At 45.5% G+C, this 144,179-nt stretch overlaps 1 protein-coding gene across 1 annotated transcript; it reads left to right on the top strand.

Annotated features, from left to right (window-relative positions):
- The first annotated feature begins 19,025 nt into the window (after positions 1-19,025).
- Positions 19,026-119,537, top strand: LOC147886035 (malonate--CoA ligase-like). Its single transcript, XM_087396482.1, has 18 exons — positions 19,026-19,268; positions 19,399-19,605; positions 19,721-19,937; positions 20,015-20,103; positions 25,150-25,219; positions 25,372-25,424; positions 25,612-25,719; positions 34,947-35,045; positions 61,447-61,539; positions 61,683-61,760; positions 65,604-65,699; positions 66,211-66,301; positions 83,652-83,725; positions 98,920-99,102; positions 118,528-118,581; positions 118,703-118,792; positions 118,926-119,039; positions 119,167-119,537. Exons 1-16 carry the CDS (start codon positions 19,089-19,091, stop codon positions 118,757-118,759), a joined length of 1,749 nt encoding a protein of 582 aa, XP_087252608.1. The 5' UTR covers positions 19,026-19,088; the 3' UTR covers positions 118,760-118,792; positions 118,926-119,039; positions 119,167-119,537.
- Positions 119,538-144,179: the final 24,642 nt, after the last annotated feature.

Genomic DNA, 144,179 nt, shown 5'->3' on the forward strand with positions numbered 1-144,179 from the left:
AAGCATTACTGATACATAAATATAATGTACCTACCTTGGGTCCTTTTGCTATTACCATTGAAGCTTTAGTGACCTTCCATAAATTTAATATACTCCTATACCCTTGTGTATGCTCAATAATGAAACTATGGTACTAGTGTTACCAAAAAAGTAAGTGTGGTTCAAAGTATATAAATGAACTCTACATAAGTATTTGAGCCATCTCTAGAGAGAAATATTTATAGTGGACATCTAAAGTGACAAAAACCCACATTCATACACATACGTGGATGCAATTGCCTTCTAGTTTATTCCAAAGCTAGGCTTGCTTGAACACAATCTTAGACTTGTTGGTCAAGTGGGATTAAATCCCACAAAATGCCCAAGTTTTGCTTTATCATTAAGCTCCTATACTACAATCTCGACCTACTTCTTGTCCTCTAATGTAAGCATGATGTGAAAAGGATGGGGCTCGAGGATGCTACCATTTGAGCTCCTTTGTCTAGACCCTAAGGGATCACCCTAACTACCATGGTAACACTATGGTGCAAACTTCTCCACAAAGATCGCAAAGAAGAAAGGAAATGAAGGGTGGATTAAGTATGGAAATGTTAATCACTTTAGCCCCATCAACCCACATCTTGGTCTCCTTGGCAAATGATAAGGGTGGACCATAGTTCTTACAGACTTTGATAGGTTAAAAATGTTAAAAATTCTTCCTATTATGATAATAGATGGGATTTGTCACACACACCTCCGAAAGGCATCAACTAACTTCTCATTTCTTTAAGCACTTACAATTCATATACCTTTTTGATCCAACAACATTCAAACATGTGTCTTATTGTGATCTAGAAGCATTGAGGCAATTGAAACTAAGGGTGTTAGGCATAATCAAAGAATGTGATGAGAACAATAAATCACAAGGTTATGGAACTAAAGTTGATTCCTTATTTATAACTATTTATAACTTCTAATTTTTTATAGCATTTCCTATTCAAAGTATGTACAAGTCACATACCTTTTTGATCCAACAACCTTCAAACATGTGTCATATTATGTCTAAAAGCATTGAGTCAATTGGAAGCAAGGGTGTTGGGCATAAATCAAAGAATGTGATGAGAACAATGAATGAAAAAGCCAAGTTACTCAAGTTAATAGGTTATTTATAACTATTTTCCAATGTGTAGAGTGACAACGTCACCATTATACATCATTTTTAAAAGGATAGTTTTAATTCTTGTGAAGAATCAAGTGATATATAGTTACAAAAGTGACATAAAATGCTATAACCAAATTTACCTTGTATCTATGGTGTGCTACATTTCAACTCCATTCACAATATCTTATTAATAGATAGCAAATCTATGGTGTGCTGCATTTCAACTCCATTCACAATATCTTATTAATAGATAGCACATAATATACTATGTACTTTCAATAACATTGTAGGATTGTGTAATAGATATGATCACCAATTCCTTTTAATAATTTGACCCTTTTGTGAGATAGATATAGCCATGGTTTAATACGAATTTTCTATCCCAACCACCACACCTATCTTTGTACTTCAAATGGTGTTGTGGAGTGAAATACAAGCCATGCAGTGATGTCTATATATGATCAGTATGGCATGGATGAATTGTTGATGTTTTATTGATGATGGGATCTGAAATCTAGCAAAGGTATTCTCTAACCTTGGAAAACATTTGAATTAGGATTGTATCCAACCTAGTCATACCCTATGGTAAAGGGGATGAGATGAGACATATCTCGGTAGCTCGTGTGCCAAGTTAGAACAAATATGAGTGGATGCTTTGTGGCAAGAAAAGAGGAATGATATATATCTCTATAGCTCATGAAGCTCATGTGTGAAGTTAGAGCAGGGAAAACATTGATGGTTGCATTGTGGCAAACAAGGGGATTCCCGATGCCCCAAAGAAGAAGACATTGATCACTCTTTCCACATTTGCCAATACATGTATCTTTTCATGTGTCTTCACAATCCCCCCATTAAAAAGAAAGAATTTTTTAGTAGGGGTTTTAAAACTCTCAACGGAAGTAAGAACGGAAGAAGGAGAGAGAGAGACAGAGAACCACACAAGTTTTGGTGGGTGCAGAACCACCCTAATCTTCTTTTTCATTCATTTATATATGTGTTTGAGTATTGTACATAACTGAGGTTAAGGCACAGTGACCTTTAACCCCACAACCTCCCACTTAAAGGACAATGTGCCTTTAAGGGAGAACAACCAGTGAGCATACTATCCAATGCCCATCAATACACGACAATACTCAAACCGCTGACTAGGTAGACTCTTCGTCAGCATATCTGCAGGGTTATCATCTGTATGAACCTTGACAAGCTCTATGCGCTTGTCCTAAAGTACCTTTATGATGAAATGGTACCTGACCTCAATGTGTTTGGTCTTTGCATGAAAGACCGGATTTCGTGCTAGCTGAATAGCACTCATGGAATCACTATGCAATGTCGGTACACCTGTATGAATCCCCAAATCTCCCACTAGCCGATCAAGCCATATAGCCTCCTTGCAACCCTCTGTGGCTGCAACATACTCAGCCTCTATGGTAGACAAAGCAATGCACTTCTGTGCGCGAGACATCCACAACACTGCACCACCTGCAAAGGTGAACACATAACCAGAAGTGGATCTCCTACTATCCACATGCCCTGCATAGTCTGAATCTGTGTACCCAAGTACACGCATGTCTCCTTTACCAAAGCAAATGCACATCTCCTTGGTACCCTTCATGTACCTCATGATGCACTTAACTGCCTCCCAATGCCTCTTTCCTGGATTAGCCATATACCGGCTAACAACTCCCACTGCAAATGCAATGTCTAGTCTAGTAGCTATCATAGCATACATAAGACTCCCAACTGCTGATGCATAAGGAACCTTGGCCATCATGGCCCTCTCCTCATCTAATTTGGGACTATCTGTATGACTCAGTTTCACATATGGAGGCAATGGAGTATTCACTGCCTTCCCCCCCTCCATATTGAAACGCTGTAATACTTTTGTAACATACTCTTTTTGTGAAAGCCAAAGGAGTTTCCTACTCCGATCACGCGTGATGCGCATACTAAGAATATGACCTGCAAGTCCCAAATCCTTCATATCAAAGGCCTCATGCAACTTGGCCTTTAATGCATTTAGCTCATAAGTGTTCTTGCTAGCCAATAGCATATCATCCACATATAGTGCCAAGATTATCAGGCTATTATCCTTAGCCCTTTTAGTGTAGAGGCAGTGATCAATTTCACTCCTTCTAAAACCCTGGGACCGAATGAAAGCATCAAACTTCTGATACCATTCTCTAGGTGCTTGCTTAAGACCATAGAGACTCTTCTTCAGCTTGCAAACTAAATGCTCTTTGCCCTTTTCTTCAAAGCCTTCCGACTGCACCATGTAAATTTCCTCATGCAAATCCCCATGCAAGAAAGCTGTCTTGACATCCATTTGCATAAGCTCCATATCCTCTGATGCCACTAGTCCAAGCATGCATCTAAGTGTGGTCATCTTCACAACCGGAGAGAATATCTCATCAAAGTCCACACCCTTCTCTTGCTTGAACCCTTTAGCAACCAAGCGGGCCTTGTACCTAGGCACATCATCACCTGTGACCTTCATTTTGTAGACCCATTTACATGGCAATGCTTTCTTTCCATGTGGCAAAGAAACCAAGTCCCAAGTCTTATTCTTCATAAGTGAACTCATCTCTGATTGCATAGCATACTCCCACTTGCGTTGATCCTCACGCATCATAGCCTCTTTGTAGCAAGAAGGCTCCCCGCAATCAGTAAGCATCACATAGTCTACCCCTGGAACAAACCTATCAGGTGGTCTAGACACTCTAGATGATCTTCTCAAGGGCATTTCAGCTTGCTGTCCCATTTGCATATCAGCCATATTTGGCTCATCATTTCCACCAATAGATGATCCATCATCTACCCTTGATTGTATACCTATGGGAGTACTTGGTTGTACCATTTCTTGCACATTTGGTGCATGGACAGCTTGCTGTCTATCAACATATGTAGGTGGATTCACATCCTGGAAAGTGATTCTCCTCATTTCCACATCCCTCATGGGTGCCTTATGCATCTTCTTCTCATTGAAGACCACATCATGGCTGCGTATGATCTTCTTTGCTTCTGGATCCCAGAGACGATAGCCCATCTCTCCACTTTCACCATAACCCAGAAAGATGCATTTCCTAGACTTAGGATCTAGCTTCTTTCGAAGCTCTTTTGGCACATGTGCATATGCCTCACACCCAAATATACGCAAATGAGAGTAAGAGGGCTTCTTGCCACTCCATGCCTCTTCAGGAATACCACCATCCAAACTCTTACTAGGTGATCTATTGATCACATGCACTGCAGTCTTCATTGCCTCAGCCCAAAAACCACCAGAAAGACTTGCATTGGAAAGCATGCATTGCAACCTTTCTTGAATGGTACGGTTCATCTTTTCTGCAACTGGATTTTGCTCTGGAGTACGAGGGGATGTGAGCTTCCTCTTAATCCCATGTGTATCACAGAAATGCTAAAAGTCATGAGAGAGATACTCTCCACCATTGTCAGTTCGTAGGCATTTAAGCGTTCTACCTGACTGATTCTCAACCAAGGCCAGCCATTTCTGAAATACCTGGAACACATCACTCTTCCGAGCTATAGCATAAGCCCACACTTTCCTAGTTGCATCATCAATGAATGTCACATAGTATTCAACCCCGCCTAATGACCGTGTAGGCATGGGACCACATACGTCTGACCACCAGAGTGCGAATGATGAGCAACATAGAAGTTTTAGGACCTCCTGAGTCCACCAGAACTAACAAGGTAGATTTTACATCCATCTGAAACACGGGCCAACTTCCTTGTGCTGCTAAAGCCAAAACACTGCGAGTCGAGCTATGGGAGCAAAGGTATCCTGATAATCAAAACCATGTACCTATGGGAATCCTTTTGCCATGAGCCAAGCCTTGTACTTATCTAACGTGCCGTCGGACTTGTGTGGATTTGTATGTGTGAGGGCATATTTTTATACTATGGTCTACACCCACTATTGGGCGCTAATGACGTCAGTGGGAATGTCATAGTAGCTAGTCCCTGCTATGCATGATGGAGTTTATGGTTTTCAACCTTGTGAGTGACTATCATGAGATTGAAACTGCACTATGTTGTGTTTTTAGAGGATGAGTTTGGGAATGTTCGTGGATTCTCGTCAATGGCCATAAATAGATCCAACTCTACTTACACTGTGTTAGCTGTCTCTTTCCCCTTATCTTTCTTCTTCAGGGTACCATTCTTTTCATCTGCTTTCTTGACCCGGCAATCTGCAATCATATGGCCCTTCTTCTTGTAGTAGAAGAATTCTCCCTTAAACTTCTTCTTGCCGCCCTTCTTCTTTTTGTCACCACTAGTAGAGGACTCACCTTTGGTGGAGAAACCACCTTTGCCTTTTGCAATGGCAGAGAATGCAGCATCCCCATTGCCACCTCCATCTCGAGCTTTAAGCCTCAATTCCTCCTCCATAAGTAAAGCACAGAACTCCTCAAATGACAATGGTTGGGGTCTCACCTGAGTATTAAGCCGCTGTTACCAGTCCATGAAACCTTGGTGGACATATCCAGAGACACCTCCGACCTAACTCTTCGCTAGTCTTTTGTATCCCAGCACTAGCCATCTGGTCACACAAATTTTTGATTTGGGTTATGAACACCTCCGCTGTCTCTTCTTCATTAAACTTCTCAGCTGCGAGTTAAATTCTCCAAGTTCTAGATCCTTGTCTGATTCCACATCTCATACTGACTCTTCAATATGTTCCTGGCCAGATTGTTGGTGTAGCAGCAACTACTGAACTCGAGCTGCTTCCTGTTGAGCCACTTCCTATTGCCATCACTCCATACGTTGTTGAAGCCCTTGCCTCTCTTCTATTCTTCGATCCTTAGAGCTGTGATACCACGTCAAATTACATAGCACACTGGAACAAAAACTGAACAAAGAATAGAGAGTACACAACAAACTAGAGAGGAACAAAATTTTCCTTCAATACTGATGTAGTACAGATCATGGCTCCGTGCACCCATGCGCTCCCACAGTGGAGCTTAGATGATGATCTAGATAGATACTAGGTGAAGAGCTACTAGCTGGAAGATCTGGTCTAGTACAATGGACTGGGGAGGTCACCTCTTTATAGCTATGAGGGTGTAGTCAGATCAACGTAGTTGGTGGAACCGACCAATCAACCTAGTCAGTGAAGCCAACCAATCAACCTAGTCGGTGGAACTGACTAGTTGTCCATGGAATATTCAAGGAATATTCCCTATACCGTCACCTCAGGGGCTCTCACCCCAGAACCCCCAATCGGCCCCCAAGCCCCAGCAAGAATAAGGGGCTCCCACACAATCACCTTCCTACCTCAACGGTCTCATCGATAGACCTCATGTGACATGCAAGTCAGGATCCCCATCCAGTGTCTCAAGCTCACACATGGCTTCTCCTCATATGGGGGCCTTACAACTTGAGCACCTTAAACCACTACTAGTTACCAGGAGCGAGGGGCATTGAGCATATCTAACATCAACTATTGCTTCATTGTTGCCTATCCATAATACTTGCTCATACCTATTATGACCCATCATTGAAATAATGATTTTGAAACCCCCTTTCTCTATTCCTCTCTCCGTCATTGTTTCTCGTCACAAAAGTTTTTGCCAATTGCCTCTCAAAAAACCTAAGAAGGTGTTAGTAGGGATTGATGTAAGATCCTAGTGGTGTTAGTGTTAGTAGAGCATGTAAGTGCATTCTCATGCTGCTCTTAAGTCCCATATTTGATTAGAGTGGGACTTCTAATGGATTTCATCAGACTATGTGTTTAACATGCCATGGTTGAACATCCGGAGTTGTGCATGACATTTTATCTTGCTTCTTTGCATTGAAGTTCCTTTAAAATCCATTCTATTGAGGGCTTTGCTTGGAAGTATTTGAGCCCAATAAGGTTGTGGCACCATCTGGAGCTTTATTTGTCCGAGTCATCAAATCAAGAGGAGTCTAATAATACACCATACAAACCCCTAAAATGATGACTATGGCTGAAGATTTTTATAGAAGGGTGATTCTAGGAAAGGCTTCTAAGCTAAAACTAAAAGAAAAGAAAAATAGAGAAAAGAGGATGAGTAGAAGTTAGATAGTTAATGGTGATGTTAGTACAAGAATGTGAAAAAAGCTTTGAGGGTCACAAGAAACTCATCCAAACCCATATTGGTGTAATCACCTTCACCCTAGAGTTAAATGCATCCTGAAGAGCTGCTTGTGTAGAACCACTTGTCATTCCATGTGTGAACTCAAATTCAAGCCCCTGATGATTTAGGCATAAGTCGGTGCCTTGTTCTATTTTGGCTCTGCTGAAGGGGTGTGTTGTTAATGCTGATTGGTATATCAACTTTCCGTAGTGTTTGTAGCTTATCTTCTCGACCAAGGAGCCATTGGGCTGATGTACTTGTGATTTGTTGAGTGTGCCATGCTGAGAACCTGAAGAGGATTGACCACCTACTTTCACCTAGTCTTATTTTCACCTAGGACTTCCACATGTGACATATTGACCAATTGTTTCCCCGATCATTCTATAGACCAACAGAGGAATATGAATTGTATAGCTATTTGGGACTTGATGTAAGTCTGATAATCACTTGGAAGGAGAGTCACTAAGACATCACTGGAGATCTTTCTTGGCGAGCAGTTGTCATCCCCATTCTTGAAGTCCTTTGAGATCCTTGATTGTAGCAATAGGTTCTTGTGGAGCTACTCCATTTTTAGGAGCAGGTTCTTGTGGATCTACTATTGGCATGTTTCTTATTGTTGGTGTTGCATCATTGAGCATTGGGATCTCCCACATGTACCACTTCTATGATACTCATTGTAATAAAGTGATATATGTTCTATGTATCAAATGTGAGTAGGATTGCAATGTCTTAGAGATATTTTTATTTTGTTAAGCCCAAGTTTCAATTGAGAAAGTTGTCAGGGATGAAGATAATTCATTGTTCACATTGGAAGGTTCTTGTGGGACTTCTGTTGTGATGGGCATTACTTGTGTGGCCAATTCTTACGTAGCTACCCTGATCATAGATGCCAAATTTCTCAATAAGGAAGGTTCTTATGTGGCTCCCAACATGGATTCAGCTTTTTTCTTGGCAGGTTCTTGTGTTACTATCTCTTTTTTTGAGATAGGTTCTTGTGTAACTACTTGATCAGAGGTAAATGAATTCCTTTGCATATGATCCTCCTACATTGATGCTTTTCCCTTATCCTTGCAAGCAAGTTCTCACTGTTCTTGGCATCTTTCAAGAGTAGGTTCTTGTGTGACTACTATTGGTGCATCTGCACTTGTTGATGCTTTTGTCTTGATAGATTTGGGGCTCCGCTCCTACTTTTGTTATGGTGCTAGTGTACATTTAGGCTTAGGGCAAGCATGAATGGGCTGTTAATTGCTCTGGTGAGGCTTGGGTACTTATGTATAAGAGTTGCCAAGGTAATATCCTTGGGCCTCCAAAAGTCTTGTGGGGACCCATTGGTAATGTACCTTCCTTGTTGTCGTCTTCTTCTTTAATGTGAGGTTTGTTGTTTACATGAGGGGGTGGCTGTGTTGGTGATGGTGAGGCTTGATGTTTAGAGGAGGGGGTGGCTTTATATGTTAAGGTTTCTTTGGAATCCAAAATATGATTCACCCTCAAAGTATCCTTGAGCCTTCAATAGATCCTTTCGGACCCATATTTTCTTGGTTGCCTTTTGTCTTCGTCTTCTTCCTTGGTGGCATCCTTGTCGAGGCGGGGAGGTGGAAGTAGTTGCTGATGTTGATCCTTGGCTAGCAATTGATGCATCTTGATGGGATGATTCATCACCACATATCCCTTTGTAAGTGTCTTGGATCCAGCTTTTAGTAAGAATGGCGGCTTCCGTTAAGGTACCTGTAGGAGCTACAAAAAACTTGCAAGGCACAATGTAATTGTCCAAGGAAACATTCAACTTTAAAGAACCAATAACCTTAATAGAGGTACCCTCTATGGATTGAATTTTAGAATCACATACTTGAAGGCATACCTAGCAAAGATGCTTTAATGTCTCCCAGGAGATGAGGTTGTGGCTAGCTCACCCATCTACCATGGTTTGTATTTGGCATGTTGCACCTGCTGATGTCAGCTCTACCTAAAGTTGAGATGGAGTCATATCTCTCTTGTTAGGATCAAGGCAATTGTCAAATCCTAATTAGATGGAACCACTCTTATGGTGTAAAAAGGTGTAATGGAGTTGAGTTGTTCATCATCAAGGTACATCGTCTCAGTGTCCTCAGTAGTTGGTGGATCTATTGTCACCAATGTATGCATCCAATCAAGTGATTCTTCTAGTTTTGGTAAAGGAGCACACCAAGGTTCATCAAGACTCTTCTCATTGTCCTCTTTCTCATATTTTTTAACCAACTTTACCAGCACAAACCTATCATTGGTATCTGATTCAGCTGCTGCAAATAGATTTTTGGACATAATGTGAGCCTTCCATGTTTGGAGATCAACCCTCATGACTTGCTAATCTTTCCTTAGATAAATGTTGTTAGAGTGCCAATCATGGATCAATCTTGCCATACACAAGAAAGGTCTCCCTAGAATAGCCTCATACCCAGGGTTGTTTTGGAAATCCATTACGATAAGGCACACCCGATATATGAGATCACAGGTTTTGATTTTAATGTCCTTGAGTACTCCTATGGGATGACCCATGCCTCCATCATCTAATTTAACCTACCAAGGAAGTAATCTCTTGGTCAGGGCTTCCCCACTTTTCCCAGCATTGTTTCATAATGATGCTAATACCTGCTCCTCCATCTAAGATTGCCATAGCTTTCTTATCATGGAAGGAGATGGGTATAGCTGCATTCGTGCCATCACTCTCAAAATATTGGCCCAATTTGTTGACTGGCACCCTTGGAAGGTCTTGAGAATGATTGAGAGATTTAACATTATCAGGATTTATGGATTGGGGTGTCACTATTTGCCCATTGATCCAATCTAAGAGGTCTCTCCATAGAATAGGATTACCCCGTAATAGTGTCGCGATGGGCATCTTGATCTCAATGGATAGGAATGAGGCTAATCCTGCAATGTCTGGAGGACCAATGATAGATTCTGTGCCTATTGATTTCGACTCTTCTAAGCCATATAAGGACATGTTGTCATCCTCCTTTAGTTGTTGCAAGGTGGGGTCTTCTTCAAATATCTATTGCATTAGGGTGGATCCCTCTATTGAAGGGCATGACACACCTTCTTCCTCTACCCTTTCAGGTATTTGCAAGGCTTTTGAGGCTCAAGCATTTATCTCATGTCTAGGATGAATTGTATCAGTACTCTTGCTTGCCTTGAGACTCTACTAACATTCTTCTTGGCACTTATGTACCAATTTATGTGCCTCGGTGAGACCTTGTTTCCCCACCCATGGGTTGGGATATTCACCGTGACCCTTAGGTGATGTGGCTTGGCCATGGGTTGAAGCCGTTATCAGTGCCTCATTTGGCTCATGCAAGTGTTTGTTGCTGCTACTATTTGAGAAAGTATCACCAGAGGAAGATGATGTTACTAGGGAGGCTATATCTTCATCTGATGATCTTATTTTTTCCCTTCCCAATCTTCATTGCACCCTTGGTGCTTAGTCGTGGTGATTCAGTTGCCTCTCTAGGCTGTGATGTGCTAGCTTTGTCCCTTTTGGCTTGTTTTGCAAAGCTCTTTATTAAGGGCTTTAGCTTGCAACCTTGTGATTACGTTCAAGGATACTGATGACACTTGGCCTCTCTCAAAACATAACAAGTTAAGGCTTGTGGACTTAGATGGCCTTCTCATCGGGCAATCCTTAAAAAGATGGTCCACACCACACTTAGTGCATAATGGAAGTGGTGTATTAGACGCTAGTGCACATGTGATTGGCTACTTAGATTGCCTCTTATATGGACACTCATTGGTTGGGTGTGGCCCTTGACACATATGACGTTGAATGGATTGTGTCTTGGTCAAGTTCATATATCCCATTTTTTGAGGAATCGATGTCGTCTGGTAGACCGAAATGTATTGGTCACCTTGTCTAATGCAGTGACTTATAATGTTGGACCGATTTGCATTGTCACCATTTTGGGGATATTTGTTTCCACTGAAGGTAGGTCTGAGGTCTCCCCAATCACTAAGTAGCTCTTCCCCAATACTTGATTCAGGGGAGTAATTTGTGGTGGTGGTTGAGGTCCCAATACTGGTGAGGGTAATGGAATATTTTGAGCCCTAAATTACCCTTGATTGGCTAATGTGGCTCCTTGTATTGCTAATTGTGCCTGATTGGATGGATTGGGCAGTGTAGGCAATGGTAGATGACGCCTTGGGTCGAGGAATCACCCTAGGATAATGACATTAGGATGTGTCATGATTTCCCCAACGAACATAATGGGCATAGTAGAGTGTTGGCCTAGCTATAAGATGAGGGCAGTCCTTAATGGGATGATTTCCAATGCATACCCCACACCATATGTTATCTCTTTGTGGAAATAGATGGACTAGGAGCATCTTTTGGTGCTTCTATCTTCCATTGTTGGCCCAACTTGTTTAATAGATCTATGGCCAACTCTTCCATGTTTAGCACCTTGGGCATAATGCTTGCATCCCTAGTTGTGTCTGAGGTTGAAGCCAATGCTATTTGGGACATATCAAAGGAACCTAAGGATTTATCCTCTTGGGGCTTCTCCCTCATGTTATCCCCTAGGCATATCGTCATCTTGCTGCATAACTCAAACAATGTGGGATTCATAGCAAACAAATGATCATGCAACTTAGCATCTCGTAGCCCTATGAGGAAGCGTGGCAGAAGTTGCACATCACTCATTTTCTCGTGGGGTTCACATCGCAAGTTCAGATGCTTAATCCTAGTGATATAATCTCTTAAGGACTCAGTGTCCTTCTGCTTCACCTCATAAAGTTGGTTAAGTGGGCTCCCCTTGCGACCACTAGGGGCAAACCCCACAATGAAATATCTACGCAATGTGTCCCAATTTATTCTCTCCTCTGGGTTTAAGCCTCTAAACTATTGTCTAGCCTTGCCATCAAGACTCAAGCTAAAAGCATTGACCTTGTCTGGATCCCCGATATCACCAAAGGTCTCACAAATTTGTTTAAATCTCTCAACATGGGAGGCTGGGTCTCCTTCTCCTAGAAACTTGGTGATTAGCTTAGAGATTGTGATAGGCTTGCTCCCTGAGTGGTTGTTATCCCTTCCTGGAAACATTGGTGGTGGAGCGAAGGCTCCCCTTCCTAGTGCTTGCACTAGGATTCTCATAGCTTCATCTGTAAGGACCGTTTGTAATACAATGGAAGGTTGTGGAATGGTAGGAGATGTCTCATACATTGGTGGTCCTGATGAAGGGTTCCATAGATTTGATGTCACAAGGTTGGGATGGAAGGATATCGGAAGGATCCAAGCCCACTAGTAGGCATTTGCATTATGACTTGGGTTGGGTTGGGCCTAAAGGTTGGATTGGAGGTCCTCTAGGGAGTGGCATGTTCCCTACAGGCATAGGCCTATATGGGGCACTTGTTGGGTAGGGAATATCTCGCATATTTTGCTGCCAAGGAGGCATCATAGGGCTTTTGAGGTGGAGGGTCTTAATTGTGGACCTTCAAGGTTACTCCTCTACCCCCTTTGCTCTTCTAGATTTTGGGACCCTTGTGAGAATGTGGTCCAACTCCATCCTCGTAGGAGTGTCTATCATTAAAGAATTGGTACGACGGGGGGTGCTTGTCATTAGGTATCGTGGGACTTGACTCCTTGGGTATTGCTTCTGACATCGATGGTTGGGCTGGCATTTGAGCCTTTGACATTGCCCTAGTCTGTCTAGCAAATGGGTTTAGCCACTCTACTAGGTCTGTCAATCCAAACCTTCCCATGATATTGGAAAAGGTTTCCCTTTATGTGGCTGCTGGTATAGATGGCGTAGGAGAGTGAAGATCAATGGGGACGGAGTCCAGAGCTATTGAGGCTCTAACATTGGAGGGTTCAACCATGTCTCCATCCTGACTCAAGGACTCCTCCAAGTTGGATAATTCAACTACTGGTGGATCTTGCAATGAGTGAGAACCGACTTTTGAGCTTATTGACCCTGAGGATGCCAAGCTAGCTATGGAGGTCGACCAGATGGTATTTGAGGCACTATCTTTAGGGTCAAGGTTGTCTTGTAGGACTCTTCCTAATCTCAAGATCGTGGGTTCATTCACATGGTTGAGCCCTCAATTATAGGTTGAGTCTGCCTCGACGCGGGGCCAAGGGGCGGCAGTCCCTTGTGGCTTCCCTGGGGATAAGGCTATGGAGACCACCCGTGGGGATAGAGCTATGGCAGTGACCCACGGGGATAGGGCTATGGCAACGATATGTGGGGATAGGGCTATGGCGACGACCATGGGGATAGTAGGTCGACGGATCAGAGTTAAGGCTATGGCGACAACCATGGGGATAGTAGGTTGGCAGAATAGAGTTAAGGCAATGGCTGGCAAGATAGAGCTATGGCAACGACCCGTGGGGATAGAGCTAAGGCATCGACCGGTGGGAAATCCTTATGGCACCAAGTCAATGCAAGTTTGACCGGTGGGATAGCTGACTGTCAGTAATTAATTAGGGCAATGGGTTAGGTACTGACATGTGTCAAGTCGATGGGTCAATGCAAGTTTGATCGGCGGGATAGAGCTATGGCAACGGGTCAACACAAGTTTGATCGATGGGATACGGCTATGGCAATGATCGATGGGATAGCGCTATCACATCGATCTGTGGGGATAGAGACACACAGTGTTATTGACTCATTTTTTATGATTCTTGATTATTTGGAAGTTTTTGTTCATGTTTTTTTGTGATGGGGGGATGCTAAACTACCTAATCTACCTACCCAGTGAAAAAAACTTGAAAGAAAAATAATTTTTGCAAGCCAAAGTGTAAGATTTCTTGAGGGGTGAGTTCTACCACACAAAACCACTTCGAAATTCAGCAAGAATCATCATTTTTGCTTGTTTTTTGTGCGTTTGGACATCATACATTCCTTAGCAATGTTACAAACTAAGTTCCCATCAACTCAAAACACTAAACAGCATAAAAAACAAGCTTCAAATGTTCCAAAATGACTTTCCAACAGAAAATGACAGCTTTCCTAACTTTTCCGTTTGAAAGTTTCACTTCTTCACTCTTTCTTCTCCTACAACTCCACTAACAAAGCTCCAAGTTAAGCTTGAAGCCTTATGCAATGGGTAGATAATTAAGGAAGACAAGTGCAATGCAAAAGCATACCTCCGTTTCCTGGTAGCGGCGCCAAAAATGTGTAGGCCTCGACGGTGACTCACGTGTTGTGGGGATGTTGAAGGTATGCCGATAGAGCCTCCACTCCAAGCTACTCTTTGTGAGAGCAATGCAAGGCACGAGCCATCCACAAGTGTCACTCAAGTGGGCTCCGGATTGTTGCAATGTGTTTCCATGAGAGAAAGAGGGAAGGGGGAGAGGGGAGAAGAGAGGGGATAAGGGAGGGAGAAGGAGAAGGGAAGAGGAGAGTGAAGGAGGATGGAGTGGCAAACATAAGGGCACTACAATGGAAACAAGGGAAGACCCAAAACACTCTTGGAAGAGAAAAGCGAGCTTGTATTCAAACTTGTGCAAACTTGAAACAACAATAAAGACCAAAGTCAACCATTTGGCCTTTTATACAAGTCACTTTTTGAAGGGAGGGCCAAACCTAAGTTCTTTATACCACTCTCCCTTCTCATTATTTTACCATCCTCGTGGGACCATCTAGCTTCAAGACAATCTTGGCTCTATGGACTTGCCACTGTCCATCAAATCACATCACTTAACCAGAGTCAATGGCCAAAAACTTACTTGGATCCTTCCTTACTATAGCTTCTCGATGACTTTGAACCATTTCACATCAAATATAAATACTTTGAAATTTCTAAAATTCACTTGCAAAATGCATTGTATGGTTTCAATGTAATCCGTTTCACCTACAATGAAACTTGTATCCTTGCACTAGCTCTACTGTCTTGCAAAAAGCTGTTATCCTCCCCTTGATTAGATGTGTTGCACTTTACATCAACTTTCTCTACTTGAGTGACTACCATATGCCCCACATTGCATTTAATGAATGATACTACAAAGGTAATGGATTTTTCTTTAGCAGCCCTCTAAGTACATCACAACCTTGTGCAAATGATTATATACCTGTACATCACAACCCCATGGAAGTTCCTCCTCCCTATCCATCACAGTCTCCCCTCTTTGAGTGGCATCTTTGAGAGCGTCTTCTAACCAATAAATTTTGCATTTAGCGTGCACTATTGATAACTTTGGGGCATAAGGCCTACCTTTATTGGTCCTTTTTCATCCTCTTGTCTTTGAGATCTTTTTTAGATTTTTTGATCCATTTCTCCGTTTATTCACAATTGTAAAGACAAAAGATATTCACTTTGAGTTGCAAGGAGAAACTCAATTTTCCTGTTTTCCCCCCCTTCCACCATCTGGCATACCTTACAAATGTACTGAGCTTGTTGATGGCATTTGATGGATGTTTAGCACTACATCCCTGCAAAGTAATTGGAGATACATACTTTAGTAACAATAATGTGTCATTAAATTTGAAATAAAAGTTCAAAAATGTTTTGAATTCAAGTGGAAATAATGTTACTATATCATATGCGCCAATCATGTGACTCAAGACCACTTAGTTTTCCATTTGAAGTAAAACCACCCATTAAGTTATGCATATACTTGGTTGAGATTTTCATACCCATGCGATAATGATTTTCACATAGCTCTATTCTATTTTTGTCAACACCCCATGGTGCATATTCACCTTGCCATTCTTGTGTTTTGGCCAAAAGGCCCTCCACATCACTTTTCTCACCCAAAGATTAAGATTTCCTCACACTCTCTCCCCTTCATACTTTGCAACCACCTCCCTTGCACTTCTTATGTTAGAGGCACTATGGGCAGTAAAGGAGAAAGGCAGGAGACTCTTCAAAGAACCTGCATTCCTAGTTCCAAGTATGATTTACTTGTTTTCGTGATTCAATTTGCACCTAGAAGCTGACATATATTTCAAAATGTGGAAGTATAGCATGCGATGGAAAATCAACATATGAATGTGTTGGAAGCCAGCACTTCCAATACAACATCTACAAGAGTTTTGGAATGTGGAGATTGTTTGAGTTCCTTTGAGGGTTTTTCAAACACCGAGTTAGGAGATCTTGATTTACATGCTAAAGATGTGTGAGACCTGGCCATGAATGATTGAGAGGATGAGCATCACCCTCACAAGGAAGATTCCAACGAGGCTGTGATTGATTAAAGAATGAGGACAACATTGATAGAAATATATTTGGTTGTGAAAAAATTTGTATTTGATTTCATTATTGCAAGGTGCAGGGTGAAACCTCTAGACTATCCAAAATTGTCAATGATTAAGGTGGTTGCATAACATTGACGATTTTGTTGACATTATATTTTTTTCAAAAAGCATTATTGAAGTTCATATCGATGCTAGTATCAAGGTTTATTGGAGGTTTATCGATGATAATTTGATGGTAAATATAGATAGTAATGTCAACACTAATTTTGGCGAACGTAACAATTGCACTAATGTCAAGGGTACAACCTTGAAAAAACTAAGGCAAAAGCCTCAATAGTCACTATTGATATTGGTGTGAAGGGTTGTATTTAGTGTGTGTGTGTGTGTGTGTGTGTGTGAGAGAGAGAGAGAGAGAGAGAGAGGAGATGTTTGTGCATAAAGGAGAAACGGGGAGAGAAATTGATTCTACTAATTGGAGGGAGGGCTACCACCTAGAGGGAGGAATCTAGTCTTGATGCCTTCAAGAAAGCGAGTTTTGAAAAGTCTTAATATTGTCATCTTCTTCAACCAAAATTCCACCTTATGTATGTCCATCTGTATTGAAAACACCCACAAAATACAAATCCCATTTGAAAAATTGTCAATCAAATTAAAAATAATGCAAGTGCCCATGCCCAAACTCTTCCTTTGGTCCACCCTTTGATGACCACCATATTGCAACCCTTGAAAAACTACTTACATTGGCGTTTGGGGATGGATGGGCATGTCCCATTGCCACATTTTCCTTTCAAGGATTTGAAACCTCGTGGGGCAAGACACATGGCTAGAGGATGTGTTCCTTGCTCACCTCGTAGAGTGGGCTTACAATGAGCTTATAAGGTGTGATTCTCCTCTTGTTTTTGAAGGGGTTCAGACCCTTAGATAGTTCACTAGCCAAGATGACAATCGCATTATTCCTCCTAAAGTAATAAACAAACAAGCATCCAAGGCATAAAAGGTGGTCTACCACTTGATGTAAATTTGCTACCAAATTATAGTCTAAAACTTGAATTCATGGAGCATCAAAATCCATCTTGTAAGTCTCATAATAGATAGATGGGACTTATTCAATTTATACTTATCAGATTGGTGCTCAGTGAGTGATAATAACCTCGTTACCCTCAAATAATGTCAAGGCTTAGTGATTAAATTTAGAAACCCCTTGTTGAATCAATTGTAAATCTAATGCTTGTAGGATCAAGCTAATTAATAAATAATAACAATAATAATGTACATTATTATTCAATGATCGAATGGAGTCGCCTACTAGGTGGATGGATGATTTTCTTAACAACAAAGATGAAACTCTACTTCTTTAGTTTTATGCCTTAACTTCTTTTAATTAAAGCTTATGCACCCCAAGGAGTCCTCATTAGGGATAATCTACCTCCTTTGGACTCTCATTACGAATGCTTTGAGCTACTTGAGGAAATCCATTGATTTTGTATAGTTAGAGCCCTTCCCACCTTCCATCATGTTATCTCAATGAACATAACATAGCTAGTTCCCTTATGTCAAAATTAAATTTAACAATACCATTCCATTTGTATTTGTACCCAATATATTACACATCCATTAAACTTAATTGAAATTTGCTAATATTTTTTTAAAACTAAATAGTTTGTTTTGGCATTAAAAGTTCATTCTACAAGTTTAAAATAACAATTGTGCTTGTTTCAAGAGCTTTCAAAAGAATACCCAAGTTTTATAGTTTTGAGTTGATCTTGACCCTTATCCCATTGCTTAGCTTTAAGTTAAGCATTGATTGTCTATATCACCAACATGTTTTTCTTCATAGAAGTCCAAAGGTACATATTTAAGGGGTTTAATATTTTAAATAAGACAAGATTCATAATAAACCCAAACGGGAATGCACACTTGTGTTAATGCCTTTATGTCATGCAAAAATGCATATTCATATTAATTAGGAGGGTACAAGAGTGGGGGTTGAAAAGAATGAGCAGAGGGAGTAAATCCCAATGGGAAAGTGCACTTGTGTTAATATCCTCTATGTCATGGAAAAATATGAAATTCGGATTAACTTTTTGAGGAGGGCACAAGAGGGGGTTGAGAAGGATGAAGGGATGGAGTGAGTAATCTAAGGTGGGGGAGGGGACCATTGAGGGAAGGGGAAGAAGAGAGGGGAGGATGGGGGCTAGAGGAGGTGACCCCAAAGGTGAGAGGGGCTTTAATGAAGAATCTATAGGGGAGGAGGTAAAGGGGGGGACTCTAGAGTGGGAAGAAAGGTATAATCAAGATAACCCCATTTAGGAGAAGCATCATGTAGTGGTAAGGCTCACGAGACGAGAGGACCCTCAAGAGAAAAAATTAAAGGCTCTAAGCCATAGGTTAATCCTCTCCCACACTAGAACAAATTAATGAGAATTTTCAAATGAAAAATAAATGGTCCCCATGGCTTAAGATTAAAACAAATTAATGAGAATTTTCAAATGAAAAATAAATGGTCCTTAACCATGGCTTAAAGATTGTTCGAGGAGGTTAACCTATGTAAAACAGCCCTAAGTCTTCCACTTTCATGAAGGTTCTGCTAAGTGAAGGCAGATCCTATGTGCTCCTGTAGACTTGATCTTCATAATGGTTTAACTTTATCACAGGATTATTTTACACAAGATGGAGATTGTGAAGGCTGCAGTTCGGCATGTTTTTAAAGCACCAGGCTCCATTGCATTATCGGCAGCCCAACGAAATTACAGCTATAGGGACTTGCTTAGGTCAGCGTGGCATCTGTCTGCAACGTTAAGGGACAACCCGCTGCCTTCAAACAGCATGCCTCCTACAGCAACAGATGGTGTAAGCCAGCCACATTATTTGATCAGTTTCCTCCTTACGTGTTGTGCATGCTTGCATAACTGTATGCTGCCTGCTAGATGGTAGGCACGTGAGTCATTCGAAGCAGACAACTGATTTCTGACCTTTCCAGGCTTTCCAGAGCAGGGGCTTTAATCAAAGAGGGAGCTCATCTCTGTTGGGAGAGAGTGCATTGCAAGGGTTGCACGTGGGTATCATGGCAAAGCCATGTGCTGAGTTTGTAGCAGGGATATGGGCAATCTGGCTCAGTGGTGCTGTGGCGGTCCCACTGGCTGTGAATTATCCATCAGCTGAACTCTTACATGTTGTTAAAGATGCGGTATTTTGACAATATGCAAAATTTCAGTCTCATAAACATGCCTTCAAAAGTTAGAAACAAGTGATAGGGACTTGTTTTTGAAAGCACTTTACATTTGCTGATGGGTAAGCTGCAGGATGTGTCACTGATTTTAGGTACACAAGATCATCATGAACGTATAAAAGACCTTGCACAAAAGTGCTCTGTTCCTTCGTGCTGGCTTCCTTCTGTGCCTGCTAGTGATGAGTCAGGGATGGAGTTATCAACAAGGAAAGATGTAGACCTGCAAGGATGCCTGGAGGAGGGCTCATCCGAGCAAATACTGAGTGAGATAGCACAGTTATCTTCAGAAGGTGAAGCCTAATGCCCACATCATTTATTCAATATGCAAATTGTCTTCAGGACTGGCTCATTGCTCAAATTTCAGCAGGAGGGAAACCCAGCTTGATCTTATACACCTCGGGCACCACTGGCAAACCAAAGGGAGTCGTCCATACACATGCTGGAATGGCTGCTCAGGTTTCCTCCAACTTTTCACTCCCTGGTGCCATTTAAGCTTTTTGGGTAGGAATGCTGAAGCAAGGCTGCATGCACTAAGGCTTCAAGAATTCAATTATACAACAGTGCTAAGATTTATGGTTCACTGGAGTGCTATGATTTTATGGTTTGTTGGGAAAATCTTGGTTACAGTTGAAAGTTTTCATGCACCAAATATCATCGTTTTTCTAAATCGCCTTCCTTTTTTATCGGGGCTCACTTGGTGAAGAGCTTGATGGCATTAATATAGTTGTCGCGGATATCCCTGCCATCTGCCACATCAAAGGTGTCCAGAGCAGACCAGCCAGCAGATCTGGGCTGGAACAGCAACAAAACAGTGCCGCCCTGTCAAGTGTGGAGTCCACAGCAGTGGAGGGCCTTCAGATGACCAATGGGGGCCAGCAGCAGCCTTGTATAGGCTGTTGGAAAGCTCCAAAAACCTCCACAAACTGGTTGGTGATTCTGTAGCAGGTTGGCCAGTGGTCAGGCCCGCCAGTCAGCCAGCCAGGAAGGGTCTCCAAGCCCAATAAAAGGAGCCTTTCCTCCCCTCATTTCTCCATCGGCTCCAGCAGCCTCATGAGCTCTCAGCTTCTCCTCGATAGCCCCTACAGCTCCCCCAGCCTGTTTTTATCCCATCCTTTCATGGCTTAGTTCCCAGAGCCCCCTCCGTATATACAGATCTAGCCCCACACAGATGAAGCAGATCAGTCCTCTTTAACAGTTGTATGGTATCTGGCGGTTGCCACACCCAATGTGATAAAGACAATAGTCATCACATCTCTTAGTGCAAAATTGATCTGATATATTCTATTCATGTTCTCTCTCTCTCTCTTTCTCTCTCTCTCTCTTGATTTGGCCATTGAACTGGAGCATAGAGTGGTCTAGAAAGAAAGATCAAGTATGCGCATTATGCTAAGGTCATGACAGTGAAGATGCGGAACATGCCACATTCACATGCCCAGCCTAAGCCGACATTAGAGTTCACTTTCCGCATTGATAACCCAGCGTACCAATCTATCCAAGCTTCTTGAGAGCAGCCATAGAAATCCCCATCTTCTAGGTACCTTTTTATGTCTCTTATTTGAGCATAGATGAGAAATCATGAGAAAATGCATAAGAATTGAACCCTCTGATCACTCAATTGAGACTATGTAATGTCATTTGAGTCAGCTCTAGGACACATTGGAGTAGAGGAGGAGCTAGATGATATGAGAGCAGCTTGGGTCAGCAGAGAGAGCCAACATGATGCCGCCGAGAGAGGGACGTAGAGACCACGTGCGAGCCAGATAGCGACCAGAGCACACTCTATTGAGGTACGGCCTATCACAGATTTCCTCAAGGGAGACCGACAGAGACGAGGATCAATTTGGACATAGCTCAGCGGGCTCAGAGAGTGAGGAGACCGCGTTTCTTGTCACAACGTGAGACAACTCGACAAACGCAAAACCGAGATATCTTCATAGCTCACTGGAGAGCCACCATGGTGCTGGGCGTCGTCTTCTGACCCAACTCTCAATTTGCTTCAAACTGTATTTGTTTTTTATTTTGCTTGAGCTCTTGAGCCCATTAGATCAGTGTAGATTAGTACTCAGCACGTAGCATGCCCTCTACTCCAGCCCATTGAGGCTTGTATGAGTTCTCTTTCTGTGCACTTTGTCCCATAGGCTCGTGAGGCCTCCGGCGGACGTTAATATATGTTTCTTTCTTTCTTTCTCTCTCTCTATCTCTCTCATCATGATCATCATCATCAAATTCAAAGATGCCCAAATGAGACAGGATGTCTTGAAACAAATAGTCAACCTGAAAGGCACCAAGTTTACGTCAATGAGGACTGGACCTCACCCTTTTGCAAATCGAGCAAAGGAAAGAAGGCATAAAGAGAGTCATGGAAGCCAAGGAGAAGGGAAAGTTGGTGGTGTAGAGAGATAGGAAGGTAATTTTCCGAGATAGGAAAACCAGCCCCCCTCCCAAATAGGGGTATCGAGTCTGTGGAACCACCAGTGCTTTGTCACTTGCCCTTTGGAATGAGAATGGGAATGGAACAGTGTGGTCCTCACCAGGCAAAAGATCTCGTTGTATACATTGAGACACGCTTGTGCTAGACAGAGTGCACGATTCCTCATCATTGTCATCTTTCTCTCTCTCTCTCCCTCTCTCTCATCATCATCAAATCGAGCAAAGTAAAGAAGGCATAAAGAGAGTCATGGAAGCCAAGGAGAAGGGAAAGTTGGTGGTGTACAGAGATAGGAAGGTAATTTTCCGAGATAGGAAAACCAGCCCCCCTCCCAAATAGGGGTATCGAGTCTGTGGAACCCCACTAGTGCTTTGTCACTTGCCCTTTGGAATGAGAATGGGAATGGAATAGTGTGGTCCTCACTAGGCAAAAGATCTCGTTGTATACATTGAGACACGCTTGTGCTAGTCAGATTGCACTATTTCTCATCATTGTCATCTCTCTCTCTCTCTCTCTCCTCTCTCTCATCATCATCAAATTCAATGATGCTCATGTAAGAAAGGGAAAAGGGGTAGATTTGGTGAAAGGACAAAGATGGTAGAAAAGGGGGAGAGGGTAGGGGAGAGGAAGGAGGGGAGAGAGAGAGAGAGAGAGAGAGAGAGAGAGAGGGGTAGACGGAGAGGAAGAGAGAGAAAAGGGTGAAAGTGACCCATAAATTTTGCATCTGTGTCAATGACAATTTTCTGAGGGAAGCCATGATGCTTAAAAACATGCTCAATAAATTGCCAAGCAACCTATGATGTTGAATACCGGGTCTTAGTGGGTATGAAGCGAGCCTGTTTTGTCATTCTATCCACCACCATATAAATGTTATCCCATCTCCTCTTTGTAGAAGGCAACCCTGTGATGAAATCCATAGCTATGTGAGTCCATTTGCCTTCTGGAATAGGTAATGGTTGTAAAAAACGTGTGGGTAGCTAGCTATCCACCTTATTCTGTTGGCAAGGCAAGCATTCAGCATCCCAACACATGCCATCCTAGATGAAGCTTTGTTTGATCTTTTCATGTGCCTTAGTGATATCCACATGTCTTGCCATAGGAGATGAGTGCATTTTGTGCAAAACCAACAGTCTATACTTGGAGTCTGGCACAAGATAAATTCAGTCCTTGCAGTACAACAGCCCATTATGCAACTTAAATTCAGCTTGCCCTTGGCCTGAAGGCTCCTGTTGTTGAGAGTTGTGGTGCCATGAAGAGCAAAGGTATGAGTAAAGGGCAAGCTGCCACATGGCATGAAGGAGATATCCCACATGTGAGCATGCATATGGATGTAAGTACCCACTTCTATAAAAGGGAGGTTCATTTGAAGTAATATCAATCAAGCACTTTGCACTATCTCAAGATTCTCTTTATGAGTCCAAGCTAATTTATCTTGGAACCTAATTGACTTGAGTTATAGATCATGATCACTCTTAGGATTCACCCACCTTAGATCAGTGTTGTCATTAGAGTAGATTAGGGTCCACAGGAGAGCTCGGTCCATGCGCTTTAACATGGTATTAGAGCTTAGGTCCTAGCTCTCCTAGATTAGATGTAGATTTCTTTCTCGAGAGCTTCTCGAGTGTTCTTGTGAGAGTTCACTTCCGTAGAGAATTTCCGTTCATTGTAAGAGATTTCCGTCCATTTCCGTTCATTGAGAGAGAATTCTAGCATTGAGAGAGAGAGTTTCTATTCTTTGATCGACAGCTTATAGTTCATTGAGAGGTTGAGAGAGAGCACTTTCATTCATGTTGTTTGAGAGAGAAAGAGTTTATTCTTTCATTGAGAGAGGATAGGTATGTGTGAGAGAGAAGAACTGATCTACTCCTATTGTTGAAGAAAGCCTCAAGCACGAACTACATCAAAGGCTGGCTCTCATCAGCATGACTCTATCTCAGAAGCCCCTACAGCTTTGACAAAGTGAAAGCAAGCTAAGCTAAGGCAAACAAGGTGGCATACCAAGCAGCCTTCTAAAAGCAGTAACTCACGACTCCAAGCCAGGGGTAGACAAAGCTACAAGGCAACACATAGCTCTCCAGCCAGCCACTCCAACTCCAACGGCCTCTATCTATGGCCGAGAGCTAGGCTCAAACGTCCACCGCCAAGCCTCAGCAAGCTCCAGCCTTTCGACTCTCCTGCTGTACCGGCCAACCTGATGCCTCACAGCTACAATGACAGCAACTTGTAAAGGCCAATCACCATTTGTAGCATGTCCTAATTCATGAACCTATCATACAAATGTAAAGCCATAGACCATGTAAGCATTTATGTCAGACCTGACCTCAATGCCACACATAGGAGCCAGGTCTCAGTTGATTCTTGAATGTGGACCTTGTAGGAGTAGGTACAGTCTCCGCCACTTTTCACCTTGACACTTTATCCAGTCGAGAGGAACCAGCTAAACTTTGCAGTACAGCTGAGCACTCTTATATAGTTTATACCTTTAATTGAAGAGGTTAATGCCACCATAGAACACCCGCATCTTGTTTTTTCCCATGGATCTCTTCCACTATTACCTCATCAAAATCACGGAGAGGATGATAACAGTGTTTGTCTGATACAGGAGGGACCCATGGATCTCTTCCACTGTTACCTCATCAAAATCACATAGAGGATGATAACAGTGTTTGTGCTGATGCAGGAGGGAACCTTAATAAAAAAAAGAAAGAAGTGGAGTTGCAAAGACAAGAATGACTTTGCCAACTGCAAGAAGAAAAAGAATAAAGGTCCCACAAGGAGAGCTAAGATGAGAGGAAGAGTCTACTACTTCCATAGCAAGCACAATTAAACTTGGTATACAAATGGAAAGGGGAATGGATGTGTGTCATGCAGAAAGAAACACAGCCTTTGTAACACTTGATCACTGTGGATCTGAAGCGCTTGTAATTTTTTTTGCTGTAAACTTCTTAAGGATGAATGTATGTGTAGCAAAATTTTAGGAAAATTTCTATAAGATTTTATTGTGAGGGGTATTTTGTAAATTTCTTATCTGAAAAGCCCTGATCAGGTATAATAGCTGTGTGACTGTCATGCAGGTCAGAACATTGACTCAGGCTTGGGATTATACAAGGCATGATAGATTTCTACATTGCCTTCCCCTCCATCGTATCCTTGAATCCTTAAGGAAACTTTTTGTCCTTCTCTTTTTATTTTTGGCTAGCATGTATTAGTTGTATTCAATGCTTTCTATATTCTTGAAATAGAAGGCTTGGTTTCTCTTATATAAAATGAAGTCCCTTGACGCTCTTTTTTTTCAGATGCCCATGGATTGTTCAACGTTTTTCTTGCGCCTCTTTATGCGGGTTCCAAGGTGATGATTCTAAGTTGCACTCCTTTGCACGATGTGTTGTAGGCTCATATGGTATCTATTGCTAAATGATATTACTGGAAATTTTTGAAGTGTCCCTTCTTTCCACTTTCTTCTTTTATATGAGAGCAAACTAAGTGTACACAAACGTTCTGAAATTTTCTACTTTTGCATTTGGCTATTGTTGAAGATCGATCTGATGTTAAAGTTTGATGTAAATGAGATTTGGCATCGATGGTGCAATCCTTATCTAAGGACTGGGGTTCAAAATGTGGATGCTGTCACTGTCTTCAGTGGGGTAAGTTGGATGTTAATGATGAATCTCTTGGCTATTTTTAAAAGGATGCCCTTATGTATTGTCACTGTATATGTTTTCATGATTTAGCTCAGTTAGATTTTTGTAATTTTGTGTTTCCAGAGCAAATTATGCATAAAATTGTTAGGGCGGTGAATAATTGGTAAACACACACACAGTTCACACATGCACGGACGCACGCTCTTCAATGCTACTTTAGAGCTGTAATTTCTTGACCATCAGGATCTTTTCTGTTCTTTTATTAGATCTGAAGCATTTCCATTCCTTTTAGATCTCTTTGGACTGTGTAGGCTTGTTTCTTTGCTGTCGTTAAAAGTGACAGGCCTTGCAGGCTAGAAAACAAAAAGTGCAAGTTTTGGTGTCACTTCATGGCCTGGTAAATAAGGTTTCATGAGGTGTGCATTGTGCTGGAAGATGCTTTTGGTTTCTGAAGCAAACTATGAGCCTGAGAAAATGAGGATTTCTTGATTAAATGAGATGGGTTGCATGGAAGAATGATGCAGTTTTAAGGAGTGTCAACTAAATTGAGATTTCAAAGCTGGTGATGGGATAGATTTCAGATATAAAGCATAAGGTGGCTTGGAATATATGGACAAGAGGCATGTTAGAAGAAACTTAACCCCACTTGAAGCCCTCTAATGAAATATTAGACACCACAACCTTCATCTTTCATTGGTGCACCGCCAGTTTGCAGGTATCAAACAATTTTGCAAGATATCCAGGTGGGGCTAAATCCCTTTAGGGCAGAATGGAATGAGGGTTCCACTCTCTGCACCTAACAAGGAGCCTAGAGAAAGTGTAGGGAATAGCAGACAATCCTGCCTATATCCCTTTCCACCACCTCTGTGTTTCACTTTCTGTTCTTGCAGTCCCATCCATGGCTGCATAATAGCAAAGCAAGTGGAGGCTGTCCTAACAATTCGTCAACATGTGCAGCAGGATGATCTTCATCCGGCTTAAATTTAAATACACAATCCAAAGATGATGATGCGTCCAATAGTGTTATTTCCTAATCTAATATCCTTACTCTGAGTACTGTATCCAACGAAAATGCATTTCATTCTTTTGTCAAAAACTTTAAACTCTGCCTTTTTTATTTTAAAGCATATGCAACCGATCCTAACACTTTGAATTGATCAGTCTGGCTTTATACCGAAAAAGTTTCCAAAACAGAGTAATATACACAGATGCCTTACTGAGGCCTCTTTTCTTTATATACCCAGATTCTAGTTTTCTATTAGTCTCTCCCCAAAAAGTTTGTATCAACAGCTTGTGCTTAAGATGCATTTGGTCACTTCATAAGTTTTTCATTCCAGCACACCATTTTGCTTGGAGCATGCTCATTCCCATGGCCTTTGGAGTCCCTATCTAGAATGTTTTGAGTTTGCAGCTTGTTTGGTTTTCAGTTAGTGGTTTAAACAAGAACACTTCTGAGGACAGTTGGATGAACCTGATGTCGGTACATGGATTGCTCAAGGATAAAGCGTGTTCATGATCAAGGACGGTGGTACCATGGACTGTTGGTACTACTTCATTTGTACCTATGTCCTGGGATGGCTTACCTTGGTGGAGTGGGACCTGAGGAACATAAGCTGTGGATGTGAGAATGAGATATCAAGCACATCTTCGACTTTTCCCTGAGAACTTCTCCATGGAAGCTAATGAAGCATCTGCATCAATGAGTGGGTGTACGCCCACAATGGGCCTGAGAGGGGCTGTTGGGATATAGGGGCCGCCTCTCCACTTGTGAGCCCCTTATGAGGACATGGCGGAGATGACCTGCAAAAGGGGATTTCATAGAGAGAAGCCAACATGGGCAAAGGAGATGGCTGCCACAGATGCAGATTAGAGAGAGAAAAATAAAAAAAGAAAGAAAGATATATTAATGTCTGCAAGAGGCCTCGCGGGCCTATGAGACAAAGTGTGAATCCAAGAAGTACCTCATACAAGCCACTGAGGGCTGAAGCAAAGGGTTCACTAAGACCCTTGCTGAGAACTGAAAGCTGAAAATTTGAAAGCAAAAGCTAAAACGCTAACACGCTCAGCTCGTGGACAAAATACTAGAGAAAAAGAGGCAGGGGGTTGCACTAGAAAGGGCCAGGAGTCTGAAAATCAGAATGAGCATCATCACTAGTCCTGTCCAAAGGTGGATCTAAGGTGTCTCTGGCGAGGAGTGAGGCGCTGGATGGCCCCTGTTGAACTGCATCTGGTGGAATGGGGGTAGGGACATCTATAGCCACGACTAAAAGGGGTTATCACCCGCTCGAATCTGTGGAGGGTCGGGGGCACGGGAGGTGTCCTCCTGTAAAGAAGGTGAAGGATCAATAACCCTGACTGGTACCCAACAGGCGGCAATAGACCGTGCTAAGGGTCCTGGACGCGTTGTTGGTGTTGGGTGTGTCACTGTATTGGCCTTGTAGTGCGTGTCGAAGGTGTAAGGCGAGAAGTAGGTGCTGAGGGAGTGATACAAGACCAGAAGACCGCTTGGGTCTTTTCTTCTTCCTTGGAAAATCTCTAGCAGTACCCAAGGGTTCCGCATATTATGCACTGATCCTATTTGCCAATAATCTCGACTTTGTGGCAAAAGAAAGAGCCATCCAGAGCATAATATGGTCATCCATGATGTTAGAGTCAGAAACTAGGACTCTCGGAACTTGATTGCTCCGTTGCTGAAGAACGCATGCCAAGGAGGAGGGGGGGGGATCTTTGCGACCAAACTAAAAGTGGCTCTGAAGGTAGGAAGGAGTCAATGGTACACCTGAGGGAGGCCAGGAAATCTAATGAAGAGAGAAGTAATTTGATTGTTCTCCATAATAGGGTTGAAACCCAAGGTGAAGGGAAAGAGAGAGATCCTCCTAGAGCCTAGCACCAAGGGGTTAGTCTCAAGCATTGTAGCCACAGATTCAAGAGTATCAAAAACCACCTAGAAGAAGCCTTGTCCTTGTAAGCGAATGTCGGTGAGATGAGGTGTGAGGTTGTAGGAACAAAGTGGAGACAGGTTGTGAACACAAGTGAGTAAGAGTGCACACACAAGAAAGCTCCAATAGAAATGTTCAAATGAAACAATACAAATACTTGGTATATATAGTACCCAAGTACTATTGATTAACCATAGGGTTGACTTTATGCCTACAACACCATATCTTTCTTACAAATCCCCCCTCAAAGATATGGCTGAAAGTACCCCGGAAACGTCTCAGGTGTACCTTGCAGTACCTAAAGTACCATGGTTGCACAAATTCATCCAGATGGATATGCAACCTATGAGAGTACATGAAAACAATGTCATTGTGAATCACTTCACAACCTCCCTTGACATTGTAAGAATGTCTCTGATCCCCAAGCCATGTCGATGTCATAAGAAAAGATTTGTTGATAGGGCTTTTGTGAAGATATCCGCCACATTGTCCTCAAATGGACAATAGATGAGATCAAAGAACTTACATGCTTTATTATGCAGGTGTGAGATAGTATAAGACACAAAAAATGTCCCCTACATTGTTGTTGATTGTTGGAAGACACATGAAAAAATGGAAAAGCATCACTTTGCACCACTAATGAAGGTTGTCATGCATCCTTTGGGCTCCACTATACAGTGAAGCCATCAGAAATACAATCCCGTACATAATGATAATGATTTTCAATGTGTTTCATGCGAGCATGAAAGACAGGATTGTTGGCTATGGCAATGCAACTCTGGCTGTTACAGAAGACAAAGTTTGCTTCGCCATCCTATGCATGATGCAAGTCATGCAAAACCTTCCTTAACCACATTAACTCCGTAGTGGCTGAATTTGCAGCTTTGTACTTTGCTTCACTGGAGGAAAGAGAGACTCGTCATAAATCAGCCTGGGAAGTGTGCTACAGCCAATACCTTCTGATCATAAGGTTGAACATTAAGCTTGTATAAGTCTCTGTCATATGTGCCTGTTGTTACAATCTCATACCCTTTCTTTGGATCCTTAATCCTGCATTGGTTATTCTGAAATTCAACCAACATATGTTGATCATGGGCAATGTTTGAAACTGAAATTAGATTTTTGCCTCAAATCTAGAACATACCAAACATCTCGGATATACTTAACTTTCCCATTATCAAGCTGAATGGGAATGTTCCCAACTCCCATGATGTCTTGAGAAGCATCATCGGCACACGTAACCTGTCTGCCATGAACATGTGTCATGCTCTCAAACCACTCCGGGCGAGGAGTCATGTGCTTAGTAGCACCATTGTCGATATACCATGTATCACTTGCAACAAGAGAAGCATCCCTTGATTGATATCCCCCTTGGCATCCATCTTCTCATTAAATGCAGCAAACACAAAATCTCTATTACCTTGGGCAAGATGAGCTTCACCATGTGCATCTGAAGCACGAGTTTCAGTGGGGACAACAAAATTACTACTAGAGCTGTCCCTTTGCCTTTTCTTTTCATTGGCAATCCTTTTTTGACACTCTGCGATGTAATGTCCTGGCTTCTTGCAATAGTTGCATTTGTCCTTTTTCTGATTTTTGCTTGAACTGCTTGCATTCCCCTCCTTGGGCTGAGTTGTATGGCTGTGTTTTGTTGGCTCAAACTTTTTTTAAAATTTGCCCTTTTCACCCATGGCAAGCACTTGCTCACCCTGACGAGAGGCTTGGGCAAAATTTGAGCATCTCTCCTCTTCCTGCAACAAAAGCCCAACTAACTCATCGAACGAGAGCGGGACTGCCCTGAGAACAATGGTCAATGAAGTGACGAATGTGCCATATGAGGGGGCCAAGCTATTGAGAGTAATAGAGACGAGCTTCTTGTCTTCTATTTTCTCATCAATACTTGTGAGTTGATCACGTAGATCAGTGATCGTGGCAATATGATCAGTGATGGCCTGGCCTTCCTGCATGTTGAGATCCTTGAGCTGATTTGTCAAGGCAATGGCCCTTGCCTCATTCTTAACATGATACATGTTTGCCAATCTTCCCCATGCTGCATTTGCATCCTTGCACGACTTGATAGTCGTCATAATGTGCCTCTTCACATTTGTGGCAATCAAAAACATCGCTTGGGCACTGCGGCGGTCAAACTTCTTCTGCTCCTCCATCGATGCTATGGGAATAGCAAGAGGGACTGTAGCAGACAACTGTTTGCCTGTAGTCTGACCCGAAGAAGCTGTGCTGGATGTAGATGAGCCTGTTGGCCTCACCGCATCCCCACTAACAATATCCCACAAGCCCTTACCAACCAAGATGTTCTTAAGCATGAATGACCACAAGGCATAGTTCGGTCCATCCAGCTTGTCACCCTCGGACAAATTGCCAAAACTGTCCTGAAAGAGTCGACATGATGTAAAATGGGATACCCACAAGCTGCAAATGTATCTGCAAAAAGACCTGCAAGTCCCAAAAGTGCAACTGGCTGCAAATGTGCCTACAAATCCCAAACTAATACTGGCTGCAAATGCAAAGTATGATTGGCTGCTTTGAAATGCCACTGACTGCGCAATGCTATCACTGCAAAAATGGCATCAACCAATCGCTGCACTCTATTGCAATCTGAAGTGCAATCTCAAACTGAAAATGCACAACCCAAATCTGAAATAGCACACCCACGAGTGCTCAAATGCATCCAATGGAGCTCAAAGGCATCCACAACTGTAAAGTAACTGCAAATGCACCCAACAATGCAGAGTATTTGCAAATGCACCTGAGAGTGCAAGAGTATGGGCTGCAAAAACAGTCCCGAAGCGAAATACACAGCTCAAAACACTTACTAAAAGTGCACCTTGGCCGAACCACCTGCAAAACAGTCCACTGACTGTGTGGGCAAGCTGGAGATGACAAAGGAGTTGAAGTGAGCTGCTTGGAGCTGAATGAAGCTGTCGGGAGTACTTCTGAACACAATACACGTGTAGGGAAGAGCCTGGAGAAGTATGGAGATGCCTGGAGCTGCTGGAACACACCTGGGAGAGGCTAAAGCTAAAAAGAGTCCAGATCTGAGCAAAAACGCCGAAAAAAAGCCGAAAACTACTCGAAATCACCTTCCGACAAGTCGTACGGACTCCCAACACTGTCGCACAACTGTACGAACAAATCCATACGGACTTACAGACGTCCGTACAACTGTTTTCGCTTGAAATGGTGCGGGACAGGTTTGTTTGTATGCGGGCAGCTCAAAAATTTTGAAAAACGTATAAATTGGATCTCAAAAGGTCAAAAAACAGCCGCTGGATTGTTTTGTTTTTTTTTTCTGCTCTTAAACAAGTTTTTGGCGATGAAACAAGGCACCGGACTGAATGCTGGAGCTACCTCAAATGAAAGTTGGAGATCTGAATGTGAGAACCAAGAACGCACACTAGAGCACCAAGCTTGTGGGAGTCTGGAAGGAAGCACGGGAATGGAAGCGCGGGAGTGGGCTCTAGAGACGGAAGCGCTCTAATACCAAATGTAGAAATAAAGTGGAGACAAGTTGTGAACACAAGTGAGCAAAGGTGCACACACAAGAAAGCTCCAGTAGAAATGTTCAAATGAAACAATACAAGTACTTGGTATATATAGTACCCAAGTACTAAGTAGGTCAACCATAAGGTTGACTTTATGCCTACTACACCATATCTTTGTAATGTCTTACAGAGGTCTCCCGGTAAAGCTGTGAGCATCCAGTCCCTGGCGTGAAACGTGGAAGGGTGGGACCCAAAGATGTGGGTGAAGAGAGAGAAGTAGAGCTTTTAAGCTCTACGTCCTTTTTGAGCTGTTGCAACTCGTCTTTAGAGAAAACGACTTGTCTCGCAGCTGGTGAAAGCAGTTGAGGATTGGTTGAATGGGAATCCATTCATCAAATGAGGCAAAAAGGCCAATTGGAACACTATGAATCTCTATGTGACCCAAATTTGTTGCTGCAGGAGAGGTAGAAGAGGAGAGACAAGAAGGGGGTGGGCTGAGCAGGAGAGGGGGGAGGGGGAGAAGGGGCTGAGGGGAGGCGGGGGAGGGGGAGGGGGCGGGGGCAAAAAGGGGTTGAGGGGAGGCGGGGGAGGGGGAGAGAGGGGGCGGGGGAGGGAGAGGAGAGAGGAGGCGGAGGAGGGGGAGGGAGAGGGGAGGCGGGAAGGGGGAGAGGGGGCGAGGGAGGGGAGGCAGTGGGGGGAGGAGAGGCAGGGAAGGGAGGGAGAGGGGCGGGGGAGGGAGGCAGGAGGGAGGGTCTGAGAGGGTGGGGGAGGGGGCGGGAGGGAGGGGCTGAGAGAGGGAGGAGGAGAGGGCAGGTTGAGGGGGCGGGAGGGAGGGGTTGAGAGAGGGGGGGCTGAGGGCAGCAAGGACGTCGGGGAGGAGCAGCAGCCCGAGTCACATGATTTGAAGTTCTCTTTCTTGTAAATAGACAATGACCACCTAGGGTGAGGATGCAAGTGGGAGGTAGAGGAAAGCTCTGACTTCTTAATTGAAAGACAAAGGAGGACAAGAGGGAGTGGAGAAACAAGACACATGAATGCATTTCACAATAATTCATCAAAGGCTAAAAATACACAACGGATTTGGTCAGATAGGAATGGTAATCCCAGCCCTAGCCGTAGCCCTAGCGCTAGTGCTAGTGCTAGTGCTGGTGCTAGCCCTATCCACAGTCCTAACTAAACTTAATCCTATAAAATTAATATAGATAAGCTAAGAAAAAAGAAGTGATGCTCCTAATTTTTTATCATATGCACGAGTCTGCACTTCTCATGTGCATGTGGGAGTGGATCTTTGTTGATGTTGCAACAGACTCCTAATTCTTGGTTTATAATTTTCAAAATTGTAGTAATGTAGACACTTGTTGATGATTTGCTCATTTTTTTAATAAGTCCTAATGAATATGCATTTGTGCACAATTGCATGCATGTGCATGCACCATGCTTGTGCTAGTGCCAATGTGTGTAGGCACATTTCTTGATTCATGTGTTTTTCTCTTCTATATCCTTACTTTGTGTTTGTAAGTAATATAGATAGAGATTACAGATAATTACATAGATTCAGATGTGCAGATGTACAGAGACATATGTGTACATACATGCACGTGTAAATAGACATACACATGTTCAAGAAAATTACTTCATTAAGTATGAATGAAAACCGCGAGAGCAAGCTCAAGTGCAGGAGTACATCATGCAATGCATTAGGAAAAAAAACAGCTCAAAATGAGCTAATAAAAAACCAAGGCGGAGGCTGAAAATGCCACCTCAACCCTGAGGGAGACTCAGAGAAGAAAGGAGATCCTCTCCAAACTCTGGAAAAAATAACTCTCCTGGGAGTAGCTGCTCTAGAGGATCTTTGCATGCTCGCCCATATGGCCATCAGAGTGTGTACTGTGTCAGTCCAAATACTGGCCATAACCTGGGAAGGGTGAACCTGAATACCCTCCATCGCCTCTATACACCTGGCTCTCCAAATATGCCAAGCTGCAATGCTAGCCAGAATCTCCCACGACGTGCTACTAAGGCATGAGCAACTTTGAAGGGAGTGAAGGGAACATCCTGGAGGGAACAAGACTCCAATGAGTGTCGCCGTACAATGAGAGCTGGATCTGGATCATGTCCCTCGAAAAACACCCGAGGGCCAGTAAGAGATAGCCAAGCCATTGAACCCCAGGTCATATAGAAAGGTGCTGTATGAAAGATACCGAAAATCCTAGCAACACCTTTCCAGATCGTCCTCGCCTGTCTGCACTCCCAAAGGCAATGCTGTACTGACTCAACTGCAATGTGACAATGAGGACAAGTAGGGTCAGCCCCGAACCTGGATCTCCACAGGTTCACTGCAATCCCTCCATGAATAGAAAGCCAAAAGAAAAGAGTGATCTTTCTATTCCTAAGGGATTTTCAGAGCCTATGCCAAAAGTTTTTTCGCACAACTGCGAAAATCTGAAAACTATCCCAATGAGGCGCTCTGGAGGGTCTCCAACCTCTACTGCTGAGCTGAAACCTCCGGGCATTTCTAACTGTATAGTGAAAGAATAGACATACACATGCATTCACAAATATCTGTAAATTTGTTTTGAAAAGCTGTAAATGCTAGCTCAATAGACTGCTTTTGTGTGACTTAACATGGGAATCTCTTTTGGAGAAAGTAAATAAGCTGATTTTTGAGTTTGTGTAATGTGAATGGCTTTTGATGGAAAATTTAGGTCATGCTTAGTGTACATTGGTTCTTTGCATATTTCAGTTTCTTTAAAAACTTATGAATTGCTCTTTTCCATGTGAGCATTAGGTTCCAACAATGTATGCAAAGTTGCTACAAGCCTATCATTGTATGGACCAGCAAATGCAAAAACAGGCAACATTTTCAGCTCAGCAGTTGCGGCTTATGGTTTGAAGCTTAAGACCTCTCTCCTCTTCCTTTGTTTTTCAATTTTTTCATCAAGGTATACAAAGAACGCAGGCTTAATTTTGGGAATTCTAAAGAATAATAGCATATATGTATATGTCCCAAATAAAGAGGTGAAGTTAGATTTTAGATTTGAGGCTGAACTTAAGCGCTTTGTCAAAAGGAGGGGAGGTTACAAACGAGCAATGTGGAACAATAGTCATGGAAGAGATGTTATTGGGGCCAAAGATGAGTCCTTTCTACTTCATGGATCCACACTTAAATCATAGTTAGCAATGAAATTAGGTATTGTTCAAGCATTTAGTAGCAAATATATCAGTTTTTAAAAGTTTTGTTGGGAACACCTGACAATCTAAACAAAATCAGTTCAAATAGATAGATAAACAAAAAGGGCTATCAAAGACAAACCACTATCATAAGGCAAGAAAGCCAATGAAGGGGAAGATGTATCAATTTTATGCTGTACTTTATGATAATGAAGGTAAAATGCATTGTTTTCAAGGAATAAAATACCACAATTCCACACTTCGAGAGACCATGCTCTTCCACACCTTGAGATGTTCTAGCACGGTCTCTCATTGCTTTTGAGTCATTAGAATACTGGTCCCATGGCTTGTCAAGAGTGCCGCTATTTTTTCCATGATGTGTGCATAGGCTCGACACTGTAGGAGCACTTGTTGCTCATGTGGTCCCTTGCATGCTTGTCCAAATAGGCATCAACATATGAATAGTATTCGTCCAAATAATGGCCAAATTGTGAGAAGGGTGGACTTGGGATCCATCCAAGGCCTCTGTGCATCTGGCTCTTTAGATGTGCGTTGTGGGTGTCTTGAGTTTGATCCTGAGGATCAACATTTGATGACCCCGTGAGGATCCTGCCTTGTGGGCTGACATTAAAAAAAGTTATTCTCTTCTTTTCTAGAGATGCCATGCAAAAATAGTCACCAACATCTTCCAAGAAGAATCCACAGAAGCATGCATGGGCCTGAAGTGTGAAAAGGGAACATCATCCAAAGAGCACGACTCAACTAAATGTAGTCGTATAGAGAGACCAATAAGAGTTGTGTCTCTCATAGAAGACCTGAGGCCCCGAAAGAGAGAGCCAGTCTACCAAGCCCAAGTCGTAAAGAAGGGGAAAGGAGCAAATGCGCTGAAAATCCTAGCAATTCCCTTCCATACGATCCTCGCCTATCTGCAATCCCATAGGCAATGCTGAATACTCTCCACAATACAACGGCAACTAGGACAAGTGGAGTCTGTCCCGGACCTGGACCTCCATAAGTTCATTGCAATCCCTCCATGAAAAGACAGCCAAAAGAAAAGGGTGATTTTTCTATTCCTGAGGGATTTCCGGAGTCTCCTCCAAAAAACTTTCTACGAATCAGTAGAAATCTGATAATTCTCCCAATGAGGAGCTTTGGAGGCCCTCCAGCCTCTACAATTAAGCTGAAATCTCCTGGGGTTACTAACAGTGTAACAAAAGAAGGGAATGCTCTTCTCTCACTGCCTTGCATCAATCCACTCCCACTCTCCGAGGGTCCTACTATAAAAGCTTCATGGGGACTCCTCCATAGAGCCAAATCCTCCAGGAGCCCAAAGAGAGAAGAAGCGAGTCTTGGTCCTAGTGCCATTGTGAATTCGAGCCATGCTCCACATAACCTAAGATTGTGACAGGCTGAAATGGAACTCCCAAGAGAATATCTTGTGTAGATCTAGACAGCGTGCCTCCTATTTGAACATCGAAAACCAAGGCATCCTCATCAGCCTGTCATAGTGCATGACCTGAATTGGAATACTTGTTCCCATGAAAGCCCCCATCCAAGTAGAGCAACAGACAAGACTCATCTCTACGTCAACCCAATGCATGGGTATGGTTGCATGAATTTGCTAAATTCCACTTGTACTTCCTCCGAGGTGACTTACAAATTGCAATTTATGATCCTCTAGAAGTTTTATGAAAGCTTACCAAGATCCCATAGAGGAGGCAGGGTCTCTATCCCATTTAGACCACTGCATATAATGAGAAGTGCCGAGTGGTCTGCCATACTCATCAAGTATGCTATCATTCACATGATGGGATGTCTGTCAATCTCTTCTACAGAGGATAGACGAATTCTCTGAAGAGTATTCCTGAAACTGGCACAAACTTTCAGGATAACAACCATAAGAGGAGAGGAGGGAGATGTAAATCTCTCCCTGATGGCTCTTGCCCAAGCATAAGTCCCCTTACCACAGTTTTGCAAAGCAAGGCCCTGCACTGCAAATTTTGATCCATGATATTGAGACCACCTTTCCACGTGGGAAGTATCAAGGTCTCCCAAGCCACCCTAGCTAAAGCATCTCCTGTGCCGTTTAGTCCACTCCAAAGAAGATTCCTTGTAGGCCTCTTAAGCAAAGTGATGCAATCACTAGACTGGCACCAACAAGAGAATTGAACCTAGCTAACAACCACCACTCTGAAAGCAAGGTCAAGTTTGGCTGAGCTTAAAAAAAGGAGCTTTCTCCTGATACTCTCCAAAACGGGAGTAAACTGCTGTGATGGAGAGATACCCATACCGACCTAGCATCCCAAGTATTTGACAGTGACAACCCTTTGAAGTCAAGTGAAACCAATGCGAACACCTCAATCTGGGGTGTCCTCATCACTAATCCAAAGCCATTGGATTTATTCCAATTAATTTGTGCACCTGCTGCAATACAAAACAAATCCAAGGCTGCCCTGAAAGATGTGAGTCTAAGGAGTGGCATCCAAGAAAACTGCAGTGTCATCCGCCAACTCACTGTCTAAGCTCTTCCTTGTCTTGGAAATCTGAAATTTCTCTCCCCTTACTCCTTTGATAAGCATGTGGTTGTGGGCTGATTTGTATAGAGAGGAAACCCCTCTAATCCATGCATTTGAAAATCCAAAACGAAGAAGGGTGCCTTCCAAAAAGTCCCAATCTAATCTATCATATGCTTTCTCAAAATCCAAGAGTAGAATGGCGAACCTCTAGCTACTCTTTATGGCCCCACTTGAAGCTTCCAAAAACGAGAATATATTATCAAAGATGGTTCTGCCATGCACAAAGCCCGTCTATGTATCATGGATAAGCTATGGAAGATTGGGCTGCAAACGCAAGGTGATTGCTTTAGCCATAATTTTTATAGTAGGTGCCCAAGAGAGGGATTGGCATCCATTGTGACACCAGGTTTCTACAATCGCCCTTTGAAATAAGATGTCTCTATAAGTGAATCAGGCATAACTTTAGAGTCTCATATGCCCTACAGGGCTGAGGTAACATGGTCCCCAATCTTATCCCAAAAAGCAATTAAAAAGGAGGGTGTAAGCCCATGTGAACCCGGGCACTTGACCTTATGAAGAGCAAAGAGTGCAGTCCTAAATTTCGTATTGGTGAAGGGTGCATCAAGTAAGACTCGCATATTTGGTTTCATTGGCACAGGAATACATTGCGATATAGCATATCTGGCATCATCTCTAGCCATTGTATCAGGATCTGCTGAGAGTAGGGAAGCTATACGTAAGACAGCATTAGGATGTGACTGCGAAATCCCATTTGAGTCAATCAACTACGAAATACTCTCTCTACTATGTCTTGGGCCCAAAGTAGAGAAAAAGTATTTATTGACTCTACCACCCATGTGAGTCCAAAATGACTCTCATGTGTGAAAGGCATACTCTGCTCTTTGGTCTGACAGTATCTATTGGATAGCCCTTGTTGATGTAGCAAGGCGCTCCTAAATCCAAGCATCAGTAGGACGTTTCTACTCCTCCCTCTATAGGGCTGCCAACTGTTGGCGAATACCAGCCTCCTTTCTGAGAATCTCACGTTTGTTGGTATTGCGATCGAACGATAAAAATCACTAGTATCAGAAAGAGAGCCACTACCACAAATAAAAATCACTAGTATCAGAAAGAGAACCACTGCCTCTGTAAGATCCTCCTATGCATAAAAGGCATCTAGAATCCTGAGACTGGCAGAGCATCCTCTCAAGTGGGGCTCAAAAACCGTCAAAGTCACTGAAAAATGATTTGAGAAGAAAACCGTTGGAGCAAGTCATACGGAGACACCTCTATCCACCAGTGCCCAATCATCAACTAAAATCTATGAATGCGTGCATGAATAGGCATCTGCATTCTTCTGTTAGACCACAAATACAAAAGTGACTGTGGCTGAGTGTGAAAGGAATCATCAAACCAAACATCTCTGCCCAACTGAACTAAAAAAAGGAAGGCATCCCGGGCTGCACTCTCTAGAGAGGGAATGCCACCCTCTCTACCTCCCTTCTTATCAGAAGGCAACTTCACCTTGTTGAAGTCACTTCAAATGACCCATGAATCACCCCGCTGCCCCCTACCTCTCCCTCCCTGCTGCCCCTACCTCTCCCTCCCCGCCCTACCTCTCCCCCACCCGTCAGCCCCCCCACCCCCCTTCTCCTCCCCCGCCCCCGCCCCCTCCCCCATCATCCCTCTCCCCCCCCTGCTGCCCCCCTCCCCGCTGCCCCCTTCTCCTCCGCCCTCCCTCTCCCCCGCCAGCCCCCCCGTCCCCTTCTCCTCCCCCGCCCCCCTCCCTCGCCCTCCCTCTCCCCCTCCCTCTCCCCCTCCCCCATCCTTTCCTCTCCCCCACCCTCCCTTTCCCTCCCTCCTAACCCGCCCTCCTTTCCTCTCCCCCTCCCCCTCCTTCCTCTCCCCCGCCCTCCCTTTCCCTCCCTCCTATCCCCCCCCCAAGGAGACCCAAAAAAAAAAAAAAAAAGAGTTAAAAAAAAAAAACCCCCTCCTCCCTCTCCCTTCCCTCCCCCTTCCTTCCTAACTCAGCTCCCCATGCCTCCCCCTCAGCCTACCTCCGTCTCCCCCTTCAGTCTATCCTCTCCTTCCCTTCCCCTCTCTCCTACCCTCTCTTTCTTCTTCTTCCTGCACCCGCGTTCAGGGCGTCCTGGGCAGTAGTTTCACGGACGGAGCTTTTTCAGTGTTGGAATCAGCCTTTTCACATTGATTGGCGAATGGATCCCCATTCAGCCAATCTCCGTCCACTTCCACCGGCCGCGAGAACCGTCATTTTTTCAGAAGACGAGTTGCAGCAGCTCAAGAAAGATGTGGAATTAGAGGGCTCCACATCACTTTTCGCCCGCATCTTTGGGTCACACCCTTCCAGATCACAGGCTAGAGACTGGATGCTGGCGGCGTTACTAGGAGACCTCGCCCCACACCTCAGGGATATTCGACTTTTGGGACGTGGATTCTTCCAAGTGGTTTTCGACTCCCATGAGTCCACAGCCCTTGTTCTCAAAGCTAATCCCCTGGCTTTGGGTTCGAGGAGGATCTTTCTTTTACCCTACACCTTGGGCTTCGATCCGGTCGAGGAGGACAGGCAGGTCACATCACTGTTCATTAGATTTCCTTGTCTTCCTCAGGTCTACCATCGACTGCTTGCCACTATCGGAGCCACATTCGGAGTGGTCACTAAGATCCCCTCCCTTCCTGGCATGCCTTCTTCCTCGGCAGAGGCAGTTAGTGCAGAAGGGGTGCCTCGTGTTAGGGTCATTGTCTCTGACCCTAACATCTCAGATGACCACATTATGCTTCAGCGTCCAGACGGCTCTCTCTGTCGACAGAGAGTCAAGATTTCAGGTAGACAGGACCAGTACAGGATTTGCAGGACCCTTGGGCACTTTGCTAGAGACTGCCCAAGGAAGAGAAAAAGACCCAAGAGGTCTTCTGGTGCGGCTCCTTCACGTACTACCACGACTGCACCTCCCCAGCACCCTGTACCACGCACTCCAGGACCACCAAGAGTAACAGGGCACCCTGCTTCGCGCACCCCAGGACCACCAGGGGCAGCAGGGCGCCCAATGCCCGCAGCACACCCAGTACCACGATGGAGAGCTACAGAGCGGCTCCCTTACCTCAGGAGGAGACTTTTGATCCTGTTCAGACAGACGCCTTCCAGACTCTAGAGGTGGATGTTGCTGCAGCCACAGACACTACGGTTCCACATCAGGAGGGGCCTTTAGATCCACCAGCCCCAGTCACTTTGGTTTCTGACCCCTTGGTTTCTGACCACGAGGGGGCTACAGGTACTTCTTCCCCGCAGACTCTGTTCCTGCCACAGTCAGGACAACCGAGAAAGTGTAGGCGCAGATGAGGGCTCCTGATTCCTCTTCACTCCAGCCACATGCCTCCTCAATCCCCAGCTCCAGTTCTGCTGATAGAGGCCTGGCAGGTCCTTCTCCTCCATCTTCCACGAGTGCAGGTCGTGGGGGAAATTTTGCAGATTCTTGCATCTCTTGGGATCCTAAGTCTTGCCCACTTGCCCCTTTCCACCTCTAGGTCATGGACAATTGGTCCGTATTTTGTAGATTAAATGCCATTTGAACATTGATATATCCTCTTTGAGGTATTTTTGCATTTTATATCTATCCATTGGATAATTTCCCCGGGTCTTGCTATATTTTCTATAGCATTTTCTAAGTGGCCAAGTTTTTGATTTCCCTCATATCTCCTAGGATATCAGCAGCAATCTATGCCCCATAACTCCATCCATTTCCCCCCTTCTCTCTCTACCGTCCAATGAACTTTGTAGCCTCCATTGCTTTGCATGGGATCTTGCTTGCATCCATCTTCTTAAGCTTGTTAAGGTATACCACGTATCGTTACAATGCTTCTCCTTCAAGAAGTATCATTCCAGTCTCAGCAAGTAGGATCAGATAGGGTGTCTGTACCATGATCCTAGTTCTCCTATGAGACAACGTTTACTTAATGTTTCTATTCTTCTCCAATAAGCTCTGCCCGGGTGCCCGAGTTGGGGCATCCATAGAGGATCATTGTTTGCACAAGCATGTTGTACTGGTACTTTCTCATTTCTTTGCTCCATAGCTGTGCCTTTGTGCACTTATTTTAGAAGCCATATAGAGCTTTGAAACCTCCCATTGCTAGCACAACCACTAGTACATGGGTCATGATCCAAAATAAAAGGTTACCAGAAGTACTGGCATAGGGGTCAAGCAAGGTTGTCCCCTCTCACCAACTCTCTTCGGTCTTTTCATTGATGAACTGGAAGATTGGATGAGAGTATATAGCAGAGATGGAGTCCAGGTTGCATGATATGCCCAGAGATGGAGTCCAGGTTGCATGATATGCCCTGCTACTTCTCATTTAAGCAGATGATGTTCTCTCCTTTGCAAAGGAAAAGAGGGACATGCAAGCACATTAGGATGCGCTAGGCAAGTTTTCAGACACTCTGGCATGCAAGTCAACAACCACACCCTGTCGTATAGTCAGAATGTGGCTTCCTTGACTACTTGGGGAACTTGAGCTTTTCTAGTCTCTCCCATAGATGTTTCATGGAACTATGTCAAAAGCTTTCTTGAAGTCTACAAAGCAGCAGTAGACAACCCCTTTCCTTATTCTTGGCTCCCTCAATTGCCCCTCTTATAGCAACTAAATGATCTACTGTTGAGTGCTTGGGGCGAAACTTACTTGGGATGGTGCCCTAATTCCTCATGTCTCCACCCATCCATTGATGTTTTGCTCAATGATGGTGCTGTATAGTTTGGCCATTAGGCTTCTTACCATGGTTGTTCTGCAGTTCTTTGCCATCTTGCTGTCCCCTCCTTTGTGGATTGGTACAATTGTGTTGAGCTGTTATTTTGAGGGAAATCCCTCCTTTAAAGCTGTATTCATGAGCATGGTGAGCATTCCCTTTCTCTTGCCTCCTCCCCATGTCAACATCTCAGCGACTAGTTCCTGTTTGCTAAACCTTTGAGATACCTACACTTGGAAGCATCATGTCCATGAACCTTGCAAAATGTGGAAAATGAAACCGAGTTTGATATCTTATGTTTTGAGGGGCATTCCTAGCAGCCATGTTTGGAAGATCCGCACCTCACTGCATTAAGGACCACTCTTGATCTCAATCTGTAAGGACAACGTTTTCTTAGGCCACATCCTCCCCTTCAATCCTTCTTTAATTTGGTCCAACTCCCTCTTGAGTCATTGCCATTGTGAAGAAATGGCTAATGCAATGTGTGAAGGATTGCGAAAGATTGAACATAGAATGCGGAAGGAAGGAAGAGCTGAGCAAGAGGTAATGCGTATGCAAGATTGAAAGATAGTAAAGCAAGCTAGAAAACCTTGTATGTATTACGAAAGCCTCAATCGGCCTATAAGGGATTGCGAACAACTATACCATTTAAAGGGGTCGATTACAAAGATTGTGAGTAGTTATAACAACAAAATTAGTCTGTTATATGTAACTAATTGGACTGCTAACATTATGCGAATACTTGGAGTTACAAAATGATTACAAGATAACCCAATACCCCCCTTAACTTGAAGTATGGTAAGCATGGAACTACTCCGCTGGGGCTAAGTACTAGGTAACAATAACACCAAGTGTGCCACAATAGAGCCAGTGCACGGGATTTGGAAGAGGTTTTGGTCAACACTTCTAATGCCATCTTCAAGCTCGGAATGTACTTCATATGTAACTCACCACAATCAACTTCATCCTCGATGAAGTGGAACCCGAGGTCAATATGCATAAATGATGAAAAATATCCCGAGCATATTTCCCTTGAAATAACTTGCTGGAGCCTGTTTACAGGATCACACAAGCTTTTTATATCTAGGTAATATTGAGCCAGACCCTTATCGGTCATTTGAAACTCCAGGGAGAGTTGTAGCTTGACTTGTGCTAGGAGGTTGATGCCGTTACATGCAAGCAAAAGGTTATCGACATAGAGACCTAGAATGCAAGGTTTTTCTCTTAGGCGTTTCATGTATACACTATTATCAGAGAGAGTTCGATAGAAATTCATGGAAAGGAATGGATGGCTTACCACGAATCATCCTTGATAACATGAGAACCTCTAGCCGCTCCATACGGGGGCCCACTCTGTATCCGACATGTCTAGTCTCCAACATGGGCTGCCGTACATCCCCGTTGGCCGAACCAAGGAGTAAAAAAGCAACCCCTTGGTACGTGGATCCTGAAAGTGCGAGCGGAAGCACTGCCTCTCCAATGAAGCATACCCTTTGCTCAAGCGTGTCTGCATCACGGGTCTCATAGTGAATATGGGTCCGGAAAAGATAACCCCAAGGTGTATGATGAAACTATCTCAACAAGTGACCCATCAAATGTGAAGTGTTCCTGGCGCATGATGGCTTGAGATGTATTGAAGATCATGACCTTGGTTTTACCTAGGTTGACCTTCAAATCATGAGACTCACAAAAGGACTGTAGTGCGTCAGGGTGTCTCTGGAGACCCTCTGCTGAGGAAGACAAGAGAGCCACGTCATCTGCGTAGAGCAATATCCGGATCCGCGTGCCTGCAAGAGAGCAACCTACCCCTTGTGTCTACATCACTGTCTCAAGCTCGTCAATGTAGAGGCCAAACAAGGTAGGTGATAAAGGACACCCTTGTTTGACCCCGATAGTGCTCATGATCTCGTCTGTCCACCCAACTCTGCCTGAAACTCTCTCGTAAAGTGCCATGACAGCCCAAATGATCTCCTGGTCATAACCTAAGTCCTGTAGGCACCGTATGAGGCGGGCTCTCGGAACCGTGTCAAATGCCTTGCGGAAATCCACAAAGCAATAATAAACCCTCTGCTTCTGTGCCCTCGCCTCCTCGATGATACATCTGAGCGTGAGAGTGTGGTCCATGGTTCCATGATCACGCCGGAATCCGGCCTGTCTTGCTGCTCTAAGTCCTCGACACTCTATAAATCTACTAACCTTAGAATCAAGTACTGATGCATAAATGTTGGACATGACATGTCCAATCATAATGGTCCTGTAGCTCTCCGGGCTCATGGAATCCCCTGCCTTGTGGATGGGTGAGATAGTGTTAATGGTCTAGGTGCGTGGAAACCCAAACAAGCAGCTTCATTAAAGAGCTTTGCTAAGATCGGGGCTAGGAGGTTAATCCCATATGCAATGAACTCAATGCATAGCCCCCATGATCCTTCGCTTGGCCATTATGAAGTTTCATTACGGCATCCTTTTACCCCTTCTCTAGTGAAGAGGGTGCAGGATGTGGGGCATGGCATGTGTGAAGTTAGGGACTGGCTAATTTGGGATGTCATAAAGTGTGCGTGCATAATCAAACCAGATCTTCTAAGTGTCAGTGAGTGGTGAGGGAGACCGTCCTTCTAGAAATCTCCGCCAAAAGTCTTTAGAGTTGTTACTAAACAAAATGTTCAGTAGCTCCTTCTCGTTTTGACGAACGAAGTCGTACCAGTCTACGGTACTCGCGTACCAATCTACGGTACTCGCGTAGCGTATCTGGTGCGCTCGGAAGACTGTTTTTGGTTTTGAATCTGAGCTGGCGGCATAAAGCCTTACACTCATCATCGTACCAGCTAGGGGTGGTGGGCGGGTAGAGCGGGTGGTGTGGGGGAAAGCATGAAGGGCAACCTCGTGTAGTGAGCGGGTGACCAAGGCAGCACGATCCTCTAAAAGGGGTATGAAGTCAATGTAAGCGAGAAGTATGTATAGACGGCTAGAGTAAGTAGGTGAGTGATCACGGTCAAAACGTATATCATGATAGGTGGAGTAAGAACTCAGTGGGGTGGAAGGTGCTATGCAAAGGGGATTGGAGATGCTAAAGAAAAGATAGGTATTATGAGCGCCTGGAGGGAGAGGTGCTACAATGAAGTTAGTTATGCGAGATGTGAAGGTAGGGGATCCCATGATGTAATCAACAACACTGGAGCCCCCCCCATGTGGAAAGCACGTGAAACCACCTGAGGCGGGCCATCTGTCAAGACCATTATAGATAATGAGATCATGCATCCTGCCGAGGTCTAATAGGGCCTGCCCATAAGATGTGAATGGACCTCGTCTGTCAGTCGAAACCCGTAGCATACCTGCCTCCTCAAGGTCAATGTCTGGCAGTAGAGTGAAATCATCCTTGAAGTCGAGGAATGGTACCTGATGGGTGCCTATCCTTGCGTTGAAGTCCCCCATTAGGAGGACTTCTCTACGGCTAGAGAAGTCAACGATGGACTAATAAAGAGCAGCAAATGGAGATGTCTCATCCTCACCCAGGATATCTCTGGCAAAATGGGAGGTCTCAAGGGAGAAGTAGCGAACTGCAACAAACAAATCCCAACTGTGTGTGTGCCGAAACCGGATCCAAAGAAACCTGGAATGTGCATCTCTCTGCTCTACTAAAATGGTCCCCAAAAGTGTGGATCTGAAAAGGACTGCAAGTCCACGTGAACCTCGAACTCCCCCCTATATCTCTCGTCTCATCTCTGTAGGTAGACTCCATGTATATCTGCTGACTACTGGAAGTAGGCGCTCTGGACTCTGATGTGTCTCTGTATAAAAGACTATGTCGTGACCTGTATAGGATTCCGAGAAGTTCCCTAGTTTTGATTATAAGGTACCATTATAGTCCAAATGGTGCAGGATTGGGTTCTCGGATATCTGAGTCTCATAGACCCCGCTTCCCTATGTAGGGGAGAGGGTAGGTGCCCTACGGGGGCCTGTAAGAAGTTGTCCCTCTCGTACCACTGCCCACTTTCCCTCCTTCGGGACCTGATCTCGCTGCTGTAGCAAAGAGCGTCTCTCCTCAACCTGTAGAGGGGTGAGGTCCTCATCCATGGAGATCGCTAGCTGATCTCGAAGGACTGCCCTGCGTCGTAGAGCTGAAAGTCGTGCCTGAGTGTCATGGAACCGTAAGATCAGGGGTTGGTCTTGGTTGGGGTGTCTCCCCACCCGCCATGCCCTCTCTATCCTGTGCTCAGCCACACCTAGAGTAGCGGCCACGAAAGCAGTCGCATCTGCCATTGGTGTAGCCTCAGTGCGTGGGATCCCGCGTACTCTGATGTTGAGAGCCTTTCTGGCTCTCTGCTGCTGCTCCATGAGGATAGCCGAAACGGTTACCCTTGTGGGTTCCCGTTTGGCCACGTCACCCCATCTGGATGTCTCCTCAATAGCGGATTGCATGCTCGCAATTTGTGCCTTGACAACAGGGGTACGCCCCGGGACTGTGTGTGTGGCTGTAACCTCCTCTCGGAGCTGTAGGATATCCTGTATGAGTCCCTGAATGAGACCAGCCTGCTCCCCAATGGCTTGATCTTGCTCCTGTATGATGTGGCTCCGCTCACGGTTAAAGCGGACCTGCTCCCGTGCGAAGTGTGTCAGCTCCATCTCGCGCTCACGGAAACTAAGATCATAACCTTGGTTTTGCCCAGGTTACCTTCAAATCATGAGACTCACAAAAGGACTGGAGTGTGTCAAGGTGTCTCTGGAGCCCCTCTGCTGAGGAAGACAAGAGAGCCACGTCATCTGCATAAAGCAATATCCGGATCAGCGTGCCTGTAAGAGAGCAACCTTACCCCCCCTGTGTCTACATTATTGTCTCAAGCTCGTCAATGTATAGGCCAAACAAGGTAGGTGATAATGGACACCCTTGTTTGACCCCAATAGTGCTCATGATCTCGTCTGTCCACCCAGACCCTTGTTTGACCCCGATAGTGCTCATGATCTCGTCTGTCCACCCAGATCCTGCTCGGACTCTGCTTGAAACTCTCTCATAAGATAAAGAGCAGCAAATGGGGATGTCTCATCCTCCCCTTGAATATCTCTGGCAAAGTGGGAGGTCTCAGGAGGGAAGTAGCAAACAACAATAAACAAATCCCGACTGTCAATGTGCCGAATCCGGATCCAAAGAAACCTGGAATGTGCATCTCTCTGCTCCACTGAGATGGCCCCCAAAAGTGTGGATCTGTAAAGGACTGCAACTCCTCTTGGCTCTCGAACCCCTCCTGTATCCCTCGTCTCATCTCTGTAGGCAGACTCCCATGTATATCCGTTGACTACTGGTAGTGGGCGCTCTAGACTCTGATGTGTCTCTGTATAAAAGACTATGTTGTGACATGTATAGGATTCCAAGAAATTCCTTGGTTCTGCTCTACGCTGCCCACTCCATCGCTACTCTTGCTCTATGCTGCCCACTCCATCGCTGCCCCTTGTAGCCTTTGAACTGCTCTACGCTAAGCCTACGCCTACGCTAAGCCTATGCCCTACAGCTCTCTAGCTCTGCGCTAAGCCTACGCTCTACGCTAAGCCTATGCCTACGCTCTATGCTACACCTACGCCTACGCCTACGCTCTACGCTCTATACTAAGCCTACGCCCTACGCCCCCTACGCTCTACGCCTACGCTCTACGCTCAACTCTACGCTGAGCCTCTACGCTCCCTACTCTTAGCCTACGCTCAGCCTCCCCTACGCTCTACGCCTCCCCTCCCTATGCTCAACTTCCCCTCCCTACGCCCCTTGCGCTCAGCCTACCCCTCCGCTCTGCTTAGCCTACCCCGCCCCGTTCAGCCTCCTCTCCTACGTTCTCTCTCCGCCAAGCCTACCTAGCCATCCCCTCCCTACGCTCAGCCTACCTAACCACTCCCCTCTCTGTTCCTCCCGCTCCCGCTTCAGCCCCTCGCTGCTCGTCACCTTAGCCCCCTTAAAATAATAATAATAATAATAAGCCCAAAAAAAACAAAAAAGAATCTCCTCACCACCTTAGCCTCTCCTTCTCCACCTCCTGGCTGCCTCTCCACCTTAGGCTTCCACCCCGCCGCGCCACCACCTCGCATTGGGCGTGCCTCCAATCATGGGGGGGGAGCCGGTGCTCCCGCTCCTGGTCGGACACTAAGACCTACCTTTTAAAAAAAAAAGTCCCAAGAGAAATGGGGGACAAAGCCAGGAAAGACGACAAAAAAAAAAAAAAAAGCAAACGACACAACTGAAATTGGAGGATGTAAACACACGTTGCAACCGAAGTGGACTCGGGGTAGACAACTGTGGCGAGGGAGAGAAGGAGCACACCGACACACACGCAGGATAAACACAAGAGTGTGGGGATAAAACATATGTGTGTACCTCCCCTAGCACACAGTCAACCTTTTATATGAAAGGATAAGGTTACAACACTAAGGACACCGTACTTAGTGTACTTAACAAATAAAAGTACTAACTGTACTTAAGTGTACTAACTGTACTTGGGTGGCCATAGTGCCTTTACCCCAACAACCTCCCACTTAAAGGCAATATGCCCTCAAGTAAAAATAAATGAGGCTCAACCTATACCCATCAACTGTCGGCAATGTGCTAACCGCTCTGCAGGCAAGCCTTTTGTCAACAGATCTGCTGGATTATCATCTGTGTGAATCTTGACAAGCTGAATCAGCTTATCATCTATTACCTCCCTGATGAAGTGATACTTCACATCAATGTGCTTTGTCTTTGTATGAAAGACAGGATTGTGTGCCAACTGAATAGCACTCTGACTGTCACAATGCAACAATGGAATATCACCTGTAATGCCCAAGTCTCCCACTAGCCGAGATAACCATAAGGCCTCCTTGCATGCCTCTGTGGCTGCAATATATTCAGCTTCCGTGGTAGACAAGGCTATGCACTGCTGCATCCTTGACATCCATGACACTACACCTCCAGTGAATGTATAAACATAACCGGTAGTAGACTTCCGGTTATCGGGATGACCAGCAAAATCTGAATCCACATAACCATGCACCTTTGCATCTCGCTTGCCAAAGCATATGCACAACTCCTGTGTGCCCTTCAAGTATCTCATGATACCTTTCACTGCATTCCAATGCTTCTTGCCTGGATTTGCCATATACCTGCTAACCACTCCCACTGCAAACACAATATCAGGTATGGTAGCAACCATGGCATACATGAGACTGCCACAAGCTGAAGCATACGGAATCTTGGCCATTTCAGCCCTATCAGCATCTGAGTGTGGGCTGTCCATTGCACTGAGTTTCACATATGGAGGCAATGGAGAACTAAGGGTCTTCCCCCCCTCCATATGAAACCTGTGCAATACTTTGCCAATATATTCGGTCTGAGACAAATACAACAAACGCTGTCCCCTGTCTCTCCGTATCCGCATTCCCAGTATGTGATTTGCATGACCAAGGTCCTTCATATCAAAGGCCTCATGCAATCTTTTCTTAAGGTCATCAAGCTCCTTACGAGCTTTACCAGCAATAAGCATGTCATCCACATATAAAATGAGAATGATTAGGCTGCCATTTGCAGCCCTTTTGGTATATAAGCAGTGATCGTCATCACTTCTCCTGAAACCTTGGGACTTCATGAAGGTATCAAATTTCTTATACCATTCCCTTGGTGCCTGTTTCAGCCCGTAAAGGCTCTTTTTAAGCTTGCATACAAGTGACTCCTTGCCTTTGACTGCAAATCCTTCTGGCTGCTGCATGTAGATCTCCTCATGAAGATCACCGTGAAGAAAGGCTGTCTTCACATCCATTTGGCATAATTCCAAATTCTCACATGCAACCAAAGCAAGTACAATCCTGAGTGTGGTCATCTTAACCACTGGAGAAAAGATCTCATCAAAATCGACACCATACTCCTGCTTAAAGCCCTTGGCAACCAACTTGGCTTTATACCTTGGCTTAGCTCCAAGTGTGACTTTCAATCTATACACCCACTTGCATGGCAGTACTTTCATGCCCTTAGGCAACTGCACCAATTCCCAAGTACCATTTTTATGGAGACTATCCATTTCAGACTTCATGGCTAGTTCCCATAACCTTTTATCATGCATTTGCACGGCTTCCTTGTAACAGGAAGGTTCTCCACAATCTGTAAGCATAATAAAATCTGCCCCTGGAACAAATCTGTCTGGCGGTTTCATTTGTCGAGTGGACCTTCGGACCCATTGGTCTTGTTGTCCAACTTGCTGCTCACCTAAAACAGGTGGCTGTTCCAGTAGATCAGGCTGCGGAATTATGCCTGGGATGTCTTCCAAAGGTGGCATGTCCCGTAGTACATCTTCCGCCACTGCGGGCTGTCCATTTGGACCTGCTGCAGCATCATGCATTGGCTGATTACGCTGCTGTAGTGGCTGATTCGCAGCCTGCCTGAATTGTACAGGATGTCCCGAGTCATCAATGTCAACCTCTGAAGCATCAGAAGGCTTATTTGCTGCCTTAAACATACATGACTCATCAAATAAGACATCATTGCTGCGTATTAGCTTCTTATTCACAGGATCCCATAGGCGGTAACCCATCTCACCACTGTCACCATATCCAAGAAAAATGCAGTTAAGAGACTTAGGATCAAGCTTGCTGTGATCTTCTCTGCGTATATGCATGTACGTAGTGCAGCCAAAGACCCTCAAGTGCTTATAGGAAGGAGGTTTTCCTGTCCAAAGCTCCTCTGGCACTCTGCCATCTAGTCTTTTATTTGGTGACCTATTGATGAGGTGTACTGCTGTTTTTACAGCTTCAGCCCAAAATCCATGAGGTAAAGCAGCATGTGACATCATAGAGCGGGACTTTTCCTGTATGGTTCTATTCATACGCTCTGCAGTGCCATTTTGCGCTGGACTGTAAGGAGCAGTGAGTTCTCTTTTAATACCTCTAGCATCACAAAATGCATTGAATGCATTAGACATATACTCCCCACCGTTATCTGACCGCAAAGCCTTCAGTGTTCTGCCTGTTTGGTTCTCAACCATAGCAAGCCATTTCTGGAACACTGGAAAGACATCACTCTTCAATCGAAGAGGATACACCCACACCTTCCTTGTGGAATCATCTATAAATGTGACAAAGTACCGTGCACCTCCAAGTGAAGGACTAGGCATCTCACACACGTTTGTATGCACAAGCTCAAGTTGAGCATCTTTATGTCCTAATCTCCTTTTATGAGGACACTGTAACTGTCTACCATATATGCAGTGCTCACAAAACTTTAAATCAGAAAATTTAAGAGACGGTAAGTAGCCAAGGCGAGCCAATTGCTCCATTCCACTTATGCTCATATGTCCCATCCGGCTATGCCACATAGAAATATTGGGCAGCTCGGTGGCATGAATATCAGCATGATTACATACTTTAGCATGAAGAGTATACATTGTGTCAACCTTAGAGCCTCTGGCAACAACCAGGGCACCTTTGGTGAGCTTCCGGAAACCATGACCAAAGCTGGTCACAAAACCTTCGTCATCCAACATGCCAGTAGAAATCAGATTTTTCTTGACTTCGGGTACATGCCTAACATTGTGAAGCATAAGCTGAGTACCATCAGCAAATACAAGCCTGACATCTCCAACACCGACAATACTGCATGCATGATTATCCCCTAGAAAAACGACTCCATTACTGCCTGCTGCATACCTTACAAACAATTCTTTGTAAGGTGTAACATGGAATGAGGCACCTGAGTCAATGATCCAAGAGTGCATGTCTGCAAAATCTCCTGCATGGAGAGAATGAGCATCCAAAGTAGAGAGAAATAGAACCTCTCCCTCACTGTCATGACCGTGTGTAGAATGAAGCTCTTCAATCTTCACACTGCTCTTGCCATTGCTTACTGGTACAATTGCTTTTGCATCTGACGCATCAGTGTTTTTGGCTTTGTCTCTCTTATCATTTTTCAGTTTAAAGCACTGCTTTTTGGTATGTCCCTTTTTGCCACAGTAGTAGCACTCAACATCTTTGTTGGAGCGGGACTTGCTCCTCCCTTTTCCCCTTTCCTGAGATTTGCCTCTTTGCTGACTTCTCCCCCTTGCATTTAAGGCATTGTTAGGCTTTACTGCATCTTGAGCTTTCAGCTTCTGCTCTTCTTGCAAAATCAGCCCTGTGATATCTGAAAAACTTATGAAAGTGTTTGCATTTGTTACTTTCAGGAAGAGAGATCAAGAGTGCCATACCCTTGGTTTCCTCATCCACCACATACTTTTGATTTGCAAGTTGAGTGACAATTGAATTAAACTCATTGAGATGTGCATCCATGGAGGTCCCTTCTTTCATCTTCAGATTGAAGAACTTGCGCAACCAATATATCTTTGTGGCTACACTTTGCTGCTCATATGTGTCCTGTAGCTTTTTCCACACACCCCAGGCTGTTTTTTCACCATCCACATTCCAAACAACACTCTCATGGAGTGACAATTCAATTATGGACTTTGCTGACAGATCAGCTAGTGCCCAAGCATCATCAGTTGTGCCAGTGGGCTTCACACCTTTGTGTATAATAGGAGCATGAAACTGCCTGAGAATTAGCACATTCAGGACCATCTTTTTCCACATTGGGTAGTTAGCAGCACCCTGCAACTTTTGAATATTGAGAAGAGAAGATTCCGAGGATGAAGCCATTACAATCAGCAAGAAATATAACCCACACTTGGGTGCCTGACTCCCTGCAAACCAAGTGCACACAGGCACTTGTACTGTGCTCAAAAAATTAAATTCCTGCAACGGAAAAACAGGACCTGCACCTGCAATTTTTCTCCCACTTAATCAGAGAATTCTGACTGTTTACTGCTTGCTGCAGATTCAGAACAGCAGAACTGTATGCATCAATAAATGCTCTGTTGTACAATCCAGCAGTACCCTGATTTTCAACAGCATCTGCCCTGCTATTACAGTAAAAAACCGCAGTAGTTTGTGCACTCTGTACTTCAGTAAATTGACTGTTTTCAGTCCAGTAGTTGACACAAAACAGTACCTGACTGTACTTTTTAGTACAGAATCAGAAATTGACTGTTTAACTGCTCAAAACTGTCAACATCAAGCTTCCAGTTGCCCCTAAAACTGTGTAACACTGTGTAGAACAAGAATTAGGCAAAAGCCCCTTGTCTGAAAGCAAAATTCTGAGAATTTAGTGCATGTACCGCTTCACTGATCACTGTAAGGCATTCAGTTGCTTCCCCACCACTGATATGCATTCCAATTGCAAAATCCCCAATTTATCTTGCACAATCAGTGCTCAATTCTACAATGTAGTACTTAGTGTACTATTTGCATCTTCCATTTTCCCGTAAGTCACAAAATGCATCCAAATCCTGCAAGAATCAACTCCAAACAGGAGGATAAATGCAAACACATGCGTATACAAGCCAATGCTTGGCTGTGGCTACAAAAGCCCCTTGATTCTGCAGTTCAATGTTGAGATTTTCTCTCACACAGTAGGCATAAACAGTAGATCTACGTACTGAGAGTGCATTTGACCAACAATGCTCACGATGAGCACAGAAATTGCGCCTGTACACAAATCTCTTGAAACGACAATGATATCAACGCCCAAATGGGCAAAGGCGGGGGCTACTACAAGTTGAAAAACCTCACGCCTGAGGTGCGATGTGGGAGGGCGACTGAACTGGGACAGAAAAGAACTGAAGGCTGAAGAAACCAAAAAGCAGAAGCGGATGAAGCGGGCTGCTCTACGATGTGTTGCGCATCGTGATCGTCTCTGAGCTCTCCGGCGATGGCGATGGTGAGTACAAGCACTTGTGGCCACTTGTGGCGCTGGTGGCGGAGTTGCTGGCGCCGCCTGGCTGGCGGCGCTGGTGGCGCCGCTTTTGGCTTGGCTGCTGGCTTGGCTGCTGGCGTCGCCGGTGGCCTTGGCTGTTGGCGTCGCCGGTGGCCTTGGCTGCTGGCGACGGATAGCCTCGACGGCTGATAGCGCTGGCAGCACTAGCAGCTGCTGGCGCTGCTGGAGCAGCTTGCTGCTGCTCCTGGCGTGATGCAGTAGCGAATGCTGCTGCTGCTTCTCCTTCTCCTTCTCCTTCTCTGTGTGCTACTGCTGGCACTGTTGCTGGAAGGACGGGAGAAGAAGGTAGGCAGGCTCTGATACCACTTATGGCGAGGGAGAGAAGGAGCACACCGACACACACGCAGGATAAACACAAGAGTGTGGGGATAAAACATATGTGTGTACCTCCCCTAGCACACAGTCAACCTTTTATATGAAAGGATAAGGTTACAACACTAAGTACACCGTACTTAGTGTACTTAACAAAAAGTACTAACTGTACTTAAGTGTACTAACTGCACTTGGGTGGCCATAGTGCCTTTACCCCAACAACAACAAGGCAAAGGTAGGACCCGCCTCAGCTTCTTCAGCCTCTATCTCTACCTCGACCTCAGCTCCTGCTACAGTTTCAGTTCCAGCCTCAGCTCCCTCTATCTCCATCTCTACTTCGACTTGAGCCCCCGCTTCAGGCTTAGCTCCAGTTCCAGTCTTAGCTCCCTCTACATCTACGATTAGTGACATACTCATGCCCATGGCACCGGTTGTTCCCTTCCCCTCCTCTCTTGTTACAGCTCTTGCACCGCTTATGACCCCGACTTCGGAGGTGTCATACATTGATCCGCATTACGCTTCACTCTCCCCTCTCTCTCTCAGTCAGCCCCATGCTCCCACACCTCGTTGGGACTGCCTTATCCATTCCACTGTCATCTCCGCTCCTCACCCAGTCACTGTCCAGTTTTCGGACTCAGTCCCACACTTTCATGCCATAGTCATCACAGTTTCAGCATGGACATGGGTGGGCTGATACACTAGAGGCCCATGAGACCTTGCTCATGGAGATACATAGTTTCCGTGAGCGTGAGATGGAGTTGACTTGCTTCGCATGGGAGCAGGTCCGCTTCAGCCAGGAGCAGAGCCGCATCATACAGGAGCAGGCTAGGGTCATTTGGGAGCAGGCGGGTCTTATTGAGGGACTTAGACAAGATATCATGCAGTTCCGACAGGAGGTCACAACCATACACACTGTACCCCGGTGGTCGAGGCACATATAGCGAGCATGCAATCTGCTATTGAGGAGACTTCCAGATGGGTTGATGTGGCCAAACGGGAACCCGCAAGGGTAACCGTTTCGGCTACCCTCATGGAGCAGCAATAGAGAGCCAGTAAGGCTCTCAACATCAGAGTACACGGGATCCCTCACACTGAGGCTACACCGATGGTAGATGCGATTGTGTTCGTGGCTGCTACCTTGGGTGTGGCTGGGCACAGGATAGAAGAAGAAGAAGTAGAGTCTATTAACGTCCTGGGGGGGCCAAAAACGACCCATGGGACCCGTCTCAATATAATGTAAAATAGAGTCTCCTCAAGGAGAGGGGTCAGGAGTCTATGAGTTCTTGATGCCAGGTAAAAAGACGAGTGATAAAAGATCCCAATGCTGTAGGAGAGGTAGTAGAGAGAATTGATGTCAGTTGAGTGGAGTCCTCCAGTATCTGCTGGTAGTCCTTCCTGATATGTGCATATCGGGGGCACTGTAGAGCCACATGTGCCTCTGTCTCAACTGTTTGCATGTCACAAAGGGTACAAACTCTAGCATGTCTGGGCTGATGCATCCAAGCTCCCTTCTCAATTGCAAATGTATGAGATCTGGTACGAAACCTGGCTATGTTTCTGCGATATAGAAGGGGGATAGGTGTGCTAATATAAGGCTGAGCATGAGTCTCTATGGACATGTATGTAGACCAACATGTGGGATTTATGTTATCTTGGTAATATTCCAGCTTTACCCTCTTTTCACTTGTCAGCCAGTGAGTTTGCAAAGTGCACAGTAAAGACAGTTGAAACTCTTGCATGGTGACCTTTTCAGGCGGCATGGTCAAATATGCTTCCACTTTCCATTTGCTGAACCATTTTCTTATGTCGGTTGCCCATCCTGTACAGATGATCTTACTTTTGTGGTTCTTTTGAAGCTTTGTGCTGGCATTCCATGCTTTATGAGGCAACCTATCAGGTTGCATTTGCTGCACCTCTATTAGGTATTGCATAACTTTGATGAGTGCATGAAATTAAATCGGCCTCCTTCCCGTTTCCAACAGAAGTACCGAGTATGGAGTAGTGGGTTTGACACCAAGGTGTTGCTGTAAGAAATCCTTTTGCATTTTCTCAATATCATTTCATGTAGAGGCTGAAATACTGCCTCCCCATACTTCCACTCCATATAATACTGTCTGTACTACATATGCATCAAACAATACATTTCGAATTTTTTAGTTCCTGGTGTCAGTGTGCGTACAGTCATTCTCAAACTGGTAGTACTTCCCCCAGCCAGTGTCCATCCTTCTGTGTATACATTGCCACCATCTGTGATCTGCTGGGATATCAACCCCTAAGTATTTGAAGGTGCTGACATACTCAATAATCTGCCCATCAAAGGTGATATGAGGGGGATGTTTTGGCTGATTGCAACAGACTGCCATCATCTTTGTTTTTCCGACATTCACTTGCAGCCCACTTTCCCTACAGAAAGTATTGAGCACTTGTAAAAGTTTGTGCATAGAGTCCAGATCATATGCAAAAAGAAGATAGAGAGGGCATGGCGGGCGGGGAGAGATCCCAACCGAGAGCAACCCTTGATCATACGGTTCCATGACACTCAGGCACGACTTTCAGCTCTACGATGCAGGTTAGTCCTTTGAGATCAGCCAGCGATCTCTATGGATGAGGACCTCACACCTCTACAGGTTGAGGAGAGGCGCTCTTTGCTGCAGCAGCGGGATCAGGCTCGGAAGGAGGGGAAGTGGGCAGTGGTACAAGAGGGACGACTTCTTACAGGCCCCCTTAGGGCACCTGCCCCCTCCCCTACATGGGGAAGCGGGGTCTATGAGACTTAGATATCCAAGACCCTGTCCTGCGCCATTTGGAACTGTAATGGTACCTTATGGTCAGAACCTTATGGTCAGAACCAGGGAACTTCTCGGAATCCTATACAGGCCACAACATAGTCTTTTATACAGAGACACATTAGAGTCCAAAGCGCCCTCTTCCAATAGTCAGTGGATATACATGGGAGTCTGCCTACAGAGATGAGACGAGGGGTACAGGAGGAGTTCGAGGTTCAGGTGGAGTTGCAGTCCTTTTCAGGCCCATACTTCTGGGGACCATTTCAGTAGAGTAGAGAGATACACATTCTAGATTTCTTCGGATCCGGATCCGGATCCGACACATGGACAGCCGAGATCTATTTGTCGCAGTTTGCTACTTCCCCCTTGAGACCTCCCACTTTTCCAGAGATATCCGAGGTGATGATTAGACATCCCCATTTGCTGCTCTTTATCAGTCCATCGTTGACTTCTCTAGCCGCGGAGAAGTCCTCCTAGCGGGGGACTTCAATGCGAGGACAAGGGCCGGTCAGGTACCACTTCTTGACTTCAGAGATGATTCCACTCTACTGCCAGATATTGACCTTGAGGAGGTAGGTATGCTACGGGTTTCGGCTGACAGCCGAGGTCCATTCTCATCCTATGGGCAGACCCTATTAGACCCCGGTAGGATACATGATCTCATTACCTATAATGGTCTTGACAGATGGCCCGCCTCAGGTGGTTTCACATGCTTTCCACATGGGGGGGGCTCCAGTGTGGTTGATTACATCATGGGATCCCTTGTCTTCACATCTCGCATTACTGACTTCACTGTAGCACCTCGCCCCCCAGGGGCTGATCATACATACCTTTTCTTTAGCACCTCCACCCCCCTTCGCATAGCACCTTCCACCCCACTCAGTTCTTACTCCACCTACCACGATATACGCTTTGATCGGGATCACTCACCTTCTTACTCTGGCCGTCTATACATACTTCTCCCTTATATTGACTTCATACCACTTTTAGAGGATCGTGCTGCCCTTGTCACCCGCTCACTACACGAGGCTGCCATTCACGCTTTCCCCCACACCACCCGCTCCACCTGCCCACCACCCCTTGGAACCGTATCTTGTAATAGTTGGTACAATGATGAATGTGAGGCTTTACACCGTCAACTTAGATTCGAAACCAAAAACAGTCTTTTGAGCGCACCAAATACGCTACGCGAATACGGTAGACTGGTATGGAGGAAGAAACTAGACTTGGTTCGTCGAAACGAGGAGGAGCTACTAAACATTTTGTTTAGTAGCAACTCTAAGGACTTCTGGCGGAGATTTCTAGAAGGACGGTCCCCTCCGCCACTCACTGACACTCAGATTTGGTTTGATTATGCACGCACACTTTATGACATCCCAAATCAGCCAGTTCCTAATCTCTCACACATGCCTCGCCCCACATCGTGCACCCTCTTCACTAGAGGAGGGGTAAAGGATGCCGTAATGAAACTTCATAATGGCCGAGCGAAGGATCATGAGGGGTTATGCACTGACTTCATCGCATATGGGATTAACCTCCTAGCCCCGATCTTAGCAAAGCTTTTTAATGAAATTGTTTGTTTGGGGTTTCCACACTTGGACCATTAACACTATCTCACCCATCCACAAGGCAGGGGATCCCATGAGCCTGGAGAACTACAGGACCATTATGATTGGACATGTCATGTCCAAGATTTATGCATCAGTACTTGACTCCGAGGTTAGCAGACTTGCAGAGTGTCGAGGACTTAGAGCAGCAGGACAGGCCTGATTCCGGCGTGATCATGGAACCATGGACCACATTCTCACGCTCAGATATATCATCGAAGAGGCGAGGTCACGGAAGCAGAGGGTTTATTGTTGCTTTGTGGATTTTCGCAAGGCATTTGACACGGTTTCGAGAGCCCGCCTCATACGGCGCCTACAGGACTTGGGTTATGAAAAGGAGATCATTTGGGCTGTCATGGCACTTTACGAGAGAGTTTCAGGCAGAGTTCGGACAGGATCCGGGTGGACAGACGAGGTCATGAGCACCATCGGGGTCAAACAAGGGTGTCTTTTGTCGCCTATCTTGTTTGGCCTGTACATTGACGAGCTTGAGAGAGTGATGCAGACGCAGGGGGGTGTAGGTTGCTCTCTTGCAGGCACGCTGATCCAGATATTGCTCTACGTAGATGACGTGGCTCTCTTGTCTTCCTCAGCAGAGGGGCTCTAGAGACACCTTGACGCACTACAATCCTTTTGTGAGTCGCATGATTTGAAGGTCAACCTAGGTAAAACCAAGGTCATGATCTTCAATACATCTCGAGCCATCATGCGTCAGGAGCAGTTCACATTTGAGGAGTCATCTGTTGAGATAGTTTCATCATACACTTATCTTGGGGTTATCTTCTCTGGACACAGCTTCACTATGAGACCCACGATGCAGGCACGCTTGAGCAGAGGGTATGCTTCACTGGCCAGACTAGAGAGGCAGTGCTTCCGCTCGCACTTTCAGGATCCACGCACCAAGGGGTTGCTTTTTGACTCCTTGGTTCGCCCAGCGGGGATGTACGGAAATCCTTGTTAAGGAACTAGACTTGTCGGATGGGCATAGCAGGCTACCATGGATAGCTCTATCCTCTTCTATGGCACTTGCAGCAGGAGGAAACCAGAGGTGCTGGTATGCACATACAGAGAGATGGTTTGAGCGACTGGGGCTCCACATGGATAGATTACCTCCCTTTTAGTACAGCATGGATGCTCCGTTTTCTCCCCTCCTATCACACGAGGTAGCCAAAACAGTTACCCTTGCTGCTGCAGGAGGGTAGCCAAAACAGTTACCCTTGGCATAATATTGCATGCTCACAATCTGTGCCTCCACAACTAGGGTGCTCCTTGGTGGGACTGTGCGTATAGCAGTGATCTCCTATCGGAGCTGCGAGATCTCCTGTCTGAGCCCCCTTAGCCTTATAGGCCGTGTAGAACTTCCTGACATTCACATCCTTGTGTAGTTGTCTCTTGAGCTGTTCTTCACATGGACTTTGTTGAGCAGCTCCAGAAGTCCTCTCCTCTCTGTGGACTTCAGGGCTTCCATGGATGCACTACACCTCCACCCACTCCACCGCTTGCCCCTGAAGCTAGATACCATTGTCGAAGGGGTCCCTGACATATAGAAAATAAGTGTTGATGCCACTGGGAACTATGTACGGAGGGCATAGTCGAGGCAAGGACCACTGGAGAAGACCCTATTGGTGTAGAATTCATTAATTGATATAAATGGAGATGGAGAGTACATGGAGGATGCTGAGTCATTGAGGTGCAAAAGCAATCAGAAAAGACAGAGATGGGGAAGATGCCTTGTATGATGGGTAAGCATTCAAATAAAACAAGGTGGTGTAAAAGATACAAAAGATGAGAGACATGGATGGTGCAAAAGGTATGCCCAGTGTTGAGTCAGGTGCTGAGGTTGTTTCCAACCCGACAAAGGGCTGCTGATAAAGACATCAGCTTCCCTTCTAGAGGAGTTCAGCTAGATATTGTGGATGGCTAGAATAAGTTTTTTTTTTTTGGGTTTATGTATCTTTTTAGAATATTATTTTGCTTGTATGCGTTTTAATAAGAAAAAATGCACCTAACAATCCATATAAACTTGACTTTCAACATTCAACCCTCGGAATTCCTAAAATAAAAACAGTCATGCCCTGCTTTTGTTGAGCTCTCCTCTTGATACCATGAAATAAAAATAAAGTCTATTTTGAAATACTTATCTGACCACATGGAAAAGTTGACCATGCAGTAAATTGTTGTGTTATGGAGCACTTGGCTATCGTGTAGGGGGTGGGGTGGCTTGATGGCTACCGAATTCCTAAGAATTTTATTTGAGTGTTTAGACTGAATCAAAGGTGCAAGCAACCAATCCTTGTACAAGTGATGATAACATGCACTCTCCTGGAAATGCAGATGTCTGGATCTTCAGCCCTTCCCAAAGCACTTATGCATGAATGGGAGATAGCAACAGGCCAAAGATTATTAGAAAGATATGGTATGACTGAGGTGAGGCATGTTAAACTCGAAAAACAGATTCTTGCTTTTTGTAAGGGTGAAGAATATACCTTCTTCTATTTAAAGGTACTAGAAACTCAATGTGAACTCAGAGGTTTAGGGGTATTAAATTCTTTGTGTGTCTGCATTTGCAGTTTATCATGGCACTTTCAAATCCCATGACGGGGGAGCGAAAAGCAGGGACTGTAGGAAAGCCTCTTCCTGGTGTGCAGGTATTTTCTTTTCGTTTATTAAGGCTCCTTTGTAAGATTAGACTTTAAAACATTATAAGAAGCTTGATTCTTTTATTTCAATGTGAGGGAGCGCATGATGTGCTTGAGCAGGCATACTGAGGCACTATTTGGTTAAAAAAGTACATATTTCTTTGGAGATAAATGTGTGGGCAAAAGCAGAATTCCTGATCCTGCCTAAGATAGATTTGGTCTGATTGCTAAATATCTATTTCATGTCATGTTCATGCAAATGGAAAGTGGCCTTGCTAAGTATTTAGGAAACTTGGTGATCTCAGCCTTCCCAACCTCACCTTAGCATGAGCATCTGACCCACATGAATGAAAGGGATCAATGCTGTATCAAAATGAGCCTTGTTTTTGTCCTATGCATGATCAAATCAACATCCAATCCACATATATTTTTATTCAGGGTTTTAACAACCAAGGTCAGCTCCGCCAGTCACTTTTATATCCAGAAATTCCTTCTGCACAATTTTCCATTGTTGTACTTTGACCCTAACATCTCAGATGACCACATCATGATTCAGCATTCAGATGGCTCTCTCTTTCGACAGAGAATCGAGATTGCAGGTAGACAGGATCAGTGCAAGATTTGCAGGACCCTTGGGCACTTTGCTAGAGATTGCCCAAGGAAGAGAAAAAGACCCAAGAGATCTTCTGGTGCGGCTCCTTCACGTACTACCCCGTCTGCACCTCCCCTGCGGCCTGTACCACGCACTCCAGGACTACCAGGAGCAGCAGGGCGCCCTGCTTCGCGCACCCCAAGACCACCAGGGGCAGTAGGGCGCCCAAAGCCTGCAGCACTCCTAATACCACGTTGGACCCTCTACTCCACTATGTCCCGGGAATGACTCAAATGCAAAAATCTGTGAGATGTCGCTATGCACGATCTGCTCTGTCTCCTGTGGCACTGTCACCTCCTATTGTTAGATCTACCGCAATAAGGTTTCTCAGTGTTGCCACATCTCCATCAAATAGAGGCCAATGCAAAATTGGTCATGAAAGTGGATCAACCGAGAGAGTGGTCCAAAGCCGTGCCCCTCCTAAAAGAGACAACGTTACCGTCCTTGGATGTCATCGTAGATTGGGCAAGTACATAGGAAGTGCTTCTTTGTCTCCACCTCTGCTAGTGTGCATAACTTGTAGATCTGCTGCTCTCTAGGCGTGCCTATGAGCTCCCTACCTAAATCCTCAGTTGGTGGGATGAGACCTCGATTTGTCCGATGGTGCCAATCCTGAATGTGTGTGAGGCTTCTCTGTCCTCGAGATAATGGGGTCTAATACTCTTAGGAAGTGGTCATGGTAGAACTGGATCTTGTTGGAGTGAACTCCTAGTTCCCGCCGCAAGTTTGTGATATATAGAGCTGGAGTAGATCCACCTGTATGATATGGTCGATCTCATCGTGGGAGATTTGGAGGAACGGGACATCCAAGCTGTATTGGAAGTGGTCATGGTAGAACTGGATCTTGGTGAGGAACTCCTGGTTCCACCTGCAAGTCTGTGATGTATAGAGCTGGAGTAGATCCACCTGTATGATACGGTTGATCTCATCTTGTCGGATCTATGGGACAGGGCATCCGAGCTGTACTAGAAGGGAGGGAGGTAGTCCATCTGAATACCTTGACTGACAAACCCTCTAGGTATGCATATGTACAAAGCCATGCTTACCTCTCTCTTGGCTAGTTGTCTGGTACTTTAGTTCCAACCCAATAGTCTCCAGCTAGGCAAGGCCCAAACCTTGTGAAGGTATGCCATCATCTTGAGATGACATGAATATGGGGTGGTGTCATAGCGAACTCTGCTTGTACAATTTGATTAGGAACCGAAGGCTTACTCCAAATCATCCTGGATTCCATAATCACCTATAGTCTCTTGAATCTTGCCAATCTGTCGCCGATAGGTCACCCCTCCAAAAGGTGCTACATACATGGGTGTTGTCCTCACACATGTATCACATAGCCATCCCTTTGTCGGAGGGTTTGGAAGTGTGCCTCACAACACTGATGCTCTAGTCGAGCTAGAGCTCCATGTCCTCGTTAAGTCGTGCCCTCACTGCATGAGTCATCGTGAAAATTGGCCTCTTGAAGATGCCCCTAGATAGGAGTATGATTGCACGATCTCAACTGGCTCCCGCGGCGTAAGTGAAGCTGTGTCGATGAGTATTGCCCTCGAGGTGTTGAAGGTCATGACCTTGGTCTTGCCAAGGTTGATTGTCAGGTCTTTCTCCCTGAAAAACACCTCTAGGGCCTCTAGGTGTCTCTGTAGGCCTGCTATTGAAGACGATATGAGGATTATGTCATCTGCGTACAACAATATCTATATCATGATATCAGCAAGCAAGGATCCCTCCCCTCCTAGGCAATCAATGAAAGTCGTAATCTTTGGGCGGACCTCCTCTTTCTTCATTACTTTTTGGGACATGATTGGAGGCCCATTACTCCAATGGGCATTGCGTATAAGATCTTGGCAAAGGCAATTAGCTGTGGCTACCACAACTCAACCTTCCAGATTTATTTGTGATATGAAAAATGGTTTATATTGCCAGCCGGAGAATTTTTTCTAACAGTTTTTCCTTTTAGGACATTTGCCCTTGTGTAGGGCAAGAATAGCAGTCCTAAATTTTAGATTTGTGAAGGATGCATCTAGTAAAACACTCATATCTGGTTTCCCTAATTCTGAAATAACCTGTCAAACCCTTTGCTTGGCATCATCTTTAGTAGGAGTGTCGAAGTCTACAATGAGAAGGGAGGCATAAGATTCTGAAGCAATATGCATGAGGGCATTATGATCTGGTTTTAAACCCCGTCTAAGTCAACCAGCTAAGAAACACTTTGTCTTTCCTATCTTTGGCCAAGAGTGGAGAAAAATGGTTCATTGTCTCCCCCTCCCATCCAAATCCAAAAGACTCCTAGCGTGAATGTCATATCAGCTCTCTAATCTCTAAGTACTTGTAATTGAGCCCTTGCTGTAGCAGCGAGGCACTTCTGAATCCAACTATCTGAAGTCTACGTCTGCTTTTCCCTAAGCAGGTCTCTAAAGAGAGTTTAGGCCTCCTTCCCTTCCATCTTCTTTATCTGAGGGTAACTCCACCATGTTGAAGTCACCCCCAATAATCCAAGAATCTGCAATGGCAGCCCAAAATAATAGTTCCTTCAAAACAACACATGTTCCCCTTTTTTGATGGGGGCATAAAGGTTGAGAAAACCGACCTTAGATCCACCAATTAAAAGTAAAATCCACTACGCTCTTGAGGGAGTAATGATACCATGTCCAACAATTAGGGAGAAAAGAATCTGCAATTGAAATACAGGTTGCTCCCCTAATGCCAAAACATGAGACCAGAAAGTATGATCTTAAAGCAATTACCAGACTTTTTGTAGTCTCCACCATCCCAACTTGTATTCCTAGATGAAGAGAATGTCAATGTAACCCTGAGTAACACCTTGATGATGAAACTGATACGAATCAGCTGCCTTTCTCATAGATTTGGTTGGAAACCACAAGATACCTTTCATAGCAAGTAGGACGAATGCTCAATAGAGTCTGGACCACCAGGGATAGGGCAGAGATCTAAGATTTCCTCAGTCTGGACCACATATAAACAATGTGCTGCACTGTTCAGTCCATGAGGTGCAATTGTTGTCATGTGATTTTTATAAAGGTTGTACAAAGCTAATTAAATGAATGCATATATGTTTCAGTTTCTGTGCTTTTGGATGCAGACGCAATTGTGAAGTTTTACAATGTCCATGCCATATCTGAAGTTGTTTCTGTCATATTGGTGATGTGTGAGTTGTTTCTGTCATATTTGATTTGGTGCAGGCAAAAATTGTCAAAGAAGATGGAAATGCAAAGGGATCTGGTGAACTTTGGGTGAAAAGCCCTTCCCTTTTCAAGGAGTACTGGCATCAGCCTCAGGTGAGAATTTACTTTCACATGGGACAGACTAAGGCCTCGTGCTGTTTAAGGAATGATGGTGTCAGCCTCCAGTACTTCTCTTTGTATTACCACGTTGAAAGTCTAAGTGGATGAGAGACGAAGATTGCTAAGGAATACAGCCTAAGTATAAATTGCTCTATAGGTATTGTAGGTTCTGAATGTATATATCAGAAATGGCCATGACAGGTTGCAAAAAGCATTGTATATACATTTGTAGTACTCAGTTCTCTCAGACCTCGTGACATGAGAAATGGATCCATCTTATCTCCATTTTCCAGATTCATATTCTACAACTCTTCTTAGAATATCTCAAGACTTGCCTGTGCCATAAGACTGTTAGGTGGCGACGAGAGAGAAGTAATACATAATCATGTAAATACATAACTCTAGCTGACATATTATAGTGCTCCCAGGAAATGGCCCAGTAGTATAAAAGTTTGGATAGATTTGAATGTTAAGTGCTCAATGTTCCTTTTTTGGCTTTCTATAGATCACAGAGGAATCATTTGGAGAAGGTGGCTACTTCAAAACTGGCGATTATGCAACAATTGATGATGATGGATATTTCATCATTCTCGGCAGTAAGCAGTTTTACATTCTGCTTTAATTTATTTTTTAAAAATATTTGAAGATACTTTCCTTTTGAAAGGAATCTTTTTGCAAGAGTTGACATGGCCATCACACTTATAAAAGTAATGAGTAGAAAATTGTAGTTTAGTTAGTAAGTGTGGAGAAAAGGCTCTTGTAGCTGCAGAGAATTCGTCATGCTGTTGTAGGAAGAAGTAATTGGCTGAAATGCATATTCTTGAGCTGAATCATGCTCTCTTTCCCTGCTCAACCTAAACCCCTTCACCCCCTTTCCTCAGTTAATCTTTTTATCCCTGTTGCCCATGTTCCTGTGTCCCACCTCTCACCTGCTCATTTTCTCTGACTGTTTTATCATCTAGGCTTGGCCCTAGATCTGCTACCTGCTGCCACAGGATGTCTACCGGTAATAAAAACTGCGAGTCTGAGTAAAGCAGCAATCCAAGGACACTGGATGGGCTGGTACCTCGAGCTTGGGGAAGGGCAAATTGACTGCCTCAACGTGTCCCCTGCTTTGCACGTGTGACTGACAATCAAGCTGGCTGCATTACGACCTGCTCAGGGGAAGGAAGGACTGCATGCCTGACCAAAAGTTGGCTGCACAGGGACCGCGGGCTTGGAGGTAGGGGCCTCCTGCACTTCATCCTTGGAGGATTTGTCCTTACCTGAAGCTGCATACATTTATCTTCAAGCTTCTCATTTCTGCAAGTCCGTGTACATTCCTATGCATGTATGTGAGCTCGAGTCTTTGGAGAAGATCAGTCATGTTGTCCTATGCTTCTACTATCATTTGAGTGATTTCTCACATGGTATCAGAGCCACATGAGCCAGTCGCGAAACCAGGGTAAAGGCATGTGTAACATGATACACTGCCAACCTCACACCATCAAAAATAACCTGAAAGCCACATGTAGCAATGGCTGAAATAGAAATGAGGTTCTTCCGAATGCCTGGAACATAAAGCACATGGTCTAGAGTGACAATACCACCAGAGACAAAAGTAAGAGCAACTTGCCCAATACCTTTCACGGTATATGATGCATTATTGGCACATGTGACACTGCCCCCCTTAGATGTAAGCTCCAATGAGCTGAATAACTTCCTACAGGTGTCAGGAAGTGATGTGCTTGCTAGCACTACTATCAAAGAACCAGGCATCACAAACATCTGAAACTGCCATACAAGCATCATGAACATCAGGATTATACTGACATGTAACCAAGAAAGCCCAATGGTGGTCTTGTGTGAAATGAGTGGACTCATATTGATCTTTTGCACTAGAAGAACTAGATACTGCAAGACCAGACTCTTTCTTTTTCTTTTCAAATGCTATGTGCTTCCTGCATTCAGAAATATCATGCACAGGTTTCCTGCAATAATTACATCTCTTCTTCTTTTTGTTAGCCCCTGAAGAAGAGGCACAATGTGAATGATCAGCATGGGAATGAGAGGGCTTTCCAGCTGAAACCTTGCCTTTACCTTTTTGTTTGTGATGGGCAGCAAATGCTTGATCACTAGCCATAGTAGCATTGCGATTCATACGACTTTGCTCCTTCTGAAGAAGAAGAGCAACAAGCTGGTCAAATGAGAAATGATTGGCATCACCCCCTGCAACCAACCTCATTGTAGTAGCAAAGCCTTGACATGAATCAGGCTACCCATCAAGGGTATTAGAAACTAGCTGAGAATCAGGCATAATCTCATCAATGTTGGCCAACTGCTCTTTCAAATCCTTCACATTAGTAAGATAGGCATCCATGTTACCACTCTCATCAAGCGTTAAATCTTTCAACTGCCTGTGGAGATAGGTAACCCTCGCCTCATTCCACACGTGATACAAAGATGCAAGCTGATCCCATGCTTGCTTAGTTGTCTTGCAAGCACAGTTAGGGGAAATGGAAACGGGGAATGGAAACAGAAACGAAAACGAAAACGTTTCGAGATTTCTGGGAGGGCTGAAACGGGGAAATGCCACGTCAGCAAGGGAGGTTTAGAAAAGGGAGTTTTGAGATGAGAACACACACATTTAGAATGCTACAGCCTACAGCCTACCTGTAACTTAAAATATAGTGCGTAATACTTACCACCTGGCACAATGTCACTTAGAAAGTTAGAAGTTAGAAGTTAGAACTTAGAACAAGTTACAAATTATAACTTAGAACTTGGAGCTTAGAAGTTAACTTAGCAGTGAGCAATACATATTACAAATATAAATGACAAATGTGAAATCAATGAGAAAAGCTGAAGATTGACAAGTTACAAAATGCCAAAGGCAATATAATATATGATTCATATATGTATTATGTCTCATTGTCAAGAGTCAAGACTCAAGACTCAAGAGTCAAAAGTACAAAATTCAGATTCCCAAAAGCCTAGGCTCTAAGCCTTAAGGCCAACTGCTACATCACTGATGATATGATCAAAATCTATAATGTAGATTCTAGAATCTAGATAGCTCAGCTGCTCAAGAGTCCTCCTCCTCCTCCTCCTCCTCCTCCTCCTCCTTCTCCTCCATTGCCATCTCCTCATCGTCGTCGTCATCGTCCTCCCCCTCCTCATCATCATCAGTGAGGGTGTCATCAGGCTTATGAAAACCAATGAACTTGTCATGAGTGTACTCCTGTCTCATCCTGTTAAGCAAACGCAAGTTTGCATTAACAAAGACAAGATCGTTCGCCTTGTGTGCTTTGAGACGGTTCCTCTTCTTTGTATGGATGTGGGCAAAGCTGCTCCACATGCGCTCACAAGAGGAGGAGCTACAACCCTAGCTGAGAATCCGAATGGCAAGCGATTGCAGCTGTGGGGAATCAGCTCCATAATCCTCCCACCATGTAACAGATCCAACTCGAAATCTGAAATTTGAAAGATCATAAAATTCAGATATATGGCAAAGCTCATGAAATCTGAAAATTATGAATCATTAAATAGTAAAATCTAAGAATTTAAATGAGTTAGGATTACCTCTCATGCTGGGCATTTGGCCATCCAAATATGCCCTCCTTATTGCGGTAATTGGCGAGCTGGTCCTTCACTGTCCGGCGAGCCTCTGGCATTTGCACCATCTTATGAAGAGTGAGGTTCCAACCACGGACCACCTCTGCATCACTTTGTTGTGCAGTTGCCTTGTGTTGAAACTCTGGGTCCAACACAAATGCAGCCACATGAATGGGAGAGTAGTATTGATTCCACCTAGTCACAGCCAAGTCCTCGAGCTCTTTCAACCTGTGGGGATCTTTCTCTAACACTCTGATATTTTTTATCATACGATCCATCCCCTCATATACCTTGCCAATAAAAGGCATGTCTCCATCAACCTTTTTTAGCAACAAGACAATCGGCTTACACAAGTCATACAAGTGTGATGCATCAGCCCAAAAGTCATCGCTGCCTATGCACAAATCGTACACCAATATCCCAAGAGCCTGCTTTGAAGTGGGCCATGCATCCCACTGTGGGCTTGCCACAACCTGCTTAAGAGTAGGTCTCATTTTAATGAGTCTGCGAAGCATCATATAATTGTATGCAAACCTTGTCTCTGCATACTTCAAAAGCTCCTTCCTTGCATAGGTGCGATACAACTCTCTCTCTTCCATTATCAATTACAATTTTTACCCAAGGTAATTTGCCAATGTCTTTCAACAAATTATTCAAACAATGGGCAACACAAGAACTCCATTGAATATGGGGTACCTTTGTTCCAATAATGCACCTGCAGCCCTATTGGTATTTTTACCATCTAAAACCAACTACACAACATTAGACGGGCCCACATACTCCACTGCATCTGCCCACATCTGCATCAAAACATTTGCTGTTTTTTGTTGTACTTCGCACTCTATGGAGTGTATGTACAAAGAAAATCCTCTGCAATATGCCAAAATACCCTCTAGTGATCGACTACATACATCACTCTAGCCATCCGCTACCAAAGTGACCCCATACTTATGCCATTTCTCCTTAACAGGCTGAATGGCCTCATTATCTGCCTTCACCTCATCCTCTAGAAGCTTTCCCCTCAATGCATCAAAAGTGGGAGGGGTGTATGTGGGCCCAAAGGCTATAATTTCAGTCACCATCTCCTTGAAATAAGCAGACCGTGCCACATTGAAACTAATCCCATTCAAGTAAAAGAAACGGGCCACGGCTGCATCTACCTGTGCCTTCTTTTGTGGATGCCATGCAGTATAAAGGGTGCTTTGCCTTCGTGTAGGTGGGAGAGGTGAAGGAGATGCAGTAGGAGTAGAACCTGTAGCTCCAAGAACATGTGCATTCCCAGAAGATGAAATTGTAGTAGCAGCAGCAGAGGGAAGAGGACTCCTTTTTGCAGTAGCCATATGAGCACCTGAAGTAGCTCCTTCACCAGTGGATGCAATAGTCCTACCTTTCTTCACGGAAGGAAATGCCTCGACCTCTCATGCCAACCTTGCTTTCTCTTCCTCGGATATTTTATTGCATATTGTAATCCCCTCTCCCTTGATGCCAAGAAGATAGGCCTTCACCCTATCAGGAATCCCACCTCTTTTCAATCCACAAAGCCTGCACATGAACCTGCGAGTGCCTCCTTTCTTGGAGTTGTAGGCACCCAGGAGATCGACTTGACTCCACCAAAAATCTAATTGGGTGAATTCTACCTCAGAATGAGACTCAGGGGTAGGGTGTCTTGAAGCCATGGAAGCTTGTTGCTTGAAAGGGGGGCTGAAACTGCAAAGAGAGCCAAGGGTTGAAAGAGAGGGCTGAAACTTGAAAGTGGGGCCTGAAAGAGGAGGGAATAGAAGGCTGAAAGAGAGGGCTGAAAGAGGGGGCTGAAGGAGGGCTGAAGGAGGGCTGGAAAAGAGGGGGCTGAAGGAGGGCTGAAGGAGGGCTGGAGGGGAGTAGATGATGATGGAGGGCTGAAGCAGGCTGCAGGAGAGAAAGGAGAGGAAAGGAGTGAATGGGGCTGAAGGAGGGCTGGAAAACCTTGAGAATGGAGAGAGTATGAGGCTGAAGGAGTGGAAGGAGGCCAAAATCGAAAGCAAAAAGACAAAAAACGGGACTGGCGGCGGATTTCGTGTGATTTTGGAGACCTAGCAGCCTGTGTTGTCTGAAATAGCACGTTTCAGGGCTCTGAAACGCGTTTCAGACTGGCTGAAACGTTTCAGCCAGCCGTTTCAGGGTTCTGAAACGTTTCAGACCCTGAAACGCGTTTTAGAAAACGGGGCTTCTCTGAAACTGCGTTTCAGGCCTGGTTGGGCTTTGAAACGCATTTCAGCGTAACTGTGCTTGCAAGATCGAATATGAGGGATAATAACCCGTTTCACTGAAAGAGCAATCAAGGCATGTGCTTTGGCATCACGACCATCCCACTGAATTTGCTTTTGTGAGGCAAAGCACCTGGAGCACGAGGTGAAGGAGTCCTAGCTGTAGCATTAGAACCATCACCTGAAGACCCATCACCTCAAGAAGCAGAGACTGTAGGTGTAGCACTAGTAACAGTGTGTGTAGGCTTGGCCTTAGAACTTGAAACAATATGCCATAGATTCTTGGCAACCAAAACATGTCCCATCATGTATGACCACATGGGGTAATGGGTGCCATCAAGTTTGTCATCGGCCCCAATCAGCCCAAACAAATCATCTTTGCCACCAGACATGGTGCTGAAATACAAGGCAAATGCACCAAATGGCAAAGCAAATGAGAGAAAGGCAACCTCTCAGAATCAAGTACCAAAAATCTGCCCAAGCTTCAAAGCTTATGCCTGCAAAAGACTCTGCTGTCCCAAGGTGTATCTGTTACAAGAAAAATCCCCAAAGGCAACACAAGGCCTTTCCAAAATGAATGAAGTAGAAATTGGAAAAAGCCAATGCAACAACGGCTTACCCAATGATGTAAAGCAGTGACAGGCTCTGAAAGTGAGCAAATGAGGGCTGGAAATGAGAATTACAGCAAAAGAAGTGCTCCCACGAGGAGGGGAGCACGTAGAAATGGAGAGAGAGAGATCCAATGGAGAAACTCGCAGCCTGAGGCAAAGGGATGCCAAATGAGGAGGGAAGGGCTCAAAGAGAAGTCTCTTGGATCAATTTAGCAGCTCCAAATGGCTCCAAACGCTGGCACGCAGATCGAGGCAGCTCCAAAATGCTGACACGCAGCTCGAGGCAGCTTTGAAATGCTGATAAACCTTCAATGTAGTTGACACACACCCCGAGGCAGCTCCGTACTGCAATAAATGGAACTGACAGGTCCGTACAGCCTTAAATGCAGGTGCAACAGGTCCGTACAGCCATTAATGGGCTGTATGGATTCCGTACTGCATTAAATGTCTGTCAGCAAGTCCATACAGTTGTGAAACAGGTTCGTACAGGTTCTGGAATGCAATAAATGCAGGCGACTGCTGTCCGTACAGTGTGTACGGATGGCCGTACAGGTTCTGTATCGTTGTACGGATTCCGTACAGTTGTTGTAAATGCACACGTGTGGTCGTTTTTGCTGCAGCAGGCTAGAAAATGCATCGAAACACAGCTCTCTTTGCGATAGTTGCTCTAGAGTGCGGTCTTCTCGCGACAAAATGAGGCTTTTCGCGACAGAAGTGCTTGGAAAGGCCTCAAACACTCGTGGGAGTGTGAAAACCAGCAAGACCAGCAAGAATGAGTGCTCCAGAGGCTGCCAAACAGCTTGGGAAAGTTGTCAATGGCTGAGGGAATGGATTCCCAACCTGCTCTGATACCACTGTTGGGTGTCGGAAGCAATGGAAGCACAATGGAGAAAAACGAGATGCTATAATAGATTGCTGCAAAACTATGCAAAACTAAAGTGTGGAGGCTCAAGGGAGAGCCAACATAACAAAACTCTAGGGCTAATTGCCCTAACTGGACTAAGTGTCCTAACTAACCTAGATGGTACATAAACTAACTGTACCAATAGTCCTAACTGACTATAAATAGGCCTACAAGGCTCATACCAAGGTATAAGTGGCATCTATGGTTAGCCCATGAGATAGCCTACAAGTTTCACGTACCAAGATGAGCCAGTGGAGGTAGTGCAGTCTTACACATATTTGGGGGTAGTATTCACCAGACCAGTTTTCACGCGATGACCCATGCAACTACAGCATGACTAACACGAGGGCAGGGTGCTCTGTGCCATGGATGCACCACCCGAGATGATCCTAGAAGATGAGATCAACCGTATCATACAGTTAGACCCCCTCCAGCTTCATACATCTTGGGCTTGGGTGGGAGACCAGGAGTTCCCCACCACGATCCAGTTCTACCATGATCGCTTCCTGAGCATCTCGGAGTATGTAGGAGAGTCTCACATGCACTGAGGATCGCCATCGGACAGTTGCGAGTCTTGTCACATCAGTTGAGGATTGACGCAAGGAGAGCTGCAGGCATACCTAGAGAGCAGAGGAACTGCAGACTATGCCCGATGGTAGAGGTCGAGACAGAGGAGCACTTGCTTTCACGATTGATCCATTTTCCTGACCAAGTTTGAGTTGCTGGGCTCTATCTGATTGAGATGCGACGACACAGAGATGTATTGATGCGACAGACCAAAGAGCAGCAGGAGGCGATGCCACAAGTCACCGAGATCAACTGAGCATAGACACGTGTCACAGATTTCGATGCATCTAAGTCAGCTCTTGGGGAGGCTGAGAGAGAAAGAAAGAAAGAAGGTTTATTAAAGTCTTCGGAAGACTGATGGGTCTATGAGACTGTGAAAAACCTGATACAATGACCTGTGGTAGTGGAGCTACGAAACGAGCATCCACACCAATGCAGAATGCAAAAAAATTCAAAATGGCAGTACTAATTCCTAAGTACAAGATAGTCATATCTCGACTATATATATCAATCTCAACATCATCGTCAACATCATCATAACCATCATCATTATCATCAGCAACAGCAGGACATCAGGATGGATGAGGTTGTGGAAGTAGAGGCATGAGGTCAGTAATAGAGTGCTGTCGCCTCCCCAAGGGTGCAGTCCTGGTACGTCTCCTGCTGGTCGTAGCTTTGCGTCTATATCAGGGCCAGTGTGACCCCCGTTGGTCGGGCTCCGACCCTAATCAAGGAGGGGATGTCCCCAAGTATGATTTGTGAGTCAACCCTCTGTCTGAGCTGTCGGGTCATAGGCTTCGGGTCACGGTCATGTCGAGGTCTCGCCTTGTGGGGGTCTATGTGATCTGGCTGAAAGAACTTCGTGATAGAGCTCTGAGAGATATCAGTCGAGGAAGAAGTCTACTCCTATCTCCGTACTCGGAGTATCCTATCGCGGTGTCTGAGCACCTCATGAATAAAACCAGCCAAACATCGCTAGTCTGGGTAGGAGAGGAAACGGGCCAAAACCCCATAACTATCTCTGAAGAGGTAGTAGAAACACCCTCAGATCTCATAGTAAACAGGACACCTGAAGATGAAATGCTCCTCTGTCTCAACCTCTTGCATGTCACACAGTGTGCATATGCGCCTCTCCCTGGGTAACTGCTCTGCTTTGCCGCTATCGATACAAAGTCTGTGTGAAGAGACTCGGAACTGCTGCCCAAGAGAGATCCTCAGCGAGTGGGGTAGGTGAATTTGCGTGTATCCTGGTGGATCAATGAAACCCTCCGCTGTGATATGTAAGAAGTGATCTCTATAGAAGCCCAGCTTCACTGGAAGATCACTCGGGCCCAACCAAGTCTGAAATGTGTGTAGCTGTAGTAGATCCTCACGCATAACCTGGTTGACCTCGTGTGATAGGAGGGGAGAGAAAGGAGCATCCATGCTGTACTGGAAAGGAGGTAGTCTGTCCATGTGGAGCCCTAGTCCTGCAAACCATCTCTCTGTGCGTGCATACCAACACCTCTGGTCTCCCCCTGTTGCAAGTGCCATAGAAGCGGACAGTGCTAGCCATGGTATCCTGCTACACCCGGATGTGGAATTCCCATACTCCTTGACTTGGTACAAATTTGTAATGACCTAAAATGTAGCATCTACCTATAATGGGGGTGACCAAAAATCCCCTCGAATGATCTGGTGAGGGACGGATGGCTTACCACAAATCATCCATGATAACATGAGAACTTGTAGCCGCTCCACCCTGGCCCACTCTGTATCCGACAAGTCTGGCCCTCAGCATGGACTGCCATACATCCTGCTGGGCGGACCAAGGAGTCAAAAAGCAACCCTTTGGTCCGTGGATCCTGAAAGTGAGAGCAGAAGCATTGCCTCTCTAGTCTAGCCAATGAAGCATATCCTCTGCTCAAGCCTGCATGCATTGCGGGTCTCATAGTGAAGATGGGTCCAGAAAAGATGACCCCAAGATAAGTGTATTATAAGTGTATATCATGGTAGGTGGAGTAAGAACTCAATGGGGTAAAAAGTGTTGTGCGGCGGGGGGTAGAAATGCTAAAGAAAAGATAGGTATGATCAGCCCCTAGAGAGAGAGGTGCTACGGTAAAGTCAGTGATGGGAGATGTGAAGGCAGGGGATCCCATGATGTAGTCCACAACACCGAAGCCTCCCCCATGTGGAAAGCAAATGAAGCCACCAGATGCGGGCCATCTGTCAAGACCATTATAGATAATGAGATCATGCATCCTGCCGAGGTCTAATAGGGCCTGCCCATAAGATGTGAGCGGCCCTCGTCTGTCAGCCGAAACTCGTAGCATACCTACCTCCTCAAGGTCAATGTCTGGCAGTAGAGTGGAATCATCCTTGAAGTTGAGGAGTGGTGCCTAACGAGCGCCTGTCCTTGCGTTGAAGTCCCCAACTAGGAGGACTTTCCTGTGGCTAGACAAGTCAACAATGGACTGATAAAGAGCAACAAATGAGGATGTCTCATCCTCCCCTCGAATATCTGTGGCAAAGAGGGAGGTCTCGGGGGGGAAGTAGCAAACTGCAATAAATAGATCCTGGCTATCCATGTGTCGAATCCGGATCCAGAGAAACCTGGAGTGTGGATCTCTCTGCTCCATTGAGATAGCCCCCAAAAGTGTGGATCTGTAAAGGACTGCGACTCCTCTTGACCCTCGAACCCCTCCTGTATCCCTTGTCTCATCTCTGTAGGCGAACTCCCATGTATACCCGCCACTGACTATTGGTAATGGGTGCTCGGGACTCTGATGTGTCTCTGTGTAAAAGACTATGTCGTGACCTGTATAGGATTTCGAGAAGTTCCCTGGTTCTGACCATAAGGTAACCATTACAGTTCTAGATGGTGCAGGATAGGGTCTCGGATGTCTGGGTCTCATAGACCCCGCCTCCCTATGCGGGAGGAGAGGTGGGTGCTGCTCGACGGGGGCATGTAAGGAGTCGTCCATCTTGTATTACTGCCCACTTCCCCTCCTTGCGGACCTGATTACGCTGCTGCAACAGAAAACATCTCTCCTCAACTTGTAGTGGAGTGAGGTTCTCATCCATGGAGATCGCTAGCTGGTCTCGTAAGGTTGACCTATGACGTAAAGTCGAAAGTCGTGCCTGGGCGTCATGGAACCGTATGATAAGGAGTTGCTCTTGGTTGGGGTCACGAAGGCCTACGCATTTGCCATCGGTGTAGCCTCAGTGTGGGAAATCCTACGTACTCTGATGTTGAGAGCCTTGTTGGCTTTCTGCTGCTGCTCGAGGAGGGTAGTTGAAACGGTTACCCTTGCAGGTTCCCGTTTGGCTACGTCGACCCATCTGGACGTCTTCTCGATGGCAGATTACATGCTCGCAATTTGTGCCTCCACAACTGGGGTGCTCCCTGGGACTGTACGTATAGCAGTGACCTCCTGTTGGAGCTGTGAGATCTCCTATATGAGCCCCTGAATAAGATCAGCCTGGTCTCGGATAGCCTGAGACTGCTTCTGTATGAGATGTGCTTGCTCTTGGGTGAAGCGTGTTTGCTCCTGTGCGAAGCGTGACAGCTCCCTCTTGCGCTCTCGGATGCTCTGGACCTCCATCAACAAGTACCCCCAAGCCCTTGATGGGTCAGCTCGTCCGTGCTCTAACGGAAACTGAAAGGATTGTGGCATGAAAGTGTGAGGATGAGACTGGAGGCTGGGTGATGAGACTGGGTGAGATGGGTGCGGTATGGAGATGATAGTGGCCTGTGGCTTGGAGGAGGTGATCCCAGTAGGGTGTGGGAGCATGGGCTGACTGAGAGGTAGAGGGGAGAAAAAGGTCGAGTAGTGCGGAACAATGTATGACCCCTCCAAAGTAGGTGTCATAATCGGAGAGAGAAGAAGGGAGAGATGGAAGAGATGGTATCAATGGCAACCCCTCTATCCTAGGGGAGGGTGGAGCAATCGATGTCATGGGTAGGGGTATATCAGAGCTAGTAGCTGTAACTGTAGAGGCTGTGGGCGTAAGTGGAGCTGAAAGTGGAACTAGAGCTGAAGCTAAGGCTGGCGCTGAGGCTGAGGATGAGGATGTAGCTGAGACCGAGGCTGACACTGAATGTGAAACTAAAGCTAGGCAGAGATGGGTCCCGCCTTTGCTTTGCTGTCCACTCCGAGTCCACTGCGGTTGTAGCGTGTGTTCACATCTTCGAGTTTCAGTTGTGTTTGTTTCTTGGCTTTGTTGTCGTCTTTCTTAGCGGCTTTATCCGTATCCTTGCCACCTTTCCCCATTTCATTTGACAGACCCGTGTTCGGTGCAGGTCTTAGTCTTAGTGCAGGAGCGGGAGCGGGAGCGGAAGCATGTACCCCCCCCCTCATGACGGGAGGAACCCCCGAGGGGCTGAAACGAGGTGGGGAGCCGAAGAGCTCAATGGAGGAGGGGGTAGGAGGCAGGGCTGTAGGTCGGGGTGGAGGAGGGGTGAATGTGGAGGGAAATGGAGGAGGGGGGAGGAGTGGTGATATGATAGGCTAGGGCGGGGGCTGAGGGGTGGCGAGACAAGAGGTGGGATGAGGGTAGACGGGGAGGGCTGAGGGGGTGGCGAGGCTAGGCGGGGGAAGCCAAGAGGGAGGGTGGCGAGGCTAGGCAGGGGAAGCCAAGAGGGAGGGTGGAGCAGAAGTGGGGGAGAGAAGGCAGCGGGCGGAGGACTTGCAGGCGGGGAGGGGTTGCAGGCAGGCGGAGCTGCAGGCGGGGGAGAGCAGCAGGCGCGGAGGGGCAACGGGGAGGAGTAGGAGTGGAGGGGCTGCAGGCGGGAGCAGCAGGAGCAGAGGGGCAGCAGGGAGGAGCAGGTGTGGAGGGGCGGAGGAGGCAGCGGGTGGAGCTGTTGCAGCAGGCGGGGTGGAGCAGCAGGAGCGGAGGGGCAGCAGGAGTGGAGGGGAGCTAGCTAGCGAGAGAGAGAGAGAGAGAGGAGCTTGATAAGATGAGAGCATCATGGATTAGCAATGAGAGTCACTGCCACGATGCTCCCAGATGAGAGGCGCACACTTCACATGCGGCACAGAGAGTGACCAGAGCACACACGATCAAGGTCCGGTCTATTTCAGCCCTTCTCAGAGAAGACCGCCAGAGACGAGGCGTCACCCTTGACGTAGCCCGTCGAATACAGAGATCGAGGAGACTACGCCCTCCGCCATGTCGAGAGACAGCTCGACAAACACAAATGCGAGAGCTTCTCACATCCCAGACACCATGGCACCTGGATATGTGGAGCCCGTGCGTTAACACTCGGAGCGTTAGCTTGTTGGAATATGAAGCCAAAGCGAGTCTAAAATGAGTGTTCTAGGTGTGTTTTATAGTCTAGTGAGTCCTTGACACGCCACGTGTCATATTGGGAGTTATCCCATATACACTATGGCTTTCTAGAGTCTAGTGTTACACTATATATTGTTGTACTTGTCTTTTGTCTATGACATCAGTCGACATCAAGCTTTCCATTTTGCTTTTCATTATGCTTTCCACATTTCCATTCTGTTCCTAGCTAGCTACTAGATCTCTTCATGTGGTATCAGAGCCATGTTCCTAGCCCTGCTCTCTCTTTCTCTTTCCCTTTCCCTTTCCCTTTCCCTTCCAAGAGGTTGAGGTGAGGAAAGCCAATGAAGCTACTCTACCTCCTCCTCCTTGAAAGGGTGCCCTCTTCTCTCCTTCCTTGAGCTCTCTTCTCCACGCCATGATCTGCCCCCTCTCTTCTCCTTCCTTTAGCTATATCTTTATGTGACCTACGGACGATGTGATGCTTCTATTCGGATCTAGAAGCAGAATCATGGCTTTGTGTCTTCAGCAAAGTTTTAGAGAACCTTGAGTACTACAAATTTCGTTTTTACATCATTGCAATCCAAGTTTTCTGTGAAAAGTTACAGCCCTTGCAAGAAGTGACGAAATTTGTTTCTGCGTGTGAATTTTGTTCTGGAGCTCAATGATTTGATAGCCCAAGCATGATGCAGCCAGCTCAATGTGGAGATGTCCATCCAATTCATCGTTGACCTCTACTCCAGCCCGCTATTTGATCCTTCTGCCCGACATTCTTTAGGAGCTGCTGTCCGCAAGTTGGTGCCCGTATTCTGCCCGCCATTCTGCTCCACGTAGCTCTGTTGCCCACGCAGGTATGAGCTCTTGACATTACATTGTGGTGACTCCTTCACGTGACTACTCCAAACTTTGGCGAAGACTTCCCGAGCTAAATGTGAATTGTCCGATACTACTCCGACACACTCCACTACAGTGATCTCTTTGATTAGTACATTACATCGAGCTTGATGGCACTCTACATCAACAAGTGACTTCTTCAACATTGCTTATTCGATTGGTGCCTGAGGTACTTCGCATTGATTGACTTCTCGATTGGTCGTGGTACCTGAGGCTTCTACTTTGACATTGGTGACTCTCCTTCCTGCATTTTGAGAGTCATCATGTAATTGCTCCATGTAGCTACCCATGGACTTCATCGATACATATTTTGAGGCATTCTTGCCTAGCGCTTCATCGACATCGTCATTGACTCGCAGGGATGTGCACACATGTGCATTAGCTACTTGGAGGACATCTCTTTCACAAAGAGATATTTTTATTTATTACTACACGCTTGATGTATTTTGGGGTCCTTTGCCTTGGGTAGTCCCCCTAAAATGATATGTATTGAGTGTTTGGTTTTCATTGAGTCTAAAGGTCCTCTGCCTTGGATAGTCCTCCTAAAAAAGATGTATTGGTTTTGCTATTTTGGTGTGTGGCTTCCTAACATGTCACGTTATAAAGCCAAGGGGGGATGTACTGTGGGAGCTATGTATTAGCTTTGATAGGTTTAGAGGGGGATGTATTGTGGGAGCCATGTATTGGCTTTGATAGGTCTCGTTATCAGGTCTGGCCGAGTTCCAGGATGTTGGTGTATTCCTAGACCTATGAGCTGGCCATGTAGCCATGCTATAACATGAGCCTCTGAGCATGTTGAATCTCAAGCCATGAGAGTGCTTGGATCAACCTCTGAACACGCTCAGATTTTAGCCTCTGAGTTACATAGGGTGCACAGTTTGATGACCGTCATTGTCATGTTCTATTCTTGGTTCCATTCCAATAGTCCCTCACCTTAGACTGTCATCGTCATGTTCTGTTCTTGGTTCCATTCCAGTAGTCTCTCACCTTGCCTTCATGGGGTGGTGTTGGAATATGAAGCCAAATTGACTCTAAAATGAGTGTTCTAGGTGTGTTTTATAGTCTAGTGACTCCTAGACATGCCACGTGTCATATTGGGAGCTATCCCATATACACTATGGCTTTCTAAAGTCTAGTGTCACACTATATAGTGTTGTGCTTGTCAATTGTCTATGACATCAGTCAACATCAAGCTTTATATCATGTGAGTATTTTGGTTATCATTGCCTAGCACTTGTTCTTTCATTTTCCTTTCCATTTTGCTTTTCATTATGCTTTCCACATTTCCATTCCGTTCCTAGCTAGCTACTAGATCTCTTCATAGCTCTGAGCACTTGATACCATTTCGCTAATTGCTACTTTGTTATTTTGCTCACTAGTGTAGCACTTTAGCTTTCAGCAAGGGCCTTAGTGAGCCCTTTGCTTCAGCCCAGAGCGGCTTGTATGAGTTACTTTTGGTTTGTACCTGTCTCATAGGCCCTCGAGGCCTCCTACATACATTAATACAAATTTCTTTCTTTCTTTCTGTGCAAACACCTGCAAAAAAAACTTAGGAGTTGTTACTAGCAGCCCATGCAGGACCACACACTTCCCAGACAGCCACAGCATCCACTAACTCACCAAACAATGGGTGAAAGCATAAGTAGCCTGCCCACAATCCTTCAAAGCACGAACTTGCTTTGCAAGCATTTACTATGAATCACCCTGCCGACCAAGCCTCTCCACAAGCTGAGCAAGATAAAGAAGAGACAAACCAGCTTACCCTGGTCAATCAAGGAGCATCCAAACAAGCTCATACACAAGCTTGAGCAATTCAGCCCTCAAGGATGCCGGCTTCGGAAAGAAGCACTTGGGAGCAGTTCATTTTCTCGATCTGCGATTGGGACCCCTGGAGGGAACCGGAGTTCTCTAGGTCTCCTGGCAGTCTCAGTTTCTCCTCTGGGGAGCGGCGGCAGGATGTTTAACCAAAATAAAAACTATTCAGCAGTGGACAAATTTTTCATTATCAAAATGCTTCAAAACTTACTACCATCAAAAGGTGAAACACAGATGCCTTAGATACTGGATTACTTCTAATGCACCTTGTGAGTTGCATATCCTTGGTCATGACGGTGACCATCTTGACATGCTCTACTGCACACAAGTTGGTGTCCTCAAGGAGAGAGACGATTGACATTTCAGAAGCCTCTTGCAAAGTAGAAAGAGTGGCGGATCGAATTCAAAGACAATCTTTGTATTTATCTATCATCTCCTTCATCAAAAAGGTGAATGGAGCTCTCAAAGTCAACTTCGCCATGGTCTGCTAGTAAAACAGAACTAAACTATGGGAAACTATAACCTATGTTAACTAGATTGCACTTCATTACATGCGGGCATTGACCAGTACCTATTGACACGGGTTTGGAGCATTGACTTCCAAACATACGTGCAGCAGCCTCAAAGATCCATGCACACATTTTGTGAAACTGAGGTTGTTATAATTCTCTCAAGAAAACAATGTGCAGCAGCCCCTAACAAACATGAGGTTAAAGTATGCTTGGTGAAGGTAGCACTTTGTGGTTTCAAACAAGCTCCACGGGCTTGGTACTAGAAGATAACACACGTTTTTCTTGATCAAAGGCTTTTCTAATTTTCCCACAAACATGAAGTATTCTCTAAGAAGAGTGATTATACTCATTAGCAACAATGGGAAGAAAATTGTAACTATCAGGGTTAATTTAATAGGATGTATTTTGGCTTGTTTGGCATCAGTATTGGCAGGTGGCATTCTCATACTCTGACAAAGTTATATCAGGGGTACACTGCATAAGTTTGTGCATGAGAGCCAGTCCAGTTTGAGACAGCTGCCAAGTTTAGCAAGCATACCTTAGCTGGTCATTTGATGCTAAACTATACATGCAGGTCACACATAACATGATATATTTATGCTCAAGGAAACCTGACATGTATTTTTCTATTTGAGTTGCTTTGTCAATTCATGCACTACCTATATTAATCAGATGCAAGCTAAAAGAGTTCTTTGTGTCACATTGAGGAACACCTAACTTTTTGCTTGCACTATGCTAAGTGACATCGACAATAGACTCTCTACGGTTGGAGTATTGTTTTGAATCTAGATTGTATTTTTGTGGCCTAGTAAGAAACCACCAGCAGCCTCTATCCTTCCTTAGTGAAGCTTAGGCTGCAACACAGCAAACAGCAGTCAGAGATGTATTGCCATAACTGTGTTTCGTGCTCGCATGAAACACATGAAGTCTCATTTTCTCTAGATGCAGGAATGATAGAAGTTGTCTCATTGTCTCATGAATGAGTTTGAGGTTTTCGGTTTTCCATGGAGGCAGGATTTGAAGGATACATTTATTGGAAGAGTACAATGTATACAGGTTGATCTCAGTGTGGGAGCAGTTCTAGAATTATAGAGCAGTAATTTTATTTTAAGGGTTTGGATGCAATGTCACCATATTGGGGTTCTTAAAATATAAGCTCATTATTCATTCTGTTATTTTAGTTGTGTGGCTATTGAAATATGGACTTCCGTGCTTCCTTCTAGTATCGCATTTCCTTCCTAACCTGTAACGTTTTGAGGGAACGATTGTATTGCATCCAAATTGACTTGTTGAGAACAGATTTCCATAATGTTTTCTCTAATTCTGCTTCGATGATCCCCTTAGTCAAACACAATAGGTTTTTTTCCATTAATTGTGTTGTTTAAGTGCATTTTAGCCTCAACATGTACAATATGAATGATTTCATACGTCTTGTTTATCACATAAGGGTAGCAATAAGAGAAATAGTGAAGATACTTTTTGTCATTATCCCTTTAGATTTCTACAAAGGTTCTTATAATCATCGCTGATTTCTGCAGGAAAAAACAGCGACATCATTAAGGTTGGAGGATTCAAGATATCTGCACTGGAAATTGAGGCCGTTTTGTTAGAAGTAATGACATAGCTTTGGCATTTAAAAGATCAAATGTCTCTCTTGCTTGAGGATGGGGTATGTGTGGGTTCTTTTTTGAGTGTCTCTATTTGTATGTTGGCAGTTCAAGGCCCTGAAGGTACCCTAGTTAGTAAGTTTTGGGCAGACCATTTATGGATACACTGTCAAGATAAAAGAGCATAGTCATTGATGCTTTTAGTTGACAAAGATCAAGAATACTTTTAGTGAAAGGGAAGAGTTTTGGACTTTGGACTAGAGTATTTGGGCATCAATAAGAAGGATGTGCAACAGATAAACTAGAAATCAAGTTATGATAGATTGGTTGGGCATAAACTTGCAAATGAGCACTAAATACTAGGACGTCATGTGTGTGCAAGAGGACGTCATGTGTGTGCAAGAGGAAGATGGGGCATTTGTTTTCAGGATTTATGTAGCATTTAGAAAGATAAAATTCACCATGATCACACCCAGGAGATTTTACTGAAAACTGGAAGCTGGGTGCCACAAAAAGAACTGAGGTGTTCCCCCCGCCCCGCTACCCCCTCCGCTCACCCCCGCCCCGCTACCCCCTCCGCTCACCCCCGCCCCGCTACCCCCCTCCGCCCCAGCCCGCTACCCCCTCGCTCCACTCCGCTCACCCCCGCCGCCAGTCCGCCCCCTCACCCCTCGCCACCCGCCCCGCCCCCTCCCGCCTCTCCGCCCTCCCGTTCCACCTCCGCCTTCCCCTCCCGCCCTCACCCCCGCCCCCCCCCCGTTCATTCGCCCCACCCCGCCCCCTCCGCCCCTCCATTCCCCCCCGGCCCCCGTCCGCCACCTCGTCCCCGCTCCGCCTCTCCCCCGCCCCCGCTTCTGCTCCCGCCGCCCCACCTCACCAGTCTCCCGCCTCCACGCCTTCACCTCGTGCCACCTCCGTTCCCGCCACACCCAGGCTCCACCCTCCCGCTTCTACCTCCCCCCGTTTTTGGGTGACAGCCTCTTCCTCATCGCGGAAGCCTCGCAGTTTGTCTTGGCGATATGGCGGCTCCCTGCCCTTGCGGATCCACCTGTTGCCATACTCTGGTTTGGTTTTTCTCTCATTGGCTTATGCTTTCTGAATTTCTTTCAACGCTGTTGTTTGGACTTCTTCTTGGTCCTTCCATCGAAGAGCTTACCCCTTCACTTCTTTCTTTGCTTGTGGTGTCTCCTAAATTGGTCCTTTTTTTTCAAGAAAGAGACTTCTATTAAGTAAGAGAAAACACCCGCGAGAGCAAGCTCACGGAATACATCATGTAACCATGAGGATAAATAAACCCCCTCAAAATGAGGTGGAAAACAACCAAGGCTGAGGCTGAAAGTGCCACCTCAACCCTGTAAGAGTCTCAGAGAAGAAAGGAGAATCCTTCCATTCCCTGAAGAAAGAAGCTCTCCTAGCTGAGGCTGCACGGGAGTCTCCCTACATGCTCGTCCATACGGCCATCAAAGTATGTATGGTGTCTATCCAGATACTAGCCAATGTGTGCGAGGGGGGATGAACCTGAGTTCCCTCCGATGCCTCTGTGCATCTAGCTCTCCAGATATGCCAAGCTGCTATGCTCGCCAATATCTCCCAAGAGGTATCCATAGAGGCATGTACTGCTACAAAAGGAAGGTGTGGTACCACATCCAAAGAATAGGACTCAACTTGATGACGTCGAATCAAAATGGCCCGAGAAGAGTCATGTCTCTCATAAAAGACATGAGGCCCAGTAAGAGAAATCCAAGCCACTGAGCCCCATGTCATAAAGAATGGGGAGTGCACAAAGTGACTGAAAATCCTGGCTACCCCCATCCAAATCATCCTCGCCTGTCTGCAATCCCATAAGCAATGCTGAATCGTCTCCAAAGCAGAGAGGCAACGAGGGCAAGTAGGGTCGGCTCCGAATCTGGATCTCCAAAGGTTCACAGCAATCCTTTTGATCTAGTCACCGCCATAACTTCTACACCCGATGCTTTCATTGGGTTTCGATCAAGATACACCCCGAACAATCACACAATTCATGCGGGTCGTGCTGCCTACCCTTCTTGTATGTTAGGAGCTTCACTTTCTTAGTCAAAGAGTTTTCATCATGACATGGGGTTCAGTTGCTTGGCTCTCCCTTTCAGGTCTTCAGGTATTTTACGAGAGGCACGACTCTTCTTCTGCTTTCTCGATTCGGTGACATTTAATTGAGTTATGCCTTTTGGATGATGTACCAATCTTACCTTTTAGAGCACTACATGCTTCGTTGGATTCTTCTTGGGAGATTCTAGCTAGCATTTCAGCATGGCATATCTGGAGAGCCAGATGTACAAGGGCCTTAGACCATTCCCAGGTCCACCCATCTCATACTTTAGCCAATTTTTGGACAAATACTATACATATTTTGATGGCCACCTGGATGAGCATACAAGGATCTTCTCGTGTGGCCTTTGCTAGGAGGGCTACGTTCCTTAGGGAATGGAGAGGCTCCCTTTCTTTTGGGATTCCTCTACAGGGTTGTGGTGGCATTTTCAGCCTCAGCCTTGGATTTTTTCTCTCCCCTTTTGAGGGGGGTTTTTTGGCCATCTTGAGGCCTTATTTCATGCACTGCATGTTGTATTTCCGCATTGAGCTTGCGTTTTTCATACTTAATATAAGTTGTTTTCAAGAATAAAAAGAGATGCAAGGTTCTTGAATGGATCTCAGCCAAACTCTCTTGCTAACCATGTCCTCCTGGCCATGTCTTGGTACATAGTCTCTTGCTGGTGTTTTCGCAAGGGATGCATGGGGCAGCTCAGATGCTTGATGCACAATTTCTTGTGGGCAAGAATGGATAGCACTCGAGAACACTAGAGCTTGGCAAATGATGATTCTACCCAAGGAAGAGGGAGGACTACGCGTCATCAATTTAAAGATGCAGAGAAGAGCCTTGTTGGGAAAGCTTGTTGTGCATGGTCCCACCCTAGCTTGCTAGCCCTAGAATTTCTTGCTTCGGCGAGAACTTCTCGGGAACACCTCCCCATGGGAGGAAAGTGGCAATAGTCTCATCTATGGATCTTCTCAAAGGCTCCCCTCATAGGGAAGGGCTCACCATTGATGAGGAGCTTTGATCCCACCCCAGCTTGCTAGCCCTGGAATTTCTTGCTTCGGCGAGAACTTCTCGGGAACAACCCCCCATGGGAGGATAGTGGCAATAGTCTCATCTATGGATCTTCTCAAAGGCTCCCCTCACAGAGAAGGGCTCACCGTTGATGAGGAGCTTACATAGGGTAGGGCAATGTTTGGTTAGTGGACTCATTTGTGAGTTTCTCTGAAGTGTGGAGCTTAGGCATTTCTTGCTTTCCCTTGAGCATGAAGCGGAGTTCTCATTCAAGGTGGTAGATAAGATGGATTTAGATCTAGATCTCTCTACCAAGGCTACCGTTTTTGTCGCTTTTCCTTACCTCTTTGTAGCTAAGGTAATGAGTCATTTCCTTCATTCACAGACACAAATCACGGGATCCCATTAAGAATGACAATGATTCTGAACTTGCGCATGACACAACGATATTCCTAGCGTCCTCTCTCAGGAACTTACAATGCTCAAGGACAGATTTGGAGGACTTTAGACTCGCAGCCATGCACTCATCAGCTGCCACAAACCATTGCATTTTGAGTCTATAATGCAGATACACTAGGATGGGGGATTGAGCTTAGATTTTGATGAATAGAGAGGGGTACCACTACTAGATATTTGGGATGCCAGGTAGGTGTGGATGTGGCCTTCACCTAGCTCTTTGCTTTGGTTATGGAGAACATCATAAGGAAGCTGCTCTATTGTAGCTCCATATAGCCTTATAGGGACCTAGCCTATGATGTATACTAAGGCCTTTCATCACTTCTTTGACAAGGTAAGGCATATTATCCTTGACCACTGTCTTTACATGTCTGTCCATAAAGTGCTCAACACCTCAGTTCTTTTCTTTTTTTTTTTGCCGAAAAAACAGTGCTAATTATATTACTTCGAGAACAAGATACAAAAGGTCAGCTTGTAGCTGACGGGCTGCGTTCACAAATCGGACACAGCCCTAAAAGGTAACACAATAAATCACTCTCTCACGTCGGGATAAGGCGAGTGTGAATGAACAGCCATTGGGGTGGTGAGTAGCGCCACCGAAGGCCCTGCGAAGTCTGCTCGAAGAAGAGGCCCTGAGTGTTCCAAGTCCGAAGGAAGCGTCTCCACTTCTCTTGACCGGACCGGGAATCTCCCTGAATCTGGTCCCACTGGCCTCTGAGGGTATGAATAATCTCGCACCAAATAATCAGTCATGATCTGGGCAGTCGATAAGGAGGTGCCACCGAGGATCTGCGCGCAATGCGAGGTCCAAATGTGCCACCCTGCTATGCTGCTAATAATCTCCCAGACTGGCTGCCTCTCCTGAACTCCTGTATCCGCCTCTGCTAGGTGCTGCGGGATACCCTCGAGCAGCCTCCATGTACCCTGCGTGATAAGGAAAGTGGGGTCCTGCTAGCATGCCTCGAATAAGTGATGTAGACCAGGTGCGGTGCTGCACCAACAGAACGCGCCCCACGTGATCAAGCCTAGCTCTGGTGCTGCGCGAGTGAGAATCCCGAAGGTCCACCTCCACACTTCCTGGGCGCGAGTGCAGCTCCACAGGCAGTGCTTTGGTGACTCCTCAACCTCATGGCAGATCTGACAGCGTCCGTCCTGGCCTATCTGTCTCAACCAGCTCCCCACCGGAAGACCTTTGTGGGCGAGAAGCCACAGGAAGTAGGAGATCTTCCGCGGCCGCCAGCTCTCCCACAAGGCCTTCCAGAAGGCCTGCAAAAAGAACCTGGAAATACCCTGTGCATACCAACTGGGCCGCTGGGTGGGGGGGCGGCTCTGCATCCTCCCAAGAACTCGCCTGCCCAAAGTCGTGCTGTAGGCAAAGAAGGAGGTCGGCCCCTGTCCTGTCACAACCTCTGGCCAGCTCCACTCTCCTGGGTCCCACTCAAGCTCTGACAAGGCCCGCGCCCCTCCCAGAGCCAGAGTCGCCAAAGCTGCAGCTGATCCTGCTCAATGCTAGGATTGGTACGCCAGACCTTCCCCAAAAGGCCTACGATCCGAACCCTCTGCCATGGGAGTAGGGGGTCTATGAGTGCATCCTCTCTCCTGAGTCGTCCATCCCCCATAACCGCGAAGAAAGAAATAGAGGAGTCGTCCAAACGTCCTGCGACCACCAGTGGGATGCCACGGGGGGTGAACTGTCCCAGCCAACGGTCGTAACCAGGCATGAGGATCTGAGGCTCAGGTGGAACCAACCAATCAGCTGGGATCGCGCCGTCGATCTCCGTGCGTCTCGCCTGGGCTCCACGAGCACCTCCAGCTGCGTCTGCGAGATCAGCCGTCTCCAAATATCTGTACGTGTCCCTCCAAACTCGAAGGGACCGGGCTGGCCCCCTCATCCAACCATCCCACCTGATATGTGATCTCTCCCCCAACTGAAGGCCCTCGGCATCTCTGACCTGATCATTCCAGATAAGCGGCTGGCGATCAATCTCCTCCTGACAGCGGGGAGGGGACTGAATGAGACTGAGGCGGAGCCGCCTCCAAACCATGAGGAGGCTATGAACGAGTGGGGAACGGGGCTGAGTAAGCGGGGCGGAAGTGAAGATCCACCTGAGGGACGGGAGCCACTCTCCACCTCATCGCGGGACACAAGAACCGACCCCCTGCTGAAGTAGCATCTTCCACGTCTGTCCCCCCGGGGTCAAACCGCGGATGACTAACTTACCTAACAAGGCCTGACTCTGCAGCTCTGGATCGATGACTCCCAGGCCTCCCTCAGCCTGCGGAAGAATAACTGTCTGCCAAGCAACCCTGGCTCTGGTATCTCTGAGGCCATCCTCCCCGGACCAAAGGAAGTTCCGAACCAGCCTCCTAAGCTATGCCACACTGGATCTCGAGAAACACCAACAGGAAGCCACATACCAAGCCGTGGCAAGGAGGACTTGGTTGACTACCAAGGCACGACCTGCAAGGGAAAGCTTAGCAGTGCTCCAGAAAGCCAGCTTCCGTCGGATGGAGTCTAGCACCGGGAGAAACTGCTGAGCTGGCGTGATGTCCAGGCCGACCTGAAAACCCAGGTATCTAGCTGTCTGTCCCCGCGGGATCCACCTGAAACCCAAAAACCTCCCCCACTGAGAACGCGCCCCGGGGTCTGTGAGGAAACCAACTGATTTGTTCCAGTTGATTTTCGCACCAGCAGCCGAACAGAAAACCTCCAGGGCCATCCTCACCCTCTCCAGCATCAACTCATCGTCCTGGACATACAGGGCTGTGTCATCCGCGTACTCCGAGTCCAAGAGCTCCGTGTCCTCCCGGAGGGGAAGGCGAACACCCTTGATCCCTGTAGACCTCGCCCGGAGGTAATAAGTCATAGCCTCGGCGAAGAAGAGAAACAGGTAAGGGGCAAGGGGGCAGCCCTGACGCACTGATCTCTCCAAGCTAAAACGCTCACCCATCCTGCCTCCAATGATGACTCTGCTAGAGGCTGTCCTGTACAAAGCTGAAATACCCTGAATCCAACCTGCTGGGAAACCTAGCCGCTCCAGAGTCCCCTCCAGAAAGGACCAGTCCACCCGATCGTAGGCCTTCTCAAAGTCGAGAAGTAGGATGGCAAGGTGTGATCCGCTGTGCTGAGCTCACTCCGCCGCCTCTGAAAAGGTGAAGACATTATCCAGGATACTGTGATCCTGGACAAAGCCTGTCTGAGTGTCGTGAATGAGGTCTGGAAGTAGAGGCCGAACTCTGGCGCTGATCATCTTGGCTAGGATTTTGTAGGCAGTGGTAAGGAGAGTGATCGGGCGCCACTGACGGATCTCCTGTCTATCTCCTCCCTTCGGGATGAGGCAAATCAGTCCCGAGGAGAGGCTCTCTGGCATATAACCGCTGCTAAAAATCCTCTGAAGAGCTGCTAAGAGGGGCTGATGGATCTGGTCCCAGAAGGAGGTGAAGAATGCCCGGGATAGCCCATCCTCACCTGGGCACTTCTGTCCATCGATGGCCATCAAGGCCTCCAGCATCTCATCCGTGGTAAACGGTGCCAACAGCGTCGCCTGCATGCTAGGCTGGACCAAGGAAGGAGTGTGTCTCCACACCTCCTCACAGGCACGACGAGTGCGAGGAGCAAGCGGCTCCTGCTGGAAAAGGGTCCTGTAGAAGTCGGTGGCCAATCCCAAGACCTCTCCCGGATCCGTGACGATGTGTCCCGCCGCTGTCCTGAGACTCCGAAGCTAATCACCTGCAGCTCTCTGGCCATGTGTCCTGAAGAACTCCCTGCACATCCGGTCACCCTTCCGAGCCCAGAAGGAGAGAGAGGCATGATAGGAAAACTCTGAGCGACGCTGGAGTGTCTCCTCAAGAAGGGCTCTGGCTCGAAGGGCCTGGGTCCGAAGCTCCTCCGAGCCCGGGGATGCCTGCTGGAGCCGCTGAATGGAGGCGAGGTCTCTCCGAAGGGCTCTCTCTCTACCCCACCACTCCTGTCGAACCTGTAGGGCTGCGAGCTGGCAGATCTGGCTGGACTCCTGCAACGCCTGCGCCACCGAATCAACCAAATCCGCGCACTCGCCCCAGTCTCTATCCCAAAGACCGCAAATACTGCTGCGCACGTCCTCCCTCGAGAAAATGGAGTCGGGAATCCGGCATGAGCGGGGGGGAAGGGCCTGAGCTGCCGAATCTAATGATAAGAGCACCGGCGCATGGTCGGAGAGTGTCGTCCCTGGAACTATACCGGCCTGACCGCCTCTGCTGATGGCCCAATCACTAACATAGAATCTATCCAGCCTCTCCAGGAGTCTGCCTCCTTCCCTGCGGAAACCCCACGAGAAGTCCAAGCTCCCGTGCCAACGCCGGAAGGACGGGTCTCGCCAACAGTCCCTTCCTCATGTCGCAAAGATAAAAGAGTCCCAAGCGGACTGCTCTGCCTGAGACATACTTGTAAACTCCGGTCCTCTGCCCTGCAACCCCCGCTACCTCTCCCTCCCTACCACGCTCCCTCTCTCCCTACCCCGCTAGCTCCCCCTCCCTTCTTCGCTGCCTCTCCCTCCCTACCCCGCTCCCTCTACCCCTTGCTCCCCCTACCCGCCTCTACCACCTACCCCGCTGCCCTCTCCCCTCCTCTCCCTACCCACCCACTGCCCCTCCTTTCTCTCCCCCTTCTCACTCTACTCCCCGCTCCTCCTACCCCACCTCCCTTGCCCTCCCCCGCCCCTTCCTTCTGCCCCTGCCTATGCTTCACCACCTCCCTCCCTCCCCCTCACCCCTCTTCATCCCCTGACGGAACAAGAGAGAGATTTTCTCTCTCTCGCAGCAGGTTGTTGGACGGACAGAGCAATCTCGTGTTCATGTCGGCCCTTCCACCTTGATTGTCCAATGGGTTCCCATTCAGCCAGTTCTCGATCGCTTCCACCAGCCGCAAAAACAGTTACCTTTTCCAAAGACGGCTTCAGCAGCTCAAGACAGACTCAGAGCAGGAGTATCAGGATCTCCGATGCCTTATACACGGATGAGACCCTCACAGAGGCAGTCTTGGAGATCTGGGTTTCTCACATGCAGGGGGGGTGGCCGGTCCTTCACATGTGGCCACAGCACTTGCCAGTATCAGCGACTTTTATCACTCCGTTGCTAGTGCTCGGCGAGGTGAGGTACTCAGGAGGGAGATTAGTATTCGTCGGCAGTTGGCAGCCTTGCAGAGGGAGGAGCAGAAATGACCATCAGATGCTTGGGTATAGGAGCACCTTGCTACGGCAAGGGTTCACTTGCAGACATTGCTTGATCAGAGAGCAGAGTATGCCTTCCGTGCACGGGAGTCCTTTTGGATACAGATGGGAGGGAGAGTCAATAAACACTTTTTCTCTACACTTGGTCCCAAACATAGTAGAGAGAGTGTCAAGCAGCTTATTGACTTTGACGGTGTTTTGCAGTCTCATTTGGATACCGTCATGCACTTAGCGACAACTTTCTATGCCTCCCTTCTTTCCGCAGATCTTGACACATAGGCCAGAGATGTGGCTAGAGATGAGATTTGGTAGAGTTTACGTGTGTTGGTCACACCAGAGATGATATGCTCACTTGATGCACGCTTTACCAACATAGAGTTCAAGAGTGCTCTCTCCGCCCTTCATAAGGGCAAATGCCCTAGTTTCGATGGTCTTACTCCTTTTTTTACAGCCTTTTGGGATATGATAGGTGATCATATTACTTCAGTCCTGCAGGGCATTTGGGACTTGGGTGAGATGCCTCACTCACTGACCGAGGGACTCATACACCTTATCCCGAAAGGTGGCAACAGGAATTTTGTATCCCATTGGAGACCCATCACTCTTTTGGGCACTCTGTACAAAATCCTAGCCAAGGCGATAAGCATCCGGTTGTAGCCTCTTCTTCCAGACCTCATCCATGATACTCAGACAGGCGTCGTGCATGGCAAGAGCATATTTGATAATATATTTTCCTTTTGGGAAGCCACAGAGTGGGCTATGCAGAGCGGGTAGAGGCTGGCAGTTCTACTCCTGGACTTTGAGAAAGCCTATGACAGAGTAGATTGGGGTTTGCTTGAGGGCACTCTTCTACGGTTTGGATTTTCAGATGCATGTATTAGAGGGGTGGCCTCCCTTTACAGATCAGCCCACAACCAGGTTTTGATTGGAGGGGTAAGGGGTGACAGGTTTCTGATTTCCAGATCAATTTGCAGGGAGGCTCTTTAGCCCCCTTCCTCTTTCTCTTTGTGGCAGAAGCTATGAGTATCTTCCTTAGATCTCAGACTGAGCTTTATGGGTTGAGGTTGCCCTTGAGACAGGAGCAAGAGCTTTTTGACTATGAGTTGGCTGATGACACTGCTATTTTTATTGAGGCCTCTTCGCAGTCATTTGATTCTTTCCGGACAGCCTTGGATATTTTTTGCTCAGCTGCAGGGGCACACATTAATTGGCATAAATCCTTTGGCTTTTGGATCAGTGATGAGGACTCTCCAGGTTGGGGAGTTGACTTTGGCTTTCTTGGATTTAGAGGGGTGTTCCTGTCAGATATTTGGGATGCCAGGTAGGATTGGGCATGTCTCCAGCACAGCAGTTTGCCCTAGTACTTGAAAGTATAGGAAAAAGCTCCTTTTTTGGAGCTCAGCCAAACTCGACCTTGCCTCTAGAGTTGTGTTAGTGAACCAGGTTCTCTTGGCCACTGCCTGGTTTGTGTGTTCTTGTTGCTGCCGGTCTAGGGATTGCATCACTCAGCTCATTAGACCAGTCAGGAATTTTTTATGGAGTGGACTTGATGGCACGACGAATGTTACAGCGAGGGTGGCCAGGGAGACCATTATTCTCCCTACTTGGGAAGGGGGCCTTAATATCATTGACCTGGACTTGCAGTGCAGGGCATTGCTTTGTAAGGTGGTGGTGCGGGGACTCATGCCTAGGCAGGAACCTTGGAAGGATTTCTTTTTTGGACGCATTCAGGCTTGCACTCCTCATCCATGAAAGTCGCCGAATCAGCCAGTGTCGCAAAAGAGTTCCTGAGAAGCAAGTCTGGCCGAGGAGTGCGAAGAAGACCTGCACTCGTGGAGGAAGGAGGAGAAGGACCTGCCAAGCCTCTATCAGCAGATCTGGAGCTGGGAGCTGAGGAGGCCTATGGCTGGGGGCTGAAGAAGGATCTATAGTCCTCATCTGTGCAAACACTCCCTCAGCTGTGGCATGAAGAGTCTGAGGGGGAGAAGCATCAGTAGCCCCCTGGTGATTAGAAATGAAAATGACTGGGGCTGGTGTATCTGAAGTCCCCTCCTGATGTGGAACTGTAGTATCTGGGGCTGCAACAGTATCCCCCTTTGGAGTCTGGATGGCATCTGTATGAACCGGATCAAGGGTCTCCTCTTGAGGTAAAGGAGCCACTTTGACTACTCTCCAACGTGGTACTGGGAGGGCTACAGGCTTTGGGCGCCCTGCTGTCCTTGGTGGTCTTGGGGTGCGCGAAGTAGGGCGCCCTGCTCCTCTTGGATGTCCTGGAGTGCGTGGTACAAGCCGCAGGGAAGGTGCAGACGGGGTAGTACGTGAAGGAGCCGCACCAGAAGACCTCTTGGGTCTTTTTCTCTTCCTTGGGCAATCTCTGGCAAAGTGCCCAAGGGTCCTGCAAATCCTGCACTGCTGATCCTATCTATCTGCAATCTTGATTCTCTGTCGAAAGAGAGCCATCTGGATGTTGAATCATGATGTGGTCATCTGAGATGTTAGGGTCAGAGACAATGACCCTAACTCGAGGCACCCCGTCCGCTCTAACTGCCTCTGCTGAGGAAGAAGGCATGCAAGGAAGGGGGGGAATCTCAGTGACCACTCCGAAAGTGGCTCCGATAGTAGCAAGAAGTCGATGGTAAACATGAGGAAGACCAAGAAACCTGATGAACAATGATGTGACCTGATTGTCCTCCTCGACTGGATCAAAGCCCAAGGTGTAGGGCAAAAGAAAAATCCTCCTCGAACCCAAAGCCAGGGGATTAGCTTTAAGAACAAGGGCCGTGGACTCGTGGGAGTCAAAAATCACTTGGAAGAATCCACGTCCCAGAAGTCGAATATCCCTGAGGTGTGGGGCGAGATCTCCTGGTAATGCCGCCAACATCCAATCTCTAGCCTGTGATTTGGAAGGATGTGACCCAAAGGGCGGGCGAAAAGTGATGTGGAGCCCTCTAATTCCACATCTTTCTTGAGCTGCTGAAACTCGTCTTCTAAGAAAATGATGGTTCTTGCGGCCGGTGGAAGTGGACGAAGATTGGCTGAATGGGGATCCATTCGCCAATCGAAGTGAAAAGGCCGATTCCAACATTGTTGAAGCTCCGTCTGTGAAACTACTGCCCAGGACGCCGTGAAGCGGGCGTAGGAAGGAGGAGAAAAGGAGAGGGTAGGAATGAGGGGGAGGGACGGAGAGGAGAAGTGAAGGGGAGGGGGGAGGGAGGGCAGCGGGTGGGGAGAGGGAGGGGGCGGGAGGGCTGGCAGGGGCAAGAGGGAGAGCGGGGAGGAGGAAGGGAGGGAGGAGGGAGAGGGGGCTGGGAGAGAAGGAGAAGCAAGGGGAGGGAGAGGGCGGGCAGCGAGGGTGAGGGGGAGGGAGAGAGAGGGAGAGAGGGCTGGCTGAGAGAGGGAGAGGGGGGGGCAGCAGCTCACGGGGAGAGGAGCAGCTCAATCTCGTCCGTCCTTGTTTCTGATCAACCTGATTGGTATCGTATTTGGCCTGACCATCGAGGGAATTAGCATGAAGAAGGTGACTCAAGAGGTGGAGCTTGAACATTCAGTAGACCTATGTTTATCATTGATGTGGACAAATATGAGAGTCCATTCCCTCCTCCCCCTATTCCAAAGAGAAGAAGACGCAGCTGAAGGAGGTCTTCAGCAGGAACATCCATGGTGCCACAAACCTTCGAACATCTTCTCTCCCCCCTAGATTCAAGAGGGAGGAAGTGCTAGTGCCCCCGCCCCTACAACGATCAAGAGAAGACGAATTTGATACACAATCCCACATCCCGGTGGAGATTCTGATCTCCTTGCAGCACCCTTTCCAATCTTGTGTAATGACAGGAGTCCCCCCAAAATGCCCCTCTGTGAGGAGGAAAAGTTAGAGGATCATCAGGCAGGAGAGTTGGAGAATGACACAAGGAGGAAGAGTCAAGCGATGAAGATCAGCCCTATACCTTCTGTGAGCAAATGGATATGCTCAGAGAGGTGGATCCAACAGCAGCGAAAGACTATGAACAGAGTATCAAACAACTCGAGAGAAGGGAGACACACATAATCAAACAAGCCCATTCCATGGCAGGCAGGTTTGAAATGTAAATCCGTCAGAAAAAAACTACTCGAAGAGCTGCCAAGGATTATATCTTGATGACCCAAAAAGCTGCAGCAATGGCGAGTCATCAGGCTCGGTTGCTGCAGGTTGAGACCCAGCTTCAGAATGCTAGTTCCCAAAAGTGGAAGACTTGATTCAAAAAGTGTTGCAATTTGCCCAAAAGGGAAAGACTCCATTCAAAGAAGAAATGTTGTGAATTGAGATGGCCGAGTGGGAGCACTTTCTTAGAGGCAGAGGATTAGGATTCTCGAGAAATAGCTGGCTGACCACAGAGAGGACTCAGCCAAGGAAATTGACCAATTTGAAGCAAACGTTGGAGCAGAACAGCTGTCCCTAATGACCTGCTGAATATGCCTTTTGTGAGGACATGGTATTTGAAATGGCTTCCTCATGAGTGTTGAATGTTGGGCCTCATCTGACATACATTGAAGAGAGAGGCAGAAAATTCGTTGCGGAAAGGATAATCTATAAAAAATGAGTATGATGAGCCCAAGTTGAAGGCGAGGCTTGACCCAGGTAGTCTAAAGAATCACCTTTGCAGTACGAGAGGTGAATGATGCAACCTTACCATTAATCATCAGGTTGGAGAACCCTTTGGAAGGGCTGCAAAGTGGTTTGGAAAGGTGGGAATCATGGAGGGGAGGCATGGGGTGCAGGAGGGGATCGAGGGCATTTGTCATCTCATGGGGGAGATGTTGCAGCCAACTTTGCGGAAGAACACTATGCCTTTCTGTCTTGCACTTCAGATTTTTCAATGGGGACCCGAACTCTAGGCACTCCATCTGCTGCTGCAACTGCAGAGGAGAGGTAGTCAAAAGCTTGGGAATTTGGAGAACCTGCTGGAAGGCCTCTCCAGTAGAGTCAAGGAGCTTGAAGTATACTTTGGAAAGGCCTGGGAGCGAATGGTGAGGAGGCAACACGAGTGGTTCTTGGCAACCAGATCAAATTGTAAGTGATAAGGATACGTAAAGGCCTTCCACCTCTTCCAATGGTGGAAAGAGAGCTAAGTGCTTGGATGGATGTGGCGACCTGAATGGCATGAAAACCCAATTAGAAAAGCCCCTACCAAGGAGTCTGATGTCTTTGAGGTGCGATACTTGATTGGCTTGTGATTCTATCTTTCTCTAAGTGGGAGAGCCAAACACTCTTCCTATCAGAGTATGTCCATATTTTGCAGTGATGTCCTCCTAGAGAACCCTGAGTTCGTCTTGTTTGAAAGAGAGGATTTTCCTGGATGCTGGATGTGAGGGTGTAGCAGCCGTTGCCATTATACCTCAGGGATGAAAGGGATGAAAGGGCCGACTCAAATCTTGATTGAAACAATACGACTCCTGCTAAAGGAAAAAGGGGTAGGGAGAGAGAGCATGTGTGCGTGCGTGCATGCATGCGTCATGTGTGTGTGCATGTCTGTGTGAGTCAGGTGAGTCTGGCTGTGTGAAAAAATTTCAGTGTGCCTGTGTGAAATTATGTGTGTGTGTGTGGGCTTGTGAAAATATGGAAGGGTATCTAGGTGAATGAAAGTGTGTGTGTGTGGTGTTTGAGTGTGAGGTGAGAAATTAGCACACACCTGTCTGTGAGTGTTTGTGCGTGTGTGATTGAGTGTTTGCAAGGAGATAGACTACACAATGTGGATGGACATTCCCATCATTCATGCAAGTTGTAATGCCATTTTCTAAGCACATAGTGGAGATGGGCCAGGGACAGAGTTGGAATAGCCGTTGTATGAGTTTTAACAGAAGGCTAAACATAGGTGAATAGAGTGAGATAGCAGTTGCTGGCAAATAAGCAAATGGTTCTTGTCACATATGTTTGGTTTCTCTGGAATTTCTCCAATGTTAAGAAACCGTCTGAGAAGCTATTTATCTGGTGCAGTTTAACTAGACCAGGCAACCTTCAAAAGAAGGATCATCTCACCATGGTTGAGAAGAGGGTGGACTTGCTTTAACAGAGTGGAGCAGTCAGTTGTGCTAGAGATTAAAAATGTACTGACTAAGAAAATTTCTTCTTTGTTTTGTTCTAGTAGGGCTGTGTTATAATATAGAAGAATTTAGGTTGCAGCTTCCAGTGAAATACATCTGCCAGGTCATTTATAAGTTATACCAAGCATATGTTTTGCAATGGAAAGAGTGATAATGGTAAGATGAAGGTGGGTAATAATGTGCATGTTATCTTTGAGTTTGGAGGTAAAGTTTAATAATATGGGCAATATTTTGTCTAAAAAGAACAAGAGTCAAAGCAGGGAGCCTGAATTTTCTTGCCAGTATTCTAGCATCATATCATGACTTTCTAAATCTTTTATGCCTGCAAGGGTTGGTTAATTAATACTTTTAGTCTTACTGATTTGTGCACCTGCAGCATCCAGCAATTGAGGAGTGCACAGTCATTGGCTTACCAGATAAGGAGTTTGGAGAGGCTGTTTGTGCACTCATAGTGTTATCTCAGGAAAAGTCTGAGGATGGGAAATTCAAGAAGTCTCGTGCTATATTGACACTACAAGAACTTCAGCAATGGGCGAAGGAAAAGCTAGCTTCATATAAAGTATGCTGCTTGCTTTGCTATCTTTTACTAAAATTTTACTTTTGAGAGTACGATTTTTTGCCATAATGGCCCGTGGGTGTTGTTATGACATGAAGTGATAATAAACTGAGCTGTGTACACAGTTTTGTTGCAAAGGCAAGAATGAAAGCTCAACAACAAGGAGTGCTCAAAGTCAATGGGCTGGCAAAGGTGTTCAGAAGAACACGGCTCTTTGGGTAATAGGGGAAAAAGTGTAATTGGAGAGAGAGTGTGAATGCTGATATGACAATATGTACCTGTTCATAGCTGAAGGCCAGATCTCTGAGAGTTGAATGAATTGCTTGTCCACCAACTTTTGTAGGTGTCTCTACATCCTCCTGAAGCTCCTTGGCAAAATGCGATATCTATGGAGGAAAGTAGCAGACTACGATATAAATATCTGGAGAGGAGGTGTTCCTGATCCAGATGCAGATGAATCTGGCATGTGGGTCATGTCTCTCTACCGTGATCATCCCTGTGAGATATGATCTATATAGAATTGCTACTCCATCGGATCCACATACTCCCCCACCCTCCCCGGTCTTATCCTAATAGGCAGACTCCCATGTGTATACACAAACTGATGGTTGTATACAAAACAATATCTCGTCTTGTGTACGATTCCAAGAAATTCGTGGCTTTGACTATAAGATACCATTACAGTTTCAAATGGTATAGGCCAAGGTATTGGTCCTATAGGTCTCATAGACCCTGCTTCCCTATGCGGGTGTGGCAAGTGACCCTCGCCTAGGTCCGGATCCTCGCGCACTACAGCCCACTTGCCCTCCTTACGTGTGGCGTCCCACTATAGTAAGAGGGTTTGTCTCTCCTCTACTTGTAGAGAAGTGAGGTCCTTGTCCATGTGTGTGTATATATATATATATATATAGAGAGAGAGAGAGAGAGAGAGTTTATTACAGTCTTCAGAACACTGACGGGTCAATGAGATTGTGAGAAACCTGATACAAGCCAGCTGAAAGGGTGGAGCTACTAATCGAGCATCTACACCCATACGAAAGAAAAAACTATATCCTACATAGTCATATCAAAATAGTAGTCATCTACAGTATCACCATTATCAACATCAGAGTGACTGTCATCAAGATACAAAGTAAAATTAAAATGTGCTCCAAGGTCACTGTGGTCCCTCCCTTGGCATTTGGTAGTTCAGCACATGAGTGCGACACTTGGCAGAGTAATCCTCCAGGAGTGAGGGAGCGATAGCATGAAATCAGAAATAGAGTGCTGCCAGACCCCTGTGGATGCAGTCACGGCTCTACGTCTAACAAGGGCAACAGTCACCCTTGTCGGTCGCGCTCCCACTCTGAACATGGAGGGAATGTCCCCAAGTGTAATCTGTGCATCAACCCTCTACTGATCTGTCGTGTCAATGGCTCTAGGTCCCGATCATGCCTAGGACCTGGAGGGGGGGAGTCTATGTGGTCCGGTTAGAAGAACTCCATAATCATGCTCTGAGAAGAGTCCGCCAGGGTACGCTCCTCCTGTCTCCGAGATCAGAGTAGGCACTCCCGATGCCTAACTGCCTCATGAATGAACGTGGCCAGGCACCTCTGATCTAGAAAAGAACCAAGAGCTATCTCTCTGAATAGACAATAAAATCGTCCTCTGATCTCATAGTAAACTGGGCACCTGAAGATGAAATGTTCCTCTGACTCAACCTCCTATAGGCCGCATAGAGTGCATATGCGTCTCTCCCTGGGTAGACCCTCTGCCCAACCACTCTCAATGCAGAGTCTATGTGAAGAGACCCGAAACTGCCCAATGGAGATCCTCAATGAATGGGGTAAGTAAGTCCGTGTATACCTTGGTGGGTCAATAAACCCCTGGTACGAGATATGTAGGCAATGATCTTTGTAGAAGCTGAGCTTCACTGGTAGCTCTTTCGGTTCCAACTAGGTCCGGAATGCGTGTAGCTGTAGAAGACCCCCGCGTAGGTCCAGAATGTGTGTAGCTGTAGAAGACCCTCACGTATGACCTGGTTGACCTCATGATACCAGAGTGGGAAAAACGGCGCATCAATGTTGTATTGAAAGGGAGGAAGTCTATCCATATGTAACCCCAATTGCTCAAACCATGTCACTGTGTCTGCATACAAAATCTCTGATCACCCCTCTGATAGCGCCATGGAGGAGGACAATGCTAACCTCAGTAATTTGTTGCATGCAGAGGTGTGATCTCCATATGCCCTGACTCAATATAAGTAGGTAATGACCTGATTTGCTGCATTGAGCTGTATCATAAGAACCACCGGATAATGATCGGAAGTGGTAACCCCTTGTGCAATGCATACCAAACCTCCTTTATCAAGTGCCCAATCATCAACATATAATTTGTCTATTGGTGCATGAATGAGAGTCTGCACAACCGCCTATTTGACTAAGAGAACTAGGGCGAATGCGGCAACGTGTGAAAGGCATCATTGAACCAAGCATCTTCTTTGCCCCACTGATTGAAAGAGAAAGGCATCTCAAAGCTGCTCTCTCTAGGGAATGAATGCTACCTTCCCTCCCCCCCTTTTTGTTCGAAGGCAACTCCACCATGTTGAAGTCTAGAGAATGAATGTCACCTTCCCTTCCCTTTGTTTTGTCTGAAGGCAACTCTACCATAATAAAGTCCCTCTTTTTATCTGAAGACGATTCCACCATGTTGAAGTCACCTCAATAATCCATGACTCTGCAATGGGGGCCCAAGAAGTAAGTTCCTTCCATTAAAAGACACGCACCGCTCTAATGTTAGGGGCATAGATGTTGAGAAGACCAACCTTATGTCCACCAACCAATAAGATGACCCACTGTGCTCTAGAGGGCATAATGATATTGTGTTCGACCAAAAGAGAAAGAAAAGATTCTGATATTGAAATGCGTGTTGTCCCCCTAGTGCCCAAAGCAAGAGATCAAAAAGTATGACTTGAGAGCAATTTAATTGACTTTGAGTAATCTTTGGCATTCCAACTTGTGTTCATGAAGAAAAGTATATCAATGGGGCCACTAGTGACACCTAGATGAAGCTGATTGGGGATCGATTGCCTGTACGACACCAATGAGACACACTACCACGGAGGCCCTGAATGTTCTAGATAACAATCCTCATAGGTGGGAGAAAGTAGGGTGAAATGCCTTACCCAACCTAGTGGCGGAAACAAAGCCCTCCTGGCGTAGCAGGCCTCCTAGCATATGCATGAGCAATGGGAGGGGAGTCCATGGGAAAGAGAGACCTAGGAGATGCCTTGTCAATAGGAAAGCTCATAACCGTGTTCTCAAAGGTGGAGGGCCCAAACTCCTCCTCACCAAAGTCTGCCAATGTGGAGAAAGAATTCTTGTTAAATATGCCTAGTGTTGTGGTGCATAAAATCCCTGTACTCGACGGCATATGAAGTGGCAAAATCCACCCCCTTCCCTTGCTCAATGAAGGGAGTCTAGAGAGTGGACGAAGAAGGGGACTGCTTAGATGAGGGGCCTGGACCTCGAAGAAGATTTGCATGAAAGAAAGAAAGAAAGAAATTTATTGGAGTCTTTGGAAGACTGATGGGTCTATGAGACTGAAAGAAAACTTGATACAAATCACAGTAAGGGTGGAGCTACTAAAACAAGCATCATCACCCATGCTGAATCCTAAGTCTGATCATACATAATCAAATACATATGGGTATGACAATGAAAAGAAAAAAGACTGGAGCGGAACGGAATCCTCCGTATATCATGTCGCCCTGGCTGGTGCATAGCCGGGATGGGACGCTGGCGTCCGTCAACGGGTCCCGTGCGTCTCGGTCTCCTAGAGGAGGCTCGACGCAAGACCAGAGCCACCGTGACTCCCATGGGACGTATCCCGAGTCTAAACAATGACGGGAGGTCCCTCAGAGTGATCTGTGTGTCCCTCGATGTCTCGTGTGTCGTGCTGCGATCGTCGGGTCGGGGTCTCTGTCACGTCTGCGGCTAGAGACTCTGGACGATCAATGTCACTCGATGGGAAGAACTCTGTGATCCTGCTTTGAAAGGTGTCTGATGGTGTGGCCAAGCCCCGTCGCTTGAGTAAGTACTCTCTGTGTCGGACCCCGTGGATTTGTATATATGAGAGCATATTTTTATACTATGGTCTATACCCACTATTGGGCGTTGATGACGTCAGTGGGGATGTCATAGTAGCTAGTCCCTGCTATGCATGATGGAGTTTATGGTTTTCAACCTTGTGAGTGACTATCATGAGATTGAAACTACACTATGTTGTGTTTTTAGAGGATGAGTTTGGAAATGTTCTTGGATTCATCTAGGTATATACATGTATGTTCGACTTTTCACAATTTACTTTGAAGGGTCTTTCCAATTGAGATCATTGTAAGCTCATGCTATAATGACCATGAATATGCATGCATGTGCATACTATGCATGTGTACCCATAAGCATCTCTGAGACTTGAAAGGAAGCGAGCAAAATTGGCCAAGAATATTGAATTGCCCATTTGAAATTCATACTTCGACTAAAACATAGAATCCAATTTATAGAGTCAAGTCACCTTGCTTTGCACAATTGGTGAGCCAATACATAACAAGGCGGTACAGGGTGCCAAGACCACTGCCTTTTTTCTGAGAGATTACGCTCAAAAGGAGGCTACACCATGAAGGCCGCGAGGCATCTCTAATTTGGGTAGGCGAGGATTCTGGAAAGGAGCCCTGAGCCGTCTCTGAAGAGACAGTGGTAGGGACCTCGGATCTCGTACTACATTGGGCACCTTAAAATAAAATGCTCCTCCGACTCAACCTCGTGACAGTCGCACAATATGCATATGCGATGCTTCCTAGGGATCCCCTCTGCTCTGCCACTCTCTATGCGGAGGCGGTGTGATGATACCCGAAACTATCCGATGGAGATCCGTAGTGAGTGAGGCATATGAAGCTCAGTGTACCCCGGTGGTGTGATGAATCCCTCCTCCGAAATACGAAGACAATAATCTTTGTAACTGGAAGCTCCCTCGGCTCCAACCAGGTCCTAAAGGTGTGTAGCTGCAGGAGATCCTCTCGAATGACCTGGTTGGTGTGTGGCCCGATCGAGATGGTGGGTGGGAGTACCGGAGGGGCATCTAAACTATACTGAAAAGGAGGTATCCTATTGATGTGAAACCCTAGTCTCACAAACCATCTGTGAGTTCGTGCATACCAGCATCGCTCGTCTCCCTCTGCTGCCAACCTCACGGAGGAATCGAGAGCCAACCATGGCAACCTTTGTCTCTCTGATGTGCAGTCCCCATATGATCTAACCCGGTGTAGATATGTGATGGTCTGAAAGGCTGCATCTAGTTGGAGTGGAGAAGCACTAAACTCGGCCTGAATGATGTGATGTGGTATAGATGGTTTCCCCCGGATCATCCGTGAGAGCATGAGGATCCGCAGGCGCTCCACGCCTGTCCACTCTATCTTTGACATGTTAGGTCCCCAACAAGGGCTGCCATACATACCGGCTGGTCGGTGGATCAAAGAGTCGAAGAGAAGTGCCTTGGTCTGAGGGTCTTGCAAGTGGGAGTGGAAGCACTGTCTCTCTAGCCGAGCCAGGGAGGCGTATCCCCTACTTAGTCTGGCCTGCATCGCTGGTCTCATTGTGAAGATCGGGCCGGAGAAGATGACCCCCAAGTAAGTGTATGAGGATACGATCTCAACTGGTGACCCACCAAAAGTAAACTGCTTCCATTGCATGTTTGCTCAAGAGGTGTTAAAGATTATGACCTTGGTCTTGCCAAGGTTGACCTCCAAATCATAGGATAAACAAAAAGCCTACAGTGCATCCAGGTGTCGCTGGAGCCCCTCGGGTGTGGACGACAAGAGTGCCACGTTATCTGCATAAAGAAGAATCCCGATGATGATCCTGGCGAGTGAGCAACCGGTCCCTTCGGAAGTCCCCATGAAAGTCTCAAGTTCATCGATGTAGAGGCCAAACAGGGTTGGTGATAAGGGACAACCCTGTTTGACCCCTATGGTACTGAAGATCTCATCTGTCCAACCTACGCCTGTTCGAACTCGGCCTGAGACTCTCATAAAGTGCCATGACTGCCCAGATGATCTCTTGATCAAATCCCAGTGTTTGTAGGCGTGCGATGAGACGAGCTCGAGGTACTGTGTGAAAGGCTTTGCGGAAATCCACAAAGCAGCAATGTATCCTCTCCTTCCATGATCTGGCCTCCTCAATGACACTCCTGAGTGTGAGTATGTGATCCATAGTCCCATGGTCTCGCCTAAAACCGGCCTAACCCTCTGCTTTGAGCCCTCTCATCTCTGCGAACAGGCTGACCGACGCATCCGATATTGCTGCATAGATCTTGGACATCACATGCCCAATCATGATAGTCCTATAGTTACTTGGGTCCATGGGATCCCCTGCCTTGTGGATGGGGGTGATGGTGTTGAGTGTCCAAGTGCGGGCGAAGCCAAGGCAAACATCATCATTGAATAGCTTTGCTAGGATCGGGGCTAACGTGTCGATCCCATATGCGATAAACTCAGTGCATAGCCCCTCGTGATCCTTAGCTCTGATCCTTAGCTCGGCCATTGTGCAGTTTCAATGTCGCGTCCTTGACTCTTCCTCTGGTGAACAACGTGCAAGTGGTGGGGCGGGGTGTGTGTATGAGATCTAGAGTAGGCTGGTGTGGGACATCATAAAGATGGCGTGCATACGTGTGCCAAACTCTCATGTCAGTGAGGGGTGATGGAGACCTATGCTCAAGGAATCTCTGCCAAAAATCCTTAGAGTTGTTGCTGTACAAGATGTTCAGTAGCTCCTCCTGATTTCGACGAAGAAATGCCTGCTTCTTCCGACGTACGAGACGTCGGTACTTGTGTACCGTGTCTAGTGTGTTTTGGAGGTGACATCTGGTTTCAAGTTAGAGTTGTCGGCGATAAGCCTTGCACTCCGCATCGTACCAATTGTTACAAGGTACAGAACCAAGAGGTGGTGGTCTAGTGGACCGTGTGGTGTGGGGAAAGATTTGGAGGGCAGCCTCGTGGAGTGTGCGACTAATCAGGGCAGCACGGTCGTGGTATGTGATCGATGTAGGTTAAGAGTCTGTTTAGGCGTCCAGAGTAGGCAGGGGAGAGGCTATGATCAAAGTGTATGTCGTGGTAGGTGTCGTGCTTCCTATGTGGGGTGTGTGGTGTGGCTAAGCGTGGGGTGGCGATAGTGAAGAATAGGTATGTGTGATCAGCTCCTGTAGGGATTGGTGCTACGGTGAAGTCGGTGATACATGAGGTGAAGGCAGGGGATCCCATGATGTAATCTACTACACTAGTGCCCCCCCCCCCCCCGTGTGGGAAGCAAGTAAAACCACTTGAGGAGGGCCATAGGTCAAGCTCGTTGTAGATGATGAGATCATGCATCCTGCCCAGATCAAGGAGCGCATGTCCATATGGTGTAACAGCCCGTGTCGGTCCGATGAGATCCTGGTCATACCTGCTCCGTCTAGGTCCATGTCTGGTAGCATGATAGAGTCGTCTCGAAAATCCAGGAGTGGTGCCTGGCGTGTGCTCTTCCTGGCGTTGAAGTCCCCAACAAGGAGAACTTCCCCGCGGGCTGAAAGGTCTTGGATATCCTGATGTAAGGGTACATATGGCGATGTCTCACCCTCCTCTCGTGCCACTTTGGCGAAGTAGCATATTGCTATGAAAAGGTCACGAGTGGCTGTGCATTGGATCCGGATCCACATGAATCGGGAGTGTGCGTCCTTCCTCTCAATGGAGATGGCTCCAGCGAGGTAAGACCTATACAATACTGCGACCCTGCCTGATCCTCGAACTCCTCCTGTATCCCTCGTCTCATTCGTGAAGGCTGACTCCCATGTGTAGCCACTGACTATCGGTAGTGGACACTCTGGGCTCTGGTGTGTCTTCGTGTAAAAGACTATGTCTCGTCCTGTGTAAGATTCCAAGAAGTTCCCTGGGTCTGACCATAAGGTACCATTAGAGTTCCAAATGGTGCAGGCTAGGGTCTCGGAAACCTGAGTCTCATAGGCCCTGTCCCCCTAGGGGGTACGGATGGGAGCCCGACGGGTGCCGGTCAACAACCTTCCATCTCGGACCACGGCCCATTTCCCCTTCTTGCGGGCAACATCCTGCTGCTGGAGAAGAACTTGTCGCTCCTCAATCTGTAGTGGTGTCAAATCCTCATCCATGGACAGGGTGGGATGCTCTCGTAGAGTGGCTTGACGTCGGAGTGTCACTAGTCGAGCATGTTAATCTCTAAAGCGAATGACTAGGGGCTGCTCTCGGTTGGGGTCTCTCCCAACACGCCATGCTCCCTCTATACCATGGTCGGAGACCCCCATGGTGGTGGTCACAAAGGTGATTGCCTCCTTCATGGGCGCCGTAGTGGTGCTGGTGCTGTCTCGTGTGATCCCTCGTATCTGGATGTTGAGGGCCTTCGAAGCCCTCTGCTGCTGCTCCTCCTGTATGGCGGCTAAAACGATTGCCTTTGCGGGCTCCCGTTTCGCCACGTCTACCCACTTAGTCGTCTCTAATATAGCCGACTGTATCGTGGCTATCTATGCCTCCATCTCTGTGACTGGGGTCCCTCCCAGCGCTGCTCTCAGGGTTCCGAGCTCCTCTCAAAGCTGTGTGATGTCGTGTCTAAGCCCCTGGATAAGGGTGCCCTGCTCGTGTATAATGCGGGCCTGCTGCTCCTGGGTGTATCGGGCCTGCTCCTGAGTGTAATGTGTCAGCTCTGCCTGACGGCGGGGGCGTGGATGCTGTGTATCTCAGCCAATAGGGAGTCCCAAGCATCTGGTGGGGGCCTAAGATATCCTGGTCTAGGTGGGAACTAGAGCTCAAGAGGGGTTGGAATGAAGGTGGGCTACTGAGGTTGTACTGAGGGTGGAGACAGCATGATCTGGGCGGGGGAGTGGTATGTAGGAGTAGCGAGGCCGGACAAGGTGATGAAGGGTGGCTGACTAAGAGGTAGAGGGGATACGAGGGAAAAGTACTGTGGAGCCGTGGCTGGTTGGGCTAGTGGTGGGGCTATTGGAGAGGAGACCTGTGATGATGATGCAGGAGAGGGGGAGGAGAGAGGTGGCGTAGATGATGAGGCAGATGATGGTGATGAAATAGTGGTGGTAACCATAGAGGTTGAGGATGTGGTGAGCGGCATGGGCTTTGGGTGGGCCCCTTTCTTCTGGGCCGCGGTGCTGTCCACTGTCAAACCGCTCCGGTTGTTGCGTTTGTTGAAGTCCTCTAGGCTGAGTTGCTTTTGTGTTTTTCCCTTGTCACCGTTCCCCTTCCCCATCTCCTCGCGTATGTAAATTTGGACCGAAGGGTCTCCCGTCTAGTCCCCTATCCTCATCCCCCTTTGCCATTCATTATGGGGGAGGCAGTAGCGGGCAAAGGAGGGGTTGCAGGAGGGCGGAGCTCAAGGCGGAGGGGGCAAAACAGGAGCAGCTTGGGAGGGGCAGCGAGAGGTCAGAGGGGCAGGGCGGAGGGGAGCAGGTGCAGGGCAGAGAGGTGAGGGGCACGGCGGAGAGGCGGAGGGGCAGGGCAGAGTGGAGAGGCTACGGGAGAGGCTAGTGGGAGGGAGCGGAGAGGCTAGCGGGCAGGCCGGAGGGGCAAAGCGAGAGGGTAGAGAGGCTAGTGGGAGGGAGCAGAGAGGCTAGCGGGCAGGGCGGAGAGGCTAGCGAGAGGGTTGGAGAGGGGGCGGGCAGGGCGGAGAGGCTAGCGAGAGGGGGCGGAGGGGAGCGGCGGAGAGACTAGCGGGCAAGGCGGAGAGGCTAGCGAGAGGGGGCGGAGAGAGAGAGAGAGAGAGAGAGAGAGAGAGAGAGAGAGAGAGAGAGAGAGAGAGAGGAAAGAAAGTTTATTCAAGATTGGATCCAATATATCATTGATCGGGACCTAAGAAGAGATTGGAGCCTCATTACTCGCTATAGGAATAGGGGTGTCAGAAGCTCCGATGGAATTGACCGTAGGGCTAGCAAGAGGGGGCGGAGGGGAGCGGCGGAGAGGCGAGCGGGCAGGGGGGAGAGGCTAGCGAGAGGGGGCGGAGAGAGAGAGAGAGAGAGAGAGAGAGAGAGAGAGAGAGAGAGAGAGGAAAGAAAGTTTATTCAAGATTGGATCCAATATATCGTTGATCGTGACCTAAGAAGAGACTAAAGCCTCATTACTCGCTATAGGAATAGGGGTGTCAGAAGCTCCGATAGAATCGACCGTATCCAAGGCTAGAACTAGTGCAATATTTGCCGCGACCTAGGAGGAGTGAGGAGCATCACCATTTCCGACTGGAGAGGGAATGCGGAAGGCCATATAGGGACTGGGTTCAAGGTGGATGAGGGCCTGTCCTGATCTGTAGGTTGTGGAGAAGCCACTCACTCTAATTGGAATCCATCGTGGGGTAGTAGGTACATGACGTGCAACTAGTGCCGGACAAGAAGGTGGTGTTGAGGTACACAGTTGAGTATGAGAGGGGACCGCAACCGAAGCTTTCTTATATCTTTTCTTCTAGCAAATTGCCCAAAGATCTTACAACCCTGATATTGGTCCCGCCTACCTGCGATCCCAACTCTTTGCTGAAAAAGAGAGCCATCTTGGTGCTAGACCATAATATGGTCATAAAAAATGTTAGTGTCAGAGGCAATGACCCTAATTCTAGGTAGCCCATCTGATCGGATCACCTCTTCCGCTGAAGAGGGCACACTAGGGAGGGGGTGGATCTCGATGACCACTCCAAATGTCACTCTGATCGTGGCAAGGAGCTGATGGTACATTTGGGGCAGCAGACCTGGAAATCTGTTGAAAAGAGATGTCGTCTACCTGTCCTCCTCTACTAGGTCCAATCCGAGAGAGAGAGTCTTGAGGAAAATCTTTTATGAACCGAGCAGTAAGGGGGGGGGGGGGGGTAATCAAAATCCACTTGAAAGAATCCTCGTCCAAATGTCAAATATCAATGAGGTGCGGGGCGAGGTCTAAAGGTAAGGCTACAAAGCATCCAATCCCTAACCTAAGATCTAGAAGGGTGGGACCCATGGATGCGTGCAAAGAGTGTTTTGGAGCTCTCAAGCTCAACATTCTTTTCCAACTGCAGCAACTCTTCTTTTGACAAAATACATGTTCTAGTGGCTGGTGAAAGTGGGCAAGAATGGACTGGAAGGGTGGAAGGCCGATTCAAACTGATGCAAGATCCGTCCGTCGTTTGGAGGGTGTTGAGGGGGAGGGATAGAACTGGAGATATTAAGGGAAGGGAAGGGGAGGAGATAAGAGGATGGAGAGGCTGATGTCCTAAGGGAGGTCTAAGGATGAGAGGGGGAGATAGAAGGGATGAGAGGGAGGGGGAGGGGTTGAGGGTGGGTCTGATGTAGGGTAGAAGGGGAGGCTAGGAGAGAAGAAGAAGAAGAAGAAGAATGTATTACCGTCCTCTGGGGGCCGAGAAACCGACCAGAGAGAGAGAGAGAGAGAGAGAGAGAGAGAGAGCTAGGATGGACTACCAGAGGCAGGTGAAATTTGAAATTTCTAAGGTAAGGAAAGGGAGCTGTTCGAAGAACAAACACGGAGCTAAAGAATGGCAAGAACGGATCTGAGATTGTGCTGATCCTGGAGGTATTTGGAGCAACTGAAAGTATAGAAAAATGCAGCTGCTGGAAACCTAAACGGCCTGGTAAACTTGCTGAAAATGAAGCTGAAACGTTTCCAAACTTCAGATGCTTAGTGGTGCAGCAAGAAATGTCCTAGGGCGAAATGTGACCTTTAGTAGAGCTGCTTGCAGGCGCATTTGATACAGCACAGGGCTGCCATTTTCCAGGTTGGGATGGGAAGCAAAAAGTCTGCCACAATGGAGCTGCCTGGGTATTCGCCTACACAGCAAGTGTCCGGGAGAAGGAGATGGATGTGCAGGGGTAGAGGAGCTGGGTGTTGGCAAGGAGGATGAGGTAGAAGCTAGGGAGAGGGATGAAAGCCGTACGACAGGGAGCTGGAGCTGCAGGATGCTGGGTCTCTGATTTCACTTGAATCTTCTTGTATATCAGCAGCCTTTATGCCCCATAGCTCCATCCATTCCTCCCCATCTCTGTACAAGCGCATGGTCTTTGTAGCCTCCACGGATTTGTGTGCTATCTGATTTTCATCCATCTTCCCAAGCTTGTTGAGGTACCCCAGCTATTCACATAATGCTTCACCCTCCAGTGGTATCGTACCGGTCTCAACCTGTAAGATGGTGAAACCTTAACAGAACCTCAAATGCAGCTTCCACTAAGCAAATCACAGCGCCTCTAGCTAATTCACACTTCATATCCTCAAGAACTGATGGCTGAAAACCAAATCACGGCACCGAGGAACAATTTGCAGCGGGCGAATCGCACATCAATATTCGCCCCATTTGGGGGGCTGGAGAACTTTGGGACAACTTAGGAAACTTCTTGGGAAGGAGAGAGAAAAACAGAGCACCAGGGGCCAGAAGGAAGGCTGCCACCCCCCCTCCCCCCCTTCCCCCCCCCACCCTTTCGGCCCTGAAGGTCTTTATTGCAATAAAATATCTTTGTACAACTGGCTCATAGAGGGAGCATGAAATTGAGTACAATTCTCAATACAACTTACAGCTTAGGGGCTCTTCTTTTTATAGACTAGGCCTAGTTTGTGCTTTTCGAAAGGCTAGACCTGCTTTGTAGCCTAGAATCGGCTTCTTTTTACAAATGCTCTCTTTTACCACTTTTCTCAAGAAAGAAATCGCTTTTCTCCAAGTAGGGTTCCTTTTAAGGGCTTTTGACTCTAGTGGACCTTGCATAAAGTGGGGCACCACTTGTTCTTGTACTTTGGCTCCTATGGGACCTGCTTTTTAGCACTTGCCCCTTGAATTTTGGGCCTTTTTGCCCTCTTCTTGGTCCTACACATTCAATAGACATTTTCCAACACTTTAACCCATTAGAGGTTAGCCAAATGCATGCATTTTAGTTCTTGGACTAATCCTAGTCCCTTGTCCCCACAATTGTCTTTTACCGATGCAAAGCAAAATAAATAAAACTTATTCTAGTTGACCGAAGTCAATCTATTAAAGATCTCTCTTTATTTCTTGGGAGAAGTACCAATTGGTGACATCCCCAGCTTCCAATCAGTTGCCCTTAGCTGAAAAGCTTCTTGATACAATTGTAAAACTTGAGAATACTCTGAGGAGAACTCCTCATCTACCCACTTGGCATCGTGTACCGAATAGTTCTTGAATTTGACAAGGTACCTGTGAGTAACCTTGCCTCTGGGTCCCTTCTTCTCTGAGTGATACACAATCTGTTCTGGTTGGAGGATCTCCTCCATCTCTTCCACCTCTGGTGGCTGTTCTTGAAGTGACTCCATGGGTTTTGATCCTTGGTACTTCTTGAACTGAACAGGTTTGTGGGTTGTGGTCCTTGGTACTTCTTTAAATGACTCAAGTGGAAAGCATTATGAATCTTCCAAGTCTCTGGTAGCTCTGGTTGATATACGACTTCATTTATGGGGTCACTAACCTGGCCCATAGTATCTAGGAGACAACTTTGGGTATATCTTTTCTTTTTTTTTCATCTTTCTAAGTCTAGCTTCCTTGAACTTAAGGAGTACCCAGTCTCCTTCTTGGAGGTTCATGTCCCTCCTATGTTTATATGCAGCTTTCTTTTGCTTTTGCTGTGACCTTTCGATTGTTGTTTGACCTGAGAGAAGTTTGTATCAACGTCTCAAACATGGTTAGCTGCAAATATCTCATCCTTGTTCCACAGAAGAGTTGGTAGAACCACCGTCCTATATATTACTTCAAAAGGGGCTTTTCGTGTAGAGAAATGAGTGGTAGTGTTGTATGCAAATTCCACTAGTGGAAGGTACTTTTCCACTCGGATTTCTGTTCGGACACATAACACTTTAGAAGGTCTAGCACCGTGGATTAGCCTTCTCTTCTTGACCGTTTGTCTGAGGGTGAAATGATGATGAGAATGCCAATTTCCTACACATATTATCAAAAATAGCTCTCCAAAATAAACTGGTCATTGTTAGATCTCGGTCAATTAACTATCAACTTAGGCATCCCATGATGCTTGAAGATCTATTCCATAAACAACTTGGCCATATGGTCTGCTTTGATAGTCTTCCTCACTGGAATGAAGTGGAATTTCTTGCTAAACCTGTCAAGTATATCCCAGATCCCATCATCCCCGCTATTTGATGATGGAAGATCAAAGATTAAATCCATAGCAATACTCTCCCATGGCCTCTACGGTATTGGAAGTACCTTAGGGGGCAAGTATGACATTTGGTCATGAACTGGTGGATATCTTTATGCATTCTTGGCCAAAAGAAGAAATACCCTGATGACTTGCATATGGAGGGGAATGACATTCTTCCAAAACTTTTGTTCACATGTTCTGGGTCACACAAAGGTAGTCAACTTTTGTTCACATGTTCTGGGTTACACAAAGATGATCATCTTTCATGAGGTATCCATCCCTAAGTGAATACTGGTTGAATGCTTGTCCTTGTTGAATGTTCCTCATGATCTCTTCGAAGTCTGAATCTTGTAGATAAAGATCTTTCATTTTCTGGAGGCCCCTATGATAGGCTATAGTGACGTTGTCCACATGAGGTCTCCTAGATAAAGTATCCACTACTCTAATTCGGGCTCCTGGAGTGTGGACAACCTGAAAATAAAACATGAACAAGAACTTTGCCCATCACATCTGATTTTCGAAGAGCTTTGTCTGTAAATACTTGAGACTCTAGTGGTTTTTCTTGACCGTGAAATCAGCTAGAAGAAGATAATGCTTCCAAATAGTGACGGCATGAATTACAACCACCATCTCTTTTTCATAAGTATCTATAAAGCTCTCAGCATCACGCAGTCTCCAGCCCTCATAGACCACAACACGACCATCCTGGTGAAGAGCATCTCCCACACTTCCTCCGCATGCATCACAATCCACATTAAAAGATTTGTGTAAGTTTGGAACAATAAGGATTGGCTCAGTTGTTAACTTTTCTTTTGAGAGTGTTGAAAGTTGTCCTTTACCTCTCCAGAACAACAGTTTGCTCTCGTGTAGGAGAGCATCAGGAGGAAACTCATTTTTTGGAGTTCTGCCAGACTTGACCTTGCATCCAGAGTAGTGGTTGTGAACCAGGTATTATTGGCTACCACCTGGTTCGTTTGCTTATCTTGGTGCAGATCTAGAGGTTGTATCTCTCACATGAGACCTATTAGGAACTTCCTATGGAGTGGGTTAGATGGCACCTCAGATGTTGTAGCGAGGGTGGCTTGGGAGACCCTCATTCTCCCCATAGGGGAAGGAGGTCTCAATATTATTGATCCGAACTTGCAGTGTATGGTCTTGCTCTGCATTTGTAGTGAGAGGATTGATGCTTGGACAGGAGCCTTGGAAAGATTTTTTCTTACACATCATCTCATGGGGGAGATTGGATGGACAGCTCGAGATGGATCTTTACTTCAGCTAATCTTAGATCTCCTTCTTCCCCTTTCATGGCTGCAATTCTGAAAGCTTGAGGCAGCTTCAGAGGCACTCTTCAGAGAGTTCCACCCTCCTCTCGTGAAGAAATAGACAGGCACAATCATGTGGAATGACTCTATTTTGGATGAGCATGGCAGATCACTAGGAGTGTCACATTATATGCAGTGGTCTAGATGGGAGAGGGGACCTGCTTCCACAGTAGGTGCTTGGAAGGCTTTTAGGAAGCTTCCAGAGGATCAAAGACTCTTATCAGTTGGCCACCTCAGAGGGAGTGGAGTCAAGATGCATCAGATAGAGACAGCCATACCAACAGAGTGGATAGATATAGATGACATGCCGATCACAAAGTCCACTTGGTTGGCAGCTTTCACGGGGACGGGCATTCCTTTTCCATCAAAAGTGGTAAACCTGATGGACTTACCACCTTCTTTGAAGTCTCTACTTTTAGATGTGGATCTCCTCCCTTTTCACCCATGAGGAGAATGCTCTCTAACTGTGGAAGTGGAAGAAGAAGAAGAAGAAGAACTAGAACTACTGGATGAGGGCAGGCTGGACTTGGGATCTTCGCCCACACTTCTTATTCTGTCCTCTATGGGGCTTTGGGCTCCTACTTTCTCTTGAAGCATACCACTTTCGGGATGGTGAAAGACTTTGGGAACACCTTCTTGAAGAATGGTCCCCTCCAGGGTGGTGGTTGTCAACCAGGTGCTATTGGCCATGGCTTGGTATGTTTGCTCGTGTTGGTGTAGTTCCAGGGATTGTAGTTCCTGTTGGTGATCTGGAAATCCCGAAGAAATAGAAAGGTTACTTTATTTTTTTGGCTTTCTATACATGGAGGAATTGCAGTGAATAGGTGGAGATACAAGTTTGGAGAAGACTCCACTTGTTCGAGGTGCTCGTCTGCAAAGGAGTCGATTCATCATTGCTCATGGGACTGCAGACATGCGAGAGTCATTTGGATAGGAGCTACCAGGATTCTCAGCACTTTGATTCCCTCTCATTTCTTCATGACTTGGGGATCAGTGGCTTGGCTCTCTTTGTCAGGACCTCATATTTTTTATGAGTGGTAGGATGCTTCTTGGGCCATCTCCATTTGACGACACCTAGTTGAGCCTTGTTCTCTGGAGGATGTGCCTATCTCCCGATTTAGACCAGTACATGCTGATTTGGATTCTGTATGGGAGATACTGGCTAGTATTACTGCTTGGCAGATCTGGAGGGCCAGATGCACTGAGGCCTTAGATGGATCACAAGTCCACCCTTCTCATACCTTGGCCAGTATTTGGGCTGATACCTTTTTCATTCTCATGGCTAGTTGGGCGATCATGCAGGGGTCCTCCCAGGCAGCCTCTGCCACCAGGAGGGTTATATTCCTTACGGAATGGAGGGGCTCCCCCTTTTTCTCAGAGACTACATCAAGGTTGAGGTGGCATTTTCAGCCTCAACCATGGTTTCTCTCCAGCTCTTTTTGAGTTTTTAACTCTTATAGAGTGTTTTTTCTCATGCCCAGCATGATGTATTTTCCTATCGAGCTTGCTCACGTGGATTTTTTTCATACTTAATAGAAGTCTCTTTCATGGTGCCTTCTTGCACTTATTTTGGAAGCTGTACAAGGCTTTTAAACCTCCAATGATTCTTCTTTCCACACATGCATTCCACCTGTAGTTATTTGCAAAATCCAGCCCTCCGTATCTGTATGTGGTGACTGTTTCACTCTCCTTCCAATGTGACATCCATCTATTGAGAGAGAGAGAGAGAGAGAGAGAGAGAGAGAGAAGTAGAAGTAGAAGTAGAAGTAGAAGTACAGAGGGGTGTAGGAAGACTGCGGGAAGGCGGGAGCATTTCTGCAGATCTGCATGCACTTTTTACATTCTCACGGATCGAGCAGTCTCCACCTTGATTATTGGCAAGTCTATTAACGTCCTTGGGGGGCCAAAAATGACCCATGGGACCCGTCTCAAGACAATGTAAAATAGAGTTTCCTCAAGGAGAGGGGTCAGGAGAGAGAGAGAGAGAGAGAGAGAGAGAGAGAGAGAGAGAGAAAGTTTATTAAAGTCTTCGGAAGACCGATGGGTCTATGAGACTATGAAAAACCTGGTACAAACGAGTTGTGGTGGTGGAGCTACTAAACGAGCATCCACACCAATGCAAATGCAAAATATACAGAATGTCAGTACTAAATCCTAGATACAACATAGTCATGTCATGTCGATAGTTGACTATCTCATCATCATCATCATCACCATCAAGACATCAGCGTGGATGTGGCAATGGGGGCATGAAATCGGCGATAGAATGCTAGCGTCCACTCAAAGGTGCATCCCTAGCATGTCTCCTAGTCATAGCTCTGCATCTAACCAGGGCTACTGTGACCCCCGTTGGGCGAGACCCTCTGTCCCCAAGTGTGATCTGTGTGTCAACCCTCTATCTGAGCTGTCGGGTCACAGGCTCCGGGGAAGCCTCGTCCCGTGGGTGTCCATGTGATTTGGATGGAAAAACTCCGTGATAGAACGCTGAGAGGGATCAGTCAAGGAAGAAGTCTGCTCTTTGCTGTGCTCAAAGTATCCTCTCGCGGAGTCTGAGTGCCTCATGAACGAAACGTGCCAAACATTGCTAGTCTGGGTAGGAGATGAGTCAAGCCAAAACCCCATAGCTATCTCTGAAGAGGCAGTAGAAACGCCCACGGATCTCATAGTAAACAAGACACCTGAAGATGAATTGCTCCTCTATCTCAACCTCCTGCATGTCACACAAAGTGCATATGCACCCCTCCTTGGGTAGTCGCTCTGCTCTGCCGCTCTCGATACGAAGTCTATGTGAAGAGACCCGGAACTGCCCAAGAGAGATCTGCAATGAGTGGGGGAAAAAAATCTGAGTGTACCCTGGTGGGTCAATGAAACCCTCCGCTGTGATATGTAAGAAGTGATCTTTGTAGAAGCCCAGCTTCACTAGAGAGAGAGAGAGAGAGAGAGAGAGAGAGACCTCTCAGATTCTTTTCTTTCATTTTCCTTTATCGATCTGTTTTCTCAGATCCCATCTTCTATGCTTCCTCTTCCCCCACTTCACCCTCCCCTTCACCCATGTCATCCTACCTTGGCTCTCCATGTAAAGTACATTTGGTCTGCCTCCTTCGTATTTACAACTATTGTTTCCCCTCATACATTGGTTTCTCTCAAGGTAAAAGGCCATCCACATCTCAATGACTTAGTAACAATCCAAGATTCAACTCGGTTGCCCAACCTTGATGGGCCAAGCATGCCAGGGTGAACCTGACTCAGGACAGGGGGCCAATGCTGAGGCTGTCTGGTCAAATGTCAAATCTGATTTGCAGCTAGGCTTCAGGGAGGGAAAACAACAACAGGAGGAGCTGGGGGGGAATGCCAAAAAGAGGAAATACGAAGCTATTCGGTAAGTCTTGAAGATGGTCCTCTTTAGATACTGCAAACATGTAGACTATCTGATGTGCAAGAGCAAAGGATGGTGTTGGCTGGAGAAGAACAATAAACTCAACGGAAAACTGGGCCAGCCTGGAGTATTCAAGGGGTTCCTGAGTAGCAGAAGTACCTGACAGACTAGGTAGTAATGAAAATAATTGGGTAAAGGAGGGTCGGTCAATGATCCTCCTTCGAAAATGGGGAGTCTGGGATTGAATATCCGACTTGAAACAGGAGTTGCATATTAGTTAGGATTCACATTTTACACATTGCTCCAAAGTAGACGCATCATATCATACACCTTATTGAGGGGCATTGTCTAGATCCACAAGGTTATTGAGAGATACACGGAAGCAACATCTGAATTTGAATTGGCTGTAAAGAGAGATGCCTGATAGCAAAAGTTGTATTTTGGATTTGGCCATGAAAAGGGAAAGTGCACCCTTATTCCTAATTCCTTGATTCTCGTTTTCTTGTTTTCCCTCATAGTTTTATGAATGATCGAGGTTTTTCATTGATGCTGCAGATTCCAAAATATTTGCACACTTGTGAATCATTGCCTAGGAATGTTATGAGCAAGGTGAGCTTCTATGAGATTGTTCAAAGTTCAAAGCTTTGGTCCTTATTTTGGACACCAATTGACTGGTTGTTGGTACGGCTGGGTCAAAAATATGCTCACTTCAACTTTTGTAACATCACAGATCAACAAAACAGAACTGAGAGAGAGTATATTGAAATCGTGTGGGCCTTTGCTGTAGCAAATCAAGCTTTATCAACAAATGTATGAAGAGGTAACTGCATGCTTATACTGCATGTACATTGTATTCACCTCTCTGCTCCATATCATTCCAACTTATTATATGTATTCATGGAAATTAACTCATCTATTATTGAACACAAACTGCAACCATATTCTGGGAATAGCGGTACGAGTACAATCTTTGGTTCTACTTCTTAAATGCCGTGAAAATGGAAGTCCCAGTCATGGAACAAGGAATGCAACAGCAGATTGAATTTTTCTTCAGAATGCTGGGCAAGGTGATTCCTTAGTGATCCTCTACACATTTTATAGCAGGTTATTAAAAGCATGATATGGATTAGTGTTTTCTAAGATAAAGAGTGCCAATAACAGTTGTTATGGACATTTTGGTGCTTTGAGAAACAGAACTGGAGCTTAGATGCAAGTAAAAGGCACCAGGAAGCCAGCTGCTGAGGTAACACAGGCTTTCATAGAAGCTACCAAAGACATGGCGTCAATATGTTGGCAGGTCCTTATACTTGGAGAGATCTCTACTGAGCATATGTGACCCTGGCATGAGACGGAATGGCAATACATATGCTACTGCTTGATGAACGCATTCCAGTAGAAAACTTGGAATTTTTTCAAGGAAGACATTGGAAGGCTCTGTTTCGGGCTCTAAAATTCTGTATAGGAGAACTGAACAGAAGTTTGGAAATGATTATAGAACCTCATCTGCCCTCTAAGTGAAAATTTTCAATTTTGAGGGATCTCAAATGGAGCCTATATTCAAGGCGCCAGCGCTACAGCCCCTCTAACCATCAGGGCGGTCAAAATCCACTTTCGGTATTTAACAACTTTCTTTTCTTTTCTTTTTTTTAGGCTGGAGGGAAAACTCAACAACTTAGAAATATATCCTACCCTGAAAAATAAGTGTATATCTCAATAAAGGGGATTCCATCAGCTTTGAAGTCAGCAGTTTCTCGATGGCATTTTGGGATGGAATCAAATGTTGTATGGCGTGAAAATGTGCTTGCCCCGTAAGATATCCTCAGCTCCTCGTCACACCAGCCTGCTGCCCCGCTGCCTTCCAGCCTTCCCCTGCCTCCCTGCTGTCCCCCTCTCTCCCCCCTGCCGCCCTGCTGTCCACCTCTCTCTCCTCTGCTGCCCTCTCCCCAGCTGCCTCTCCCTCCCACTGCCCTCCCTCGCCTTGCTGCCCTCTCCTCCCCTGCTTTCTACCCAAGCCTGCTCCTACCTGCTTCCCCTCACCCACTTCCCTTTCCCGCTCTCAGCCCCTCCACTCTCATCCTCTACTTTCCCCCTCCCCTCTCAGCCCTCCTCTCTCTCAGCCCTTACTCTTACCCTCTTTACTCTTAGTGATGGACGGATGTTATCATTGTTGGAATCAGTCTTCCACCCTCCATTGGCGAATGTGCACCTCATTCAGTCAATCCTCCACCACTTCCACAGTCCACAACGTGCACTTTCTCAAGTTGTTGCAACTTCAAAAGGATGTGGAGTTCAAGAGCTCCACCACCCTCTTTGCATGCATTCATGGGTCCCACCCTTCCAGATCTTAGTCTAGGGACTAGAGGCTTGCTGCTTTACGTTCTGACCTCACTCCACTCCTTTTAGATATTCAATTATTGAGACGAGGTTTCTTTCAGGTGGCTTTTGGCTCTCTTGGAGCCACAAGTATAGTGCTCAAGGAGCCTCTTGGTGCTTGGATCCATGATGTTTTTCAAGCCCTTCTCTTAAGGATTTGACCGTGTAGAGGACATGCATGTGACTTCGCTCTTCATCAAATTCCCAAGTCTCTGCCTCAGGTTTACCATTGACTTTTAGCTACGATTGGAGCATCTTTTGGGCTGGTCACAAAGATCCCCCCTAACCTCGTTTTCCCTCTTTTGGAGCTGAGAGACGACCATATCAAATGGGGTTCCTAGAGTTAGGGTCATCCTATCTGACCCTAATATTTTCGATGACCACACTATGCTCCATATGTCCTGATGGCTCACTTTTTTGATAGCGTCAAAATCGCGGGCATTGTTAACCTCTGGCTGATAAGCAGCTCGGGTTGATTTCCAACTCGGCACAGGGGATCTCGGGTGGAATTCATGCAAAGGAGGCGTGCAAATTTGGTGGACACCCTCTTCCAGGGCGGTGTGCTTCCATGAATCATGGAGCAATGCATGCTACAAGCAGTGGTGGCCAATCATGGAACGACGGCCTCGCTAGTTAGGGAGAGTACATGATTAGAAGGCAGTAGGCTCGACCCTCCTCATTCAGCTTACATAGGAAGGTGTTAGGTAGGGAGAACTCAGACTCACTCAATGGGATAGTGAGTTGTGAGTGAGTACTCAGGTCTTGAGGTTGCTACCTCATAGGGCGTCAAGCCTAAGTCAAGGCAATTGAAGGTCAACAAGTGTGAAGTCTGATGTGCGTGTGTGGGGCTATAAGTTGCTATAATCAAACCTATTCTAATAATACAGACATTGTTCGTTATGCATCTCTTTCTGTTTAAGTGTGCAAGCACCTAGTTCTTCCACTCCGCACATCGCCCTGTCCTCTGAAGTTTACATGTTGGCACTTGTTCTTCCCCACGTCGTTACTTGTAGAAGCCTTGTATAGCAACCTAAGGACTGCAAGATGCTTAAAGCATCTTCAACAAGAGCATACACCTTCTACAAAATGTGCACACACAATCTAAGCTTGGACATAGGGATAGTTATTCAACTCGAGAAACCGAGGATAAGACCATTAACGTTTTGGATCCCGTTCGGGAGAGATGCATTGAAAATGTCAAGTGGGGATTTGAGCGGAACGAGAATAGGTATTTTTAGAATTGAGTGCACATATTTTGACAAGAGATGGGCTTTAGGGAAAAGCTGAGTGAGGCAAAAAAATGATGCAATAAGTGTTCCTTCCAAATATGGACATGATGAATCTACCTGTTGGTGTGCCAAAAAAAGCCACCCAAGGCTAATCAGGTGGAACCTTAGTCCAAGACTAAGAAATAATGACCTCCAAAACCTCGAGCAGGGTAAAGGCAAAGGTAAGAATGGTAAGGACAAAAATTAAGGTCTTCACAAATTTGATCATTTATGTAATGGTAGTCATACCACGGTGGAATGTCCATTGTGGCAACAACATTTAAAGCTACTTCAAAGTAATAGGGAATGACGCGAGGTGGATCTTGGATGCTAGGTCATACTAGCAAAAATATTGAGTTCGGTGGACGCCAATGTAGTGACTTGGTCAAGTCACACCAACCAGTAAATGATGAGGATAGTACAATATCTCCGATGTATGATCTAGATTGAAAGGCACAGAAGCATTTTGCTTCAAAAATAACTCAGGTAAAGCTCCAGCCATCGAACTACCTTCTAATTTTAACAAAGTGCCACTGTCGAGAACAATGAACGCTCTGTGAAAGAAGTGGAATCATTGGTTACCATTCGTGTTATCAACACCCCAATGGTGGATGAAGAGGTATTAGTAATCAATGTGATGATTAAGAAGGAAAATGTATTAGCTGTCATTCTTGATGGTGGTTCTAGAGTAAATACCATTTCAGCCAGCCATGGTTTTTACCACTGGGAGAGCTTGATCTCTTCCAAGTCATGGTTGAACTGAAGCTAAAGATCAATGAAGATAAAGTAGTAGCATAGAAGCATCTTTATCCCAGCAACTTCATCGAGAATATCATTGGTGAAGAGAAATAGTTGAGCCCTAGCTCACAGCTACTCGGTTTGCTTTTGAACAACAGCTGTTGATTCGTGAACCAACACAAGAGTTAAATTTGGGGTCTAAAAAAGAGCCCAAAATAGTAGTAGTCATCACTACACATGTGTTTGATGATTACCTCCAAGGAGTTAAAGTTTTATTCTTGCAATATTCGTGCTTGGAGTTATGCAGATTTGAAGGGGGTTCCTCCAAAAATATGCCAGTAGAGAATCCCATTGGTCCCAAATGCTAAACGTATTGGATTAATCTTAACTATGACAAACAAGTTAAGGCCGAACTGGATATGCTCATGAAGGCTGGATTCATCTATTCCATTGACAAAAGTGATTAGTTGTTTCCTATTGTGGTAGTACCCAAGAAAAATGGGAAACTTAGAGTGTCTCTAGATTACAAAAAGTTAAATGCTCAGATAGTGCCAGATCCTTTTCCTATTCCATTTATAGATGGTATCCTTGACCAAGTTGTAGGACATGAGATGTAGTCCCTTTATGGATGGCTATAGTGGCTATAATCAAATCTTTGTTGCACTCCAGGATCAGACTAAGATAGCCTTCATTATTGAATGGGGTGGTTTGGCCACCAAGGTCATGCCTTTTGGACTCAAAAATGCACCATTCACTTTTCAAATATTTATGGTTGAAACATTCAGAAAAAAATTGACCACGTTTATTGCCATCTATTTGGATGATTTTTGTGTTTACTCAGTTGATATTCTGCCATTTGAGTTATTTTGGCAAAGTCATTGAAAGATGTAGACAAGTTGGTATCTTATTGAACCTTGTAAAAAGTGGGTTCTGTGTCTGAGTTGGTATTCTTCTTGGTCATGTGATTTTCAAGGATGGCATCCAAACAGAAGCAAGGAAAATCCAAGCTATTAAACGGATGCTTGAGCCTTCAACTTTGACTCAATTACAATCATCTGTTGTTTTCATCAATTTTTACAGGAGATTCGTTTGGGATTTTGCTAAAATAGCTGCTCCATTGTATGAGCTTACCAAGAAGGATGTGAAGTTCCAATGGGCACCCCACCTGTCTCATGCTTTTCATACCCTCGAGAAATATGCCTTTGAGACACCCAGCCAAACTAGGATGTTATATTTCATGTTCATGTGGATGCTTCTGTATCCAATTGGGATTATTTTGGCATAACACAGATGGGAAGTTGGATTATCCATGTGCAATATTTTTGGCATTATTTATTAGGCAATCAATTCACCTTTTATGTGAATCACCAAGCCCTATTATATCTTATTAACCCTTATTAACAAATCAATCATTCAAGGTAGGTTGGTCAGATGGATGTTGCTGCTTCAGGAATCTAATTTTTGAATTGTTCATACACGTGGCAAATCACATGAAAGAGTTGATTATTTGTCTCGGTGACCCTCAAAAGCAACAGAATTCGGTGAATATCGAGTTACTAGATGCTAATCTATTTGTAGTTGATTTTACTAAAATCTAAAATGATGATTTACTCCACTACTTATCTCGGGGACATTTCCTAAACATATGTCGAAAGATAAGCATAGGCAACTTGCTGCTAAAGCTTGGAAATAAAGCTTGACAGGTAGATAGTTGTATCGTCAAGGTGCAGATGGTGTCCTACGTAGGTGGGTATTGCCACACAAGCAAGTTATAGTGCTTGCTAAAGCACATAAGGGCTTATAGGAGGTCATTTTGCAAGAGACCTCACTGCCCTAAAAGTCTTGCAAGTTGGAGTATGTTGTTTAGGGATGCCCATGCCTATGTTGTTCACTATGATGCTTGTCAGCGCACGAAGCGAATGGTACCCCCTAATCATATGCTATTATAACCAAGCGAGCCTTGGGAAGCTTTCCAATGATGGGGCCTCGACTTTATTGGTCCATTTAAAATGACCAAAAATTAGATTAAAAATGTCATTGTTGTGATCGATTATGCCACTAAATGGGTAGAAGCTAAAGCTGTCAAGGACAACTCAGTCCAAACCACAACCAAATTTATGTTTGAGAATGTTATTTTCCCCCTATAGAATTTACCAGTGATCGAGGTACCCATTTCATGAATGAGTCTTTGAACTATTGACTAAGGAATTGATGATTGTGCATCGAGTGGCTACTGCATATTATCCATGGTATAATGGGTAAGCCGAGTCGACTAACAAGACTCTCAAATTGGTTCTCACAAAAACCATCAATTTCAATTGAACTGATGGATGGAAACTTGCATGCTCCATTGTGGGCTTATGGAACTGTATACAAGGTCACTACAAATCTTATTCCTTTTTAGATGGCCTCTGGATTGGAAGCTATAGTGCCAATGAAATTTCTAGTTTCGAGGTTGCGCATTGTTGTAGAACATCACCTCGAAGAATCAAAAGCTATCCAACACCGGTTACACAAGCTTAGCAAGCTGGATGAATTATGGCTAGCTGTGTGCTCACAGCAAGTAATTCAAAGGAGGAAGGCTTGGCATGACAACTATATTGGGCCCAAAATTTTAAAAAATTATATTTTTTTGCTATTGACGAGAAGGCAAGATGAAGACTGTTTCAAATTTGGTTGGGATGGTCCATTATGACAACGGTACCATTGAGTTGGCCGAGTTGGAAAGAAGGGTGATTTCCAAGTTGATCAATGGAAGCTGAGTCAAGCCATACAAGAGTGCAACAACAAGTTTGGTTATAGTAGACAGTCTACAGAGGCTTGATGGGATGCCACATGGCAACAATTCTCTTAAACTCACCATTACTGGCACTAATCATTAGAAATACATTGATTGGGTTCCAACCGAGGCATCACATGGGACACTAGGAGTGGTAGCATATCAGCTTCAACGAGCCATTGCTCCATCCCTACTCACTGCTTTTATTTCTCCATACTGGCATTATTGGCACTAATCATTAGAACTACATTGATTGGGTTCCAGCCAAAGGCGTTACATGGGACACTAGGAGTGGTAGCATATCAGCTTCAACGAGCCATTGCTCCATCCCTACTCACTCCTTACCATTTCTCCATACCCTTCTACAACTTCTCTCACAACCTCAGCTATCCTTCCATCTTTGTTTTCGTCGTCCTTCCTACCCCAACCGAGTCTATGGCTCCCTTAGCTTCAAGGAAAGAAGAAAGACCAACAAAACGATAGAATGTGGCTCTATAACTCCAGGGGTTGTGTTTGATTAAATGCCACATGATAGCTATCTCACAACTATTAAGATGCTGAAGCGCAACAAGTATTTGACATGGTGAATCTGCCATTGTTTGATATGTGGAGTCTTGAGGTGGCAAAGGAGCTCTTCAACTCATATGAGGTTGACACACACAACATCAATATTCAAGGCCAACAGATTCACCTAGACAAGTGGTTGTATGTCGGAGTTTTCAAGCTAGCACAATTGCTAGTCAGGCACTCCAAGAAAGATCAACAGTCGAACGTGGACCATTGTGACTAGCAGTTCAAAGAACGAGTCTTCCATCAGTCACAAGGGTATCTCATCAGCAAAGTGAAGGATGTTGAGGAGCAACTCTTCTTTTGTTTCTTGACTAAATACATTGGGTTGAAAAAGAGCCCGGTATATATACCTTGAAAGTTTGTGGCTAAAGCTCTTATAGGCTACAAAGACAAGGTCTAGATTGATTGGCTGGACCTTTGACAAGAAGCTTAGGGGCGTTTGTGTGGCACACCAAGCTCATTGCAAGCTTGAGCCACACTTGTGCATGATCCGGCATTGACTAGAATCTGGAGCTGTGAGTTGGCTAGGGACTCCATGTCTGGACGTACCTACTCTGAGACTACAGCTGACAAACACAGTAGAGCCATCAGTTGGGGTGGAGGAGGAAGCTACTTCAGATAGAACAAGTGGCTCAAGCATAGCCTGAGGAGTTGGTTTGACTTTGGAGGACCCTAAGGTAACCATAGTTGACGGGACGTCCACCCCCTCCCCTTCCAAGTTCTTTCCACATAACTCACTCCACTATAGCTCGTCTTCACAGGTAGACCTTGACCGTAATCCTTGAAAATACCACATCTCCTCTCTCCATCCATAACGTGACTTTTTTACTCAATGCTCAATCATAGCAAGCTCCCACTACCCCACCAACTCCCCCCATCAATCTCGAGCCTCATCCTTCTCCACCTCACAACCCAGCCTCACCAACCAATACTCATTTAGAGCAAGATCCCCCTACTCCACCAACTTCCCCATCAATCCTGAGCCTCATCCTTATCCACCTCGCTAGCTCAATAAGAGGTTATACTAGGGAACAAAAGCTGGCATCAACACAACCAACGAAGTGGCCACTAACACTAATGGGGAAAGGGAGAATAGAGAGCCAGGGAACACCAAAAATCTAGATGCTTCGACCAAAGAAGACACAAGGAAATGTGTCACCTCCGAACCTAATATGGGTGATACAGGAGGGCATGACGACAAAGGGGAAGTGCAAGGCAGTAGGGAAGTCCCAGCAATAGATCAACACTCAGTTTAGATGGTACCAATTATCAAGCCCATTAAGGAAGTAAGAAATCCTAAGGGACCTTCAGGACCAACCAGTACGGAGGAAGCTGCAACAACAAAAGTGTAGAGAATAGTAGCTGAAGCGGAAAGCAATGTTGAAACAGTTATCGTCACCTCCGAGGCTCTGAGTCAAGGTACATGCATTGTGCCCTTGGTAGAAGTGGAAAGTTGTGGTGGCTCGGGTAGACCATACAACCTCTCATCGTGTCGATGTGGCTATTGGCTTTAGTGACCTTCAGGCTCTGGGTCCACATAAACAACCAGAGGAGGGCCGTTCCTGAGAGCTCCCTCTTCATAATTTGATGCTCCAAAGAAGGAGAAGGCTAGCAAGGGGAAAGGAAAGATTTAGGAGGAGGAGGATCAATAGCACTAGACTCAAAAAATTTAAGTCACTTTTCCACAAGCTATTAAGCAAGTACCTTCCTTGCCTCCTACTAGATATGTGCTATCAGCTGAGGGTGTCAACCCCCTCTTTTATTCTAAGGACCTATTTGGCCTAGAGATAGAGCAGCTCAAAGAATTGGTCATGGAGGCACACATCACATGGCCCATACATGGGTACCTCCACAGGCTTTATTCTATGAGCACTAGGAACACACACGATACATAAGGGAGCTAAGGATCTAGTATGGCGAAATTGTTGAGATCCTAAAAGATAGGAAAAAGGATACAGAGTACAAGCTTACCCTGATTTAAACTGATAATGAACAGCTCCAGCTCGACCACGACCTTCTGTTGCACCAGTAAAATGAGGCCATGAGTTCTCTTAAGCCAATTCAGGAGACCATAGCCTCCAAAAGAAGCTAATGGTGCACTAGGAAGAGCGCATCAAGGTGCTAAGTGGAGTCCAGATTGAGTTGCAGCAAAGCCAAGTAAAGAATGAAGTGTTGCATCAAAGGGTCTCCAAGTTGAAGCAAATTCAAGCACTTCTCCCATAGACCAACCCATGGAGCACCTAGGTATATCTCCTCAAAGGAAAGATCCAATGATGAAGAAGATGCCATAGGGCTAGGAGGGCAAGCTTAGATCCTCGAGCTAGGCGAAATAGCTCAAAGGAAAGGTGTAGCTGATAGTGTGAGTGCTACCACAACAATCCCAGTTATAGATGTAGCCAGTTCAATCAAGGGTACTCCACACTCGAGCAAGGAAGATTTTGAAATTGAAGACCAATCTACTACCCAAACACTTCTTCTATTGGATCTTCAGTCTCAAGTGGGCACACGGGCAAGTCACTTGGGAAACCAAGGACAAGACCATCAACAGTCTTATAGAATCGATGTTGGATATGTAAGACGTTTGGGGATTTTTCTAGATTTCCAAAAAAGAAGAAAAGGCCCAAGAAGTCTTGTGGTACGGCCCGTCTCATCCTTTCAAAGCATTCATTCAGCATCTCCTACACAATCCAACACTTGCCACCTCACTTCAGAGGGTGGTGTCTAGCTATTCATGTTGTAATACTGTTGTTGGAGGTCGTCCAAGCTATGTATGGCATTGGTTGTGTGTGGAACCACTTGGGCAACTGAGTGCTTGAGCGCACTCAGGGAAGGGGGGAGGAGGGTGGTGAAGATCTTGCATTAGCTAATGGGAGTTGAAAGAAGGGGGAGGATGCACTTGAAAAACCCTAATTTAAAAGGGCCTATAAATAAAAATCCTAAAATTCTTTAAAAAGATTATATAAAGCATTTCAAAACCCTAAAATCCCACATTTCTCTGGCATGAGTTAAACAAGCTGGTAAACTCACTTGATGCCGTCTAGATGCTACCCCTCTCCTCCTCACAACTCCATGGCCTTCGAACACACTCCAAGCCCCAGTGGCCAACATGGCAATGATCAACAGGGATCTGAAGGTGGTGGTTCTCATCAATAGAAGTCCTGGCAATGTGGGTCCATCCTAATGCCATCTACTTATAGATATTAATTTTTATGCTGTCTTTTAGTAGATCCTTACATGTCTACCAAAGATGATGCCAGACATAGAATTTGGTAGGTTTTTTCAATATTGGTGAAACTAGATGTGAGAGTCTCACTTGAGGAACCTTTAACCAATGTGGAACTTAGGATTGCACTTTTTGTCATCCACAAGGGCAAGTGCCCAAGCTTAGATGGGTTGACACCCTCTTTTTTCACTACTAATTGGGAAATGATTGGGGACCATGTTACCTCATACCTGCATGATATTTGGGACTCTGGTATAATGCATGGTTCACTTATCTCAAAAGGGGGTCACACAAATTTGGTTTCCCAATGGAGGACAATCACTCTTTTGGGCACCATTTATAAGGTTCTGTGGCCAAAGCTATCAATTTCTGTTTGCAGCCCATTCTTCATATCTCATTCCTGATACGTAGGTGGGCTTTGTGCATGGCTAAAGCATTCTTTATTATATCTTTTTTGTTTTGGGAGGCTTTTGATTGGGCTATGCAAAGGGGCCAAAGGCTAGCCATTCTACTCTTGGGATTTGATGAGAGAGTAAATTGGTTTTCTTTGAGGTACTCTTGTAAACTTTGGATTTTAGGATGCTTTAATCAGAGGGATTTCTTCTCTATACAGATCAGCTCATAGTAAGATGCTTATCAGAGAAAAGGTTTCAGATATCTAGATAGTTGTACATAAATTCCCTCTTGCTCTTTCCTATACTTGTTTTTGTGAATGAAGCAGTAAGCATCTTTCTGAGATCTAACATTATTGGTCTATACTTTCTCTAAGACAGGAGGAGGAGACATTGAATAGTGAGCTTGTGGATGACACTACTGTTTTTTGGATGCCACTCCACCGACTTTCACTCAGGGCAGGATTTCTTTTATTTTGTATCTAGGACACATATCAATAGGAATAAATTCAATGGTTTCTAGACTAGTAATGAGGACACTCCAGATTGGGGGCCTAAGGGGCTGATTTTGATTCACTTGGATTCAAAGCAATGTCTCTTGGACTACCAAGTCAGTATCTCTCTCAAGAGAGAACTCCTCTTTCTAAGGTCAACCATACTTGACCTCATTTCTAAGGTGGTGGTTGTTGACCAAATACTACTAGCCATGGTATGGTTTATTTGATCTTGGTGGTGCCACTCTAGGGATTGCATCACTTAGGTCAAAAGATCCATAAGGAACTATCTATGGAGTGGGCTGGATAGTTTGGTAGACATCAAGGACAAGGTGGCTTGGGAGACCTTGATAGTGGTTTTGTTTTTTCTAGAGGTATGCTTGGTGCAAGATATCTAACATTGAAATCCCTACTTAAGGGATGTTTTGTTGAGGGCTATTATAAGGCAGACAGAGGACTTTATGAGGTCATTTCCACGGATGCTCAATAAAAGCAACAGCTCTTGCAAAAATACAGAATCTTTTTTGGGTATTAGTTGGTGTATGTTTATCCATGAATGCCTACAAAGGACTATCAAAATCTTATTTATCACAAATGCCTAGGTGGTAGACCCACCTTTATATTATAGGCTTGCATTGCCTTATTTGGTTGAAGCATTGGGAAAAATGGTTTATCCCCCATGCTCTCCAGGAAATGTGAATCGCTTTTACATGCTTTGGGGCATTGATGGACCCACTCCTCTGCATGTGGCTGTATAAGTTGATATGCTTGGTTGAGTCACTTTTGCATGTTGTAGACCCTCTCCTCCACATGTTGCTCTATAGGTTGATATGCTAGGAATGCGATCCCAATATGTTTTCTTCAAATTTAAATGGGGTGAATTTGCAAGTGGTTGTTTTAAATGTGGCAGGTTTGGACATATGCAATGTGATTGTCCATAGCTCTTATAGCATCCTCCCTTGCAGCTACATGCCACAATGATGCTTCTATGTCAAGGCCTATGGCTACACCACATCCTCATAGTTTGGGGAATGCCTCTTCCCCCTTAGCTGCTAAAAAAGACAAAGCTAAAATGCATGTTACACCTTCTAGGGAAACATATAAAATGTCAACTGAGGAGAAAGCTTCTTCATTAAAATGACACCTATGAAAGTTTTTAAGCCAAGGACAATGACTAGTAGAAATTTGATGGAGACTACATCCAATGTGCTTACCACATATGGCATCGGGGACTTCGATAGTCCAACATCTTGCCCTGCCCTTATTTCTAATGATGAGAAAGTGCATGCCTATTAGGAATATAATGGCCCATCGCAACCTACCGTAGCCATGTAGGTTGAACTTTGATGGTCTGCTACATCTACTTGATTGTACATATGTATATCGCAATCAAGTGTTTTGCATATAAGGTCCAAGGCCTCTGTAATATAAATAAATGGAGTCTGGTTTGGGATTACATTACCACTCAAAAGCCACATATTGTTTGTTTGCAAGAGCATAATTGGTACTCTCTTGCGGGAGATGAATGTTTCTTTGTGGGACTTCATATATTTTATGTTGGCCATTCTTCCTTTTCAAGGGTTGCTTTGTTGATTCAACCTAATTTACAATCGACCATAGATAGAATATAATGATCCGCATGGTCATTATGTCATTGTCATAGAGACATGATGAATGGGGATACCTATGCATTTGCTTCAACTTATGCCTCACATACTTCTATGGTTCGTGCTGAAATGTGGCATCATTTGGCAAATTATCCATGCTTTCATTTGTGGGGATTTTAATAATTCTCTTGCCACCAAGGATAGCACTACTCATTGTTCTCAGTGATGCCTAGACAATGTTTGATTACATTCTTGTGATTTATGGTAGTATGTTATGCTTGCTACTATTGGGTACACCTTCCATCATGATGCATACACTCAGTATTGGGAGCACTTAGATCATGGGTACATGCTCCATGTGGGATAATTTGATCATTTTACTTGTGACATGGCTTCAAATTATAATTTGCACTATCCAATCATTTATGATATATTATATCCTTGCATTTTGGCCTCTTATCCATGATGTGTAGCTGCCTAGAAAAAGGCTTTTTTTGGTCAATAATTCCTATTTGAAGCACCATGTTTGCCAATTTATGGTTAGATCTCTCAATCACAGACATGTGTTTCATGCTTCGGTTGATGCAAATTCGGCATGGGATTGTTTTTTTTGGGCAAGCAAGATCTTTCTTAGGTAAGTAGGATATAATCAAAGATTATGGAAAACACTACTTGGGTGACTATGCCAAAAAGTGTCAAATGCTAAGGCTCAAATTCAGCATTTTATAATTGTAGCATACCAATGCCATTTGTCTCTTGATGAGCAATCTAATTTTCAACCTGCCCCTTCTTGTTTGGGTAAAAATGATCAAAAAAAGTTGAGAAAATGGCAACTTCGGTCTCATCATAAGGCTATGCAAGATACATTTTCTTAGAAGGTTTTAAAAAAAGCTTGCATATGTCTGGAGGATGCATTCTGTGGCATCAGATGTAGTGTTAGAATGGCTTGTGGACAGTGAATAAGAAACAGCCTGATGTGGTCCACCATAACTATGTTGAATTGTTTGTAGCCCCTTCTCCTTTGTTACCAGCATAGGTTGATGCTTGATAGAGGTATTTCTTTGTCATGTTCATCCTATTCTCTCCTAGGATGAAGTAGATGTGTTAGAATTTCCAATACTGATCAAGAGTTAAAAGCAGTTTTTTCTATATTAGACCACTCCAAATCCTTGAGCTCTGGGATGGCCTCATTGTGGAGATTTTTGCTGAATTTTGGGAGCAGTTGAGCCTTGTATTGTTATATGTGATGAATAAGGTGAGGCTTTTTGGCACTATTTAATTCCTAAACAGCCACTATGCACATATTTGTTAGATTGGTGGCTAATTACACTCATGCTATTGGTATATAAGTTGGATTCTAGAATGTTGGTGGTGTGTATCTCCCATCTCTTGTATAGAGGCTTGCACCCTTTGCAGTATGGTTTTGTGCCTCATAAATAGATCATGGCTAATATTGCAAATGCTTACATTGGCATTAAATATGCCAAATACATGTATCAAGATGTTTTGATCATGCAAGTGGATATTGAAAAAGCATTTGACACTATTAGATGGGATTTTATTACACACGTTATGTGGCGATGGAGCTTTGGACCCAAAATGCAAAATGTGGGCTCTATTAGGATGGCACGTCATGTTGCCTTTTACCCGATGCCCTCTCTTCTTTATGGATCTTAACATTTGTTGATGTCACTATTGGGCTTTGTGGTCTTCATATCATGCTCATAACATTTGATTACATGAGTACCCTTCAATGGGTGTATATCATCTCTTTCAGTCCTTCCTACATAGATCTCTTTCGGGATGCACATTCTCTTGGAGGATTTCCTTTGGCCTAGTTGGAAGTGTTTTATCACTATTTTTGGTTTTGAGTAGGGTAGAAATGAATGTACACTTTTTATAAATGAAATACTAATGTTCATGAGAATAAATAAATAAATGTGTGTGTGTCTGTGTGTGTGCATGCACATGTTACTACATCAAAGGGAGCACTTGAGGGGGTCTAGAAATGGTGGTCAAGTAAACACGCATCAATAACTTAGCACTACAATCCAAGGCATATAGAATGCCTATAAACATAATTTAACTTAGTGTGATGATCACTAAAGAAGGGCATATTCACTACAATAAAGTTAAGTGTTCTTATATGCTATCCAACATTATTTTTATTCAATGAAAAGACTTTTATTAAGTACGAAAGAAACCCCAAAGCAAATCTCATAGCAAAGACACATCAAGCAAGGTAAGAGAAAAACACTCAAAAAGTGTGCTTATCAAAGAGAGCTAGAAAAGCACCAAAGTTGAGGCTGAAAGTGCCACCTCAACCCTGTGGTGGACTCTAAGAGAAACGGGGAGCCTACTCCACTAGCTGAGGAAAATTTTCCTCCAGGCAAAAGCTACCCCGAGAAGACCCATGCATGCTCACCTAAATGGCCATCAAACTATTTGCAGTATCTATCCATATCCTAGAGAATATGTGTATCCAACATTATTTTTATTCAATGAAAAGACTTTTATTAAGTATGAAAGAAACCCCAAAGCAAATCTCATGGCAAAGACACATCAAGCAAGGTAAGAGAAAAACACTCAAAAAGTGTGCTTATCAAAGAGAGCTAGAAAAGCACCAAAGTTGAGGCTAAAAGTGCCACCTCAACCCTGCAGTGGACTCTAAGAGAAACGGGGAGCCTACTCCACTAGCTGAGGAAAATTTTCCTCCAGGCAAAAGCTACCCCGAGAAGGACCATGCATGCTCACCTAAATGACCATCAAACTATTTGCAGTTATCTATCCATATACTAGAGAATATGTGTGACGAGTGGATTTGGGAACCATTCAAAAAATCAGTGCATCTAGATCTTCAAATACACTATGCTGAAATGCTCACCACACCCAACATGTATAGGTATATAAGGAAATAAGGAAACACCATCCAAAGAGCACAACTGAACTAAATGTCATCCAGCCCAAAGATTCCAAGAAGAGTCATGCCTCTCATAAAAGACCTGATGCCCCAAAATGGAGAGCCATGCCAGTGAATCTCAGGTCATGAAGAAACAAAAGTACACAAAAGAAGGGACAAGGAACAAAAGTACTCAAAAGCTAGGCCATCAAACCCCAGGTCATGAAGAAGGGAGAAGGAACACAAGTTCTCAAAGACTAGCAATCTCCTTTCAAATAATCCTGGCTTGTCTAGAATCCCATAGACAAGCTGGATAGACTCCTCAACAGAATGGCAACAAGGGCAAGAGTGATTTTTCTATTCTTGAGAGATTCCCAAAGTCTCTTCCAAAAGAATTTATGTATGTTGAAAGAAATCTAAAAATTCTCTCAATGAGGAGCTCTCATAAGCTTCCTACCTCTAAGGCTAAACTAAAATTCCTGGCATTACTAGCCATGTAGCGAAAGAGGGGAGGATTTTCTCTTGGTGCCTTGCATCAATCCACTCCCACTCCCTAGGGGTCCCACTATAAATACTTTACAATGACAATGGATGACCTTTTCAAGTTAGTTTCACTAAGATGCTAAACTTATATATTGGTGTCGACGGTTTGTATGTCCTAATAAAAACAAACATTTGAAACATTCACAAGGATTTGAAACTTTTATGCAAGTAAATTTAAAGTTTCACTAGGACTTCTCATTGTATCTGGTGTTTTTAGTCTCATAGACCTTGTATCTTGTGGGGTTAAAGGTCACTGTGCCTTAACCCCAGTTATGTACAATACTCAAACACATATATAAATGAATGAAAAAGAAGATTAGGGTGGTTCTGCACCCACCAAAACTTGTGTGGCTCTCTGTCTCTCTCTCTCCTTCTTCCGTTCTTACTTTCGTTGAGAGCACTCTCAACTGGTATCAGAGCCCGGGTGATCTAGCTGAGCGTGCGTGAATGCTTGAAGCTCAGCAGCTCTGTGGGAGGAAGGAGAAGCTTTGTGGGAAGCTTTGTGGGTGACTTTACTTGCATCCGAGTGTGCAGAGACCTTGGAGGAACCTTTGGAAAAGTCACTTTGGCTTTGCAAAGTGGTTTTGAGAGCCTGTTAAGTGGTTTCAAAGAAAAAGTCGTTTTTTGAGCTTTTCCCTGTTCCGTTCGATGACAGAGACTCCGTATTGACTTGTAGAGGCAACTATTGCTTGCTTTTGGTGTCCACTTCACTTCAGGAGCTTGGAAACACCTTTATTCTTGAATCTGGGATCGTTTCATTGGATTTCTGGCTCACTGTGTCGGTTTCTGCGTTTTTTGCCCGGGTGTTGGAACTCAAGTTTGGAGCAACCATTTGCAGATTTGTCAGTTCCGGTGGACTCAGGAGGTCCTAAAACTTCTATGTTGCTCATCATTCGCACTCCGGTGGAGTTTACAAATAGCTCTGTTTCAAAAAAACGTTTTTCAGCCCGTGTGTTGGACCCAGTGATTGAGACCACGGTTTCCAAAACCGTCTGTCCCATTGCGTTCCGAACGCCCCAAAACCCCTACCTGTTAGTTCTTGCGCAATTCGGTGGAGGATTTTCATAGTTATAGATCTCTGTGTATTCGATTTCGTCTCTCTGTTATGCATTTTTCATTCTAAGGTTTTGAAACCTTAGATTTATGCCACATGGCAGTGGATAAGTGTTGACTCCCATTTCTCACTCATCGGTTGGGACTTTGGAGTTCTGGCAGAAGAGAGATATTTGCAGATTTTCTTGCTGAGTCCGATTATGCAATGGTGCCCATGTTTTGAGGCATCTCAGGTTCTATTTTTAGTAGCAGTATTACCGTGGGACTATGATTTCTTGAGCATACCTTATGCAGATCACTCTGGTTGCGTGCGCTCGTTCGTGGTATGCATTGGGTTGCAATGGATGATTTATAGGCCATTTGGATGCATTGCGGTCCTTGTTGGATGCACTAATAGGCCCAAATTGTCTTGTTGGATGCTATTTTTTATGGACGCTTTGCACATGGATGCTATTTTATGCTGAGGGACAGCTTTGACACATTGCAGGTGATGCACTAATAGTGCTATGCTCTCTTGGATGAGATATTATTGATGCATATGCCAGTGGATGGTGTTTATGCTTGAGTCATTTGGCACTTATTGGCATTTTCTTTTGGGCCAGATTTGCTCATATGGATGCATAGTATATGCACATGAGTCAGATGCATCTTTTGATGCTTTGAGCTTTGAGTTTTGGTGATATTTCACACTATTGTGGCATACACATTTGGGTGCACCTGGTATTTGGTGTGATTCTCTCTTGCAGGCACTAGCATTTGGGATTTTGCTTTATTTGCATCATGGCATCCTCTTCCATGTCTGAAAAGGAGTTTTTCAGCATTAAAAGGTTTGATGGGACAAACTTTTCTTTGTGGAAAGAACAAATAAGGGATGTGCTTATTCAAAAGAAGCAGATTAAACCCTTGGCAGGGATTGAAGCTAAGCCTGCAAATATGTCTGAGGATGATTGGAATGAGTTGGATGCATTAGCAAAGTCTACTATTAGACTTCATCTTGCAGAGTCAGTTTATTTCACAGTAGTAAATGAGCAGACTACAGAAGATTTGTGGAAGAAACTGTGTGCCACTTATGAGAAGGAAACTGCCTCTAATAAAGTTTACCTCATGAAGAGGTTGTTTGAGCTGTAGATGAAGGAAGGGGTCTCCATTGCTTCTCATTTGAATGAATTCAATATTATTTTCAGCCAACTTCAGGCTCAGAAAATGAATTTTGATGCGGAGACTAAGGCAATATTTCTCTTATGTTCATTGCCATCCTCATGGGATACCTTTCGTATAGCTGTCAGTAACTCTGCACCTGGTGGAGTACTGAAATTTGATGATGTTGTGGGTAGCTTGTTGGCCGAGGAGATTAGACGGAAGTCTATGGATGGCAACAAGCAGGATGCAGCCTTAAATGTGCAAAGGGGCAGATCACAGTTCAGGGGGAAGTCCCAAGAAAGAGGGAAGTCTCGTAGCAAATCCAAGGCACGGAACATTGAGTGTTACCATTGTGGCAAGAAGGGCCATATGAAAAAGGATTGCTACAAGCTGAAAAGAGAGCAAAAGGATAAGAAAAAGAATGCAAATTGGGGTGCAAATCAAAAGGAAGAGAGTCCAAGGGAGGACAAAGGAAAAGTGAAGATCGAGGAGATCAATGCAGTCACACGTGATAGTGACAATGATGTTCTCTTCATGTCTAGTTTATCTGCAGAGTTGCTTACCACTTCAAATGATGCATATTCCCAAGATTGGATTTTGGATTCTGGTGCTTCATTCCATGTTACTCCCCATAGGGAATGGTTCTCCACTTATGACAGTGGAAAGACAGGTTGTGTGCATCTTAGAAATGACTATGCATGTGACACAGTGGGAGCAGGTGACATAAAGTTTTCTTTTGCAAATGGGTCTGCATTTGTTTTGAAACATGTGAGACATGTGCCTAAGCTGACCAAGAGTCTTATTTCAGTGGGTCAACCAGATGATGCTGGTTTTCACACCACTTTTGGCTTTCAGAGTTGGAAAATTCAGAAGGGCTCTATGCTTTTGGCCAGGGGTGCCAAGTGTGGGACTTTGTATCCCTTACATGTATCAGGGGTATTTGATCATGTTGTTGCAATAACCGAGCAGCCAAGCACTTCTTTGTGGCATTGCAGGTTGGGGCACATGAGCCAGAATGGAATGAAACTCTTATGCCATTTGGGTTATGTACCGCATTTGAGTTTCTCTGATTTTGAATTTTGTGAGCATTGTCTCTATGGGAAGCAGACTAAATCAGCCCATAAAAGAAGGATCTATATTGTTCCATGAAGCCTCTACCTCGCTGTGACGAAAGGAAATAACATAAAATGCCCTATTGAGGGTATAGGTGCAGTTTCATTTAGTTCTATAAATGGAGATGTTAAAAAACTATCTAATGTGCTGTATGTTCCATAAATCAAGAGAAATTTGCTATCAATTGCATCCATGACTGACCTTGAACATGAGGTGAGGTTCAACAAGACAGGAGCAAAAATTATGGATAGTGTTGGCAATCTTGTTGGCACAGGAGTAAGGAGGAACAACCTGTATGAGCTAAGTGCTCTTACAGCCACTGCTAGAGTGGGCACAAGCAGACTTTGGTGCACGAAAGATTTGGTCACATCAGATTTGCAGTGCTGAAGGAGATGCAAAAGCAAGGTATGGTTGCTCACTTACCTGCAGTAGTAGAAATCAAAGAACTATGTGAAGCTTGCATGATGGGCAAGCAACAAAGAAAAGCATTCCCACAAGAAAGCAAACGCTCCTCTAGAGTTGGTGCATGTTGACTTGTGCGGTAAGATGCCTCCACAAGCCTCAGGGGGATCTTCCTATTTTTTATTGATTGTCGATGACTATAGTAGGAAGATGTGGGTGTACTTTCTTCGCGAAAAGGCTCAAGCTTTTGGTAAATTGAAAGAATGGCTAAAGCTTGTTGAAAATTAAACAGAGAGAAAAGTGAAGCAAATCAGATCGGCTAGTGGTGGCGAGTTTGTTTCTATAGAGTTTGGAGATTTTTGCAAGGGCAAAGGGATCAAGCGACAAACGACGACACCACATATGTCTCAGCAAAATTTGATTATTGAATGCCAAATGCGGACCACCGTGGAGATGGGGAGGTGTATGTTGAAAGGTGTTGGACCTGCCAAACCACTTTTGGGCTGAGGTTGTCAATATTGCAATTTACATCCTTAATCACAGCTATACAAAGGCACTCAAAGGTGAAACACCACATGAGGCTTACAGCGGTAAGAAGCCATCTGTCTCCCATTTCAGAATGTTTGCGTGTGAATGCTATGCACATGTACCAGACAAAGATAGAAATAAGCTACAACCAAAAAGCATCAAATGTATCTTCTTAGGCTATTGTGATGATGAGAAGAAAGCCTATAAGTTGTATGACCGAGAGGCAAAGAAGATCATAGCGAGCCACGATGTGGTGTTTAGGGAGCAACCACATGTAGTGGAGGCAGAGAAGAGCTCTTCCACTTTATCATCAAGCGAGGAGGTAATTCACTATGGACCTATCCCAGGAGCTATAAAGGAGGAGGAAATATCAGATGATGAAGGTATAAGTCACCAACCTGTTGTTACACCACCGAAAAAGCCATTGCCACGATGGGTAAGGCAGCTCTATGACCATGATAACGAGATGCCTATGTCTATTGAGCACCAGGCAGATGGACCAAGGTGGTCTCAGAGAATAGAGGAGCAAAGGAGGGCTTCTGCTCACACAGTCAATATGGCCTTGATGGCTGAGATTATTGTAGAATTTAAGGAGCCTGCAAGTTTAGAGAAAGCAGTTGCAGATGAAGATTAGACCAAGATTGGAAAAATGCTATGCAAGTAGAATATGATAACATCATGAAGAATGAAACTTGGGAGCTGGTATAGATCGACCACCTAACAAAAGGGTTATTGGCACCAACTAGGTTTGGAAGGTAAAGTACAAGGTCGATGGGACTTTGGAAAAGTACAAAGCCAGATTGGTTGCACAAGGATTTTCGTAGGTTGAAGGATTTGATTTTTAGGAATCTTTTGCTCCGACTACTAGAATGACCACTATTCACATAGTACTATCGATGGCTGCTCATAAAAAGTGGCCAATTTATCAAATGGATGTTAAATTAGCATTCTTGAATGGTGAGCTCAAGGAGGAGGTGTACGTGGCTCAGCCACTAGGGTTTGAGGCCCCCCATTCTGAGAACAAGGTATGTAAGCTGAAGCAGGCTCTATATGGGCTGAAATAGGCCCCAAGAGCATGGTACCAATGGATAGACAAATTCTTTCATAAATTAAACTTCAAAAGATGTCCCTCAGATGCTAACTTGTATGTGTATAGGAAAGGTGGAAAATCTACTATTATTGTTCTATATGTGGATGATCTCCTTATTACAGGTGACCATGAAGACATGATCCAGTAGACAAGAAAGGCATTGAGCACTAAGTTTGAGATGACAAGACTTAGGCTTGATGCACTACTATTTGGGGATTGAAGTCTGAGGCAAGATCTTCATCTCTTAGCAGAAATATGCAAGGGAGATCTTGAAGGCATTTGGTATGTCCAAGTGCAAGGAGATAGCTACACCTATGGAGGTAAATGCGAGGTTGTCTATGGAGTATGCCTCACCACTAGCAAACATCGAGAGGTAAAGGAAGTTGGTCGACAGTCTCATCTATCTGTGCAACACTAGACCGGACATCAGTTTTGCTATTGGCGTTTTGAGCAGTTTCTCCAATAAACCCTAGGAGAATCATTGGAATGCAGGGATGCAGGTGCTCAAGTATGTGAAGGGCACTCTTGATTATGGCATCACCTATGGTATGGGCACTTCCTTGGCTAGTCATTGTGATTGAGATTGGGCTGGAGATGTTGATTCCAGGAAATCAGTTTTTGGATATTGTTTTTCTTTAGGTTCAGGTATCTTCTCTTAGATCAATAAGAAACAACCAACAATGGCATTGTCTTCTATCGAGGCTGAGTACAAAGTAGCATGTTTTGCTGCTTGTGAAGAAATGTGGCTGAGGAGGATCTTATTGCACATGGGAGTGCAAGAGGATGAGGCAACTGTGCTGAGGTGTGACAATCAAATTGCATGGCCATTGCTAAAAATCCAGTGTTTCATGCGCACACAAAACATATTGAGATTTAGTATCACTATGTGCATGATTGGGATAGTGGAATTGGTCTACTGTCCAACAGAGCAAAATGGAGCAAATATCTTCACCAAGGCACTCAGGAACGATCGATTTCAAGGTCATCTTCAGAGACTCGGCATTGGGCCGAGAAGGTAGTTCACCTACGAGTGGACATTGACGGGGGGTGTTAGATATGCTCAATGCCCCACCCTCTTGCTAACCACCAATGGTCCAAGGTGCTCAAGGTGTAAGGCCCCCATATGAGGAGAAGCCATGTGTGAGCCTAGGACATTGGATGGATCTTGACTTGGGATCCTGACTTGCATGTCAGATATCAATGAGACCGTTGATGGTAGAAAGGTGATTGTGTGGGAGCCCCTTATTCTTGCTGGGGCCTGGGGGGTCCTAGGGGGGCCAGCGACCCCCCTGGTGGGGGTTCGAGGGCAGGAGCCCCCAATGCGATGGTATAGGGAATATTTATTGAATATTCCATGGACGACTAGTCATTTCCACCAACTAGGTTGATTGGTCGGCTTCATTGACTAGGTCGACTGGTTGGTTCCATCGACTACGTTGATCTGACTACCACCCTCATAGCTATAAAGAGGCGACCTCCCCAATCCATTGTACCAGACCAGATCTTCTAGTAGAGATCTTTTAGCTAGTAGCTCTTCACCTAGTATCTGTGTAGATTGCCATCTGAGCTCCACTGTGGGAGTGCACGGGTGGATGGAGCCATCATGTGTACTACATCAGTATTGAAGGAAAATTTTGTTCCTCTCCAGTTTGCTGTGTACTCTCTATTCTTTGTTCAGTTTTTGTTTTGTTGTGCCATGTAATTTAACAGTTGAGAAAGTCTTTAGTGAGTAGCTGAGAAAATGATAGTTCCTCTATTGATGCCTAGGATTGAAACTTGAGTATATGATTTTACTATGTGATGCAATTAATGACCATGGAGGTTTGTGGAGGAGACAACTTCAACAAGGATAGCACACATATCTCTACTAGAGAGTAATTGAGACACTCTTCAAAGAGCAGCTGAGAAAGATTGTATTGGTTTTGGTGATGTGGTATCCACTTTTACTTTGTTATGTGATGTAGTTTATGACCATGACCTATCAGTGGGAGGTCTATAGAGGAGACTACTTTGATGAGGAAGCTTTATCCATCAGATAACAATTGAGAAAGACTTCAAAAAACTACCTATCATCACAGTCTTCTTTCACATCCACCATGCCAAAAAGGCAACCAAAAATAAGAGAAATCTCTCTTCAAGATTTCTAGCCTCCATTGTAGGGTATGTTCTATAAGACTGTAGCTGTATTCAATTTTGTCAATAAATTATGCATGGATGTATTAGAATCTCAAATTCTTCAAGCTAGTTCCAAAGAATTGTTTGATGGTAATTGATGGCATGTATTCAAGTGTCCATGACGACCACCTTGAAAAGAAGGTAAAGTGCATTGATGTGAAGCCATTGTTCCTAGAAGCATTTATGTTGGTGCACTAGAAAGTATACTAGGATGCACCAAAGAACAAGGAGGTTGGTTAGTTTTTGCCAAAGCCCTTAGCAATTGTGAATCATGAATCTTCCCCACTCAAATTGGTGCATTATGTAGATCAAGCTATGGAATTTGCAAAAAATCATGGTGATTTAGAGTCCAATCTTGTCAAGTGTGAGGAGAAAGAGATGAGACATAGAAGAGGCCTGTCATGGGAAGAGAGACGAAACTAAAAAATTCTGATCAGGTTCCTTTATCAACACTTACAAGCCACCACATCTCTTTTATGGCTACTATTGGGAGGATTGGTTTTAAGCATGTTGATACTGGAAAGGATGAAAATATTAATTACCACAAAAGCAAGTGGAAATAAGCAAGAACTTACTCACAGCTTTGACACATTGTAGGTGATGCACTGATAGTGTTATGCTCTCTTAGATGAGATATTATTGATGCATATGCCCATGGACGGTGTTTATGCTTGAGCCATTTGGTACCTATTGGCATTTTGGATTGCCATTGCAATTAGCATTTTCTTTTGGGCCAGATTTGCTCATATGGATGCATAGTACATGCACATGAGTCAGCTGCATCTTTTGATGCTTTGAGCTTTGAGTTTTGGTGATATTTGAGTCTATTGTGGCATACACATTTGGGTGCACCTGGTATTTGGTGTGATTCTCTCTTACAGGCACTAGCATTTGGGATTTTGCTTCATTTGCATCATGGCATCCTCTTCCATGTCTGAAAAGGAGTTTTTTAGCATTAAAAAGTTTGATGGGACAAACTTTTCTTTATGGAAAGAACAAATAAGGGATGTGCTTATTCAAAAGAAGCAGATTATACCCTTGGTAGGTATTGAAGCTAAGCTTGCAAATATGTCTGAGGATGATTGGAATGAGTTAAATGCATTAGCAAAGTCTACTATTAGACTTCATCTTGCAGAGTCAGTTTATTTCACAGTAGTAAATGAGCAGACTACGGAAGATTTGTGGAAGAAACTATGTGCCACTTATGAGAAGGAAACTGCCTCTAATAAAGTTTACCTCATGAAGAGGTTGTTTGAGCTGCAGATGAAGGAAGGGGTCTCCATTACTTCTCACTTGAATGAATTCAATATTATTTTTAGCCAGCTTCAGGCTCAAAAGATGAATTTTGATGCGGAGACTAAGGCTATGTTCATTGCCATCCTCATGGGATACCTTCCGTACAGCTATCAGTAACTCTACACCTGGTGGAGTACTGAAATTTGATGATGTTGTGGGTAGCTTGTTGGCCGAGGAGATTAGACGGAAGTCTATGGATGGCAACAAGCACGATGCAGCCTTAAATGTGCAAAGGGGCAGATCAGAGTTCAGGGGGAAGTCCCAAGAAAGAGGGAAGTCTCGTAGCAAATCCAGGGCACAGAACATTGAGTGTTACCACTGTGGCAAGAAGGGCCATATGAAAAAGGACTGCCACAAGCTGAAAAGAGAGAAAAAGGATAAGAAAAAGAATGCAAATTGGGGTGCAAATCAGAAGGAAGAGAGTCCAAGGGAGGATAAAGGAAAAGTGAAGATCGAGGAGATCAATGCAGTCACAGATGATAGTGACAATGATGTTCTCTTCATGTCTAGTTTATCTACATAGT

Source organism: Dipteris shenzhenensis, chromosome 25 (genome assembly GCF_047967505.1).
Source record: "Dipteris shenzhenensis isolate YYH24624 ecotype China chromosome 25, Dip_SZ_1.0, whole genome shotgun sequence".
Lineage (NCBI taxonomy): Eukaryota > Viridiplantae > Streptophyta > Polypodiopsida > Gleicheniales > Dipteridaceae > Dipteris > Dipteris shenzhenensis.

What these genes read in the sequence shown, in the direction of transcription:
- LOC147886035 (XM_087396482.1), top strand. Translation starts at nt 19,089, where the DNA reads ATGGAGATTGTGAAGGCTGCAGTTCGGCATGTTTTTAAAGCACCAGGC. An exon ending in AGTACTGGCATCAGCCTCAG is followed by an intron (nt 65,700 to 66,210) that starts GTGAGAATTTAC and finishes GGCTTTCTATAG; the next exon opens with ATCACAGAGGAATCATTTGG. An exon ending in AAAAGCTAGCTTCATATAAA is followed by an intron (nt 99,103 to 118,527) that starts GTATGCTGCTTG and finishes TTGATGCTGCAG; the next exon opens with ATTCCAAAATATTTGCACAC.